Source organism: Pseudorca crassidens, chromosome 4 (assembly GCF_039906515.1).
Source record: "Pseudorca crassidens isolate mPseCra1 chromosome 4, mPseCra1.hap1, whole genome shotgun sequence".
In the NCBI taxonomy this organism is placed as follows: domain Eukaryota; kingdom Metazoa; phylum Chordata; class Mammalia; order Artiodactyla; family Delphinidae; genus Pseudorca; species Pseudorca crassidens.
In genome coordinates, this window is record NC_090299.1 from 33,916,672 (window position 1) to 34,060,850 (window position 144,179).

Here is a 144,179-nt window from a genome sequence, read left to right on the forward strand (position 1 = left end):
CCAGATATATAGCCAGGAATGGAATTTCTAGATAATATGGTAGTTTTAGTTTTTTGAGGAATCTCCATACTGTTTTCCATAGTGGCTGCACCAGTTTACATTCCCACCAACTATATACAAGGGTTCCTTTTTTCTATATCCTCGTCAACATTTGTTATTTGTAGACTTTTATGATGGCCATTCTGACTCGTGGGAGGTGATATCTCATTGTGGTTTTGATTTGCATTTCTCTAATAATTAGTGATGTTGAGCATCCTTTCATGAGCCTGCACTTCAATTAATTTTTAACTTTTGAATATCTATTCAGTTTATCTATTATAAATTGAAGGCTCTTGAGTAACTCAATCTCTTCAGTTAAAAATAATACTACAATGCATAGAACAACCCCTTTGTAAACACAAAGAATTAAATTCCAGGAAGTTCTGGGTTATCCTACTGATGGGCTGACTAAGCTTCAGTAACACTGGAGAAAGTCCTCAGAAAGAAAAGCCAAGAGACCAGAATCCTGAGATAGAAAGCTGTTAGTTTATAGGAAAAGCGTCCCATATAGCTTGTTAGCCCAATGGTTCTGTCTCAATAGCTTCCTCTAAAGTCGAACTTCCATGCAGCTTGGGACTGTGTCTTCTTCTTGTCTGGATTTCAGCAGATCTAAGCACAGTGCTTTACACACTGTAGTGCCCAGTACTTTTTACTGAATGAAATTGCAAAACTTTATAATGCATAGTAAAGCATCATTTTACAAGAAAACAAATTTTAAATGAATTGCGTAATCAAATTTTCCCTTTTGGTAATTTAGATCATGAAAATTAATATTTTCAGTCAGTCATCCATATAACATTTACTGGGCACTTCCTATAGGGCAACAGATATTTGTCCATTATGACAGAAGTTGCCTTAAAGTATCTATTCTCCCCTTCTTTTTGGCAATAGAACCCTGTAATTTTTGCTTGCACCTTGTTATTTAGCTAAAAGACTGTATTTCAGTCTCCTTTGCATCTAGGTATGTTAATTTGACTTAGTTCTGGCCTATAAAATCTCAGCAGAGATTCTGTGGAAATTCTAGGAAGTCTCCTTAAAAGAGAGAGCATGTACCATTCTTCCTTTTATTCCCCAGTCTTCTTCCTGTCTTTGATGCAGAAGCTCTCCTAGCAATTTTAGGCCATTAAGACAAGGGTCATATCCTGAGGATGGTAGAGTCATGCACAGGAAAGAGCCTAATGACCGCAGAGAATCACTAAACGATTAGTGTGAATTGCCTGACTCTAGACTGCATTTACTGAAGAAAGTAAAATTCACTTTTGATTAAGCCATTGTTATTTGAGTTTTTCTATTATATGCATATGAATCAAATTGCAGCCAATTCAATTTGAAAAAAATATTTGAATATTCTACCTTTGCTGATCTTTTATGAGACTGTATTAATCTGATTTTTCACTGTGATAGTACTGTATAACAGATAGCCCTCAATATCTCAGTGACTTAAAACAACAAAGACTTTTCTTGCTTATGAGTTGGCATGTGGGCTGCTATTCATCTGATCTTGGACATGATGATGTTTGGCTGGGCTTGCCTGGACTCTAGACTCCAGCTGTGCTCCACATGCTGTCATCATCTGGGTCCAGTGGCTGCCCATTTCTAATGATGCAATGGCAGAAGTGCAAGAGGATAAACCAAATCAGGCAAACACATTTAAAGTTTAAGCTAATATTTTATTGGCAAGTCACATAGCCAAGCTCAACGTCAATGTGATGGAAGAATATACTTCCACCTACTCTACTGAGAGGAATTACAATGACACCTGGTCATGTTGTGTGGATGAATAACTTTTCAACAGGAAGAGAGTAAAGAATCTGTTATGGAGAACTTGGAAAAGTTATAGAGATCTTAGAAAGGTTACTTTGACCTCTCTGTGTCTCAGTTTTTTCATTTGTGAAACAAAGTGTCAGGTTAGATGACCTATACCGTTTAGTTTTAAAGGTTTGTGGCCATAATTCTAGATCATCTTGTTTTCTTCTTGGTTCTTGGGAGACAGAGATATACCAAAGCATAATACTAAAGAAGACTTTTTATTTAAGTATAGATTAGGGTTATTGAACTTTAATATAAATGAAGGAACATAAAGCAGATATCAGCAGGTATATCAGGGATTTTTCTCCGTGAAATATTTCATTCTCTTCATCTCATCCTACCCTTAAAATAATAAAGGGCAGGGCTTCCCTGGTGGCGCAGTGGTTGAGAATACACCTGCCTATGCAGGGGATGAGGGTTCGTGCCCCGGTCTGGGAAGATCCCACATGCCGTGGAGCGACTGGGCCCGTGAGCCATGGCCGCTGAGCCTGCGCGTCCAGAGCCTGTGCTCCGCAACAGGAGAGGCCACAACAGTGAGAGGCCCGCATACCACAAAAATAATAATAATAATAAAGGGCACAGTCCATATAAATGTTCAGATTCAGATGGTAAAGTTTTGTTATCAGAAGGTCATTAACATCACGTATCTTGATGACCATATCTGGCTTGAGGGTATGGATATGCTGAGAATCTTCTAAATTGGGACCAGGAGTGGAAGTCCATAGGGAGGAGGAATCATAACCTTTCTATGTTTTCTTTTTTGCTCACTGCCCAATACAGAAGACTCTTCTCCTTTTTGAAATGACTGTTTAAAGAGTACTTAGTTCAGTTAAATCGTAACAATAAGCTGGAAAGAATTGATGACATCTGAGCACAAATTAGCCCCCAAGTCATTCCCCAATGATTATGAATATTTTTTCTAATATTTAATATTCTACTTTAACAGAAATTCTTAATGCAAAGACCACAGACACTTAGGTCAGTGAACAACCTAAAGTTTTAAGCAAATTTATATATATTGTGCACTTGGTGGGGGAAAGGGTCTATAGCTTTCATCAGATTCTGAAATGGGTCTGCGACTCAAAAAGGACTGACCCCCATTGACACTAAAACAAGCCATAGACACCCCTGATTTCTCTCCTTTGGGCTTCTTTCTGGCATTAAGAATCATATATGGTCTTAAAATATTAAATTCATTCATCGCTAAAGTTTTGTTGAGTCTGCTATGTGTCAGACTGTTTGAAGCACCAAGAATCTGGTGCCTAAATGTCTCCTCTGGGGATAGCAAGCCTTACAGCAAAGCGGCTGGTTTCAGTAACATGGGGAGATGCTGAAAGTTGCATGTCAAGTTTTTGATCTCCCATCAACAGAAAGGAGAAAATAGCATTATAAATGTGCAAAAAGTTGAGAGACTCCTGCAGGGAAACACAAGACAAGGTTTTATGGAACATTGTTTGAAAAAATCAGTCTCTCAACAGTATTAATCACTTGTGAACTATGGCTACTTACTCAGTCCTAAGTAGTCAGAATGAAGAGATCTGATTTTTATAAATATTGGTGGCTCCCCCTCCCTGCCTCTAGAAGTCTCCTGATTAGCAGAAATCAATGAGGGAGATAACATTCCTGGCTTTCAGACTTCAAAATCAAAGCAGAGCTGTTGGAAGGCACCGACCAGTTCATATTTGTGGAACTACATTTGATACAGACGTAATTCTATCCCTACCTCTCTCCACCTCCCTCATCTTCTACCCCCTTCTACAAAATAAGTCCACATCCCCACAAGCAGAGTTGCAGAGACTGGGGACAAATAATTTCCTTTATCCTTGGTCAGTAGGCTCCTCAGACAGGCTTAGGGCTCTGGAAAGAGAATATAAACATTTATTTTCTTCCCACAGACATTCCTGGCTGAGAAACAAAAATCGAAAGATTGCTCAGATCTCTGAGGAGAAAAATGCATATCTATTAGTTTTGTTTTGGGTGATAATTGGTGTCTTGGTGCTTTTGGGCTGCTGTAGCAAAATACCACAGACTGGGTGGCTTACAAACAACAGATATTTATCTCTCACAGTTCTGGAGGCTGGAAGTCCAAGATCAAGGCGCAGCAGGGTTGGGTTCTGGTGACAGCCCTCTTCCTGGTTCATAGCCAGTGCCTTCTCACTGTGTCCTCACATGGTGGGAGGGGATAGGGAGCTCTCTGGAGTCTTTTTTTATTAGGGCATTAATCCCATTCATGAGGGCTCCACACGCATGACCTAATCACCTCCCAAAGCCCCCACTTCCTAATATCATCACATCAGGCATTAGGATTTCAACATATGAATTTAGGGGAGACACAAAAATTCAGATCACAGTGAACAAAAACTTTTGGAAGAGTGCACATCATCTTGAGAACTCTTCCAAGAAATTAAAGTCCCTAAACAATGAAGTGGTGAAAGGGCTGAAATGAAGAATGACTTCAACATTATTAAGGAGAAAACCTCAGAAGGCAAATCATTCTCCTCGTCTGAAACAAGTTGCTGATTATAGACAGAGGACCTTAGGATTCATGTTAGATTAGACAGTGCAGGTGGTCAGATATGTGAGTGCAGTCCCTGACTTCACTAAGGCTAATAGGTGTGACAGGGGAAAACATGTGGGGTTCTGAACACTCTGAACCTTGACACTGCTTGTTTGACTCAATGACAGCCACTTGCTTTCTAGGAAGTCAGGACTCGATTGCAAGTGACAGAAATGTAACTAAAGCTAAAGTAATAAAGAGGATGTGTTGGCAGGGTACTGATGAAGCTCCCAAAGCCAATATAAGATGAACAACCACCTCTTGGAAAGTCGAGGATTAGAGGAGCTCTAGGAATTTCAATAACTGGAACAAAGGGCTCCATCTGTGCCTCTCGCTGTTTCTGCTGCTCATGTTTGCGGACATGTTTCTTCATGTTGTGGAGTGGTGGGGTATGACCCTGGACTCGCATATTTATTACTTAGTGCTCCAGTTTTTTTTTGTTTGTTTTTTGTTTTTGCGGTACGCGGGCCTCTCACTGTTGTAGCCTCTCCCGTTGCAGAGCACAGGCTCCGGACGCGCAGGCTCAGCGGCCATGGCTCACGGGCCCAGCCGCTCCGCGGCACGTGGAATCTTCCCGGACCGGGGCACGAACCCATGTCCCCTGCATCGGCAGGCGGACTCCCAACCAGTGCGCCACCAGGGAAGCCCACTGCTCCAGTTTTAACAATGTCAGGGAAGGACTCTGACTGGCCTGCTTGAGTCATGAGCCCATGTTTGGCTTCTTGTAACCCTGGAGACAAGATCACATAACTTGCATTGGACCATATGCTAGAGTGAGAGGGGGGACAGAAGAATCAGTCCCCCAGAGAAAAGGAGCATCAGACACTGACGACTGGGAAGATCATTGTGAACCAGATAATCACCCCAATTAGTGTCTACTCCATCTATTTCCTGAAGATCCTCTATAAGTTTCTCTGACTGGAAGAAACTTACCGTTCCATGCTGACGTAATTCTAATAGGAAGGAAGGGCAGAAAAATCTTTCAAGGTTCTAAATGAACAGCTGAAGATATAATCCCTACAAAACCTGAGTTTCAGACTATCCCCAAATTGGCTCTCAGAGAAAAGTCCTATCCAACTCATAGTGAAAGGAGAAGGGCAGAAAAGTTGGGTCCTGGGTCACCAAAGTTCTGAATATTACATTATCTTCTCTTCACCCACCTCTTGGAGAGAAGTAGCCAAGGTGACCAAGATTTCCTCAGGGGAAGGTGATATTTAAAAACTGCTTGTTATTTATAACATCTGTTTTTCTAAGAGTGGATAGGAGTGAAGTCTGATAATTTGAGGACCTTTTGTTTACTTGCTACTGTTTGGAGTATAGAAGTTTATCACTTGGGAATTTTCCCCACAATTTTTTAAGTTGGAAAAAGGGCAAGTTTCTTTCTTTAATTTTTTTCTGAGTATGTTATGTAGAAAGATACATCTTCTAGTATATGTTTTATTGCAATATGTATAATTTACCTTCTAAGTCATGTGTACAGAGAGCTTAGTGTGATTTATTTAAGTAGAATAGACACAAGACACTATTTGCTAATTTCATTTGTTTCTGTGATAAAAGGTACATCAGGTCTGTATTAGTCAGGGTTCTCCAGAGAAACAGAACCAATAGGATACAGATATATATATATATATATATATATATTTTTTTATGAGGGACTGGCTCATATGATTATGGAGGCTAAGAGGTCTCGCAATCTGCCATCTGCAAGCTGGTGGTGTGGTTCCAGTCTCAACCCAAAGACCTGAGAATTCTGATGCTGATGGCTTAAGCCCCAGTCAGAATCGGAAGGCCCATCCAAAGGCAGGAGAAGACAAAGTTCCAGCTCAAACAGAGAAAGCGTATTCGCCCTTCCTCTGCCTTTTTGTTCTATTCAGGTCTTCAGCAGATTTGTTGATGCCCACCTGCACTGGTGAGACCATCCTCTTTACCCAGTCTACTGATTCAAATGTTAATCTCTTCCCAAAGTGACTTCGCAGACACATGGAGAAATAATGTTTTACCAGCTATCTGGTCATCCCTTAGCCCTAGTCAAGTTGATACATAAAAGTTACTAACACAAGGCCTGTAAAGGGAATTTTAGCCAACGGTGCCTCAGAAAAAAAGAAAAATCCCAAGGTTTCACTGACTTGTTCAAACCATACACTATCATGAAAGGTCTATTAATGTGCTACATAACACTTGAGTGGAAGGTGAATACCAGTAGAAACTAATATTAGGCTGCTTTGCAATCATGGGTTATAAATTAGGCATATGGATATTAGACAATGTACTCAGTGATGATTATTGACAATGTTGAATCATTCAAAAGATGCTAATATATGTTCTGCTTTTACCATAAACTAGCCACTGTGCCAAATGATTTGCATGTAAAGTAGCCATCGAAGGAATTCTTTTACCACTACTCTCACCTTTTCTGGGTCTAGTGCCTCTTTCTAATGGAATCTACTTTTCTCTTGTACATACTGCCATGTAGTATGTACAAGAGCTGCCGTCTTACAGACCATGACCCTTGGCCACAGTTGGTTCGTTCAAGGTAAGTCACCTGACTCAAGAACATCCAATAAGAGTCCATCACTGAGAATTCTGAATTTAGGAGCAGAGAGAATATGGCAGTGGGGAGTACAAAATCTCAAACTCAGGAGCAATTAGCAGCCATGGTTCTGTTTTCCAGAGAAGCTGGTAAGGAAGAAGAAAACTGATATGTCAAGAAAAATGGGCGGAAAATTTGGGTAAAGAGCAAGAGTCCTCAACTTATTCAAAGACATGAGCTTCAATTGTTTTCAAGGACCAGCTGTGACCTTGTGGCTCAGTTGTTCAATATTTCCTTCTACTATATGAGATATCTTGTCAACTAATTTCCATTTTTGCTTAGATTAGTTTGAGTTGTAGTCCTGTTACTTGTAACAAAAGCATGGAACTAACACTGTGGATTATCTCATTTAATTCTCTCCATAATCCTATGTGGTAGGTCCTATTATTCCCTTTTTATAGATGAGGAAACTGAGTTTAGAGAGGTTTAAATCTTGCCCAGGTTAAGCAGCTTGTGAACAGCATAGACAGGAGTCACACCCCAGGTAACTCCAGACACACTTTCTAAAACACAGGATTAGTGAATTATGGCTGTAAGATAGGAAGGCTGATTTTTCAAAAAAAAATTAGACCTTATACATAATAGTACATATTTTTCTTTTTTGCTTATCTTGAGAGGATATATATTTTCCAAAAAAAGGTTGGTGTATCAATTAACCACTCCTGCAAAACAAATCACCCCAAAACTCTATGGTTTAAAACAACAATAATCAATTTTCCACGCTTCTGCTGGTAGGCAGATATACTCTGTCTGGAGAACCACAAAAACATGTGAGAGAAGGCATGGATACAGGGAGGGATAAAGAATTTGGAGCAGTTCATGCAATCTACCATGCAGACATTTATCACAACTGTTTTGGATTTTCCAAATGATAGTGTTCTGGTTAATTATTACTCTGGATTAGGAACTGAGAAAAGGTTTCTCATGCAGTTGCAGTCAGATGATGGCTAGGGTTGGAACAGAGGGAGTGTTGAAGCCGATGGTGGCTGGCTGGGTAGCTTGCTCTCATGGCCTGACCATGTAGTCTTACTATAAGACTTAGTTTGAGTTCCTTACTGCATGGTGGCCTCAGAGCACATGGACTGCTTACTTTAAAAGCAAGACTTTAAGAGCAGATATTCTAGCTCATAGCCTTGGAAGGCAATGTAACTTTACTTCTGCCACTGTATTCTATTAGCTACAAGTGCATCACAGCTGGTCTGGATTCAAAGGAAGGATAATTCTCTATTTCAACTTCACTTCTTGACCGGGCAGTAGCAAGCTTCTAGAGCATGTGAGGTAACAGATATTGTTGGTGGTTTTTATATTTTGGAATATATCATCTACCACAGGCGTTATGATATAGCAGAAAATTGGACTTGTGCTGTAGTTCTGGTTTGGCACTTATTAGCCATGTAACTTTAGACATATACTCTGATCTTCCAGTGTTGGCCAATAGTAAACATCACATAATATTTATCAAATGAACGAATGAATGACTTCTTCAGCATTCAGTTTCTTCCCCTATTTGGGATTAATAATACCTAAAGAAAGTCATAAAGAATAAATGAGAAGAGAGACTTGAAGATGTTTTGAAAATTTGAAAGGACAACTGTCTATGGGTATTCTTGTCTTTTTTCTTCAGTGCCTATGACATTCTCTTTGGAATATTCTCAATAATGACAAATTTTTGTCCTCTGAATAATTTGGCTTTTGAAAAGAATCATTTGAAGCAGGGAAAGGACTTATGATTTCCCTGAGTAATAGCATTTTGGGGTCTAAAATGAGATACCATCATGGTATGATAAGACTGATATTTTCAAAGTAGCTGGTAACCTGGTCTGAATGACTTTTCTAAGAAAAGATTACTGTAAGTGTTTTAAGCAAAGGCAGGGGACTTGAAATAACCATATGATGGCTGCAAATAAGGGAAAATGTTCATTTGAATGTTTGTTTAAAAATAGGATTAGGGCTTCCCTGGTGGAGCAGTGGTTGAGAGTCCGCCTGCCGATGCAGGGCACATGGGTTCGTGCCCCGGTCTGGGAAAATCCCACATGCCGCAGAGCGGCTGGGCCCGTGAGCCATGGCCGCTGAGCCTGCGCGTCCGGAGCCTGTGCTCCACAACGGGAGAGGCCACAACAGTGAGAGGCCCACGTACCACAAATAATAATAATAATAATAAAATAATAATAATTTAAAAAAATAAAAATAGGATTAAAAGTTTATCATCATCACTCTTGTCCAGTGTCTGAGGAAAGACTCAAGCTTCCTTTCTAAGATGGGGAAATTTGAATTTTACTGATGATCAGTTTAAAAAAAAAAGCCAATAGGAATTAAGTGAAATAATTGTATTTGCAGGTAAGGACCAGCTGTAGATTTCCAAAAGTTACATAAAAAGCACCTTAGTTCAGTCACCTCTATATTCATCTTCTTAAGGTTAAATTACCTTGCTATTCTTACTTATATGTGTTTTTTTCTTTTTGTAATCTTGGTGATAATGAATGGGAAGTTATTTTTAAGTATTACTTCTGAAGGTTTTTTTTTTTTTTACTTATAAAAAGCAAATTTTTTCTCAGTCACTAAAGCAAAAATAATAAGAAGGAAAATTATTTCAGCAAATAGGGCTAATCAGTTACCAGCAGTTTTTTTCTTAAAGACATATGGTAGTAGTTGGCTTTCTCTAGGGAAACCTTATTTATCCATGGTTAAAGTGGATAGCACTGTGCCATTAAAGTCAGCCAAGAAAAGTCTGAGCAGACTACTTAGGTAATTTTGATATTACTTTCACTTAGAGTAAAGTTTAAAAAAAATGTTCTAAGAGAGAGAAAAGAAAAAGATTTTAAAATAAAATTATATATAATAAATATTATTCTATATGTTATATATATTTTATAATAGTATAGATATATTTTATAAGCATACATAATAAAATTAGGTGAAAGCTTTTAAAAGTATATATACTAGGATCACGCACTGGATTAACAGTCTAGCTGATTGCGTACGGTCCTAAAAAGATCACCAAAGAACATTGCATGCTCATTTATTCTCAAACCTGAAAGGTAGTGAACAGCTATCAGAGATTTTTTGGTGGCTTATAGTCTTCCTGACTTTATGGGAAAGACCTCCACTTAAGTTCAGTTACCCACTCCCCTTTGCCCTCTTTCAGATGAGGCCAAACTCAGTCCTAAACAGTTCAGACAGCCCACAGGCCATTTTTGACTGAGCCACTGGCTGGTCCAGAAGACAAGGAGGATATTTTTGACATTACCCTGAAAGAAAGTTATAAGCCCTGATTAGTCTTATTTGAGAAGGGCTGGGGAGCACAGGACCCACGAATGGCTCTGATAAATGATGCTGGTTTCCATAGCATGAATAGGATGTATAAGTGCTGCTGCCTTGTTCCAGGTCCTTAGAGAGTACAGATGCTAAACTCAAGTAGATCTCTCCTTGAGGGGCTTCTAATGTGAAACACAGATGGGGCTGCAGAGAATAATTTATTCCACAAAATTTATAACTCTGATTGTCTTTTAATTTAATGAAGTCATTCTTCTTTGTGTTAGAGGTATTAGTATTTATCTTGTTTGCAATGGAAAAGTCCCTTATCTTAAAGAATACAATATTGTCTCTATGAGAAGAAAATTTTTTGAAGTAGCTTAGAAGGCAAGTCAAGAAAGATACAATAAACTAGCTTCAGAAGTATCTTCCTCAACCACAAAGTCTGTTCAAATGTGCTGCATCACACCAAGCACCACTGAGCAGATGTTACACAACTTTGATATTTTGTAACAAAAGAGATACTTTTTCAATAACAGGAAAATAACTGAAACCTGCTTAAACATAGCAGCAGATATTGGTTTTCCTAATTAAAAGTTAAAGAGATATAACATTTAGTTTTTTTAAAAAGTACACAATCATTTTAATTTTTTATTAATTGGTGCTCAAAGATATAGATCACTACTGTTTTATGGCCTCCAAATTATAGCCCCACTCATTTTCCTAACTTTTTTTCCCATGTTACATTTTGCCTCATTCTTCCTCAGCTGCACAGTTCTTAGTTCCTTTCTTCCCCTCCATGTCCAGTCATCTTTGTCCTTCTTTCTCTCAGACTCTCCTGTCTTTCTGTGTGCTGGATTTGTTCTTTCTCCTCCACTCTGGAAATCTTTTCCTATTTCAGCTTCTCTACCTTTCCTAGAGGAAAGGACCACAGGAGAGCCTTGTGTTTTCCACCATTTTTGCTGCCATTCCCACTGTTCCCATTGTTTCTTGCTTGGATTCTTCCATTGGGCTCCTAATCAGACCCCTAGATGCTATACTTGCACCCCTCTAGTTGATTGGCCACACTCCAACCAAGGTGATAGCTATAAAACAAATTGAATCACGGCATCCCCTGCTTAAAACACCTCATTGGGTTCCCACTGTATTTAAGATAAATTCCAAAATCTTTAAAATGACCCATAAGGCTCTTCATGATCTGTTTACTACTCTCCTCTGTTACCCACTGTGATCCATCCAGTGTGGGCTGCTTTTTGTCCTATCTTCCACCCTTGCTTTCTTTCTGCCTAATTTTTTTTTTTTGGAAGGGGAGGGAGTCAGAGTGATGGTTATTCTTAATGTCTTAGGCTTATTAAAAAAAAAGAGAGAGAGAAAGAGAGAGATACTGTCCACATAGGGGTTGGATGAAGCTCTGAAAATTGTTAGCTATTGGAGGGCTCAGAAAACGCTTACTATAGTGGGAGGCATTACTTTTGCTGCAAGATCATCTAAAGCCTTTTAAAAATACTAAAATAATACATGCTATTGTAACAAAAACGACTACTGCTACTCAGAAATAAGCTTCAGAGATGTCTTTCCAGATCTTTCTCTGCATTTATTAACGTATACATAAACACAGGTAAGTTATTTCTTGGACAAACAAACAAAATTATAACTTCTCACCCCAAAATAGCTGAACCTCAGGATAGAAGGCTAGAAATTGAGATATATTTATGATGAACCCCTATAAAATTTTCTGCTTGCTTTTCCTGTGGACTGTAGAGACAGTTAAATGAATCAGTCCAGTTAACAGTTTAATTTTCCTCTTCCCCCTGCCCCAACCTAGTGTGGAAATTCACCTTGGTTACTGCAAACTCTGATACACTATCTAACAGGGATGCTCCTTCACTGAGGAAGGTGTATCACGTTGAGAGGGACCATGTTCAGGAATCCCGGGGTAAGCAGCAGTGTAACTAACCACACCTTCATCTACTATGGGTATTATCATCATTAAACTCTTGACAATGCAATGCACAACCAAACAAAAAGGCTTCTCATTCTAGTTTGCATTTTCCTTGTTGCTAACAATGGCTGAGCATGTTTTTATACATTTGTTAACTTGTGATTTTTCTGTGAATTGCCTACTTTTGTCTTCTACTCTATTGGTTATTGGGTTGTCTTTTATTGATTTGTAAAAGCTTGTTATAACATTGAATATTGTGATGGATGTGGAGATGTCCGCCCCCACCCCAGACCCCCCCTTCAAGGAGGGGTTTGTTGCCTCAGCTGCAGAAAGTACTATTGGCAGAGAGCCTTCAGCTGTCATGTCCTTCAGGGATGGCGTCAGCTGCAAAGCCATCTAGCTCAAAGTCACACTCTCACCATAGTAGCTTACACCCAAAGACTGACGTGATGGACGGAAGGTTATAAAGGTCCAGCCATTCTGGCCCACTAGGAGACAATCCTGACAGGCCAGTTTACATCTAGATCTCCCTGTGTGGTCAACCAGAGCTGTTTGGGTTTGTGTTGCAACTGGACTTTTCCCTTGGCCCAATCCTGAATCCTTCCCCTGCCTTCACAGGGATTGATCTTAAGGGCACTTCCTAATAAATACTATGTCTCAGGTTCTACTTCCTGGAGAATCTATCCTGCCAAAAATATATATTTCATATATTGTGGCAAATGTTTTCTCAGAAAATGTTTTTCAGACAAATGTTGCCTCAGGACCTTTGCACATTCTCTTCCCTACGTCACTTTACCCTTGGCTCTCTCCTACTTACCCTTTAGGTACCAACTAAAATGTCACATCCTTACCAAGTCCTTCCCTGATCTTCAACCTAAATCAAGTCTCCCTATTATTTTCTGTCATAGCTTCCTATATTTTCCTTCATAGCACTTATCTCAGCTTTTAATCCTATTAATAGGCTTATGTGATTATTTGTTTATGCCCTAATTCTTCACCAGACTCTAAACATCATAAGGGCAATGATTTTCCTAGTTTTTCCATTCTTCATCCAGTTACTATCATAGTTCTTGACACATGGTACATCTTTAGTAAATATTAGTTAATGAATGAAGGAGGGAGAGAAAGGACGAGTTCTCTTTCTAAAAACATTATTTTCAAACAAGGAAAAATCCACAGCTACTGAGTTTCTAATACAAGAATCATCAACTGAAATCATGAAACTATTCTGCATTCTTTTATTAGGCCATGAATTCTTTTGCGGTGTGAGCATGAGGTTTGATGTAAATTAATCCTGTCCCTATTTTCTTGCAATAGGTAACTTTAAATTTATTTCAAGGAATTGCCTTTGGAACCCAGGGTTCTTTTGAATCCAATCGGAAAACCGTTATTCCATATAATTAGAATAGCATAAAAGAGGAAAAACATAAAGAAGTTCTATGGTTAAGCCATTTAAAAACAAAATTAATTCCCACTGCTCAAGGCCTAAAGGGAAAATCTAGAAAGAGGACAGAGAAAATGGGTTGTCTCATTAGATTTTGTTCAGGACCTATTATTACTAATTTAGTAGCTCACCCTTGAATTGCATTAGAGTATTACTATGATTACTAGATTTATAATATTACAAGGGATTTATAATGTGTCGTTTGGAACTGAAATTTCTCATGATTATTTTAGCCTAGAAGCAGTAATAATACTTAATCAAGCAAAACTTTCTATTTCTTCATGCCATTTAGCAATGTGTAGTTAAATCACATGTGATTCTTGTATGATGGATAAATTTTATTACATCCAATTTAGTAAATAGCCAGAAAGACTGAAAGTTTAATACAGATGTATTCTGCACATCACTGGGACTTGGTTAAAAACAACTTGATTGTCTTCTACTCTATTTTTAAGAGGTGTATGGGCCTCAGGACATGGACTTATTTTCACATATATATGATCATTCAGAAAAGAATTTCTACATGTTAACAACAGCAACTTTTTTTTTTCAGACAAAGGGGAATAAAACTAATTTCTCATCTTTCAACCAATTATGTCTCTACTTGCTGGGTGAGTCTGCTTCTTGGGCCATTTGTTTCATCAAAACTTGGATCAATATCTTTTGTAAAATAGGAAAGAAAAACGTTAAAAAAAAATGAGGACAGACAGATGTCTCATCTGCTCTTCAGTCATGACAGTTTTAAAGAGGAATCCAATATAACAACATACTTTTTTTTCTTTGTCCTCTATTCTTCTATCCAGCTCTTCTTAACCACTTCTACCAAATTACTCCTAAGGCAAAGGGGAGAGAATATATGCCCCTTCCCTTTACTAGATGTTTACCGCCAGCAATTCTGAGGTAGAATTTAGGGGGTCAGTGAACTTGGATTTTTAAAAAAAGATTATGTCTCTATTTTCACTTACTTTAATTAAAATTTAGCATTTATGAATGTAGGCAACAAACCCTATAATAGTGTTAGTATTATATATGATTTTTGCTTCCAATAGAAATGGTATATAATTGTTATATTATTTTTCGGATATCGCAGGTGTCTCTAAATATCATTTATATCTGTCACTACTTCAAAATTAGGGTAGTTATTAGATCTATTTCACTTAATGCTTCTGTGAAGAAGCATGTATCTTATTAGATACGATGTTTTTTCTAAAATATTTTTGTAAATACATTTCAGTGTAATTGGTTTTCTTTGTAGCTATGTATTTTATTTTATGCGTTTACAAACATAATTTTGAGAAGAGTTTCATAGGCCTCATAGGTGGCTCGTGGGGTCCATTGAACAAAAATGGTCAGGCACCTCTAAAGCAATTATTTTCAAACCTATTAGACCTAACTTTTCCCTTTTTTAAAAATTGAGGTAAAATTGACACAATATACATTTAACCATTTTAAAGTGTACAGTTCAGTGGCATCTCATGCAGACAAAGTATTGTGCAACCATCACCTCTTTCGTTTCGAAATATTTTCATCACTACAGAAGAACACCACTTACCCTTTGAGTAATCACTCCCCATTCCTCCCTCCCCCAATCTCCTGACAACCACTAATCTTTTTTCTATCTCTAAGGATTTGCCTACTCTGGATATATCATATAAAAGGAATCATACAACACAAGACCTTTTGTGTCTGATGTCTTTCACTTAGCATCGATGCTTTTGATGTCCAACTCGTAGAATATTTCAGAACTTCATTCCTTTTTATGGCTGAATAATATCCATTTGTATGTATATACCACAACTTGTTTATCCAACTCAACAACAAAAAGACAAATAACTTATTCAAACGATGGGTAATGGATTTGAATAGACATTTTTCCAGAGATCTACAAATGGCCAAAAAAAAAAAAAAAAAAAACCACAACCCACAGGAAAAGATGTTCAACTTCATGGTCATTAAAGAAATACAAATAAAACCCACAATGAGATACCCCTACACACCCACTAGGATGGCTCTAATAATTTTTTTAAAAAACAGGAAATAATTATGACAAGGATGTAGAAAAATAGGAATCCCTGTACATTGCCGGTGGGAATGTAAAACGGTGCAATTGTTATGGAAAACAGCTTGGTGATTCCTCAAAAAGTTAAATATGGAATGGCCATATGACCCAGGAGAAATGAAAACATGCCTACACAGAAACTTACATAGGAATGTTTGCAGCAGTGTTATCTGTAATAGCCAAGAGATGGAAATAATCTAAATGTCTATCAATGGGTGAATGGATAAACTTAACTTCCCTTTTAATAAGAAATCTTTTGTAACAGCATCTTTACTTTCTTGAAATGAAATTGATAGATAATAAAACTTATTACACTGATAATTTTCAAAAAATCAATGTAATGCCTATCATATAAAAGACATAAAAGAAAAGTAGTTTGTAATAAAATTATGCATATTTCAATATGCAAATACTCAGGTACCAGTACTTGAGACTTACTAAGTAGTCCTATGTTTGCATCCACATATAGACTCACTGTGAATTAGGAGTTATAAGTGCAGACTGATACAGTATTAGAGATTTGAATATCACAAACATATTAAAACAATGCAAAAAGCACTTTGTGTTATATACAAAATGACCTTAGTTTTTAGGCGGAGATAATTTTGGATAAAAAAAACAGATTTGCAGATTTTGCACCTACTTGAATGTCTGATGGGAGATTTGAGAGCAATGAAGGACATAAGACAATACTTTCTTGGGTAGGCCTATCTAAGTGTTGTAGGATGGTCAGCACCCCTGGGCCCTATACACTAAATGGCAGTAATGCTCCTCAATCTTTGTGACATCAGAAAACACCCTGACAATTTCAAAAATGCCTCCTTGGGGGCAGTACTACCCCTTTGAGAACATGTGACCCAAAGTTTACTCCTTGAATCTTGAAGTTTCTCTGAAGATTCATGTTTTATCCTTAAAATTGAATGCATATCTGCATTCTATGATACAGTATAAGTGTGCCTGTTTAAATATATACGTAACTCTCATGTATCTGAACTGCATGGAAGCCAGTCTCAGTATATTTCATCTTCCTTAAAACACTAACTTAACTCTGAAAGTGTTAATGAGTAGTATAGACGTCCCTGTATCCTTCAAAGGACGTCTCAGGAAAGAGGTACACTTCACCACATATGGCAAAACTTCTTTAAAATCCGTTTTAAGACTCTCTCCTCTTTTCACAAAGTCCCTCTGTCTCCCCAGATGTCTGTCCTTCAGCTTTTCCAGCCAGGCTGGCTTCAGATCTTTTCACAATTCTCTCTAAATGTTTCACCTTAACATGCTCCACCAAACAGAACAAATATTAGACAATAAAAGCCAGTGACCAAGTTTCCTGGTCCCTCCCTCCAAATGGACACAGACTCTGCAAGGAAGTTATGATCATATTTGTCTTTTTGTCTCTTTACAGTAGAACAAGGAGTTCTGGCATTTGAGTTTTTGTTTTAAAGGCTTCTGGGCTTTAGGAAGGGACCTACGGGAACACATGGGCCCTCGGATCTGCTCTCTGCAGCCCTGGCCCCGGCTTCCTCCTAAAGTGGCCCTGATTCTGATTGTGCAAACCGTTGTGGTGTTGACAGCCCCAGTGCCTTCCTCCAAGTAGCTGCTTAACAATTGCTTTACAACAAATTGATTTGTTCTCAGGGACTCTTCTGAGAGTGTAGAGTTAGGAAAAGAACTGTGAAACAGTGTCACTTTAGAAAATAAAACTTACTATTTGTGTTTAGGCATCCTGAGGTCTAAACCACCAAAACTGAGGTTCAGAGACCCACACTTTGCTCTTGGTCAGGTGGTTAGATGTGTCACACAAGATGGAAATCTCTTTTTCACTTCAACCAAATATATAGGATACTTTCTTTATTCAAGATACCCAGAGCTATGTCCTAATATTTAGATGTCTACAGGTACTATCTCCACTTTTTCATATTCTTCCCTCATCTCAGTCCAAATGGCTTCCTCCACCTTCACAGGGTCATCAATGACCTCCTTGTCAAATATGAAGGTCAATTCTCATAACAAATCAGAATGAGAGAATCCAGAAGAGAGCATTAAATAAGACACTTTTTAATTAGAAATTAAAACTTTTAAAGAAAATCAAATATTTCAGTTGTTTCATCTGTAAAAGTTCAAGCAAGAAGAGTAATAATTTTATGTTGTACACCTGAAACAATACCTCAATACATTTTTAAATTAAAAATAGATTGAAAAATAAAAAGAGAAGAGTAGCAATTTTACAAGAAGTGGCAAAAAAGTTCACTTATGATCTTTGCAAAAACTAAGTGAAAGAGTTTTAATTAAAAGAGAAGCCATTTCTAAAATAATAAATTACGGTAATAAAAATTAACTAATAAATGAAATGTTAATAAGCACAATGAATACACAAATTCATGAAAAATATAATTCTAACTTAAAATTCTGGCCCTTGCAAGAGAAGACAAACATCTTTATGTAAATTATGTCAATTAATTTATAGTAATTAAGTCACAGTTACAAGATCTGATCCAGTTCAAACTAGTTAACCTCTCCCTGTTCCATGGCTACAAACAACATCCTCTGGTTATTAATGTTAACAAGATAGACAAGATTTTTAACAATTGGTGGAAACAAGCTTTTACTCACAAAAATCTGAAAGCAGAAATCTTACCAAGATGACTCTATAGTCATCATGTAACTTTATTTAGAGAGGATAGTACTTACACCTACCTAGGCAGTGGTCAGGATTTTGATCAACACCAATGTCTGGAGGTAAGTGATACAGGGCTTTCCTGTATGAGGGAGCCACCTTATTTCTATCCTGTTGCTCTGATGTATTCGATCTCCATTGCTGAGGTAACCTTCACAGTTCAAAGTGACTGCTACAGCTCCAAGCATGGCATCTTCAATCTACCTAGCAAGAAAGAAGAAATAAAAGAAGGATGTATCCTTCTCTTAACAACACATCCCAGAAATTGCATACACCACATATACTTGCGTCCCATTGAGCAGCACTTAGTTGACTGTCCAGAACTAACTATAAACTAGCAGTCTTTTTTCAGGGTGGTCATAAGCCCAGATGAAAATTAGGAACCATACTACTACAGAAAAAATGGAAACTGAATATTGGAGAATAACCAGCAGTCTGCCATAAATGTCATTTTCTTTTCCTATATCCAACTTCCCTGGAAATGTCAGTGAAAGGTTTACATATTTCTACTCCAGTTGTGAACAAGGTTCACATTGTGGGGCACCTGAGTTCTTTCAGCATCTCCAATTATTTCATGACAGTTAAAATTAGGAGACTGGTCTACCCAAGTTCCCAAAAAGATCTCTAAGACATATCATCACTAGTTAGTTAGACTCCCTCCTTAGATCGTAGATCCTAAGATGTTTTTGTCAACAGTAGTGGCTTTGTAATGTGTCAACCTGATTAGGCTACAAACTATAAGGCAGACGCTCCCATAAAAAAGAGGGAAATTTCTTTTGTGCATATACCATGATGGTTGTATCATTTTATTGTTTCCTGACGTAGAAAAAAAGCTTAATTGTTCTTTTAACCTTTGAAATTCAGATGTTTCAACAAGACAAAATCTTATTAAGATAAAGTTGTGGGCTAATTTCTAATGATCTATATATTCTTAGAATGAGACCAAACATTCCAGGTGTCTGATTCTTAGACATATTATTGCTCCATAGCATTAAACACAATGACTTTCTTCTTTAAAAAAAAAAAAAATTGAGGTATAGTTGATGTACAATATTATATAATTTTCAGTTGTACAACATAGTGATTCACAATCTTTAAAGGATATAGTCCATTTGTAGTTATTATGAACTATTGGCTATAGTCCCTGTGTTGTACAATACATCCTTGTAGCTTATTTATTTTATACATAGTAGTTTGCATCGCCTAATCCCCTACCCCTATCATGCCCTTCCCGCCTTCCCCCTTCCCGCTGGTAACGACAAATTTGTTTTCTAGATCTGTGAGTTTCTTTTTTGCTATATTCACTAGTTTGTTGTATATTTTAGACTCCACGTATAAGTGATATCATACAGTATTTGTCTTTCTCTGTCTGACTTATTTCACTTAGCGTAATGCCCTCCAAGTCCATCCATGTTGTTGCAAATGGCAAAATGTCATTCTTTTTTATGGCTGAGTAGTGTTAAACGATGGCTTTCTTTAGTAAATGATGAAGAGAAGAATTTTCCCCAGAGAATTCTTCCTCAAATTAACACCATAAAGTTTCCTAATACTTGTAGTTACCCATTGGGAGAATCCAGCATATAGTTCTAAGGGCCCTCTTGCCAATGGCTTTCCTTAACTCTGGCAACAGATTTATTCATAACTGCCAACAAGTTATGTGCATCCTGATTTGAGTAAACCGGCAAACGTATTAAGCCTTTTTAGAATACGAAATGTTTACTCAAAATGAAATATTGACACTCGTTATTTTGTAAATTACATTTTAGAGTGTTACCTAGTTTATCTTGCATTCAGAAAAGTAAGTAAGGCATTTTATTAAATAAGTTTTCACTTATTGTTAATCATTTAAATCCTCATCTTTCATTCCCTACAATTTACTGAAGTATTAAAGAATCAGAATTAAGAGTGTGTTATAGCAATAAGAAGAAATAATAGGTAAACCAGGTTAAAGTTCTTTAAAGATTTTCAATATGCATTTCTGAAGGTAATATTTATTACATAATATTTAATTATTTCTAATTTAGCCCAACGATGGGCTTGCATCATTGACATCCCCTGCTATTGTCAGGCAGCAAGTCTCAATTCTAGGAGTTTACAAGTTGGAGAGTAAAGACAAATACACACGAAACCATTAAATAACATTGCCAGAGTTTATATTGATAAAACACGCCAGAGGTTCTTGAATAGAGGATTGATTCTATAAACTGATGGTTTAGGAAAACGTTTAGAATAGCACGCAGGAGGAACCAGAATAGGAAGGAAAAGACAAGGGGTGTCTAGATATTGACAATGACGCAAATATCAGGTGATAAGGACCCAGACGTTCCTCCTGGCAGTGGATATAGAAAGGAATGTTGGATTCGAAAAAATGTACAAAATTTGATGCCTGATTGGAAGTAATGGAATAATGAGAGAAGAGTCAAAAAAAATCACTCAATTTTCTCTACAGAAGAACAACAACAGCAACAAAAGAAAACAACATGTGATGTTATTCTCAGATAAAAGGAAAGAAAAGTGGGAGATTAACTTGGAGATAAAATGATAAATTTGCCTTGGGACATGTTGAGTTTGAAACAGTGCAGACAGCTCTTATTGAAGATGGAATGCTTTTCACTGGTTGGATTCTCTGAAGAGCAGACTTTGAGATCAAGTGTGGTATGTACAGTGTTTACTAGGTTGCACCCTTGGGACTGGTACGTGGAAGTGAAGGCAAGAAAGTGATACTGGGTAGAGGGAGAAGTTGAGCTGTGATGCAGGCCCAGCAACAAGTTCAGCTGACCCTGCAGGACACCCTAGAGCATAAAAGGCCAGTTAGATTCGCCCAGTGTAGGGTCAAAATCATCGAGCTTTATAACCCCAATGATTGGATGGGCTTCCCTGGAGAGGGGCATGACTTGGACAAAGCAGCTAAGGCTGTTCCTGGAGAGGCTGACAGCCAAAGCAAATAGCCCTTCATTAAAGGGGGCACATCCCAGTAACTCCCACAATTACAAAACTGTGGTGGAGATGAGAGTTGGAGCTAAAGCAAAGTTAGTTAATTAGTGAATCCAGTTCTGTTTCTGCTTCTAACGTTGGTAAACGTAACACAAAATCTACCATGGTTGTAGTTGTCATTTTCTGAAATGCTGGATTATCCTAGCAGGAAATAAAAGAATTTTAGAATTGTGGAGTAGTCATTCATGCGTTGACTTTTATAAAAGCACATATGTCTCTAAAATGAATGATTATCCTTACCTACAACATAATAAATAAGCAAATTTAAAAACTGCTAATTACCGTTGCTCATGCTTGCTAGCCAATAGCTAGCTTCGGGGGCTGGGCCATGAAATACAGCAGTAGTCAATAAAAGGAATGAGAATTTTAAAACAATTCTGAACATTTCCTAACTTATCTGTTTAGGGACACATAGACTGTGATATTTCACTGGTTTTTGAATACTTTATCTAAAGGGGTAACTTTAAAAATATTTTTATGTTACCAAATGTTTAAATTTTTATCATATTAATGACAAATAAATGTTCACAAATATTTCTAGATATTATCTAGAGTTCATGTTCATCCACTATTTGTCAGCCACACTTTTTCCTTCTAAATACATGTCAAAGTTCTGTATCATTTCTCACTTAAATACTATTATTCTATTTAGGAATCTTAAGTAGACTGGTAGAAAATCTTTGCAAAACACACATCTAATAAAGAACTGGTATCCTATTCAACCCTCCCCCATCCCCAAACCAAGGCAACCACTCATCTTTTTACTCTCTCCACAGTTTTATCTTTTCCTGAATTCATATAGTTGGAATATACAGTATGTAGCCTTTCAGATTGACTTCTTTCACTTAGTAATATGCAATTAAGGTTCCTCCATGTCTTTTCATGCCTTGATGGCTCTTTTCCATTTGAGCACTGAGTAATAGTCCATTTATTTGTTCATTCACCTGCTAAAGGACATCTTGGTTGCTTCTCAGTTTTGGAAATTTTGAATAAAGTTGTTATAAACATCCATGTGCAGGTTTTTGTGTGGACATGTTTTTCATTCATTTGGTAAGTACCAAGAAGCATGATTGCTGAATCATATGGTAATAGTAGTTTAGTCTTATAAGAAACCACCAAACTGTCTTCCAAAGTGGCTTTAGCATTTTCCACTCCCATCAGCAATTCATGAGAGTTCCTGTTGCTTTCCATTCTTGAAGAATTTGTTGCTGTCCGTGCTTTGAAGTTTAGCCATTCTAATAGGTGTGCAGTGGTATCTCATTGTTGTTTTAATTTGCAATACCCTAATGACATATGAACTTTGAACATCTTTTCATATGCTTATTTGCCATCTGTATATCTTTGGTCAGGCATCTGTTCAGATCTTTTCCACATTTTTTAATGGGGTTGCTTATTTTCTTATTGTTGAGGTTTTAGAGTTCTTTGCATATTTTAGATACCAGTCATATATTAGATGTGTGTTTTGCAAAGATTTTCTGCCGGTCTGCTTAAGATTTCAACTTAACTTCCCTTTTAGTATTATCTTAGTCGGTTTTTAGAGTTGAACATATTACATTTTTTTTCTTTCAAGTACAAATAACTTCTTACTTTAAATACATCATAATGATAGGTCATGTAACATTTTTACAGCATTTTTGAATAAAATTGTATAGGTAGTAAAGAGGGGGCCTTAAGTTAGTCAAAACTTACCCTAAAATATTTTCTTATGCAAGAAGAAAAAAATTAAGATTAGAATAAGTTCAGCTGGGAGAACCAGAAAACAAAAACCGAAACAAGAATATTAGTGGCTTAAATAAAATAGATGCTTATTTCTCTCTCATGTAAAGATCCAAAGGTATGTATACTAGATAAGTATGGCAGCTCTGCTCCACAAAGTTTCTGTGTTGTCATGGTGATAACCTTGTCTCTCCATAGAATAATAGTATTTAAGTGAGAAATGATACAGAACTTTGACATGTATTTAGAAGGAAAAAGTGTGGCTGACAAATAGTGGATGAACATGTACTCTAGATAATATTTAGAAATATATGTGAACATTTATTTGTCATTAATATGACAAAAATTTAAACATTTGGTAACATAAAAATATTTTTAAAGTTACCCCTTTAGATAAAGTATTCAAAAACCAGTGAAATATCACAGTCTATGTGTCCCTAAACAGATAAGTTAGGAAATGTTCAGAATTGTTTTAAAATTCTCATTCCTTTTATTGACTACTGCTGTATTTCATGGCCCAGCCCCCGAAGCTAGCTATTGGCTAGCAAGCATGAGCAACGGTAATTAGCAGTTTTTAAATTTGCTTATTTATTATGTTGTAGGTAAGGATAATCATTCATTTTAGAGACATATGTGCTTTTATAAAAGTCAACGCATGAATGACTACTCCACAATTCTAAAATTCTTTTATTTCCTGCTAGGATAATCCAGCATTTCAGAAAATGACAACTACAACCATGGTAGATTTTGTGTTACGTTTACCAACGTTAGAAGCAGAAACAGAACTGGATTCACTAATTAACTAACTTTGCTTTAGCTCCAACTCTCATCTCCACCACAGTTTTGTAATTGTGGGAGTTACTGGGATGTGCCCCCTTTAATGAAGGGCTATTTGCTTTGGCTGTCAGCCTCTCCAGGAACAGCCTTAGCTGCTTTGTCCAAGTCATGCCCCTCTCCAGGGAAGCCCATCCAATCATTGGGGTTATAAAGCTCGATGATTTTGACCCTACACTGGGCGAATCTAACTGGCCTTTTATGCTCTAGGGTGTCCTGCAGGGTCAGCTGAACTTGTTGCTGGGCCTGCATCACAGCTCAACTTCTCCCTCTACCCAGTATCACTTTCTTGCCTTCACTTCCACGTACCAGTCCCAAGGGTGCAACCTAGTAAACACTGTACATACCACACTTGATCTCAAAGTCTGCTCTTCAGAGAATCCAACCAGTGAAAAGCATTCCATCTTCAATAAGAGCTGTCTGCACTGTTTCAAACTCAACATGTCCCAAGGCAAATTTATCATTTTATCTCCAAGTTAATCTCCCACTTTTCTTTCCTTTTATCTGAGAATAACATCACATGTTGTTTTCTTTTGTTGCTGTTGTTGTTCTTCTGTAGAGAAAATTGAGTGATTTTTTTTGACTCTTCTCTCATTATTCCATTACTTCCAATCAGGCATCAAATTTTGTACATTTTTTCGAATCCAACATTCCTTTCTATATCCACTGCCAGGAGGAACGTCTGGGTCCTTATCACCTGATATTTGCGTCATTGTCAATATCTAGACACCCCTTGTCTTTTCCTTCCTATTCTGGTTCCTCCTGCGTGCTATTCTAAACGTTTTCCTAAACCATCAGTTTATAGAATCAATCCTCTATTCAAGAACCTCTGGCGTGTTTTATCAATATAAACTCTGGCAATGTTATTTAATGGTTTCGTGTGTATTTGTCTTTACTCTCCAACTTGTAAACTCCTAGAATTGAGACTTGCTGCCTGACAATAGCAGGGGATGTCAATGATGCAAGCCCATCGTTGGGCTAAATTAGAAATAATTAAATATTATGTAATAAATATTACCTTCAGAAATGCATATTGAAAATCTTTAAAGAACTTTAACCTGGTTTACCTATTATTTCTTCTTATTGCTATAACACACTCTTAATTCTGATTCTTTAATACTTCAGTAAATTGTAGGGAATGAAAGATGAGGATTTAAATGATTAACAATAAGTGAAAACTTATTTAATAAAATGCCTTACTTACTTTTCTGAATGCAAGATAAACTAGGTAACACTCTAAAATGTAATTTACAAAATAACGAGTGTCAATATTTCATTTTGAGTAAACATTTCGTATTCTAAAAAGGCTTAATACGTTTGCCGGTTTTCTCAAATCAGGATGCACATAACTTGTTGGCAGTTATGAATAAATCTGTTGCCAGAGTTAAGGAAAGCCATTGGCAAGAGGGCCCTTAGAACTATATGCTGGATTCTCCCAATGGGTAACTACAAGTATTAGGAAACTTTATGGTGTTAATTTGAGGAAGAATTCTCTGGGGAAAATTCTTCTCTTCATCATTTACTAAAGAAAGCCATCGTTTAACACTACTCAGCCATAAAAAAGAATGACATTTTGCCATTTGCAACAACATGGATGGACTTGGAGGGCATTACGCTAAGTGAAATAAGTCAGACAGAGAAAGACAAATACTGTATGATATCACTTATACGTGGAGTCTAAAATATACAACAAACTAGTGAATATAGCAAAAAAGAAACTCACAGATCTAGAAAACAAATTTGTCGTTACCAGCGGGAAGGGGGAAGGCGGGAAGGGCATGATAGGGGTAGGGGATTAGGCGATGCAAACTACTATGTATAAAATAAATAAGCTACAAGGATGTATTGTACAACACAGGGACTATAGCCAATAGTTCATAATAACTACAAATGGACTATATCCTTTAAAGATTGTGAATCACTATGTTGTACAACTGAAAATTATATAATATTGTACATCAACTATACCTCAATTTTTTTTTTTTAAAGAAGAAAGTCATTGTGTTTAATGCTATGGAGCAATAATATGTCTAAGAATCAGACACCTGGAATGTTTGGTCTCATTCTAAGAATATATAGATCATTAGAAATTAGCCCACAACTTTATCTTAATAGGATTTTGTCTTGTTGAAACATCTGAATTTCAAAGGTTAAAAGAACAATTAAGCTTTTTTTCTACGTCAGGAAACAATAAAATGATACAACCATCATGGTATATGCACAAAAGAAATTTCCCTCTTTTTTATGGGAGAGTCTGCCTTATAGTTTGTAGCCTAATCAGGTTGACACATTACAAAGCCACTACTGTTGACAAAAACATCTTAGGATCTACGATCTAAGGAGGGAGTCTAACTAACTAGTGATGATATCTCCTAGAGATCTTTTTGGGAACTTGGGTAGACCAGTCTCCTAATTTTAACTGTCATGAAATAATTGGAGATGCTGAAAGAACTCAGGTGCCCCACAATGTGAACCTTGTTCACAACTGGAGTAGAAATATGTAAACCTTTCACTGACATTTCCAGGGAAGTTGGATATAGGAAAAGAAAATGACATTTATGGCAGACTGCTGGTTATTCTCCAATATTCAGTTTCCATTTTTTCTGTAGTAGTATGGTTCCTAATTTTCATCTGGGCTTATGACCACCCTGAAAAAAGACTGCTAGTTTATAGTTAGTTCTGGACAGTCAACTAAGTGCTGCTCAATGGGACGCAAGTATATGTGGTGTATGCAATTTCTGGGATGTGTTGTTAAGAGAAGGATACATCCTTCTTTTATTTCTTCTTTCTTGCTAGGTAGATTGAAGATGCCATGCTTGGAGCTGTAGCAGTCACTTTGAACTGTGAAGGTTACCTCAGCAATGGAGATCGAATACATCAGAGCAACAGGATAGAAATAAGGTGGCTCCCTCATACAGGAAAGCCCTGTATCACTTACCTCCAGACATTGGTGTTGATCAAAATCCTGACCACTGCCTAGGTAGGTGTAAGTACTATCCTCTCTAAATAAAGTTACATGATGACTATAGAGTCATCTTGGTAAGATTTCTGCTTTCAGATTTTTGTGAGTAAAAGCTTGTTTCCACCAATTGTTAAAAATCTTGTCTATCTTGTTAACATTAATAACCAGAGGATGTTGTTTGTAGCCATGGAACAGAGAGAGGTTAACTAGTTTGAACTGGATCAGATCTTGTAACTGTGACTTAATTACTATAAATTAATTGACATAATTTACATAAAGATGTTTGTCTTCTCTTGCAAGGGCCAGAATTTTAAGTTAGAATTATATTTTTCATGAATTTGTGTATTCATTGTGCTTTTAACATTTCATTTATTAGTTACTTTTTATTACCGTAGTTTATTATTTTAAAAATGGCTTCTCTTTTAATTAAAACTCTTTCACTTAGTTTTTGCAAAGATCATAAGTGAACTTTTTTGCCACTTCTTGTAAAATTGCTACTCTTCTCTTTTTATTTTTCAATCTATTTTTAATTAAAACATGTATTGAGGTATTGTTTCAGGTGTACAACATAAAATTACTACTCTTCTTGCTTGCACTTTTACAGATGAAACAACTGAAATATTTGATTTTCTTTAAAAGTTTTAATTTCTAATTAAAAAGTGTCTTATTTAATGCTCTCTTCTGGATTCTCTCATTCTGATTTGTTATGAGAATTGACCTTCATATTTGACAAGGAGGTCATCGACAACCCTGTGAAGGTGGAGGAAGCCGTTTGGAGTGAGATGAGGGAAGAATATGAAAAAGTGGAGATAGTGCCTGTAGAAGATGTTTTCATAAGTGTTTCGGAAAAGCCGATAAGTAGAATTTCATAGGCTCATGAGAAAGATCTGGTAGAGAAGGAGTTCCAGGAACAATTTAACTCAACACAAAGGAGCCATTATCTATGCAAGACATGATGGATGTTCCATTCTTCAAAAATCTCAAGTGCTTGGCACGTAGACAATCCAGTGGGCCGGTCAGGGTGAAATGGGGAATAAGATAAGCTCACAAACATATAGGCACAGTACCCAGTGCCATTGTAGGAATGAAAATGTAAGAAAAAGGAAGGATAAATCACCTCTACTTGGGTTAAACAGAAAAAGGCTTCATGGAGGAGAAGGCATTTGAGGAAGTTACCGTTTTTTGGCTCTATAAGTCACGTCAAGGTCAATTCCTCACAAGGAGGCCTGATCATTATGTCTCAAAGTGATGTTTTCACGTGCGTGCATGCTTTTCTCCTACATTGGACAGGATCTAGAGCAGTGCTTGGCACAGAGTAACCATTCAATATTAAATCACTATAATAAAAACAATATTATGATAGTAAATACTGTCTGGATGAGTAAAGGAGTGAATGCATGTATGCATTAATAAGTGGCAGTGAGCTCCTCAGGGGCGGTGGACCTTGTTTTGATTATCTCTGAACCCCGATCTCGCTGCGTGTACCCTGTGTATTACTGGCAGTTCACCGGGCGCTCTAATTTCAAAGAGCAGTCTCCAGGGCCAGCCTGGCTGGGGCGGGTTCCAAGCCCCGGGCCGGGAGCGACGACTCCGGGCGGTAGGGGGCGCCGGCGTGCGGCTGGGCCGGTCCCCCGGCACCACCCGCGCGAAACCGGACCCGGGTCTACGCCATGCGCGTGCGGCTACCACTGCTGCGCACCAGCTGGGCCTGGCGCTTGGGCGCCCCGGCTGCCGCTGCCGCCGCCCGCCTGCCGCGGGGAGCGAGCGCAGGGCCCGGGCCGCGCCGCGCCATGGCTTTTTACCGCACAGAGGAGCGCGGCCAGCCCCACTCTCCCGGTTACCGCCTCTTTTTCAGTAAGTAGCTCGAGGGGGTCCCACCGCGCGCCGCGCCGGAGGCTCGGGATGGGAGCGCGGCCTCCATCCCTCCCTCTTTCGGGCCCGCCGCGATCGCCGCGCGGTTCTGGTCACTTTCCCGCACGCGGGGGCCAGCGCCGAGCCATGGGAGCTGCCAGAGATGGGGGCGGCGGACTAAGTCCCCAAACGCGGAGCGCGAGACGCAGGGCGGCCGGCTGGGCCGCGCCCGGGTCACCCTGGGCGCGGCCAACCGCCCTCCCCGAGCCGCGGGCGGAGCGCGCGTGGGAGTGCGCCCGGTCACCTGGCCGGGTCGGCAGCCGTTAGCCCAGCCCGCGTCACTGTTCTGGGTTCGCGATAGCTCCCAACGCGAGGAGCAGAGTCCAGTGGTTAGCCGACCTCCCTTACCCTCCCCCCCTTACCCTCCCCCCTCCCCTCCCCTCCCCTCCCCTCCCCTCCTTTCCCCTCCCCTCCCCTCCTTTCCCCTCCCCTCCCCTCCCCTCCTTTCCCCTCCCCTCCCCTCCTTTCCCCTCCCCTCCCCTCCTTTCCCCTCCCCTCCCCTCCTTTCCCCTCCCCTCCCCTCCTTTCCCCTCCCCTCCCCTCCCCGTCCCCTCCTTTCCCCCTCCCCTCCCCTCCCCCTCCCAGTGGATGTAACAAAACTCCTGCTGAGGGCCGCCCATGAGGCGGGACTTCGGAGATGACAGGTCCAGTGGTTCTTTTTCAGGGCAGGGACTCTGATGAAGGGCCTCCCAGCAGCGTGAATTTATACTCACGAGTTTGCACCTTGAATGCGATCCACGATCAAGAGCCTCGCTGGTTGCAAAGTAGCTCATTGAACTCCGCAAATTGAGCAAACCCAGAGGGCGAAGCGACTTGGGGCACTGACCTGGCCGACTAAGATGGGAAAACACCCAGGTCTCCATTATTCTCATTTTTCTTTGCATCCCGATATTTCACTGTGTAGGTTAGCTATGATGTGAAATAGCCAGGTTGGTTGAGTTGCTTTCATGCCTCACTGATTTCAGAGCCCCGAGGGGAGTAGTACCTTTTTTTCTGTAAAGTCGACCTTGCCTTATCGCCCACCTGTTAGGAACACCAGCTCTAGAGAATTTCAGATCTCAGCTCGAATCCTGGATTCTTTAGCTCTTAGCTCTGGGACCCTGGACGAGTTTCCTAACTTGCTGAGCCTTAGTTCTTCTCATCTGTAAAATAGGGCTGTAAGACTTACATGGCATAGTGTATGCAAATGATTAGTCACCAAGTCTAGAATATAAATTCTATTGTTAATAATACTTGTGATCATTATTGATACCTGTAATTTATAAAATGTTTATATGTATGCTATCTGAGCTTAGGGTCGAGGAGTATTTTATGGAAGAGAAAGCTGAATTTGAATAGTTTTGTGGTTATAATGCAGTTGATACTAAAATTCCCATTTTCTTCAGAATTGACTCCATATTCTTTTCCATCCTAATTTGGTCAAGACTGATCAGGTAGAAGGGGACCATTAACAAGAAGACCCAAATTTCTGAATGGATTGTTCCAAAAGGTTACAAAGCAATGGTTTGAGGAACAACTTTCCATAGAAACAGTGTTACAAAATGGCAGTTAGGTTTTTAAGTAGATAAAAGCTGTCTAACTCATAAAATGGTGAAAGTAATACAGTAATAAATGATTGACCAAAAAGTCAATAAATATTTATAAAATGTGCTGGACACTGTTAGATGTGGCACTGAGGAAATTTTAGTTATGGGCCCTGACCTCAAGAGATTGGTGATATCAATATAATTAATTAAGGAAAGTATAAAAACACTAAAAAATTCAAATAAAATTATTTGAATGTTGGCTGAGAAAAAATAGTCTTGAGGCTCCTAGAGCATATGGTGTAACCCACTGAGCACTGACTTTGGCATGGGGAGTCCTAGGCCTTGGTTCTCACTCTGCTGTAACTCACTGTGTGCTGATTGGCCAGGTGATGGCTTCATTTCTTACATGTTCAGTTTCTTTAGCTGTAAAATGAAGCAGTTGACCTACCAGTGATCTTAAAGGTCCTTCTTAGTGATGATAGTCCTTGGAGACATTGGATGAATAATAGATACTCTTAACATTATGTATTGGGGCCGGGCCTCTGTTAGGTATTTTTGAGGCTATATTGGCCTCTCGCTGTGGTTTGTTTCTTTAGCTGCAAGTGTATTTCAGACTCACGATTTTCTTTAACTGGAATGCCACAAATAAAATACATATATATTTTTTTCACTCAGTTGGAACAAATGACAGAAAAGAAGAAAAAAGGTTTTACTGAGGTAAATGGGCAAAAATTGGAAGAAAGGAGAATGTGGTTTGGGGGAGGGGCCAGGTGGTGAGATAGTCATTGGAAGGTATTGTTGGGTTGAACAATTCCTGAACTAAACGCCAGATGGCATCCTTGCCCCAAGACTGTTTACTGCCTGCTGGAAGGGGTAGGACAAAGTGAAAGGAAGCCCCTTTAGGATTAAGGGGTAAGGGGTAACAATGAACAATTTGCTCTTTATAAAGGTGGTCACAAATTGTATATTTTATACTCTGGCAGTATCTATGTGCAGTAGTATGGTGCAGTTCGCTCCCTTCAAAGAAGAACATGAATATAGCACTACTTGGCTGAAAAGTATTATTTAGCGTTATTACAGTGGAATCATTTCCCACATTTCCAAATATATCCCAAGCCTCTGAAATATGAGTGCAGTTGGGAGGTAGACTTTTTGGCATTTCATTTCTGTAAATGGTTCTCTTTACCATCATTCAGAAGAATTAGAATAAATGATAGATGCAGTACTTTTCTTTTCCTTTTAATTGGTGTTGAACTTTGTGGGAACAGTATTGAAGTGAGACAGGGTGACAGAGGAGAAAAAACATCTTGGTGGGAATCATGAGGCGTCCTGGCCCTGTAATGAACTTTTTGTGTGGCGTTGCATGAGTAATTGAACCTCTCTGTACCTCATTTTATTAAACCACGGAAAGAGGAGATTGGACTTGATCATTTCCAAACTGCTTAGTTGAGCACAAACATCCCATGGTATGTTACTAGGCTTTCTTTAAAGGAAGAGCTTCATGGTTTAATAAATTAGCAAAACACTTCTCATTTTATCACCTTGGGGAGTCACAATGTGCATATTAAAGTTGTTGGAAATTCTTATGTAAAGTAACTTGTCCCAACTTTTGAATCCAAGAGCCCCTGTTTCTCAGAACATTTGTTGACATCTAAGTTAACTCTAGAGTTTGATGGAATTCTATTTGAGAAGCATTGGGTTCTACACTAATAGTCAAAACAGTTAGGTTGTAGCCCTGGCTTGAGTATTTTAGGCATCGCTTGACATCCCCTAGCTCTGTTTCTCCATCTGTAAAACGGGGATAGCACTGATGATTTTATAGAATTGCTGTGGCAGTTAAATGAGACCATGTTTGTAAAGACTATCACTGTCTCACACATGGCACATGGTTAATGTTTAATATGAATTATTTCTTTTTCCCTTTTGACTTTAAGACCAAAATTCTTGTTACGTTTTGTGAAGGATGAGAACAATGGGATATGGATAGAATTGCATACTTTGAGTAAGTCCTGATTTATTAATTCCAAGTCTTACAGTTTTCATGGGTACCAACTTGCAGTCTTTTGAATTAGTTGTGAAATCATAACGAAGTAAGACTTGTTCATATGGGACCAAAGACATAGCACTGCATGCCAATATTCTTTGGTAGTCTACATGTTTTTGTTTTGTTAATAACTTGAAAATTCATTATTTTAGATTTTTTAACTTTTCCTAAAGGATGAGGAGAAGCTACACTTTTCATAGTTTGGATTTTTTTTTTTTACTATGGGATAGGTGACTGGTTCACTTAGAGAAATAGTGCTGTAGATAATTCAGATTGCTTTTATTTAGTGTGAGAACGAATCATGCAGTTCTTTAACAATGAATTTATCATTTTAGTAAGACTATGCTTATGTTGAAATTACTATATGTTTTGTTTTTTAAGTATGTCATTTGAATAGAAGGAGGAATCTGCCATTGAATGTACCACACATTTGGACTTAATAAAATTTACTGAATTACATGAAACGTGTGTTTGAGTCTTAAATATGAGTTCCTGTAACTTTTTTTTTTTTTTGGCCCATATCATAAAACTTGACACAGTAGATGATAATGGTTATTGTGTGGATATAGAAATGTTAGTTATATTTACTTGGTTTTTGTCATTGCTACAGCTTCCAATAAGAATCTCTATAAATGCTTTTAGTAATGATACGTAATAGTATGTTGGTACTTAGCATACATGTAACTATTTGATGTGTGTAACATATATAATCAGGTATAAGTTTTGCAGTCCACTCAGTTTCCTCACTTGCTAATACAAGTAATAAACTTTCATCCTGATACAACTTGCTGTTATAAGAGAAAAACACATAGATTACTTACAAAATGATAGAATAAAATCTCATTTCGGTCCAGTCGAAGGGAAAGTTTTGACTCTGTTTGGCAATGTCTAATGTATATTGATGGGCCTGATAGAATTCATTAGCTTATGCCCAGTAGGTGTATAGTCTGATTTTCGACAAAGTGAAATACCAAAACAGGATGGTAGGGTGACTACAGTTGTTTGTCTTATCTCCCTCCTCATAAATATCCTATTAAAGTGATAGTAGGTGGATAAAAAAGGATAACCCTGAAACAACAAATAAGAAGGAGCCATCAGAGCTGGTGATTTCAAGATATTTATAAAGGAAGAAAAGCAGATGGAGATGTGGTTATTGATGAAGCAGCACGGAGGCAGTCCCAGCTGAAGTCTGTGTGCTGAGGGGGCTGTAGTTTCGGAAGAAGCTGAACTGCTTTGCAGAACCTTAGAGAGTTTGTGGACATGTTGATGTCAGACTGGAGAGAGAGTAAGAGACATGTGGAGCCTGACACAAGGGGGAGCAGTTTAAGTTTTATCATGGAATAGCACACAGATGTTTACCATGCAGGCCTGGGGCTTAGGCGATGTGCTGGTTCCTTCTGCAGAAATTGAAGAAGGTGTTTGGAGGTCAGTAGCCCAACCTGATGGTGTCGCTGCTCAGCGGAGCTCTGGGCTCTGTGACATTTAGGGAACGCCCCAGTGTCACAGCCAGCTTCTTACCCACACATCTCCGAGGGAAGCTGGCCGTTCAACAAGCCTCGCTGCATGCACATCAGTCTTTTCTAGCCTCTTATTAAATATAAGCCAAATTGTCAGGGATCACTTTCAGCCAGGGTTTCATCCTCTGTCTGCCAAACTGCTTTGCCAAAAGGTGTCCTCGGCCTGGTGCCATGGCGGCTCTGATGCCTGCGGTCTCTGCGGAAGAGGGAAGATGGCGCTTGATGGACCAGAACAGATGGAGCTGGAAGAGAGGAAGGCAGGCAGTGGACTCCGCCAATATTATCTGTCCAAGATTGAAGAACTCCAGCTGATGGTGAATGATAAGAGCCAAAATCTCTGGAGGCTGCAGGCACAGAGGAATGAGATTAATGCAAAAGTTCGCCTGTTGCAGGAAGAGCTACAGCTGCTGCAGGAAAAGGGCTCCTATGTGGGGGAGGTAGTCGGGACCATGGATAAGAAGAAAGTGTTGGTTAAGGTACATCCTGAGGGCAAGTTTGTCGTCGACGTGGACAAGAACATCAACATCAGTGATGTGACACCCAGTTGCTGGGTGGCTCTCAGAAATGACAGCTACACTCTGCACAAGATCCTACCCAACAAGGTAGACCCACTGGTGTCACTGATGATGGTGGAAAAGGTGCCAGATTCAACTTAAGAGATGATTGGTGGACAAGCAGATCAAGGAGATCAAAGAAGTGATCGAGCTGCCCGTTAAGCATCCTGAACTCTTTGAAATGCCGGGCATCGCGTAGCCCAAGGGAGTGCTGCCGTAGGGACCCGCAGGCACTGGGAAGACACTGTTGGCCCGGGCTGTGACTCATCATACAGACTATACCTTCATTCTTGTCTCTGGCTGTGAATTGGTATGGAAATTCCTTGCGGAAGGAGCAAGAATGGTGAGGGAGCTGTTTGTTATGGCCCGAGAACACGCTCCATCTTTCACCTTCATGGATGAAATTGACTCCATCGGCTCCTCACGGCTGGAGGGAGGCTCCAGAGAGGACAGTGAAGTCCAGCGCACGAAGCTGGAGCTGCTCAACCAGCTGGATGGCTTCGAGGCCACCAAGAATATCAAGGTCATCATGGCAACTAATAGGATTGATATCCTGGGCTCGGCACTGCAACGCCCAGGGTGCATCTACAGAAAAATTGAATTCCCACCCCCAACGAGGAGGCCCGGCTGGATATTTTGAAGATCCATTCTTGGAAAATGAACCTGACCTGGGGGATCAACCTGAGAAAAATTGCTGAGCTCATGCCAGGAGCATCAGGGGCTGAAGTGAAGGGTGTGTGCACTGAAGCCAGCTTGTACTCACTACGGGAGTGGTGAGTCCATGTCACCCAGGAGGACTTTGAGATGGCAGTAGCCAAGGTCATGCAGAAGGAGAGTGAGCAAAGCATGCCCATCAAGAAGCTATGGAAGTGAGGCAGATACCCTTTGTGTGGATCCCTCAAAGCTCTGTAGGACAGGAAAAGAAAAAAAAAGGTGACCTCCATGTGGCAAATTTAATGATCAATTTAAAATTCTCATCTCATGTGAATTCTCAACAGTATTTTCACAATAAAGCCCTCTTTCTTCCTTGAAATGTTTTCTTTTTCCTTCTGGGACAGTGCTTTTATCTTCTTTTGATGGCTTCTCCTTCAGCAGTCTCCCTTGCTGGATCCTCTGATCTGAACTCTAACCTTTGAAACGGCTCAGGACTCAGTTCTTAGCCCACTTATCTATCTGTTCTCTCTCTAGAGCAGGGGTTGGCAAGCCCTTTCTGAAAAGGGCCAGATAGTAAATAGTTTAGGCTTTGCAAAACCTGTGGTTTCTTACAACTACTTATCTCTGCGTTGCAGGGCAAAAGCAACCAGAGAGTAAAAGTATGGGTATGGCTTTTGTTCCAACAAAAGGTTATTTATAAAAATAACAACAGGCCATGTGCTGGCTTTGGCCCATGGTCTGGAGTTTCTGTTATTGCTTTTGCTGTAGATGATCCCATCCAGTCCTGTAGCTTGAGATAGCATCTATGCCTCCCAGATGTGTAACATTAGCCCTAGTCTCTTCTTGAGCTCAAGATTTACAGATGCAGTAAATGTACTCTGTATTTCCACTGAAACGTCTAAGAAGCATCTAAAGGTTAACGTATACAAAACAGAGCTCCTGGTCCCCTACCCCCACCCAACTATTTCTTTCTGTCTTCTCACCTATAAGCAGTAACTTAGGAATCACTGTTGTGGCCACCACTGCTCTTAGCCCATATCTAGTTCATTAGTTTCTCTTCAGTCCAGCTTTTTTTTTTTTTTTTTTTTTGCGATATGCGGGCCTCTCACTGTCGTGGCCTCTCCCGTTGCGGAGCACAGGCTCCGGACGTGCAGGCCCAGTGGCCATGGCTCACGGGCCCAGCCGCTCTGCAGCACGTGGGATCTTCCCAGACCGGGGCACGAACCCATGTCCCCTGCATCGGCAGGTGGACTCTCAACCACTGCGCCACCAGGGAAGCCCCAGTCCAGCTTTTGAAATGTATGCAGAAGACAATTCTCTCCACTCCCACCCTTGCCACTATATCCATGTCACCATTGTCTTTCACTTGACCAATTGCAGTAGCCTCCTGATTCTTCACCTTGCCTCCACCATTGTCCCCTGAAGTCTGCTTTCCACCAGAAGTCATCTTGATTCTTTAAGATGTCCGTCTGATCATGCCAGGTTCTGCTCCTCGTATACAAGTTCCTGTGTGGCCTGGTACTGGGCTTCCCCTCTGAATTCATTGCTTACCACTCTTCCTTTTGATCACTGTACTCCAGCCATCCTGGCCTCCTGACTGTTTCTCAGACACGCCGTGCATATTCTTGCCTCTGAGCTTGCTCTGCATGCAGTGTTCCTGTCTAGATGTCTGCTTGACTCACGTCCTCACTTCATTCAGCTCTGTGCTGAAGTGTTACCTATCAGAGAGATCTTCCCTGGCATTTCCATATTTCTCTTTTTCCCTCCTTTCTTGCCCTGTACCTGCTAGAGTTAAAAACATCTTCATTGCTCCTATGCATCGCCTCCCCCACCGGAGTATAAGTTCCGTAAAAGCAAGGAATTTGTATACCTAGTACCTAAAACAGTGCTTGGGATACCGTATGTGTTCAGTAAATATTTACTGAATGAATGATTTTAAGAAAACCTCATAAGCTAAATGGGAAAAAAAGAAAGTAGAAAGAGAACTTGAATTTTTCAAAGTCGCATGGGTGTCCTCTGAGATTTCAGAAGCGATGGCGTCCATTAAGAAGGAAGAGGAGGCTGTGAAGAAAAGGCAATCAAAGAACAAGAACTCTTGGAAATTAAAACTGTGATTGTTAAGACAAAGAAGTCAGTGGACGGTGTAGTGGGTTGAATGGTGTTCTGTTGTTTTAAGCCACCAGGTGTGTGCTAATTTGGTATAGCAGTCCTAGAAGGCCGATACAGAGAAGTTAGAACATAAGGTACATAAATCTACCAGAAAGTAAACAAAATGTCTGAGACAGCAAAAAAATGAGGAAGAAAGAAGAGACATAGAGATTTAATCTAGGAAGCCTAACATTTGGCTAATATGAGTTCCAGAAAAAAAAGAACAGACAAAACGAAGAAGAATTTTCTAAGGAATAGTGGAAGAGATCTAAGAATTTAAGTACCCAAGTGTTCTGAGTCCCAGACACTTTCTTGTGAAATCTCTGAAAACTGACGCTTTTATAAAGAAGACGCTAAAAGTCCCTGGGGTTGGTGTCGGGGGTGGGGAGGGAGAACAGGTCACCTGCAGAGGACTGAGAATCAAACTGGTATCTGACTGACCCAGCAGTGCTGAAAACTCAGCAACTGGAGTAATGCCTTTGAAGTTCTGAGAAAATGATTTTCCTCCTAGAATTTACCCAGGCAACCATTAATCTAGGGTAAAGACTGAATCCAGACGTTTCAGACGTTTAAGGACTTGGGAAATTTACCTCCCATGCATCCTTTCTTACACAACACAAGTTAGGGATATGCTTCTGCAAAACATGTAAGTAAACCAAAAAAGGTGAATGCATGGGATCCAGAAAATAGATCTAAGCTGGAAACCAACAAAGCAGAGTCTAAGGGTGCCAAGAAAGCTTCCAATCCAGATTGCAACAGGAAGAATGAGATTTCCAAAGGGAGCCGCTTGGATAGAGAGAGAATTCCATAGTTTTTATGGAAGCTGTGAGACATTTGAATAATTGATAGATATGATTATGACTGACAATGGAAGGAAGAAAATTAGAAGCACAAGTCATAGAAGCTGAACAAGAAAGGAAATTTATTTATGACATTCTACCTGGCCAAAAAGTCAACACACAGACAGTGTTTCTTAAACTTGCCTGACTATATGAATTATTTGGGGGTGCTTGCTAATAATACAGATATCCAGATTTCTCTCCTTAAGATTTTGATTAGATATGGGGGTCCAGCGATCTGTTTAACAAGTAATTCAGATTTTTCTTAATCTTAGGAAATATACTAACAGGAAAAGCATAGAAAACTCAGTGTGATTATAGAACATTTCATGAGCCTTGAAAAAATAAAAGTGCAGAAGATAAAATTAGAAAAGAGAAGGATGAAGAAAGAGAGGTTAAAAAGCCAGTTAGCTGAGTCAAGAAATACTGTATATGTTTGGTGGAGCAAGGAGTAAAGCTGTGAAGTATTAAGATTGGCCAATAGAGAACTTAAAGGGAAAGGTTGGGGTCAAATAAACTAAACTTACCTCTCAGAGCTGAAATCAGTAGACAATATTCTAAAATTGTAAATTAAAAACTAACCATATAAATATATTATTTAGGGAGATGAAGATAACATCTAGATCTAAAGTAAGTTAAGGAGGCCTACGTGGGTTGCTCTAGAGTGGAGCTGGATTGGAGAGAGGTGGGGACTTTTTTTAACCATGCACACGCATTGCTTTGTTTAAACAACAACAAAATAGATATTTATAAAAGTAAGTTGGCAACGACTTGGTTTCAGTTGTAAAGAAGCAACCAGTCTGAGCTATAGATAATGAAGTTCAAACTTAAGATTTATTGCTAGTTTTCTCTGAGGCTCTAAGAAAGGGCTATTTCTAATCTGTGCTTCAGTTGTATCTTTACAGGGTGATTACCACAGTGCTTGCTGCATGTACCGTGTCTCTCTGTCTGTGCCTCATAGGTATAATATGGATTACCCTGTTCATTTTATAGTTGATCAGCATAGGTAGTACAGGTTTCTCCACTATCCAGAAAGGGAGCAGTCCTGTGAAACCATTCGTAAGCCGAAATGGCATAAAGCAAAGAAGCAATACCTTAGGATACATCTTGCTAATGAATGCACAAAATAAATGGAGAGAAAGCACAGGTGCTCACAGACACAGTTCAAAGCTATGGCAGCTTGCTGCTGAGATGATGAGTGTATAGTTCCCAGGGAAGGAGCTTGGCTGGCCACTCTCACTGTTCAGGGGTGCTCGCTGCCTCTATAAGAGCTGCTGAAAAACACACCGAATGCTGTTTTCGATTTTTGCCTTTTTTTGTAAAAGTGAAAATCCTCTTAGGATTTCTTTCTGTTAGCAAAAACAGGTACTAATGTAGGTCTTTTGTAAAAGTGAAGTGGCATAGAGCAAACTTTTCAAAAAGCAGGGGATACCTGTACCTATCTTTAAATCCACCTTTAGAGAATCTTAATACCCTTTAAGTGGAGCCTGATAGCATCCTTATATCACTGACTCTAGAAAACTTTGAATGGGTTCTCAGCCTTCCTTTGTGTGTTAGGTCAATGGTTAGCTCTCTAATTGTGCCAAGAGGACTCCTTTATTTTTTAAATTTACAGGATGATGCTGATCCTGATAACATGTAGTACTCGCCCTGTCTTATCTGTGGGCATTGCTCACATTTTAGCACTTTTGTATCCTGGCATCTAGTATGTTGCCTTTTACATAGTACTAAATTGTATCTTGCTTAATTGAAGAAAATTGAGAAAATTAAGTTTCAGAGAAATCGAGTGACTTAATCAAGCTCAGCAAATAACGTGGCAGATTCTTGGCCTCTGTGTTCGTTGCTCCTGTGCCGATTTATTGGCATGTTGCTCATCAAAGCAGTATGATTATCAGATATCTAAGGCCCTATTTTATTTTCCCAGAAATTATTCTTTTTTTCTTTATTATTATGTTTTTATTTAAACTATTTCATGATCCAAATGGCTTCTAGTAGGTTTGGTTATCTGAGTCAGACCATTCACTTACATTTATATATTTTTTACCTTCCAAAATGGCAGTTAGAAAACAATTTTAACGTATATATTGGCATTACCTTAGTGTTTGAATATATTTAGATCCCAATTTAAAGAAAGAGATATCTAAGCATGCTTCTCCCAGATCTTTAGATTTTAGTGATCACAGCCTAGTCTAGTCCTGTTTTTCCTCATACTTGAGTAACATGTGCTCCTCTTAACATCTTAATAAGTTTGTTGGGGCTTGTCCCCAGTTAACGAGAGCTTTAGGGAAACTTAACACAAAATCAGTGTGCCAAAGGTATCATTTACCCTTAATTACAAAGGCAGCCTAGCTATTCTGTCAAGTTTCCTGTACTTCATTAATTTTAATAACAAACTTTCCTGGTTTGTACAACTTCCTGAATTCTTAGAGCTGAGATTATTGTTAATTTCCGTCACAATGATAGGTTCCAAATGTAACAACTGAAGTAATATGCTAAAGATTACATCTTTCTTCTCTTCAAAATTCTACCTTATCTTTGTGACTTAAAGTGGAGAAAAGGATCACAGATGGTTGATTGTTATTTGGAATAAGTGTTTCTATTTATATGTTAATATACTATATTTTTCTTAATTGCCATCTTTTTTTTATTTGCTCCATATATACTTATTTTAAAAATTACATAGGATAAAATTCACTCTTCTTTTTGGTGAACAGTTCTGAGTTTTAGTAGAAATATAGATTCATTTAAATATCATCACAATCATGATACAGAACAGTCTATCACTCCCCAAAATTTCCTGTGGCCCCTCTTTCAAGTCAACTCCACCCTCTACCCTCATCCTCTGGCAACCACTGGTCTGGTCTTTATCCCTATAGTTTTGCCTTTTCCAGATGTCATCTAAATGGAATTGTTTGAGTCTAGCTTCTTTCACTTAGCACGTTACATTTTAGATTTTTTCATTTTCTTGTGTGTATCAATAGTTCACTCCTTTTTATTATGGACTAATATACTATTCTGTAAAGTGCCATTGTGTGGGTGTAACAGTTTGTTTATCCATTTACCAGTTGGACATTGGGGTTACTTCCAGTTTTTGTGGTTATTGAGTAAAGCCACTATAAACATACACTTAGAAGATTTTGTGCAAACATAAGTTTTCATTTTTTCCTGGTTAAGTACTTAATAGTAGGATTTCTGAGTCATATGTTTAACTTTATAAGAAACTGCCAAACTCTTTTCCAAAGTTGCTGTACCATTTTCATTTCCTGCCACTACATTTTATTTTAATAAAAAATATGTAAATGTGACCCACTTAAGTACCATTGTTATTTATAGAAAAGTAAATAATCAAGCAACAAACTGATAATTTTGTTCTTTCTGTTCTTGTGTTGCTCATAGAAGACTTTAAAATCAGGCACAGAATTTGAAATTTGATGTGGTATGCAAAAGAGAAGATTTTTTTTTTTCGAGATGCATCCTTTTTAACTGATGGAAAAGAGCTTTACAGATCATAGTGAGTTTTATACCCTTTGCCACTTGTGTGCTTTTTCTCATCTTTATCCTGCTTTGTGCACCGGGGTCCTTCATGAGTTAGCTTGTTGCTAGGGTGGGAAGAGAAAAATTACATTAACAGCTTGTACAGAAAAATGAAATAGTAATAGAGGTATTTGCTCAGCAAATATTTACTGAATGCCTACTAAGTGCTGGAAACTTTTCTGGATGCTGGGGATCTAGTAGAGAGCATAACAGAGCAAACAGCAACAAACAACAAAAACAAAAATCTTCAAGAACTTTAGTCTATTGATAAGTGCTAAGGAAAACTCACACAGCATGAGAAGAGGAAATAAAATTTTGGTGGAGTGGAGGCCATTATTAAGTTATATGCTTCTGATTTTATTGGACTGAAGCCATGGCTTGTTTTCCGTTTGTTTATTTAAATAAACTTTATTTTGGAATAGTTTTAGATCTGGCAAGGTTGCAACAGTAGTACAGAATTCCAGTATATCTCTTACCACGTTTTCCCTAACGTTAACATCTTTCATTACCACTGTACATTTGTCAAAGCTAAGAAACCAACGTTGGTACATACTATTAACTCAACTCCACGTTTTATTTGGGTGTCACTGGTTTTTCCACTAATGTCACTTTTCTGTCCCATGATCCAATTCAGGGTACCACATTGCATTTAGTCATTATATTTCCTTAGTCTCCTCTAATTTGACAACTTCTCAGTCGTTCCTTGTTTTTTGTTTTCTAATGACCTTGAAACTTATGAACAGTATTGGTTAGGTATTTTGTAGAATGTCCCTCAGTTTGGGTGTGTCTGATGTCTTTCTCACGATGAGACTGGAGTTCTGGGTTTGGGGGAAGTGTGCGACAGAAGTGAAGTACCCTTCTCATCGTGGCATATCAGGAGGTACATGCTATGAACATGACTGGTGATATTAACCTTGATCACTTGGTTAAGGGTACTGCTTGTCAAGCGTTCTGCACTGAAATGTTTTCCCCTTCCATACTCTATTCTTTGGAAGTGAGCCACTAAGTCCAGTCCACAATTGGGGGGGCAGGGTAAGCTTTACTTCTTGGAGGGGAGGACGTCTACATATATTGTTTAGAATTTTTCTGAAAGTAAGACTTGTCTCTTACCCCTCATTTATTTATTTATACAATCATTTGTATTACTGTGGACTCACGTATATTTATTGTATACTTTGGGTTATGATTCAATACAGGCATACCTTATTTTATTGCACTTTGTTGTACTTCGAAGATATTGTGTTATTTACAAATAGTTTTGTGGCAACACTGTGTTGTACAAGTCTGTTGGTGCCAATTCCCAGTGGCATTTGCTCATTCGGTGTCTCTGTGTCACATTTTCATAGTTCTTGCAGTATTTGTTATGGTGATATGTGATCAATGATCTTTGGTTTTACCAGTACGACTCACTGAAGGCTCAGATGATGGTTGGTGTTTTTTTAGCAATAAAGTATTTTTTAATTAAGATATATATATATTGTTTTTTAAGATATAATATTGTGGCACACTTAGAAGACTACAGTGTAATGTAAACATAACTTTTATATGCACTGTGAAACCAAAAATTTGTGTGACTTGCCTCATTGTGATATTCACTTTATTACAGTGGTCTGAAACCAAGCCCACAGTATCTCCAAGGTTTGCCCATACCCATTATTTATTTTGTCACTCAACTTGTTCCAGCTTTGGCCTTTGGGAACTCTTTCAGGTTGGCTCCATTTCCCTTTGACATACCTCCAGCCTTTTGTTTTGAGCACTTGGTTGGTTTCTGGTAGTACAGGATATTCCAGGCTCATCTTGTATATCCTTTGCCCCAGCTTTAGAATCAGCCCATTTTTCAAGTAGCCCTAGTTCTTTTCATTGGAGAATGGTATTTAGAAGCCAAGATTTGGGTGCTAGGTATACTCATTGCTACTGGAGTGTCAGCCAGTCCTCATTTTATTTATTAAGATATTTTTAAAGTCTGAATTTGAAAATTATACCAAAGAAGTAGCAGGCCAGAGGTAAAACATACCCTGACTTAAGAAATTGCAAAGTGAAGATTTTCTATGGCTGTATTAAGCCCAGCTTTTAGAAACATTCATTCCAGCAAAAGTATGCATTGGGTTATTGTATTTTGTTTAAATAATATATACTTTTAAAGGTATTTTATATATACATTTCAGTATGCAATGAGGATAAAATAGTTTCTGTTATTGAAATTTTTGTTTTAAGCTTACCTTAATATTAGCATCCTTATCACTTTGAGTGGAACAAATGATTCGTTTCTTTTAATTTGGTAGGACCTTTAATCCTTTGTTCATGTAAATTGTAGGTGGAAATTAGGAATTCTATTGCTAAGTTTCTCTTGGGAAAATTGACATCAGTTTTAGTCCATTTCACTTATTAATCAGTCTCTTTTCGGAAGTAAGATTTTTCATATTTGGGGTTTTTGTCTAATTTAGACATATTTTGCTTTGGATGTTTAAGCCACAGGAATAAGTAAATGGTTTCAGCAACTCAAATATGGTTGATTTGGTGTGTACAGCAGTCCCACTTGTCTGTGGTTTTGCTTTTCACAGTTTCAATTACCCTTGGTCATATGTGGTCTGAATATATTAAATGGAAAATTCCAGAAGTAAATATTTCATAAGTTTTAAATTGTGTGCCACACTGTTCTGAGTAGTGGAAATCTGGTGCTGTTCTGTTTTGTCCTGCCTTGTCCCTGTCCTGGGCATGAGTCATACCTTTGTCCAGCCTTAGTAGATATCTCGGTTGTCAGACCCACTGCCCAGGTACCACAGAGCTTGTGTTCAGGTAACCCTTATTTTCCTTAATAATGGCCCCAAAGCGCAAGAGTAGTGATGCTGGCAATTCGGATATTCTCTTACTGTGCCTAATTTATAAATTAAACTTTATCATAGGTATGTGTGTATAGGAAAAAAAAAAAAAAACATGTAGGGTTACTATCCACAGCTTCAGGCATCCATTGGGGTCTTGGAATGTATCCCCCGAAGATAAGGGGGGACTGCTGTTTTTCTCTTTCGTCATCAGATTGGAGCAAGTTTTAAAAGTTGAATTAAACTTTAAATTGGGAGTTAAGGTTAATTTTGAAAAAAAACATTAAAAACGTGTTTAAAATTTAAAAGTGGGTAAGAGTATAATTGCTCTAAAGAACAAGATAGTCCATTGCTTTAATTCTGTGTTTTTGTTTATTTTCCTTTGCAGAGAATGTAGCTGGTCACTACATTTCCCCCTTTCATGATATTCCTCTGAAGGCGGACTCTGAAGAGGTATTGTTTTAACTTGTTTGGGGCATGAAAATATGTACTTCTCGTATCACCATAAAATGCTTTTTGGAAGCATCTTGAAAGGAAAGAATGTGGTCGGAAGCTGAGAAGGGCAACAGAGTTATCATAACAGGATTATAAGCCTCCTTCGTGAATTCGAATTTGGATAAGAATAGGATTCTTCCAGGAGGACTTGAGGAGAAAGAGATGTTAGTAGTCGATAAAGCTTAGAATTTGGTCAGAAATAAAGATTTAAGGTATAGAATTTTAGAGGTTAACAAGAGGCTTATTTTAAGTAGTAGTAACAGTAGTAGTAGAAGTAATAACATTTGTGAATTATTTTGTTTGCTAGCCACCATGTGAACATATGACATTTTATTTAATCCTTATGAGTTGCTATTATCATCTCTAAGGACACCGGAGCCGAAGGCATGTAATTGACTTGTCTAAGGTCATGCAGCTGGTAAGTGCCAGAACCAGGTTTTGAACTAGCATTTCTGACCACAGAGTTCATGCTCTTTAACTACTCTACGAGACAGATGCTAGAAAGATAAAGTTGGGAAGATTGTAGTCTTTGAATAGTTATTCTTTTAGAACCTAAAATTACTTGACAGGTGTGAGGGTGGAAGGGATGTAAGTCAGGTCAGAGGGAGATCTGCTGCTGAAGGTGGAACTAAGAGGGGCTCGGAATATTGGAGCCTTCCGAGGACTCTCCTGACTAGCTGGCGAGATGGCATAATTGGCAGTGGATGTTAGTAGTCACCATGACGTTGGAAGTTCTTTTCTTGAAATCTGAGTAGTTACAACAATTGGCTGACTTCATCTGTTAAGTAAGTTAACCAGGACTATGTTCCTGGTTGAGATTATATGGGGCTAGTTAGTGGGGTGGGGTTTTCTAGAACTGTGGGGAGATGAGTGTGAGGGCAGAGGCCAGTGAAGAAGTGGGAAGCTGCTTCAGATGCAAGGCTGGTTTGACCTTTTTGGTGTTACCTCAGGGGCTGAATTTCAGGCATCATCCAAAGGTTCTGGAACTCTGGAGTAGGACTTATGCTGTCTTGCAGCCCTTCACAGGGCTGGACTGTCCATAACAGTGGCAGCGGGGAGAATAATAGCAAAGATTTATTGAGTGTTTGTAGTGCTTAGGCAAGCACTGTGCCCAGAGCTTGACTTGCATTATTTCAAAATGTGCCGGGCTACTATTATCATCCTTATTTTGTTAATGAGGTTAAGTACCTTGCGCATGGTCACAAATCTAGTTTGCTGTGGAGGTGAGATTTGAACTTAGGTGCTCTAACTCCACAGACTGTATCTTTTTTTTTTTTTTTTTAAACATTTCTTCAGGCTTTATTTTAAATGATAGCAGGTTTGAGGTCAAGAAGACAATAGGTGATGGTGACTTGATATAGTAAAAAAAAAAAAAAAAAAGCAAAAGGAAAGGTATTTTATTCTAAACTATTATTTACAAACACATTTAAAACTATAGTCATTTCCTATAATGTCTATAGAATTTTCTATAAATAATTTTCCCAGAAAGAGCGAGGAAAAAAATGCTCGGCAACAGGGGTACCCTTTTCTACAAAGCCTGTATCTTAACTGCTCTTGTGTAATTCTTCTAGCTCATTACTTCCGAGGAGAATTCAGCTACAGGACAAGGAGTCATGTAATCTGGAGAGAGAAAGAAACCAATGAGAGGGCAGAAAGAACTCCACAGTACTGTGTGTGTGTGTGAATGTGTGTATGTGTATGTGTGTGTGTCCATGTGTTTTGTTTTGTTGTGGCCAGTGAGCTGTCCAACCTAGATATCTCACGTCTCCCAAAAATTCTCTTTGATTTTGGCCAAAAGTGCGTGCATTCATCTATTTATTTATTCATAGACTTATTCATTCAGTAAACAGTTATTGCATGCTTATTAGGAGCCTGACAGTATTCCAAGCACTAGAGTTGCAGTGGTAAATAAGGTGAATATAGTTCCCACTCAGCCGGAGGAGACTAACAACCTGAAAATAAACAAGTCAATCCGATAATGTTATGTGCTCGAAAACTAGAATAGGGTAAGGAGGGTAGGAGTGACTGGTGGGTGCTGCTTCAGGTGTACTGTGACAAAATCTTTATACCTGATCACAGTAACAATGACAATAATAATATTTGGAGGAATCATGTAGTAGGTAGGGGTGGAGGTGGAACAAAGAGTGGGCTTTAAACATCCCAGTGGGCATAATATTCTGCCTAAGGAGGATGGGTTTTGGGGAACATGAGATTTGGGGTTATGAAAAATTGAGGATAGGGCAGGACAAAGTATAACAGGCTATACTGGTGAATTCTGGGCCTTTTGGAGACTGGTACACACAGTGGTTATGTAAATAGGTTTCCCTGGTTCCCAGTCCTAGTGGGTAGAATGGTTGCACCTTATACTTTGGGTGGTGGTATTTTAGGAACAGGAATAATGTTTCCGGGCCGGCTTGGAATAATTGTTTTTCTGTTAGTTTTTGTTTCCTCCACTAGTTGTTTTGGTGTGTAAAAGTTACATATAATGTGTGAGCATTTGTGACTGGCATAATTTTTCTTCTCAACCCACCATACACTCTTAATTTAAAAGTGCTTGATGGAGGCATAGTAATCACACCTTGGTGGAAATCACAGGCAGGAGGTGCAGCCGGGTACTTTCATGGCTTGTTAGTCGTACTCCCTGAAGTTTCATTTCAATAATGAAATGACTGTTTTAAGCATAGTCACTGGAAACTGCCAGTCTTTCCTTAAAGACTGAACAGAGCCTTTGCTTGTTTTATAAAAACTAGGAAAGTATACTTGAAAGAGATGTAGCTTTTCTGATAATTTGTTTTGTGAAACACTTTGATGCTCATGCACTGGGGATGCAAATGCTGAGAGAAAAATGAAGTGGGCATTTGGTGGATTCTCTGTTGAATCAGGTTCCTGGAAGCCTCTGTAGTGGAGTGTTTATTCAATAGGCATATTTTCATTGCTCTGCAGTCAATGCAGCTGTATTCTTTCGTGAAATATCACAATCATAAATACTTTCTTTTTTAAATTGAAGTATAGTTAATTTACAGTGATTCAGGTGTACAGCAAAGTGATTCAGTTTTATATGTATACACACACACAAACACACAATATATATATATTCTTTTTCAGATTCTGTTCCATTATAGGTTATTACAAGATATTGAATATAGTTCCCTGTGCTATAGAGTAGGTCCTTGTTGTTTATCTATTTTATGTATAGTAGTGTGTATCTGTTAATCCCAAATTCCCAATTTATCCCTCCTCCTCTTTCCCTTGTGGTAGCCATAAGTTTTGTTTTCTATCACTGTGAGTCTACTTCTGTTTTGTAAATAAGTTCTTTTGTATCATTTTTTTAGATGCCACATGTAAGTGATACCATATGGTATTTGTCTCTCTCTGTCTGTCTGTCTTCACTTAGTATCATGATCTCTAGTTCCATCCATGTTGCTGCAAATGGTATTATTTCACTTTTTTATGGCTGAGTAACATTCCATTATATGTATATACCACATCTTCTTTATCCATTCATCTGTTGATGAACATTTAGGTTGCTTCCATGTCTTGGCTATTGTAAATAGTGCCGCTATGAACATTGGGGTGCATGTATCTTTTCGAATTAGAGTTTTTGTCTTTTCTGTATATATGCCCAGGAATAGGATTGCTGGATCATATGGCAGCTCTATTTTTAGTTTTTTAAGGCACCTCCATACTGTCCTCCATATTGGCTGCATCAATTTACATTCCCACCAACAGTGTAGGAGGGTTCCCATTTTTCCACACTCTCTCTAGCATTTATTATTTGTAGGCTTTATGATGATGGCCATTCTGACCAGTGTGAGGTGGTACCTCATTGTATTTTTGAATTGAATTTCTCTGATAACCATCTTTTCTTTTATAGGAAAATGGCATTCCTACAAAGAGAGCACGAAATGATGAATATGAGGTATATCTAAAGGTTTTTATTTGTGTGTCTCACATTGTCTTTTAAAGACCTTGATGATAGTTTGCATTTGTAAAATGATTCTGAATTATTCTCCCTTGCAAAACTTTTGTGTGCCTTCTGATGTTTTTCTGCTTCTAGTAACTCTTTAAGGCAGCTAGGGACAATATTACCATTTTACTTTTTTTCCCTTGTGGTAAAATATACATAACATAACACTTAGCATTTTATTTATTGTACACTTTTTAAGTATACTTTAAGTGACATTACACTTAGCATTTTATTTATTGTACACTTTTTAAGTATACTTTAAGTGACATTAAGTACTTTAGCATGTTGTGCAACCATCACCACCATCCATCTCCAGAACTTTTTCATCCTCCCAGACTGAAACTCTGTACCCATTACGCAAAAGCTCTCCATTCCCGCTTCCATGCAGCCCCTAACCACTATTCTACTTTATGTTTATGAATCTGACTATTCTAGGATCCAGGAACAACTCTTTTGGGGGTAGAGAAGAAAAAAAAAAAGTTATACCAACTATATGCTAAAATAAATACATTCTAAATCAATCTTTCAAGTATGTGACTGTCAAGCTTTTAATATTTCTGGGCTTAGGATCAGCACATTTGACATATTTCTTGACTTGCGATCATCCCATTTCTTGCTGTTGATACCTTTATATCTTGCTGTTTCCAGGCAGCTTTTCCTGCCACTTCCTTAGCCTTCTTTTCCCTTTCCAACCTTACTGCTATCTAGTCTCTCATCTGGCTGAAACTTATGACCCCAGCCTTTGAATCCACTTCCAAACATAGCTGTGGGGCTGTTGAATTCCTGTCACCTTTGCCTGCCCTCCATCTTGTATTTTCCTAAACTGGCGTTTGTCAAAATGGTCCTAAGCCATCTGCATTGGAACTGCTTAGGGCCCTTGTTAAAATTTCTGATTCCTGGTGCATTCCATATCTACTAAATGAGAATCTCTGCTTGCTGGGGACTGGCTAGTCTACATGTTTAACAAGTGTTCCAGGGCATCCTATGCACCTGAAGTTTGAGAACCATTGCTCTAGATGTTGGGTGAATAGACATTCAGGGGCTCAAGTCTTTATAGATTCCTAGAGACTTCAAATGTTAAACTGGAAACAGTTGTTTCAGTGGGAGAAATGTATTCTGAGTACACACAGCCAACTTAACATTTAATTCTTAGTTACATAGTTTGTGTGTCAGAGACTACCTGATTTGAGGGGTTTTTTGTATTTTGTTTTTTTAAATTCTCTCGTATTTCCCCCACCCCCTAGGCCCTGGCAACCACTTTTCTACTCTCTTTATATGAATTCGGCTTTAAAAAATTTTTAAGATCCCACATATAAGTGATGCCATGCAGTATTTGTCTTTCTCCTTCTGGCTTATTTCAGTGAGCATAATACCTTCCAGGTTCATCCCTCCTGTCACAAAGGGCAAGATTTCCTTCTCATGGTTGAATAATATTCCCTTGTATGTATACAACATCTTTATTCATTCATTCGTTGACAGGCATTTAGGTTGTTTCCGTGTCTTGACTATTGTGAATAATGCTGTAATGGGCACAGGAGTGTAAATAGCTGCTCAGTATCCTGTTTTCATTTTTTTTTTTGGATATATATCCCAAAGTGGGATTTCTGGGTTATATGGTAGTTCTATTTTCAATTTTTTGAGGAACCTCCATACTGTTTTCCATTGAGGCTGCACCAATTTACATTCCCACCAACAGTGCACAAGGGTTCCCTTTTCTCCACATCCTTGCCAGTACTTGTTATTTCTTGTCTTTTTGATGATAGTCATTCTAACAGGCAATGAGCATCTATCTCATAGTGGTTTTGATTTGCATTTCCCTGATGGTTAGTGATGCTGGCCATCTGTATGTCTTCTTTGGAAAAGTGTCTATTCAAGACCTGTGCCCATTTTTTAATCGGATTGGTTTTTTGCTGTTGAGTTACATGATTTCTTTATGTATTTTGTATATTAACCCCTTAACAGATTTACGACTTATTTTCTTCCATTCCATTGGTTGTCTTTTCATTTTGTTGATGGTTTTCTTTGCTGTGCAGGATTTTTAGTTTAATGTATTCCCATTTATTTATTTTTGCTTTTGTTGCCTTTGCTTTTAGTGTCAAATCCAAAGTTTATTTGATATTTTAAGAGAAAGAGGATAGAAGGGTGATTTCCTCTCATTTTTGTCCCCAAGTATATAAAATCTACTGACTGCTTTTTCACCTTTTTTTTCCCCCCTGCAATAAAAATAGAAGGGAATAATAGAAAGAAAAGAACTGAAGGAGGAAGTAAATGCCCCTGACCCATACTCAACTTTCTGAATTTGAAATGTGTCCCCTTGTATCTTTGTGATTTTCTAATAAATTGCAGCAGGCCATTTTTGGTTTGTAATTAACACTAATCCTAGGATAACCAGACTAACATTGGCTTTAAAAAATTACAGGTCGTATGCATTTTAGCCAGAGAGAAGAAAAACAGGCTGGAAATACACTCCTAGTGATCAGAAACAAATGATGAGGGAGAGTGTAGTTTGTAGGCGTAAAATTCAAACCTGATCCATTGTTCTTCTGGTGTAATTCAAGTCTCCGTGAGTGCTTTTGGTAGGTGTCCTTGTGTAAAAGGATTGTCACTAGCTTTGTCTTCTCTGTCACCTCTGAGTATTCATCTGCATGCATTTGTTCTCTTATAGCCAGACTTTCAGGGATGAATAAATTATGTGAACATCTGTCATTTCCTTAGGTTTTTCTTTTTAACAGCTACTTCAGACATATTTAAACAGGTGCTGGGGTACCTCATGAAAGAGCATAGAAAATGAAACATAACAGCAGGCCTGTGTATAAGGTTGCTAAGATAGGTATGAGACATACTTCTAAGGAGCAATTGTTGAGAATTCATTCTCAGCTTTGTTCCTTATCTCGTTATGAGTATGCAGTTTTGTCACTGGTAAACTTTAGTCTTATCTAGAAGAACTTAAAAACCATCATTATTTTTGTGGCTTGATTTATATTTAATTGTATAAATGGCATTCTTTGAATTAATAGCATTCATGTTTCACTAAGGAAGCTCCAGATATTGTTTACCAGTGCTTTAAACCAGAGGTTCTCAACTCTGGCTGCATATGAAAATTGCTTGGAATGCTTTTAAAAATAAGCAGTGCCCTGGCTCCACCTGCGAACCATTGAATTCAAATATGTAGGAGATGGGGCTCTAAAAATCTTTTTCTTTTTTTTTTACTCGGTTACAGCTCTCCAGGTGATTTTGCTGTGTGACACAGTTGAGAATAAGTATATTTAATCACTGCTTCTCAAATGATCTGTGGTGAAGGACAGTTTTTTTGTTTACTTCTAATCTGTTGTGAACTGATACTTTAAAAAAATACAATCAAAATGAATTATTAGAAAAGTGTAATTCAAGTGCCAAATTTTTATTATTAGGTTCAACAGTCATAAAAAGTACTCTGTCAGATTGTTATAAATGTTTCTAAATGAACCAGTAACAGTCAGATTACAGATTAGCCCTGGTCCATGACCACACTTGGAGTAGGACTGTTTTAAACCATTGCTTTGATAAGTTGTTGGTTACTGATATCAGAATGGCATACAAGTCAACTTTACCTGTAAGACTTTCTCTTTGTGAGGCCATTAACTGTAGGAAATTATTTTTACCCATCACTGATGTAGAGTCTCCTTTGTTTTAAGTACTCTGCAAAGTTCAGAAATGCTAAAAAGAAGCAGTGGTCCTTTTATAACTTTAGGGAACCAGAGATCACTAGATATGCAAGCTAAGCTTTAAAACTCTTAGTAAGCTTTACAACTACCTATACCAGTAGCCTTAATTTTATATTATATCATAATAACTTGGATTTAAATATTGTTTTATAATTTTAAAAATACTTCATAATTGTCTGTATTTTCATTTAAAATATGTAATTCATCTTCACAACAACCTTGTGTGGGGTGAGGAAGGAGATTATCACACTTACTTTGTAGACTGGAAAAGTGACACATTCAGCTCTCACTCCTATTTTAGCTGGAAAATAAAAGTTTCCTGGCTCCATTCTGGTTCTTTCACTACCCTGCAAAAGTATTTCCAGAAATGTAGCAACTCTTAACACTGTACAGTAGTGGGCAAGTGACACGATCAGGTTTAAATTCTGTTGTGTTTTAAACAACTTCTATAATTTTTTAGAAGGAATTTAAGGCATAGGCAGACATATGATGCAGACGCTTGACATTTTTTGTGGGAAAAAGACTAAAGCATTCTCATGCAGGAGATAAGTGAAAAGATAAAGGAAGGCAAAATTTTAAATGTTTTTTCTTTGTTGTTTTTTTAAATTGCAGAATTTGTTTAACATGGTTGTAGAAGTACCTCGGTGGACAAATGCTAAAATGGAGGTATGGATATATCCTATTAATATCAAATGGAAATGATAATAATGATATAAAAACTTGGTTTCAAGTTGTTTGCCATAATATTTTGAAATTGGGATGGTTGACAAACTTCTTTATAATTAAAGCAATGGAAAACATTCTTGTGAACTTATTTTGAATCTAATTTCAAAAAGGAAAATATTATTCAAAGCTGAATTTATACTTTAAAGAAAATGTTTTCCATTTTTGCCTCCCTAGTTTGTTATACACGTATTTATTTAATTTTCCTTGACTCCTCTGTCTTTGAAAATGACAAATATTTTCAAGATTTTCTTAAATAGATTCTGAGATGTATTTTGTTCATAGACACAACTGAAACATATTATCTGGGGCTGATGATAATTTTGGTTTCTAAGGACTTAATTTTCCTTTAGATTTTATTTTAGTCTACTAGGAATGAAAGCATTTTGCTGGCCAACTTGGTTTCTGAGCACTTTCTAAGAGCATCTGCTGTTCCCCTGGTTAGCTTTTTTTTTTTTTTTTTTTAAGTTTTTCCATGAGACATGAACCTATCAAGAACTTCCCTTTTGCTTTTCAGAATTTTATGATTTCATCTTCAGTTAGGTAAGATCCCTTATAGTTCCGAATGAAATTTGATTTATGGTACTTAGTTTGTTTAGTTATTTAAGCCTTCTCCTACAACTTTGGATGTGATGGCAAGTATTATTTCAAGTGTTTAAGGATTGTTACGTCAGTATATATTTCTGAGATTTTATATTTGGAGGATTGTCAGTAACTTCACCAAGTCCTGGTAGTATTTTGTTGTTGTTGTTAATATTTTAATAGGAAAAAGTAAAGATATTAGATTCTTCTTTTGTTCTTGCTTTAAATACAGTGTTTTATCATTCTGGCTACTCTCTACCTCACTTGGGTATAGGATCAAGATTCTGTGAGATTCTGCCTAATTTAAGCAGTGTTTATTCATTCAAACATGGCTTCAGTTATTTTTTATTTACTTTATAGAATAGTTTTTTTTTTTCTTTTTGCATGGCAATTTGGATATGTTTGATTGAAAGGTAACTTTGAAATGAAATCACTTGGTGAAAATCTTTAGGTTAACTTTATTATAAGATTGATGGTAGAAAGTCCGAGATTAGTAACAAAGAGGAAGTTGATTAATCCTTATCCTCTTGCCGTTTCAATAAGCTTTCTTATTTGTGTTAGAAATAATGAGTTCATAAGTAATAGAGTGCCTAAAAATATAGTCTGATGTTTCTTTTCCAGACAGTTTTTTTTAATACAGAACAGTAAATTAGAAACAAGAACTGGCTTAATTTATTTTAAAGTGTCTTTGATCAGTAAGTTGGATTATGAATACTTAGTCTGATAATGGCAGATTTAAAAAATACTATTTGAATATAGGATTAATCGTTTCTTATTCCCCACCCCTCTTTTTTCCATGACCTGCTTAGATTGCCACGGAGGAGCCATTGAATCCCATTAAGCAAGATGTAAAGGATGGCAAGCTTCGCTACGTGGCAAATATCTTTCCTCACAAGGGTTATATATGGAATTACGGTGCCCTCCCTCAGGTAACATTTTTGTTATAATGGTAAAACTTCTCTGTCTTCTGAAAAAATTGCCTTGTAAATCCTGTGAACTACTAGAATTTAAATTGGTTCTGAGGACATGTCAGTGTGAGAGATTTGTGAATATAAATTTTTTTAATGTGGAGTTTTGTTGTATCAGTAAATTTTTTTTTCAAAGTATATATATGTCTGTACTCAAGTTCTTAGAGTTAGGTATATAGAACAATCACATTTGGCATTTTGAATGTTATTTCTTTTTCTGGGCTTGGCTATTAAGAGTCGTGAAAAATGTTTTATCTCCTTTATCTGCAGTCATTTCTTTGGATATGACAAGTTATGCTTTTATATGCATTCATATATGACAGCATGAATTTTGTTTTTTAAATTTTAACAGATGAACCTTTTAAATTGTTACCTCTTTCAGAACTCATTGTGAATTGAGTAAAGCAACTTAATTATATACTATTATGAATTTATAATTTTTAAGTGGGAAGCAATGGAAACAATGACTAAGTAATGGTAAAGCAGCATTCCTATTAGAGAGTAACACTATTTGCTTTTCTTCCTTTCTTCTCCCTTTTTGTTTTCTTCTCATGTTTCCTCACTCCTGGGAAGTGGTAACTCCTTCCAGATAATTTAGTGAGTAAAACTCAGAATATGCAGATTCAGAAGTCTAGGTTTGGGGACACAGAGAAGCATCTGCCTTTATGTTTATAAAAGCCATTAGAGCATCTGTCTATCTGAATATTTAATTTTGATTATTTAAATTTTATTTATTAATTTTAATATTTTGCATGAAATTCCAAGATGCTTTTTGGAAATTATCTGAGAAAAGGAGGTCTTGCTTTATCCAACTCAGAAAAACAGCTGCCCATGTAGAATAAACATTCACAGGAAAAGAAAAAAGAAAAATGTTTTCTAAAGAGTCAGGCTGTCTTTGATGCAGTTAGACCACCCAAGTAGATACATTCTTGGTTAAAACAGGCATTTCTAACATGGTGTGCTAAGAATGAGGATGTCTGTTGAAACCAAGAAGGCAGGTTTTCTGACTCCCCAGGTGCCTAAGTAGAGACCCTGTTTGACCTAGCAGTGAAAGAGCAAGAATATTTTTGTTAAGCTTGGGGGATAGGTCTGTACGAGAAGACATAGATGAGGGGAAGGCCAAAGAAGCCGTTGAATTAGAGAAAGACAAAAACAGAGCCATAAAAAGTATGTATTTGTTTATTTCATTAAACATTTATTAAGGATTTATGTGCTATGCTGTGTATTAGGTGTTGGGAAAACAAAGAAAAATGAGAGATACGTATAAGGTCAAGGCAGCATAATCGGTGACTAAGAATGTTGATTTTGGAGCCAGCTTGCCACTTCCTAGTAATGTGACCTTGGGCAAGTTCCTTTGTCTTTCGGTACCTCACCCTCTTTATATGTAAAATAGAGATGATAAAATACCTACTGCACATGGTCCTGTTGAGGGTAAATGAGTTATTGCACGTTTATGTTAGAATAGCGCCTAATAGATAGTGATCCCATTATTATCACTGTTGGTACTTTTATTATTATATCGTCTTTATATAGACTCTTGGGGGTGGGGTGATCATCAACCAACTAGTGGTTACAGTGGAGCATAATAGATGCTACTAACTCATCTTTTGTAGTTTATCTATTTAAAGTCCTGACAAATTTTTGTGCTCCTCTGCATGTGTTTGAATGTGCAAGATGCTCTTGCTGCTATTATATTGGTCTGTTAGGTGCAGTGGTTCTTATATTAGAGCAGAGTTCGACTGCCGCTGGCTCTTTGCCCCCTGCCTTCACCACTGCCTACCAAGATTTCATACTCCACCTAGTATCCAAAATACCATTTTGCCCATAAGAGAACCTTTTAATGGTCTCTTGTTGCTAAAAGGATAAAATAAAAAGTTCCTAATATGGCTCCCCAACCCTTCATGATGTGGCCCTGCTTCTCCAGCCTCGTTTTGCAGCCTTCGTCTTTCCTCACTTCCATCCCACCACAGCAGCTTCTTCAGTGTTTCGAGTGTCCCTTGGCGTTTCCACACCAGCCCTTCCTTCACAGAGCTGTTTATTCATTCTGTACACATTTTTTGAGTATCTAACGTTTGCCAGGCCATGTTCTAAGTACTGGAGGTAAAGCAGTGATAAAAGGGACAAAAATTCTTCTGGGACTTGTATTCTGGGCAGAGAGACAGACAAAAAAAAAAGTAAAAATGTACAGTACATCAGATAGTGGTAAGCGTGTTAGAGAAAAATAAATCAGGGAATGGGGCTGGGGTGTGTTGGGATTGTTGCGGCTTACACGGGGAGAAGGCCTCAGTGAGGTGGTATTACCTGGGGGGAGACCTGAAGAAAATGGGAAGGTGTTTATCTTAGTAAAGACCTGAGGAAGTGAGGGCCATCTAGGGGAATTCATCAAGAAACAAGCATAAAGGTCCCGAGGTAGAAGGAGGCTTCTAGTGCCTGAGTAACAGAAAGGAGGCCAGTGTGGCTAGAATGGAAGTGAGGAAGAGGAAATCGACCTGTATTCTCTCTGCTGTTTTCAACCAGAGATCTTTAGTATCTTTTTATACCCAAACTGACGTTGTAGTGTGTGTGTGTATGTGTGTGAGAGTCTTCAGCAGAAGAATGTACTATAGACTGCGTAGAGGTGAAACACCAAACAAAAATAGCTACATAGATTCATGTTTATAAAAAGTTGAAATTAGGCCAGTTGATGGGCAAGGTACCGTACCCAGTATCTCTTTGCTTCAGGTTGATGTTAAGACAGAGTGAGCCTGTTAAAATGCAAGCCAGCCCCCGGTTCCATTTATGTTTTTGGTCTCGTGTCTAGCTTCTCTTCCTGCTCTCTCACCTCCACACTGGCCTTCTCACGACTGCTCTATGCTCCAGGCACACTCCTGCCTCAGGCCATCACACTTACTGTGTCCTCCAGCCCGGGACACTCTCTCCCAGTGGTCACATGTCCTGCCTTCTTAAATGTTTGCTGGTCGGTTACCTCCTTCACGGTGTCTGCCCAGAACATCCTTTACAGCTTTAACCCATGTACTCCCATTCCTCCTTCCATACTTGTTTTTTTTTTCCCTTTTCCATTACACCTACCAACTTCTGACATGCTACATAATTTAGTTATTTAGTATGTTTATTTTTAATATCTTTTAGCTAGAATGCAGTCTCCATAAGGGCAGGGATTCTGTCTGTTTTGTTCACTGATGTCTTCCAACTGCCCAGCTTAGTGTCTGGCACCAAGTAGGTGATCAGTAAATATTTGGGGATGAATGAATCCATGAATGCACGGTGTATGTTGCATTTGCTTCGTAGGCATGTGTGGGTAATTGGATTTTGCTGTTCTCTTACGATTTGTCTTGTAACAGCCGGAAGTTTGTCCAGAGCGGTTACCAAGCCAACCACGCTTGGAAGAACATTTAAGCAGCAGAATACTGTTGAAGTAGCAGCCTCTCCATTTAGCTTGTAATCCGTCTGTGTGCCCTCATTTCAGACCTTCATCTGCCTAGACTGTTTAACCTTAATAACTTCCCTTGCAACAGCAATAATGCCTTCCTCAGAGTTTGAGTTTGGACTGGGCAAGAATCATCTTTGTCTTCCCCCTTATTGTGCATATTTCCCACATATTATTCAAGTGTAATAACTTTCTGTGTAAATATTTAGAGGACCTGTCTGAATAATGTTAAAGGACTAGAATCACTAACTTCAAGATTTCTTCAGTCTTAATGTAATATCATCGTATTTATTACTTTGAACTTCATTATAAATTTGGTTCAGTGACCCCAAGTTTCATTTAGTACCGCTTCTTAGCTTTATAACGTGGGACCAGTGACTAAATGTCTCTAGGCCTATTTGTTCATCTGTATCATCCTGCCACCTACCCCACAAGGTTATTGTGGATATTGAATGAGATGATCAAAGCAAGTTTAGCCCCGTAGTGAGTGTTCAATAGTATTATCTCGATGATGACACTGTTGCCACTGATTGATATTAGCGGCTAATAGTAAATAGCTTTTGCTCCAGATTGAAGCTGGTGAACTTCAGGTAGTGGTTGAGTAGATCTTACTTCCTTTGACTTGATTATAGGAATTCTGATTGATCAGGAAGTAGTTCTCAAGAAGCATCTGTATACCCAGCTCTGTACCATTCAGTGATTTTTTTGAAGAGACTGAAGTACAAGATCATGGTGATTACAGATGTATTGGTTAATATTTATAAGATTGTAAGGTAATGATCTCAAAACCTTCATGAGGGTGAGTAAGGTTTGTTTTAGGCTAGATCAATAATCTATGTATTCTGATTTTTTTTCATAGCTTTATAGCCATCCTTTATATGAGTTTAGCATTATTTGTATTCTTCTTGATAGGTTTTTAAACTCTTTCTAAAGCTTTTCGTGGGTCCCTGCTAAAATTTTTCTATATACTTAACATATATACGTATATACTACTAAGTATATGCCTATGAGTCAGATTGCTAAGTTCTGAGTTACACACCTATTTACTTTACTAGGTATTCACAAGTTGTTTACAAAAGAAGTTGTGATAATATATACTCCTACCAGTAGTAGTAGGGTTCCAGGTTTCTTACATCATTACCAGTATTTAGCATTATCAGATTTTTAAGTTTTTGAAATAGCATCTCATTTTGGTTTTAATTTGTATTTCTCTGATCAGACTGGGTATCTTTTCATATATTTGTAAGTCATTCACGTTTCCTCTTTGAATTACCTGTTCCTGTCTTTGACCCATTTTGTATTGCATTGCTCTTTTTCTTATTTAACTGTAGAAGTTATTTCTAAATTCTGGATCTAATCTTTTGTCACTTTTGTGAAACAATTATTAAGATTTGGAATTTCCTTTTCTGGATATTTCTTTTCTAGCCTGACTGTGCTTTTCTAGTTGTTTCTCTGCCTAGTTAGATACTTAAAGCTACACTCGAGGGCATAAAGTTTTAAATTTGTCAAGATTTCCTCTCCTAGTGATTGTTTGAAATTATACTGTATTTTCAAGTTAAGTTAGAAGTCATTTAGTATGACTCTCTTTTTGTAGTAAAAAACTGAGCCCTGAAGGTATAGAGTGTTAAAGGCAGGACTAGAGATAGAAAGAACTCGTATGGTCTTTTTTTCTGGTGAGGGAAATCATGAACCACTCACTCGCCCTAAAATTGACAGCATTGTTATAGCTTAAGAATTTTGCCTGTATGTACTTATTTTCTCAAGAGAAGGAACTAAATTGATAGGTAATGTTGAAAGTGGAGTTTCTGAAGGGAATGTAGACCAATGAACCAATCAACAAACAGAAACACTCACAAAAACCAAATGGAATACCACTTATATGAAGACAGTTTTTGTGTCAGTACCAGAAAGGACTTTTGTAAATATTAAATCCGACCAAAATGGGCTAAGTTATCTCATGAATTTGTGAGCTTCCTGTTCACTGGTAGTATTTATGTAGATTATGAATGACCACTAACAACCATAGAATTCGGGGCTGGGATGTATCTAGCAATTGTCTTATTTAAGCCATTCTTTTTGTAGGTGAGGAAACTGAGGTCTGGATGTTTTGGCCAAGGTAGTTTGTGGCTAAAGTAGGACTAGAATCTAGGTATCTTCCTTCAGGCCGGAGTGACTTCTAGCTTATCACGTTTATTCCCTTCTGAGAGTGGGAGTGAGGTTAAGGAAGGTTCAAGAAAGGATTCCTGCATTAGGAAGGAAGAACCTCTCAGATATTTTCTGATTCTGCCTCTGGGTTTTCTAATTCCACTTATACTTCACTTCCATCTTGGCTTCTCCAGCACATTAAGATTAATTTTGTAGCATTTGTGACAAATGCTACACCATTTATCAGCATGGTGTTCTTCAGGGTGTTGACTGTGTCCTGTTGGTTTCTGTTCCTAACTCCTGGTCAAGAGTAGGTAATCAATAAATATTAACTCAATGAATGGATGCCTGGTAATAGAAAACAAGAAGCAGTAAGGTCAACCGTAGGAAAATATACTTAGGAGATTCTGAGAGTAAGAGAACTTAAAAGAAGAGAGTCATGAATAAGGTTATATCTGAAAGTAATTGCCATTCAATTACCAAATATTTGTTATCAAAATCTGGGCATCATAACATAATTTTTAATAGCATGTGTTCTAATCTCATTGCCACCATTTAGAATCTGAGCTTGGCAAGTTTAAACTCTGTGCTGCAGTTTACTTATCTGTACAATGGGGTTAATAGTGGTACATTCTTCATGGGATACATGTATGTATATGTGTGTGTATATCACTGGGAAGGTATCTCTCACCTATAACCAATATGTAAGGTTAACAGTTATTTTTATTATCCTTATATTTTATTAGTAATGCTAGTATTGGGGGTAGTGAAATGTTAGTCGTGGTTTACTGATTTTGCTTTCTGGTAAGGGTGGGTCAGTTTATTCCTGAATATGCTATAATTATGATCAGAAGGGAAATACTAGAGTTTATCTAGGGTTTAGCTGTAAATAGGGTTCATTTTAAATTATCTACATAAAATTAGAGGAGCCAGTCTTGGATAATCTGAAGTTCTAGGTAACATTCTTGAGATGACACAGTCTCTGCACATCTTATAAATCTGAGAGAAATAATTTCAGGGAACTTCTACAGTTCCGCTTAGAATCAGCTGATTATGGAGCTTTTGGGGAAGGATGGTGCCTAAGGGATATTGAAGCTTGATAACAAATTTCCGTTATGCTGTTCATTTATAAAAATACTCAGTGTGTATAGTTTATAGCCGACGGGGTATAATCTTTTCAGTAAACTGAAGAGTTGACACCTTTTCCTGGTTTTGTCAAATTTTCGAGATTTGATGACAAATGTAGAGGATTTTTAAAATGGAATGAAATGGGACAAAAATGGGTTTTTCTTTCGTAGATACTTGCTCTTTGGTTTATGAAGGGAAAACTGGGTTTGTTCTAGTAGAAGTTACTTAGAGTATAGGAAGTTTATTTTCAAACCTGGAAAGCCAGACCCAATGCTGTTCCATGTCAAAGGAAGCAGTGAGTAGTGGAAGCAGCAGTCCAGACAGTTAGTGGAAACAAGGGCACAGACAACGGGAACACCTGAACTGAAGCTCTAAATAAAAGTGAGCGTGATTTTAGACACTGACTAAACTTGGAAGAAGAGTGTATTTGTAAATACCACCCACTTTCAGATGTGATTATACAGACAAATGAAAGACAGAAGGGAGGAAATAGTATGAATCTGTTTTAATTATTATGATGCTTAGGGATGTACTGGCATGTTGGCATTGAGCCTACTTAATTTCTGAGAATTTTCCCCTCGGATTATGGCTATCTGTAAAACTTCATGGACATGTGGAAAGATTAAGATACATTATAGAGAGTATTAACCCATATTCCACCCCCGCCCTTCTGTTTTTTAGACTTGGGAAGATCCCCATCGAAAAGATAAGAGCACAGACTGCTGTGGAGATAATGATCCTATTGATGTTTGTGAAATAGGCTCAAAGGTTTGTTGCATAGACTGTTATTCTAACATATGTTCAACTTTATTCATGCCATAAAATTTCAGTTCTCTTTGGAAGGCACCGATTCTTCAACTCTTCAAAGTTCTAGCCTATTCATCCCTCTGATATCAGTGTTTTTTTGTATCTTTACTTCCTTCTCTTAAACTAGGGGTTGGTAAACTACAGCTGGTGGCCGGTCAGATCCAGCTCGCCACCTGTTTTTATAAATGACACAGCTCCAGCCGTTCATTTACATATGGTCTACGGCTGCTTTTGCACCACAGCAGCAGTTGAGGAGTGTAGCAGAGACCGTACAGTCTGCGATGTCTAAATATTTGCTATCTGACCTTTTACAGAATAAGTTTGCTGAGTCCTGTCTTCATCGTCCTTGCCCATTATCCAGACAGGAAGTTCAACACTGATGAAAGCCAGCTGGTACTCTTTTTTTTTGTGCCTGTTTCCAGGGTGCAGGGTCCCACTGGGGACAAACAAAACCTGAGCTTTCATAGGTTACTGCTACCCATAGAATACTGTGTGTCTTTGTGCACATTCTTCCTTTCTCCTATTTTCTACTGCATTTATTGCCAATATTTATTGTTCTCTGCAGACATTAAACTCCTTGTACTTTGTTCTCACTCCCAGCAGAACATGTTGTCTTTAATTTTGTAGAGCTCGTAGAAACCAGCATGTAGGAACCCCCTAACTTTCCCCGTTAGAGCACCAGACACCTGTGCCTGCAGACACTCCTTCTTCCCTTCCTTCTGTTACTCTGAGACCAGGGCTTCCCCCTGTGCTCTAGATCATGTCCCTTCTTGCCTCTTGAGTGACACTATTTTCTTAGCTCTTCTCTGTCCTGTATTTACAACTTCTCTTTCTTTATTGGCTTCCTCCCATATGCCTCCTGTCTTTTTCCTTTTCATAGGAAGACTTGTAAAAAGAGTCAACACTGACCTCTATCTCCTCCTTCCCGCTTAATCTTCAACCTATTTCAAAATTGTTTCCGTCCCCCCATTATTTCAGTGAAACTGCTCTTACTAAGGTTACTGGTAACTTTCTTTTAGCCAAATCCAACTGGCCTGTTTCACAGGTTTTGTCTAACTTGAATTTACCTTAGTATTTTATACCTTTAACCTCATCTTCCTTCTTCAAACAGTCTCTTTGCTTGGCTTTGATTATATCATAGTATCTTGGATAGCCTCTAGTTCTCATTCCTCCTGGGTTTCTTTTGCAAGCTCCTTTCTGCTACCTGCTCCTTAAGCATTGCTTCGCTTGAGGGTTGTGCCCTGGTTCACCACTTCTTCACTTGGTGTCGCGACTCCCTTGGTGATCCAGTCCCAAGCATTCATGGTTTTGCTCTCAAATTAATGTCCAGCTCAGACCTACATTCTCAACTACTACACCTACACTTGAGTGTCTCCCAGGCGCCTCAAACTCATTGTGTCCGAAACTGAACTCATTGTTTCCTCCTGTCCACATGAAGGACGTCTCTCCTCCTTCCCTCCTCACCTCCAGGTTCTTGAGCCAGAAACTGACGGGACATCCTTGATCGTCCTTTGCTTCTCTTTATCCTATTAGTCATGAAATACTGATTCTATTCTTCTAAATGGCCTTTAAATCTCTTTCTTTCCATTATCACTGCAGCCAGCTTTGTCTAGTCCTCAATTATATTGCACTTGAATTATTCCTACTACTGACCAGTTTCCTTGCCGAGTCTTATTTTCCCTCCCGATTCCAGATTCTTTTCCGGCTCTACTCTTTTTGAGTCCCTGTCCCCTCCTTTTCTGACTTCCTCTCCGGCCACTGTTCGTCTGCAGCTGTACCGAACTTCCAATTCCTATAATGTATCTGCCGTCACTCGTGTACAGGCCTTCACACAAACTGTTCCCTTTATGTAGAATGGAATATTCTCTTCCTTCACTTTATTTGACTTTCCCCTTCTTTTCACTTTACCTCCCCCTGCTCATCCTTCGGATCTCAGCTGTAATATCACTTCCTCTCAGAAGTCTCCCTTTGCCCTCTGTACACTAACATACTTGCTCTCTGGTCTGTGCTTCCTCAGTACCAATAGTGCTGTGTTTTTGGTCTAATTGTCTCCTCCGAGATGGCAGTGAGCTCTGTGAGGGTGGGACTCACCGTTACAGCGTGTAACTCAGTGCCTGGCACAGGGCATATGCTTAATGTAAGATGTTCCAAATGCAATAATTACTTGAGTCATATTCTTCTAGCTGAGGTTAAATCGGTTTTCTTTGGAAACTCATATTAGCACTTTTAGGCTTCCAGAATGTTATTCAGTGAATAGTGTCCTCTGATTCTTTGTCACTTTGTTTATTTACTGTATTCTTCTGTTACTCTTCTTTTTTCTTTCTCGTCTTCTTCCTCATTCTCCTTTCTTATTCCTCCTCCTTTCCTCCTCTTCTTCATCCTCTTCTTTGACTTTCTATTCCTTCTCTTTTTGCTTTTTCTCCTTCTATTCTTCTACTTCCTTCTTTTTTTCTTCCTTGTACTTTTATTCTCTTCCACCACCCCGCCCTTCCCCCACCCCTCCCCCAGCTTCTTTTCCTTCCCTCTGTCTCTTACTCCTTTCCTGCAGGGGAGATTCCCATCCAACTTAGATTTCTAGTTTACACTAGAGTTCATGCTTATGTTACTCTATAATTCCTTTATCTCTCCAGCAGAAATATGGCCAAATTGTTTGTTTTATTTCAAATTTAAGCTATAGTTTACAAATTTATTTTTTGGCCTTTTTTCTCCAGAGGGGGTAGTGAAGTGTGTATAAAATGAATAGATTAGAAGGAAGAATATAAATATTTCAATGAGTACCTCCTTTGTTCCAGATGCTATGCTATATACATTGGGTCAGTTTCCTGTGTCTTATTTTATGATAAGAAGAGTCACTAAATTAAATAACATTACATCGATGGAAAGGTTATATAGTAGAAAACCCTAATTCTTTTTATTTTATTGAAGTATAGTTGATTTACAATATTTTGTGTTAATTTCTGCTGTACAGCAAAGTGATTCAGCTATACATATATATACATTCTTTTTCATATTCTTTTCCATTATGGTTTATCACGTATATTGAATATAGTTCCCAATGCTATGCAGTAGGACCTTGTTGTTTATCCATTCTATATATAATAGCTTACATCTGCTAATCCCCAAATCCCTATCCATCCCTCCCTACCACCCCTACCCCTTGGCAACCACAAGTATGTTCTCTGTGTCTGTGAGTCTGTTTCTGTTTCGTAGGTAAGTTCATTTGTGTCATATTTTAGATCCCACATATAATAGATCATATGGTATTTGTCTTTCTCTTTCTGACTTACTTCATTTAGTATGATAATCTCTGAGTCCATCCATGTTGTTGCAAATGACATTATTTTGTTCTTTTTTATGGCTGAGTAATATTCCATTGTATATATGTGCCACATCTTCTTTATCCATTCATCTGTCAGTAGACATTTTGGTTGCTTCCATGTCTTGGCTATTGTAAATAGTGCTGCCATGAACATAAGGGTGCATGTATCTTTTGGAAATTACAGTTTCGTCTGGGTATATGCCCAGGAGTGGGATTGCTGGATCATGTGGCAACTCTATTTTTAGCTTTTTGAGGAACCTGTGTACTGTTTTCCATAGTAGCTGCATCAACGAACATTCCCACCAACAATGTAGGAAGGTTCCTTAGAAAACTCTTACTCTGAAGGTGTAATCCTTGGGGCCACTCAGTTTATATTAAGTGCAGATTATTAAGTTAATTTAAATCCTTGTGCCAGATATTAAGTGTAAGCAAAAAGATTAAATGAAAGTATCTTATTTTCACTGATGTAAAAATTTGTCAGTGAGCACGTAATTAATGAGATTGGTAACTGGAAATCATGAAAATCTCCGTACCTGATAAACTGATTTGACTTAGTAACACTAAGTCATTATTGACAAAACAAGGAAATCTAAGAAAACTTGATATACAGGCTTTTAAATAAACGTATCAAAGTCACTAAATATGTGGAATAAAATTAAAGGTTTTAAATGTAAGTGATTTGTAACAAGGTATACATCATTAATCTTGAAAGCATACTTTTGTATGCAGAGAGCAGTCCCTGGTTGACAGCCAGCAAATTTAGGGGGACCTCAGTCCTACAATTGCAAAGAATTGCATTTAAATGGGTTCTTTCTTAGAACCTTCAGATCAGAGCCTAGCCTGGCCAACACCTTGATTTTGGCCTTGTCAGGCCATGAGCAGAGAATCTAGCTGTGTTGTGCCTAAACTCCTGACCCATGGAAACTGTGAGATAATGTACACTATTTTATGCCTTTTGATTTATAATAACTTGTTACACTACAGTAAAAACCTAATACACAGGATAACAGGCTTTAAGCAGTTTTACTTTCCATAGTTTTTTATATTGATTGGGTCCAGTTGAAGTTTCACCCCTCATTCTTCAAATTCTAAATCAGCACAGAAGTTTTGTTGTAGACCACTATTACATTTTGCCCATTCCAGGTTCCCAGGAGTTAGCAGTTGACAAGTGTGAGCAGATAAGTACAGGTAGAGCCCAGAGAGAAAAAATATTAATATCTGTGGAAGACCTCTTGTGTTCTAGTTCATGCATCTGTTGTTTCCTTTGCTCTTTATCTTTACATCAAGGAGTAAGTCATGTGATCTCCATTTTACTGTGGCGAAACCAAGTCCTAAAATATTGTGTGAAGTAGTTGGCCTCAGTCACCTCTAGGAATGGTGGAGGAAGAATTTGACCCCATATATTTGTGACTTAAAAATCCTGTCTTTTGAAGTATTTTTATAATAGCTAGAAAAGTCTGTAATAACCCTAGTCTGATTCTGCCTGAAATCTTTGAGGCATACCTACATTCTTGTTTCGTAGTGTCGACTCATTTTTGAAACATGGTCAACTGTATGATTCCTAAGGAATTAGTAACAGAATCTTCTGTGTACATTAATTTCCTCGCAGGGTAGACTGAGAGTTTTATAATGGAACTGAGGCAATAGGATTTATCTTATATCCAAAGCAATTTATTCTTTTAGTTAATGAGGCCCGAAAAAATATTTAGTAAACATGAAGTAAGTACTTAATTGCCATCTAAACAATAGGCCTTTGTTGGGACTACAGCTCCTTTATCTTGCTTCGGGCTATGCCTGGCTAGTCCTTAAATCATCTATAAGGAACATCATAGAAGAAGGCCTCTTTTAACACCACATATGTAAATGGGCAAAGGAAAAGGAGCAGAGTCCTGGAAGTTGTTAATAGACTTAGAATCACAGATACAGAAATTTTTAAGTTAAGTTCTTTGAGAAGTGTTATTCATTTGGTATCTAACATTATGTGTTCTGCAAAATTTGTTGAATTGCTTTAGACTGAATTGAATTGTGGGGTATTCAGAAGAATTTTACCATCTGTTTTTAAGCATCTTATCCTGAGTTTTTGGTTTGATTGAGAGAATTTCCTCTCCAGTTTTTAAAGTGTTATTGCAAGGCAGTGGTTTGTCTAATCCCTTTCTGTTGCTTATGAGATCAGAGGGCATTTATCATTCTGATGAAACTCGGTAATTCCCAGACATGCTTCCTGCTTGCCCTTGTAACCATAGAAGTCTCAAATCTGCTCTTACGTTGTATGAAATTTCAAAGTAAATTAATTCTTGTGAATAAAAATAAAACAATTTAGAAGGTGCCTTTAAAAACTATATATGATTCCCAGTAATTCTGATAGACACCCCTGTCACCAAAGTCTGCTGCAGGCTCCTCAGCTTTGGCACTATTGACATTTTGGGTGGATGATACTGTAATAGGAGACTGTCCTGTGCAGCATCCCTGGCCTCTTCCCCGCTAATGTGCTAATAATACCCCCCCCCCCCAGTTGTGACAACCCCAAATGTCCCCAGCATTGCCACATGTCCTCTAGAGGGCAAAATTGCCTCTGGCTGAGAAGCAGGGATGCAGTTCATCACTGAGTTAACCAATGGAGCCACCTTTCATTGATGATTATGTGATAACTTTGAACATTTTTGTTTTATAAAGGACCTCCTGGCATGAGGTGTGTAAGTCTCCCCAACAAGATTGTAAACCTTTAAGAAAGGGGATGCTTTCTTTTTGTATACATAGTGTCTAATGTAGTGCTGGGCACTAAATAGAGCCCAAACATGTGAGAGTCTGGCTAATATAATTGTGCATATTCTCCTAAAAGTGGTATTTCAGTTTAGTTTATACAGTCACATTAATCTGTTGGATAAACTAATTTCACTTTCATGCAGATTTATATTAAGATTTCAGATTCATTTCGCAAATGTTCTGAAAGGATTTATTTGACTTTTTGGTTTAAGATCTGTTTTTTTCTCTCAAATAATTTCAAGATACAACAGTGACTTTCCTTTGCATACCTTGATTTCCAGATGTAAAGCTGAATTTTGAAACATGAAGGAATTATTCTGAAGCATGTGTTCAGATTTCAGCTTACAGTGAAATTCTATAGCCGACTAAACCTTTAAAAATAAAAGGCTATAGAAAGAATGCATGCATATAAACTTGGCATTGGCAACTTGAGGGAACCACTGAAATAACTTTCTTTAGTACAAGGAACATCTGCTTCAACATCATGCTGTTTCTTGGTTTCACTTAAAATCTTTTTAAAGCATTTTATGAAACCTGCTTTGTCTCTGTCTTTAACATTTTAATAATTCTTTCATTGTCATTCATTATCTTAAGGCTGTATTCAGATATGATAAAAATTTACTTTTCACTAGTAACTGATAAATACAGTTTTCAAAAAAGGTACTATAAAGCAGTTTCAAAGGATTCTCATGTCTTTTTACCCCCAAGTTTCAAAGGATTCTCATGTCTTTTTACCCCCAAGCAGCAGAAGCCAGATTTATATTATAACATGATATACATGACTTTATTTTCTGCTTATTAGTATGAGTTTCTAGGCCTAGTACATTAAATTTTAAGATCTATAAATAATTTCAGTTTCCAGAAAGGGATCAAGACATCTATTCTAAGAAGGATATCATAAAAGGCTTTAGGACTGTGTTTACAATAATTTTAATTATTAAGTTTCAGTCTATAGTGCTTTTAATCTTTCATATAGATTTTTATGATATATGAGTAAATTTCTCCAAAGCCTGGTCAATGCTGAATTTCTTTTCTCTTTAAAGGTTCTTTCTCGTGGAGATGTTGTTCATGTGAAGATCCTTGGAATTTTGGCTCTTATTGATCAGGGTGAAACAGATTGGAAATTAATTGCTATCAATGTGAATGATCCTGAAGCCTCGAAGTTTCATGGTAAGTCTGTAACTTTCCAGAAACAGAAGTAAATCAGTGTGTCCTTGGAATTCTTAGAATTTAAAAGAGGCTCATGTAGAACACAGTGTATATTTTGGGAGTTAAACTCATACGTTTTGTTTTCTAATTCTCTCTCCATGGACTATAAAGGGCAATTCAATGTGATTGTGTCTGAGTTATGTCGTACTGCTGGGAGGAGCAAGAGAACGAAAAGGAGTGCAGACAGACAGACGATACTTCAGATTAAGAAAGTACAATCTATGGGTTCCCTTCCCCCTCACCTCCGTCCCTCCCGCCCTTCATTCTTTTCTTTCTTAAGTCTCTCTTTTATTCATTTGAGTAACAGGAAAAATAAAAAAACAAAAAGGGGAGTGTTCATCAAAGACATAAGCTGTCTTTGTGGTACCCGGGCCTCTCACTGTTGTGGCCTCTCCCCTTGCAGAGCACAGGCTCCGGACGTGCAGGTTCAGCGGCCATGGCTCACGGGCCCAGCCACTCCGTGGCATGTGGGATCTTCCCGGACCGGGGCACGAACCCACGTCCCCTGCATCGGCAGGCGGACTCTCAACCACTGCACCACCAGGGAAGCCCCATAAGCTGGTTTTATACCTAGTTTTTTTTCTGTCTTGTACAGGTGAAGGGAAAGATAACGGCCCTCTAACAAAATTTTGATGTCCCAGAAATTTAAGTTCCAGAAGTTTGGTATGATAAAGAGTTAACTTTCTTTGGTGTCGGACGGACTTCAGTTTGCGTTCTGGCTGTGCTACTTTCTACTTGAGTGACTTTGGATAGATCATTTAACCTTTCTGAATTTCAGTTTGCTCATCTAATAATGTAGGTAATTATACCTACTTGTGAGCTTGTTGGCAGTATAAGAGATGATTTACTTAAGCATCTGGCTGTCATATGAAGTGTTGGGTATATGGCCACTATTATTATTCTCTGACCAATTTTTTCCCCTAGTTTTCTAACCTTTTTCCTTTCAGTTTCATCCTTATTTGGGATCCTGGTCTTTTCTAGACCTCAATTCTTATCTCAATTTGAAAATATACCATTTCTGAATTGACTGAAACTCGTTAACACTTACATTTTAAACTGTCTTAATTTATGTGCATTTAAAACCTTTTCTTCACCATGGAGCAGGAAGAAGTACAGAGAGGGAAACTCCTGATGCAGAAAACATACTTTGCAGACTTTCTAGTTTTTACACAGAGCTGCACTAGCGAGAGGGATGTGTAAAAGCTGTTCTTAGGGATTTTTTTCCATTATAATTGTGCATGCTCAATTTAACATAAGCATTACCACTGATCAACATTGCTTTTTGAAATGCACCAAAATGTAAACATAGCTGCATTTAATAAAGGAAGTGTTTTCTTAAAAAAAACAAAAAAACAAAAAACTTTTCTTGCACATGGAACAACAAGAGAGATTTATGCCATTCTTGCTTGTAATTGAGAAAGGGAGGGGTCTGATCGGGTGAAGTACATATAACCTCAAGGTCAAAACTAAAACATGAAAACTACAATTAAAATATGAGACTCAAGCCCATAAACCATATATTTTTCTTATCTATTTCATTATTTTGCACTGGATTTCTTTATTATTGTATTTCTCACATATATATGTATGCGTGTATATATGTATACATATGTAACAAGAGTAAATCAATACCCAGTTTAAAAGTTTTTTAATACATAAGCTGCTCCTCAGATGAGAACTGATAATATAATGATACAACAGCCAGCAAAAGCAAACTGTTCAACTAATTCATTTGTGATGTGGCACACTAAAGTCACGAAACTCCACTGAGGGATGTCCCTTTAAACTGGAGAGGCTGAGAGTCTAAGGAAACTAGTCTTTAGCTCAGTACTGTTGGAGATGTGATTTAACACCTCAGATTCCCTAACATATGTCAAACACTGGTTGCTTGTCCTAGTACATATTATTATTCTTAATTTAGAAGAATCTCAAAGGATTTAAATAAATTGCCTAGGGACTTCCCTGGTGTCACAGTGGTTAAGAATCCACCTGCCAGTGCAGGGGACATGGGTTCGATCCCTGGTCCGGGAAGATCCCATGTGCCGCGGAGCAGCTAAGCCCGTGCACCACAACTAACTGAGCCTGCGCTCTAGAGCCCGTGAGCCACGACTACTGAAGCCCGCGCGCCCAGAGCCTGTGCTCCGCAAGAAGAGAAGCCACCACCATGAGAAGCCCGCGTACCGCGAAGAAGAGTAGCCCCTGCTCGCCGCAACCAGAGAAAGCCTGTGCAGCAACGAAGACCCAACGCAGCCAAAAATAAATAAATTTTAAAATAAATAAATAAATAACTTGTCTAAGTTTGCACATTTAGTAAATAGTGGAACCATGATTTGAACTCATTTCAGTCTGATGAGAAAGTCCATTGTCCCATCTACCATGCTGTACTGCACAATTCATATTTGTGTAATTTACAGTATTTGTAACTAGCAGTATTGAAACCAGATTACACAGTATAAAATACCTTACTCCTACAGTTTCCTAAGGGTTAGAATGAAAAAATATAACTGTATTTTCACTTTTTTTCTGTTTATACCCCAAATGGAGACGGCTTGCACTTTGGGCATCCTCTTCTAAATTCTTGTTGTGTATGCTTATACAGAGAGACATGCAGAAATACTGAAACCATGACATGCAGAAATATTGAAGCTTATTTTGGTTGAGATGAAATTATCAGACTAGAATAATTAAAATTATTGTTTTGAAAGGCAAAAAGTACTTTTTTTTCATTACACTAAAAGGGAACACATACATTATCTTCATCTTAAGAAATACAGCAGTGCTTCTTTATAATAACTTTTTTAAATCTTAAACGACTAGATGAGTAATTATTGACATATTTTGCTCTGAAATGGTAGCTGACATTGTGCTTTGTGTTTATTTCCAGAATGAATAAGGTATACAGGGGAAAATGGATTATTTAAGGATATTTGCATATTATTTACACTGAGTAGTTCCAATACTTAAGTACTCTTATATATCTAGATTTTGTAAGATAAGTTCTGTAGTTTTAAGAGTTATAAGTGTTTTCTTTTGTGACTTCTCATTTCTTTTACCTCCACGTTACTGTACATACTCCACATATTCCACGTTTCTTCTCTCCTCTTTTATTCGATAGAGACCCAAGAAAAAGAATAGATGTAGGTGCAAATTGAAAGGCTGAAGAGTCTGCAGTATAAATTTTTTTTTTTAATCCTAAATCATGGAATACTAGGTAACCCTATGTAGCAGCTTTTATTTTTCATTGAAACTGAAGTTTGGTTTATATTTATCATATCTAACATCATCCAGCTCTCCTCTGAAACGATTTCAGACAAAAGACAGAGTTTCTGTTGTCCTGCTGCTCAAGCAAATATTAATGGACAGAAATCATTCCTAACCTTACTTTTTTTCTTCACTACTTAGCCTGGTGTGTTGTTTGTGTTTTCATTAGCACCTGTAAAGGGGGGAATTGGAGGGGATGAGAACTGAAAGATGCTCACTAATCACAGGGGTTGAAAGCTTCCTAAATGTGTGAAGGAAATTTTACAAAATTAGTTTCTATGAAAAGTTTGGTGCTATTCTCTATCTACTATAAATCTTTAAAAATTAATCAACAGTATTTAATCTGAAACCAAGCAACTTTTAAACGTTTTATTGTGTCCCTCCCACGTGTACCTTCTGAAATCACAAACAGAAGACTTTGGATGGCATTTCTTTAATGATAAAAAATAGTCATATATTTGGAAATAAAAACTCAGAAGTATAAAAAGCGTATATAAAATGAAAAGTAATGTTCTCCTTCCTACTTTTTCATCCCCAGCCCCCTAGTCTTACTTCTCATATCTTCTTCCCCATATGTTTTTAGTTCTCAAGTGGTTGCTTCTGTTCTGTAATCAGTGTGCTCACACCTCTGTTTCTTTTCCCTGTTAACTAAAGTTGCTGCTTTCAAAGATTAGGAATTTAACATCTTATACATCTCTCAATTTTGTTACCATATTTCTTCTTCTGTTATCTTAATAACTCTAGGTATTACACTTTGAGCTGTATTTATTGCTTCATTAATTTTGAACGGTAACTCGTGGCTGCCCAGTGTAAAACCAGGGCATTCAGGTTTCTGTACTTCTTTCCTTCTCTGCCCCTTACAACCCAGCTTCCCTCAGCTACACTATGAGTTCTACAGTGTAAACATTTGTATTGCATAGGTTCTGTTCTTTAACCATAACTGTTTTTCATGTTTTGTCTCTTGAATCTGAAAGTTGAAAACTAATAAATAACATTTACAGTATTTATGTAACTATCATTCACTTCATTTATCATACTGTTTATCGAATGACTGGTTTTAGACAGGCTGTACCCTTGAGCCTGCTGCATAGCTATTATCATGGGGTTTCTTTTCATTGCCTTTCTGGGTTATTAGTTCATTGCCTTTCTGGGTTATTAGTTCTATTCTTTCTTAGATTCTTTGATGCCCTCTACTTTACTTTCCTTTTTCATTGTTGGCTGGTGTACATTTTCCAAAAATTTTTACAGAAAATGCATGGGAGATTGATTTCATACGTGTCAGAGTCCATACATGTCAGAAATGGTTTGTTTTGGTGGTCAACTTCTCCTTAAATAACTTTAAAATATCGAATGCAGTAACTTTAAATATAAATTACTGTATATCAGTTGAAATTTCTATCACAACGGAGTGATTTTTTTAACAGTTTAAACATTTGTCATCTATACTTGACATTTTTATTCAATGGGAAGAAGAATTAACATGTAGGGAAGGGTAACTATCTGGACATTCTTTAAAATTCTGTAGTTTTCTGAGGATGTGTGTAATACAGAAATTTATAGAGAAATTTTTTTATTATTTCCTATATATAATTGTTATTTAGACATTTAAAAACTAAGTCCCTTCTATTAATTTCTACTACCTTAAGAAAAAGAAGCTGTTTTTGACATGGTCAGTACCTGTTTCTTCTTTTCTGAAAACAAAAAATGTGTTTTAATTTATAGACAGTATGTTTTATCTATCTATCTATTTTTTGGTGTATTCAGACACATTTGTATTTCTGTAAGGAAGTTCTGGGGTTGTGGGGTTTTTTTAAGCAATTTTTATTACTCTTTAATTTTTATACATGTAGTTCTAGATGTATCATGCTTGAAGCATGATACCAATATTTTAAAATTTATTTATTTATTTTTGGTTGTGTTGGGTCCTTGTTGCTGTGTGCAGGCTTTCTCTAGTTGCGTGAGCGGGGGCTACTCTTCCTTGCTGTGAGCGAGCTTCTCATTGAGGTGGCTTCTCTTGTTGCAGAGCACAGGCTCTAGGCACGCGGGCTCAGCGGTTGTGGCACGTGGGCTCAGTAGTTGTGGTGCGCGGGCTGTAGGGTACACGGACTCAGTAGTTGTGGCTCGCGGGCTCTAGAGTACAGGCTCACTCGTTGTGGTGCATGGGCTTAGTTGCTCCGCGGCATGTGGGATCTTCCTGCACCAGGGCTCGAACCCGTGTCCCCTGCATTGGCGGTTGGATTCTTAACCACTGCGCCACCAGGGAAGCCCTGTGGTTGTTTTATTTGTTAGGAAATAACTTCTTTGATCCTAATGAACATGTACAGACTTTGGTAGACTGTAATATCCTGTTTTAATGTTTATAGTTTTTTAAACTTTGACTTGACTGAACTCAAACTAGCCATTGCATCAGAGAATACATTTCAGTTGGAAGGAAACTGTGGTTGCTGGCTATATTTCTGTAATTTTAACATTATTATTTAAATATTCAAGTTTTGCCTTCTGAAAGTTGAGTAGCAACTTTGAAAATCTAAAAAATGTCTAAACAGCATTTGAAAACAAATTCCTCATACGCCCTGATAGAAAATTGGTCACTTTGGCTGGCTCATTAACACTTGGTGAGCACTAAGACCATTTAATGCACTGTAATTAGGTTCCAGCCCCTAATGCTCTTAATGGTACCTTAATGACCTGAAAGAGTTAATAAGACTCCCAGGGCACCTAAATTGTTACTAGAGAATGCCTTGGCTGTTAGGGATAATAGCGCTTGGTTCTGAAATAACGAAGTTCAGAGCTTTTTAAGAAGATGGAAATGCTAGGGCATATGTAATTTCTCTCTTGGTTAAACTAACCACCTTCTATAATATCGAGCTTCAGATATTCACCAAACAGATGTTTGAGCCTCTTCAGGACCACCAACGATGCCTAAGGCCCTTATGTCAGGAGAAGTAATGTCATGAGGTAATTGAAGCCTAGAAGCTATGTCAACTTGCAGAGCAATAAAGATTTCTTTTGATTGGTATTAAATAAATGAAAACTCTTGTCTGATGTTCTGTAATAAATAATGCCTGTGCAGTGATGTTAAAGTTTTCAAAAATTGAAAATCAGAACAATTATATTGATGTAGATACATTCTGGGATGAATAAATTACATGAGTAATAAGGGAATTATTTTAAATGAGGCAGTTGGGACTTTTTCAAAGGCCAGCATTGCACTTGTCCTGAAACTATCAGAATTTATATGTATTTCATATTTGTAGAATTTCAACTTACATTTAAAGAAATTTGAAAGTCAAATAAAACTATGTAGTTTCTTTTATTTTCTTTCAAGGCAGGAACAAACACATGGAAACCAAATCTATTTGACTTAAATTTTCATGTGCTAAATAAACAATTCTAGTGCCCCTGCAATTATTATTTTAAAAATAAGCCAAATTAATAAGGTATTTAATTTCCTTACTTCCTAAAACACAAGTTAACCTTATCATTTAGGGAAAAAATAGGGCACAGCATATTAATCTTAAGGGAAAATATTCACATTAACCTTTGTAACCGGAAAGAATGGTGTTCTCTTTGCTTTCCTTTGCGTGTATTCTTTGGCACAGAAAGGGGCCGGCATGTCACCATTGTCGTACTAAAAGCTGTAACATTTCTGGAACAATTACTGTATGTCGAGGAACTATGCTGAGTGCTTGTTTTGGAATATCTGTTGAATGTTTACCTAAGTTCAAGCAAGATGTGCTAGTGTTCCCTTTTTTGTTTCAGATTGGGAACCTGAGGCACTGGTGGTTGGGGGTGGGCATTGGTCAGTGACTTCCCTAAAGGCTGTGGGAGCCACTGCATCGCATTGATGCTCGGAAAAGTATTTGTGGCCTTGGACTATCTTGCTTTCTGAGAGCGCTGACCACTTGCTCTTCAATAGTTGAGGCATCAATGGGATAATTAAGATTAGAAGTCCCAGTAAAAGATGGCTCTTTTGATCTTCATTCCTTTGATTTCATTAATAAGTATGGCTTAATAGGCGTGGGTGGGTAGGGATGGGATGTGGGAGGAGGCAGTTGAGGGACGGGGACAAATCAAGTAAAATGTACTATAATTAAGAACAGAATTAAATTACTGGGAATCATTTGCCTCTTTTTTTAACAAAATTTATTTATTTATTTATGGCTGTGTTGGGTCTTCGTTTCTGTGCGTGGGCTTTCTCTAGTTGTGGCAAGCGGGGGCCACTCTTCATCACAGTGCGTGGGCCTCTCACTATCACGGCCTCTGTTGTTGCGGAGCACAGGCTCCAGATGCGCAGGCTCAGTAATTGTGGCTCACGGGCCCAGTTGCTCTGCATCATGTGGGATCCTCCCGGACCAGGGCTCGAACCCGTGTCCCCTGCATTGGCAGGCAAGCTTTCAATCACCGCGCCACCAGGGAAGGCCCATTTGCCTCTTTTTTGAACCTTGACCTCTTCCAGTGTTTTTTCAGGCTTCAGTCATATTCCTACGATGTGAAGAGTAGGGGAGGCCTAAATTCTAAAATCCTCTCTTGTATGTATTAGTTATCTGACCTTGGGAAAGTCACGTAACCTCCTTTTTTTTTTTTTTAATTTCCTTTTTCCCTCCAGCACATGTTCCCAATACATGAATAAGCTTTTTCTTTTTTTTTTACAAACGTATTTTTAATTTTTTTATTATTTATTTATTTATTTTCAGCTGAGTTGGGTCTTTGTTACTGCACGCGGGCTGTCTCTAGTTGCTGCGCACGGGCTTCTCATTGTGGTGGCTTCTCTTGTTGCAGAGCACAGGCTCTAGGGCGTGCGGGCTTCAGTAGTTGTGGCTCGCGGGCTCAGTAGTTGTGGTTCGCAGGCTCTAGAGTGCAGGCTTAGTAGTTGTGGCTCACGGGCTTAATTGCTCCGTGGCATGTGGGATCTTCCCGGACCAGGGATTGAACCTGTGTCCCCTGCATTGGCAGGCGGATTCTTAACCACTGCGCCACCAGGGAAGTCCCTCACATAACCTCTTGAAGCTTTCTTCATTTCTAAAGTTGTGGGATTGATCTTCTAATCAGTAAATGACCCCTAGAGCTTTTCTTCTCTAACTTTTGGTTGTTTTAGGAATATTTCAATCCATTATTTAGACAGGCTAAAGCCTGTCTTCTTCTAAAATAGAAAGACCTAAATTATCTTCAGAGTTAGTGCTGAATGAAACACAGTTTAAGTTAAAGATCATGAGATAGATTTCTTGGGGACATTGGCACATTTTTAGGTACTTTAGGGAAGCTGTTCAGTGGTGGAGCTGAAACTTCAGTGAAAGTCTGGCTGATCCAAAGCCTTAGCTTTTAGCTACTTGGTTACATGGTTCTAGTTAAAATTAGATTAGAAAACCATTTGGATTTCTGTGTTACAAGGCACCTGGATGGTTTTCATTTTACTGGTCATGTAAAATTTCTTGTGAAATGGTAAAAAATATTTATATTTTGGGAAAGAAATCTACCAAGTCTTTTCCAAGAAGTTTTTCTGATACAATACAAATAGGCTTCTATCTTTGTTTGGTTTTAACTTATTTTGAAGTATATTTCCATTTTTCATGATGTTAACATATATTTTTAGTATAGATGTTGATAAGAGTAGAATTTGTGGAAAAGGAGAATAGAGAAAGAAAAGACAACTAAAATGAAGGATACTATTCATTAGTCTGTGTGCTATTAAGCATAGATATGCAGAACAGCGTGGAAAACATGAGAACCTTTTAGGGATCCCACGTAAGTGTAGCTATTAAAGCATTTCTCTGAGCTGGAACCTCTATTTGTGATGATACAGTAAATATTATGGAACAGAACTGTTACTTCTTGTGAATGTTTATAAAATGTCATTAAAAACGTATGTTCTCACTTCCCACAGACTTTGTTTGGAGGCTGGTCTTGCACACATTTAGCTCTGTGAGAGCAGCATCTACAGCATTGGAACGAGAGCTTTGTGCATTTATGTCACTTCCTTTGGTGGCATCCCTTAGAATTGGAAACTCCTTTTTTACTTTTTTTTTACTCTCTTTGGACAGAATTTCAAACATGAGCACATTTTCTAGTATCTTTTTTTTTCTTTTAAATAATATGGGCAAGGAGATATGGCACTACATTTGTGTTACTGCTTTTTATCTAAAAATAAAAACAAAAATCCTCAGCTGATTATATGCTTTCCTTACTTCCTGTTGTGGTCTGGTGGAGATAATGCCAGTGAAAACAGCATTTTCATTTTTTTTTTTTCCCCTCTGGATCATTTTCATGGAAGTACAGGTGGTTCTCTATATGGGGATGTGGATGGGAAGTTAATGATGTGACTGTATATATAGTTTGATAAATATCCCTGGGTGACCCTGATGGGTTCCTCCAAGTTGAGAACCATTCTGTTAATCTATTCTTCTTTGCTGGTTGGATAATCCAGTCTTGGAACTAGAATAATTGATAACAATTTTGATATATGTTCAGTTAGGAGATGTAATCACCTAATCAAATTTGATGATGTTCTTCTCCCCACACATACCCCTGCCACCCCATATTTAAAGGTAGCACAGGTGACCCTTGAACAACGTGGTGGTTAGGGGCGCCAACCTGGCACAGTCAGAAATCCACATGTAACTTTACAGTTGGCCCTCCATATCTGCAGTGCAGGCATCCTCAGATTCAGCCATCCATGGATCACTAGTACTGCAGTACACACATTGGAACGAATCCATGTATAAGTGGACCTGCACAGTTCAAACCCATGTTGTTCAAGGGTCAACTCTACATTGAGGTTACTCTATTCCCTTTAAGATCTTGAGCCAATTACTTAACCTCATGGAGTCCCAGTTTCCTAATTTACATAAAGGAAATAAATAATGCCTAATTTACAGGTTTTGAAGCTTCAATGACATACTATTACTGAGCCTTTAAAAGGTTTTTTTTTGCCAATCTAATAGATGAAAATGGTATTTTGTTTTAATTTTACATTTTTCTGCTTAATGCTTGGATGGAGCATCTTTTTCATATATTTATTGGCTAGTTGTATCTTCCCTTCTGTGAATTGCCTATGCATGGTGCCCTCCATTCTTCTATTGAGTTGCCATATTCTTTTGATGTTTGGGAGTTGCTTAGATATTCTTTATTATTTAGGTTGCAAATATTTTCTCCCTATCTTCAGAGAAGCTGTGTTGCCTTTTGTCTTACAGGCATTTTAAATTCTGACGTATTGCATTTTGTCAATCATTTTTATATGTGACTTTAGCATTTTGATTCTTATGTAAGGATTTCTTACCCCATAGTCACAAAGTTGTTTTTCCTTATTTTTTTTTATTCTTTTATGTTTTAATTTTTTTACACTTGGATCTTTAATCCATGTGGAATTTATTTTTTCCATATAAATAATTTTTTCATCACCTCTTAACAGAAAAATCTTTTCTCTTCCCCCTTTTTTGAAATGTCTCCTTTATCGTATATTGCATTCTTATTTATACAGATAGTCTGCTTCTGGATTCTCTTTGGTGTCAGTGATCTATTTCTGTGCTAGTGCCACATTATTTTAATTACAACAGCCTCATAATAAAACATATAGAAGGCAAATCCTCCTTTTGTTCTACATTTTCCAAGTTGTTTGGTTTTTTTCTAATGCATATATTCTTCTGGGCAAATTTTTGGAATTAATTGTCAGGGATTTCTGCTCTCTTTAAAATATTAAATTTTGCAATAATGAGCATGATATGTTTATATATTTCTCCAATTATTCAGGTTTTCTTGTTTATCTTTTAGAAAATTGATGTAGATTTACTAATGAAGGTTTTACATTTTATGTTTGGTTTGTTTCTAGGTATTTAATTTTTCCACTACAAAAGCTTTGTTCAGTGTCTGGCATGTTATAGGTGCTTGGTAATTTTTTTTAAATTGATGAATAAATGAATGTATGCATATATATATTGATAAAAACTGAATGTTTTGAGCAAAGTTTGAAAATACCTTCAAAATAGTGCATTTTCACTTATTTTAAAGTGAGAAAACATTTGTACTTAAATTTTTGGCATTTTTAACAATTGTAGTTATGTTTCTTTGGAGTTACCTGTACATTGCTAAGGACAGGTATTTTTTGGTATTTGCAGTGCTGTAGGGATTCATGCATATTGTGTGTGATCAGTGTAGTTTGTTCTATTTTGTCGCTGAATAGTTTCCATTGTGTAGATACACTGCAGTTTATCCATCCACCTGTTGACAGAAATTTGGGTTTTGAGTTTGGGGCTAATACAAATAAAGCTGCTATGAACATTCAAATATATAGGTCTTTGTGTGAACCTATGTTTTCATTTCTCTTGAGGAAATACCTGAGAATAGGGTTATAGGTCAGTGGGTAATTATATGCTTAACATTGTAAGAAACTGTCAAACTTTACTAAAGTGACTTTATATACCATTTTGCATTTCCACCAGCAAGTTGTATGAGAGATCCAGTTGGTCCCAGAACCTCCATCCATTGTGCTTTGGTTTCATATTGTCTTAAACAATAAAATGCCTTTTAAAAAAATTAAGAGGAAAAACACACACACACATGTATTCTATTATATTTACCCATGTTTTGCCATTTTTTTACCCATATATTTTATTACCTCCTGAAGATCTGTAGTTTCCATCTGGTGTTATTTCCCTTCAACTTTAGCATTTTTTGTAGTGCAGTTCTTTTGGTGATGAATTCTCTCCATTTTCATTGATCTGTCTTTTCTTGTCTTTTCTTGCCTTTGTTTTGGAAGTATACTTTCACTGGATATAGAATTTTGAGTTACAGGGGTTTTTTGTAAAGATTTTCCATTTTCTTTTGGCCTGCATTGTTTTTGATAAGTCAACAGTGTGTTGTTAAGTTAGTGTATAATATATTGTTTTTATTAGACTGTTTTAAAGGTTTTCTCCTCATTTTTGGATTTCAGCAATTTTTCTGTGATATGCTAAGGTGGTCTTTCCTTTATATTTATTTGTCCTCCTTAGGATATCCTGAACTTTGCAGATCTGTAAGTTCATGTTTTTGCCACATTTGGGAAATTATTTACCGTTATATTTTCACATTGTTTTCAGGCCATATTTTCTACCTTCATTCTGAGACTTATAACATATTTTAGACCACTTTAAAAATTATTATTATATAAATTTCAGGTGTACATCATTATAATTTGACATCTGTATTCACTACAAAGTGATCACCATGACAAGTCCAGTTGCCATCCACCACCAAACCATTGACCCCCTTCACCCACTTCAGTCACCCCTCAACCCCTTCCCCTCTGGTAACCGTTAACCTAATCTCTGTATCTATGAGTTTGTTTTTGTTTTATTTGTTTTGTTTTGTTTTGTTTAGATTCCACATGTCAGTGAAATTATACAGTATTTGTCTTTCTCCCTCTGACTTATTTACTTAGCATAATACCTTTGAGGTCCATCCATGTTGTTGCAAATGGCAGGATTTCATTCATTTTTATTTACAAGTAGTATTGTGTTTATGTTTATATATGACATCTTCTTTATCCATTCATCTGTTGATGGACACTTGAGTTGTTTCCATATCTTGGCTATTGTAAATAATGCTGCAGTGAACGTAGGGGTGTATATGTCTCTTCAAATTAGTGTTTTCATATTTTTGGGGTAAATACCCATAAGTGGATTAGCTAGATCATATGGCTTTTCTATTCTTAATTTTTTCAGAAATCTCCATACTGTTTTCCATAGTGCCTACACCAAATTACAGTCCTACCAACAGTGCACAAGGGCTCCCTTTTCTCTACATTCTCTCCAACATTTGTTATTTCTTGTCTTTTTGAGAATAGCCATTCTAACAGGTGTGAGGTGATATCTCATTGTGGCTTTGATTTGCATTTCCCTGATAATTAGTGATGTTGAACATGTTTTCATGTGCCTGTTGACCATCTGTATGTCTTCTTTGGGAAAATGTCTATTCAGATCCTCTGTCCAGTTTTGAATTGGGTTTGTTGTTGTTGTTGTTGAGTTTTATGAGTTATTGATATATTTTGGATATTAGCCCATTATCAGATATATGACTAGCAAATATCTTCTCCCATTCTTTAGGTTGCCTTTTCATTTTGATGATGGTTTCCTTTGCTGCACAAAAAAGCTTTTTAGTTTGATGTAGTCCCATTTATTTATTTTTGCTTTTGTTTCCCTTGCCTTTGGAGTTAAATCCACAAAAACATCATTAAGGCTGATGTCAGTGAGGTTACAGCCTATGTTTTCCTCTAGGAAGTTTAAGATTTCAGATGTTATATTCAAGTATTTAATCCATTTCGAGTTAATTTTTGTGTATGCTGTATTTAGACCACTCTGAATTGTCTCACAGGTCACTGAAACTCTCATGTCTTTTCAGTCTTTCTTCCTTACTGTTCTTTAGACTCCATGATTTCTATTGATCTGACTTCTACTTACCTGATTTCTGCCATATCCAAGTTCTGCTATTAAATTCATGATTTTTCATTTCAGATACTCCCTCATTTGTTTTTTTTTTGTTGTTGTTTTTGATAGTTTCATAGTTTTTATTCCTCAACTGAGATTTCCACATGTTCATGCATTGTGACCATATTTTCCTGAACGTCCTTGAACATATTCATAATAACTACTTTAAAATCCTTGTTTGTAGGGGTCCTCTCAGGATTGATTTCTTTTGATTTTCTTTTGTACCAAGAAGTTATTTATTAATAAGTAAGAGTGCGTTTTTCCTTTATTGTTTGTTTTTAATATCCAATATTTAATTATATCAAAAGTTGGGGGGCCTTGGCATGGTTCTTTCTGGGTAGGCAAGAGAGTAATTTAAAATATTTAATATTAATTAATTAGAATATTAATATATATTATTAATATATAATATAATAATATCAATAAATATCTTAAAGGTATTTATTATAGAATGTGTTAAGATTTTCTCATGATTAAAATTTCTTATTTTTTTTTGTTTTTGGTAAATAATTACTTTTAAAGTTCATTGTGTCTTTGATAAGTCTCCAGAGTAAAAATATGTCATAGGTTAGATTTGTCTCTCTCTCTCTCTCTCTTTCTCTCTCATATTGTTCATGGGCTGTATGTATAAAATGAGCCTTATCAACTGAATTTTTTACCTCATTTACATCATTACTGTTTGCTTATTTGGCAAAAATAGAGTATTAAAGTGTGTTTAAGTCTGAAATCTGGGTAAAATGGAAGTATTGACAAATACCTGTGATTAGAAGCTACTCCTGGCATAAGAGAATGTATTTTTTTATAATAAATATTAGAAAGAAAGTCAATTATCAAACCTTTTTTTTTTCTTAATAGATTACAGTTTGTGATATTCAGTTACGTTTTAGAAACAAGTGAATTGGTTTATACTGAAAAGAAACTTGATTACATGTTGAAAGGTATACAGTATCTCTAAAGAAAGAAAAAGATAAGTCATAAAGATTGCTTTTAAAAAGTGAAAAGTGTTATGATCCTCTCACATCTACAGAGATAAAGTGGTAGGTTTTGACTAAGATATTTTAGCTTAATTTCTCTGCTTTTATAAATTTCTAAATCAAAATTAGTTAAGACAAACTAAATTAAAATGGAGAGCTCTGGATTTTGAAAAGCCAAATTGAACTTTAAATTTTGTTATATTGCATCATTATTTTCTGTTTTGCTTTTTACCTAGCATTTAATAAAGAAATTTACAAAATTTCCAGTGGTTTTATATAGAACTATGGTTATTTATAAATCATGTATTTTTAGTTTTAATATAAAAATTCCCTTAAGGATACTGTATATAATCTTTGTTAATTAAACTTTCAAATTTGGAAGCAGCTCTTTTATAAAGTAAATCATGGCTGTACACTATTTGTCAGAAGTTATGACACCTTTTATGAAACTAAAAAAATAGGGTAATATAAGGTGACTGCATTTAGTTGTATTATAATTTAAACTGCTACTTAATGTTACAGACTAGTCCTTTTTAGCTCTTTGATACTTTAAATTTTACGTAAGTCTGATCTTTACTGGGTTTTGTTGTTTTTAATTTTTTCTTTAACTGGTAATTCGTCTCAGTTCTGCTTTCTAATAATATCCAAAACTGACCATTTGTCACCACGTCCATACAACTACAATAATCAAAGCCCTCATCACATTTCGCCTCATATTGGATTTCCTGCTTCCACTTCTTCCTCTCCACGGTCTTTTCCCTACACGGCAGCTAGAATTCTTCATGCAACACATACTCTGCCCAGAATCCTGTAGTGGCTTCTCATCGCAAAGCCAAGTCCCTAGTCTGGCCCTTAGACTCCTATGTGACTGCTTCTATAATCTCATCTCCTAATACTCTTACTTCATCCTGCTCTAAACGCAGGGTTTTCTTGTCTTCCTCAAACGTTTGATGCACACTCGTACCTCAGAGTATTGATTGACACAGTCTTCCTCCCAGAACTCCTCTTCTGCCTATGTGAATGAGCTGCTCCCACACTTCATCTAAGAATTTACTAAAATACTTTTTGTCAGAGGCTGTCCCTGATCTCTCATATCTAAAATCCTCTTCCCCACCTCATTTGCAGATCAATCGACATGTTTAATTGTAAATTTTTACATCTTTATCTCATCTTTAACTGACCCAGGCCTACTTTGACAGCAGATTTTTTTTTTTTTTTTTTTTTTGCGGTACGCGGGCCTCTCACTGTTGTGGCCTCTCCCGTTGCGGAGCACAGGCTCCAGACGCGCAGCCTCAGTGGCCATGGCTCACGGGCCCAGCCGCTCCGTGGCATGTGGGATCTTCCCTGACTGGGGCACAAACCCGTGTCCCCTGCATCGGCAGGAGGACTCTTAACCACTGCGCAACCAGGGAAGCCCCGACAGCAGATATTTTTAGCAGTCTCTTTTATTGAATTCTTTTAAAAACATTCAAGTTACTTTCATAGAAACAAAATCTCATTTTTTTGTACTGATAAAGTCACTGCCTTATATAATTTTTATTAAATCTCATAATTATAACAACAGATGCAGTTGGCATGAATGTTTTGGGAATAAACATACCTGCTTGCTAAGGCTAAAACTTAACTGGTGGGAGCCAAGTGTGGGCTTCATTCTAGAGCTGTCTATAAGACTTCAGCAGACAGACCACTGTGGACATCAGGCAGAATATTTACAGAAGTGGAGAGTGTTTGTTAATCGTCTGGCTAATTGATCAAGTAGATCTCGATTAAGAGAGTTTAATTGTAGTTAAAAACTGAAACTGAAATAAGCTTAGCTTGATTATATAAAAGAGCTCTTCTAGATTATTCTGACTTTTATTGTTGGATTAGTTCATCTTGAAAATAAATTGTATAATTATCTCTAGTAGAAACTTTCGTATAAAATTAATTCCAAGAGTGGAAATAAATGACTACTAGAGAATCGCTGCTTTCCTTAAAATAACATATATTATAAAAAATATATCTAATGAAAAAATTCTGGAGTTAGGTAATAATGATGGTTGTGCAACATTGTGGAGGTACTTAATGCCCTTGAATCAAACACTTAAAAATGGTAAATTTTATGTTATGTATATTTTCCCGCAATAAAACCAAAATAAAAATACATCTATACATAAAAACTAATATAAATAAACCTGTGGCAAATTATTAATGTGCAATATAGAAGAAAAGTCAGAATTCATGGAATTAGAGGACTTGTATTTATATAATACTAGTTCTACCATGAATGAGTTGGCAACATTTTGACAAATCTTTTACATTTTCTTTTTTTAAAAATTAATTAATTAATTTTTGGCTGCATTGGGTCTTCGTTGCTGCACATGGGCTTTCTCAAGTTGCGGCGAGCAGGGACTACTCTTCGTTGTGGTGTGCGGGCTTCTCATTGCAGTGGCTTCTCTTGTTGCGAAGCATGAGCTCTAGGTGCGCGGGCTTCAATTGTGGCACGCAGGCTCAGTAGTTGTGGCTCACAGGCTCTAGAGCGCAGGTCAGTAGTTGTGACTCACCGGCTTAGTTGCTCCGTGGCTTGTGGGATCTTCCTGGACCAGGGCTTGAACCCATGTCACCTGCATCGGCAGGTGGATTCTTAACCACTGCATCACCAGGGAAGTCCCTTTTACCTTTCCTTAGCTGTAGTTTTCTTAAGTTTAATGTGAATTTACTTACTCCTCACAACTCTCAGGAGTTTTATGAGGAAGAAATGAGGTTATTTATATAAAAATCTTTTATGAACTGTGTAAGTCAGTTTATAGACTTCAGGTGGAATTTTTCATATTTTTGGTAATTCATTGAACTGACTGTTGGTATTGCATATAAGGTTTTGGCTTGAGGCATTTGCTACTGAGGTTTTAAAAATATTTAAATTGCGTATTTAAAATGTTTTTTTTTTTGTGAAAATGCAGCTGTTTATTCCCCAGGGTTTAATTAATTGAGAATGGAAAAGTTTAGCTTATATTTGTAGAGTTACACTTCTTATTGGCATTGTTAAATGTTCAGGTTTTTTATTATTGATGTCTTTTCTTAACAGGTTCCCTTCATAACTTCTGAAGGGAAAACCTTGCCAGCTGAGGTAGATACTGGATAACTTAGTTTTTCCTTTCTTATTTGAAATCAGTGTGTTAAAAAGCAATTATCAAAAAAAAAAAAAGGTTTATGCAGTGGAACAGGAAATGGTAGACTGGGCAAATATAATGATGTCATAAATCAGATTTAAGTAATAGAAAATTATTTATTTTGGACATTGATTAAAGTGCATTTCTGGTTGCTCACCTTCAGTGGACTAAGAGATATTTTTTTCCTCTGAGTAAGAAAACAGTGAATTGGATGAACTCAGTTAATTTCAGAGATTTATTTTTGTAAAAATGAGATAAGATGTCAGAAGATGGTCAATAGAAAGCTCACTTTAGAAGGAAGCTCTTTTTATAAGGTAAAGAGGAAAAATAATCAGAATTTAATTAGCTGAAATCTTTATTGAATGTTCCACTTGGGGCGTAACAAAGAACTCTGTACTGAGGATACAGTGTATAATATTAAAAAGATGTGATCTTAATCTTTAGAATTCACTGTTTTAAACATCTTCCATCACTTACTTAACCTGTGTTCAGTTTCAAGTGATTCTTTTTTCTTAGTTAGTTGTAACATTTCTGCAGTTTGCTCCAGAAATACTTTAGATAGATGTGTGGCCCATTGACATATTTTAAAATTTTAGATTTGCGTGCCTTTAGGCCGCATACTCAGTCTTTTATTTGCCATAGTCTCTGCCATTTCTATGGTCTCTGCCTTACCACACTTATTTCACTTATGTGAAACACCTGGCCTTTGGAGACATCTGTCACTCTTGCTAAACCTTTACCTAACAGGCACAAGGCAAGGATAAAAAGGAAAAGGATAATTCCTGTCTGTTCAACCCATGCCTGCAAAGTTCTTACCTTTTCCTGTCATGCCTAGTGAGTGGGGATTCCCACAAGGCTTGCATGAGCATGTCTGAAACCAAGTGATCTTTAAATTATCCCTATGCTTGGTGTCATCTCCTGGTTTTAGTTATAGCTTTCTAATGCTCCAAGTGGTGCTAAGTCTGTTTGTCATTTGCCGTAATATACTGTGAATAAAGGACTATGCTAAATTTCCCTTAAGCCACAGTCTAGTGGAGAGTAAAGACTTCTAGTTTTATCTAGTTATTTCTCATACTTTTTGAAATGATATTTTTGGAAATGATACATTCGTTGGGGACCTCTTTGGGGGGAGGGGCCTATTACTAATACAGTAGTATTTCCAATTATATTTAAATGAATGTCTTCAAAATGTAATGGTTAAGGTGTTTACGTGGTAATAGAACTTAAAAGTAAATCCTATAAATCATTACTAATTTGAAATGAAAAACTCTGAACCATCCAGTTAACACTGTTTAAAATTGCCCTGACCACATTCTCTGTCTTCCTTACTCTGATTTATTTTTCTTCATCAGACTTCTCACCGCTTAAATTGTGTATTTGTGTCTTTGTTTGTTGTCTGTCTCTTCCTACTATGTAAGCATGTGAGCAGGGACTTGTTTCTGATTCCTGTTCTATTTCACTGCTTACAACAGTGTCGGATACATAATGAGAAACTTACTAAATATTTGGTCTAGGAGTGCATGAAACCCTTCTCATCCACCTGTAGTATGTTCTCTTCTGGGTGCTGCCCTCTCCATTCTACTGTCAGCATCCTTTGGCTTAGTACATATAAAACACGGATCCTGATGCTGTAACTCTCCCTACTCGAAGCCCCCCATTGTCCTCAGAATGACATCAGTCCTTAAGTATATCTCACTTAATCTTCTCACTTCAATACAATTTGTTGTCTATCTGCCTGTTGTTTTGTATGTTTGTTTTTTTGATTAAACCTTTGAGCTCCTTGAGGAAAAGAACTTTGTTGTCTTCATCGACTCATCCCCTACTCCTTACATGGTATCTGAAGGTGCTCAAGAAATGTTTGTAGAATGAAGGAGTAACATTTTACATGGGGAAGAAAAGGCAAGTCCGGAGGTGATACGATACATGCTGATGAGTATGCAGCTAGTGAGCAGCAGGGTTGGACTGACTCCCTCACGCCAGTGCTCTGCCACTAATAGGAGTAGATTTTGATTTTTAACAAAAAGTATTTTTGTTTCTTCACTTACAGATATTGAAGATGTTAAGAAGTACAAACCTGGTTACTTAGAAGCTACGCTTAATTGGTTTAGATTTTATAAGATACCAGAGGGAAAACCAGAAAACCAGTTTGCTTTTAATGGAGAATTCAAGAACAAGGTGAAGTTCATAATCTTTATTTTAAAATGTGCCTGTGATACCTGTACAATATTTCTTTCACTTTGGGGGATTTCATATGTGAACATTTGTATATAGTATGATAACAAAAGTGTTTTTTACTGACTTTCATATTTAAGGACATTATTTTATCATTTTTATTTTTAAAAAAGTTTTAGGAGATCTCTCTAAGTAAATCAGTAAGGCTGATAAATACCTATATGCATCTGTTTATCTGTCAGTAAATCCTTCGTCTCAGAAAATGAAGGATTTCCATGATCAGTCTAAGTCTGCAAATTGTATATGAAGAAAAGCCTTCCATTTACTTACTCCAGAGAAGGGAAAGTTACTTACCATTAATGCAGATCCAAAGGGGCTTCCCTCCTAAGTGTTCATCCTACCATGGCTGAATTAAGCTGCTTAACAATTAAGACAGCACTTGAATTCTCTTACTGTCAGAGGATTTTTCTATTAGAAAACCACAAAGTTACCAGAAAGTGGCTCTAATATGACACATATGGAGGAAATAGACCAAAGAGTTAAAGTCAAAAACGTGGACTATGTCTTTTAAACTTACTGCCACTATATAAACTTCACATTATAAACCAACCTTTAAGTGGTACTAATAAATAAAGTATGTTTTGCAGGTAAAGTAAGCCATGGTCGTGAAAACTTTAAAATTATAATAAGTATTTTGTTATACAAGAGTTTATTGCTGAACCCAGTATTTTTTAAAGGTACATTAAAAGAACACTTAAGATCTTGAGGGCTTTGTCTAGGATTTTTAAATATAAAACTATTATTTTAGACTGTAATCTCTCACAAGGAAAATTAGGAACATTTGGGGGGAAAAATATAAAGAATTTTCTGCTTTGGAAAAATAAAGCAAGTTTTCCTTAGATGGTATTACTAGATCTATATCTATTGTTGATTTTGCATTTTTAGACGCTATATGAATTCATACTAAGAAAAAAAATTAGAAGATGTTGAGGTTTACTACCTTCAGACAGTGGATAATCTAAAACGACTATGCAGTTGGACTACTTACGCCTTTGATGAGGTGAAATTAATAGGTATATGCTTATTTACAAGCAAGATACTGATAGTAGGCTAACCGCTTTACATTCAACATCTTATTTATTCTTTCAACAACTCTATGATTTAAATCAGGGGTTGGCAAACTTTTTTGTGTAAAGGACCAGAAAGTAAATATTACAGACTTTGTAGGCCATATGGTCTCTGTCACAACTACTCAACTCTTACATTGTAGCACTAACGCAGTCAGAGGCCATGCACAGATGAATGGGCATGACTGTGCTCAGTAAAAACTTTATTTACAAAAACACATGGTGAGCTGGATTTGGCCCACAGGCCCAAGTTTGCCAACCCTTGATTTAGATGATCTTCATTACATTTCATATTATAGATGAAGAAATTAATACAATGAGATGAAGTAATCTGCATAAAGTCACACAGCTGGTAAATAAGGATGTGAGAATTTATACTCAGGTTTGCCTGACTACAGAGCTCATGTTCTTCATAATTAACTGTCATACTATGACTAGTTCCATGTTAGTATAATGATGTGATTTCTGTGTCTGTTTTTGGTTTTTAACTAGGCTTTTGCTCTTGAAGTTATTAAATCTACTCATGAATGTTGGAAAGCATTGCTTATGGAGAAGTGTGCTGGAGGGGCTATAAATTGGTAAGGACTTGTCTTTTCTATGTAGAGTTATTTTATTTTATTACTAACTGGTACTAAAGAGCCATATGATACTGCTCAGATCTGATTTTTTTTTTAAGAGAATTGAAATGTTTTTTCATTTAAAAAATGTTTACAGAGCACCTATTTGGAAGACATTACCAAGTACTGGGCACTATGAAATTAGGAATTGACATGACCCCTTTTCCCAAGGAATTTATAATTTAGTGCGGTATACTGTCAAGTAAAGAGGCATTTCATTATAATGCACTGTGAATATATGCAAAGGTGGATTTTCAGCGACTTTTCAACATGCAGACATATGATTAATTTATGTAATAAGTACCACATCATTTCTTGGTAAGAACCTTTAAAAGCCTTCTTATCCAACATGATCTGGGTCACCAGCTAATTGTTTAAGGGGAATCAAACAATAGTAATATATAACTCAAGCGTTTTAATTTTTACTTTAAAACATTTAAATGTACATTCATTTATCAATCTGTGGATATAGGGCTAAGACATTTTCTGTATAGATTACATATAGATTATATATAGCCTAACAATATATAACAGAAAGTAAAGATCAAATCCTGTAATCTTTAAACTCCTTACACTTAAAAACCCTTATAAATTTTTAGGGTTCTTTTTTTCTAACCTTTTACAGTTGTCTTACCACACCTAATTTGATACCAAGTTTTTATAGTGATTCACCTTTATGGAGGCTTTTTAGAGCCTCGATAGTGTGTACAGCCTCAGTGGTTTTAGAGCCTACTTGGTGTTCATAGAAACAGTTCTCTTTCCATACTCCCTTCATTGATGGGCATAATTACAGCTTTAATTATGAAATTGTAATACCAAAGACCACTGACATAAAAAAAGTTTGGAAACAAAAACAACTGACTCTTGGTAAGCCTAACTAGGAAGCAAAAGTACACAGTCTTTCTGGAGAGCAGAGTCCTACCCATCTTCATTGTCCTCTTTGAATCAGGAGAAAGTGGGAAGCCATTTACTCTTCAGCAAATACTGATTGAGGGTCTACTGCCAAGTACTGTGCTGATGGGACGGTTGCTGCCGTGAATACAATAAATAGAGTCCCTGTCCTTCTGGGGCATAAAGTCTGGGCATCAAGAGAGACATTAAAGAAATCATTAGAATAAAGTAATATGGAGTAAAGAATTAGGCAGTCTCAAGGAATATTTTATCCAGGTCATCAGAGGCTCATCTTGGAAATGCTTGGGCATTATAGCTTCCGATTCTGTTTCTCCTGAGTCTAGAGTAACACTGTGGACTCCATCTTCTCCTCCCATTTTTCTTACCTCTTATGTATTGATAGAATACTCTGTTTTTTCAGCATAGTCTTAAAATTTAGGTAATTGTTTCTAACATAAATAGTACAACTTACTAACAAGAAAACTGGGTGTAATGAAATGTCATCTAGCCCTCACTATCCTAGTAACTAATAGACTGAATTCTTCTTTATGGTCAGATATTCTAAGTCAGATATTAATGTGGTGTGCTCCTCTAAAAAGAGGGGCCTCTGATTGTCCAAAGAGGTATTTGCTTGCTGTTTGCTTTCCTCTCCTTCCTAATGGTACTTTCAGAAAAGCTTTTGCCGTCTTTAACGGGACTTGTATGGTTCCCAGGTTTCCTGAGCTGCACAGCTAGAGAGCATCTCTGGTTAGATTTTCTATAGCTTGATAGCATTCCTTCTATGTTGATTCTAATTATCTTTACTGTGAAGGTAGCTTTATTTCTATGCTCTGTGGAGTCATTTTGCTGTAGCCTCCTAGGTAATGATAAGGATTACATTAGCAATAAGAATTGACATTTATTGAACTCTAGTAGTTTTCAGGTTCTAAGAGTTTTATATGTATTATCTAATTAATATTCACCAGAACCCTATAAGATGTGTATCATTACTATATCCATTTTACATATGAGGAAATTGAGGCCACGTAGAGATTGTGACCTATCAAAGGTCTCACTGTGTGATGGATTTAAGCCAGACTTCAAACCTACTCTCTCAACAGCTTGACTCTTCCTCTGTGTTTTCAAAGAATACAACAAAATTAATTTTTTTAGCTTGAAAATTTTTAGGATATAAGTTTCTGGTTATGAATTTTACACATCTAGATAATTTCAAGTCAAAATATTCCAAATTTTAACTCATTTTTGTCCGTATTTTCTTTATTTTTTGTCACTACTTGATTTATAAAATATATTTATATTAATAAAATTTTTCTTTCCTTTGTCTTTACCTAATGAATTGCTTCTCTCTCTCAGTTCCTTACAGTGTACTCTGTTATTGATTACCAAACCATCCCCCCTTCCTTTTTAACCTGTTCTCCCCACGCAAATCAGTTTAGGTCTGACCTGAAGACATTATCACAGCAGTTCTCTCAAACAACGTATAGTACAGCACAATTACCCAGGGAAACCATTAGAAAATTCAAATGTGTTGTCCTTTTCTTTAAACCTGGCGAATTAGGATCTCTGAGGAGTAGGGTCTAAGCATCTGTATGTTTTAAAAGCTCCCTGGCTTCTGATGAGCTTCTCTGCTTAGAACCATTAAATCCAAACTTCTCTTAGAAGAACAAACAGGGCCTTCCAGGATTTGACACTTGCTACCCGTCCAGCCTCATTTTCCGTCACTTCTTGCCTCTTTTTTCATGTTCCAACAACTTAGAACCACTTGTCAGTCCTCACAAACACCATGTTCTTATTGACCTCTGGGCCATACTCATTTTGTTTTCCTTTGCCATGATTTTCTTCTCACTTCTTGAAATGGATGACTTACTTATCTTTTAGGACTTGGTTTTGACTTTGCTTTCTCTAGGAAACTTTCCCTCATCCTAGCCTTGTGCTTGCTAAGGTGCCATTACACTCTATTCCTTGCCCCCCTGTGTAGTCCTATCACTGCATTTATTAATTAACTGCTTGTTTTATGAGTTTGTCTTCTCCTCTAGAGTATAAGTTCCTCAAAAGTAGATGAATAGGGCTTCCCTGGTGGTGCAGTGGTTGAGAGTCCGCCTGCCGATGCAGGGGACACGGGTTCGTGCCCCGGTCCGGGAAGATCCCGTGAGCCATGGCCGCTGAGCCTGCGCGTCCGGAGCCTGTGCTCGCAACGGGAGAGGCCACAACAGTCAGAGGCCAGTGTACCGCAAAAAAAAAAAAAAAAAGTAAATGAATAAAGATGTTGTGTTCATCTTTATATTCCTTATCCCTGACATGTAGTAGTCACTCAATAAATACTTGTTGGAGTAATTGCTAAATAATATTTTCAAGCCAACAAATAGATGTTTCTTTTTAAATAAATTTATTTATTTATTTATTTATTTTTTGACTGCCTTGGGTCTTTGTTGCCGCGCGCGGGCTTTCTCTAGTTGTGACGAGTGGGGGCTACTCTTTGTTGCAGTGTGCGGGCTTCTCATTACAGTGGCTTCTCTTGTTGCGGAGCACGGGCTCTAGGCGCATGGGTTTCAGTAGTTGTGGCACACGGGCTCGGTAGTTGTGGTGCACAGGCTTAGTTGCTCCGCGGTACGTGGAATCTTCCTGGACCAGGGCTCGAACCCATGTCCCCTTCATTGGCAGGCGGATTCTTAACTCCTACTGTGCCACCTGGCAAGTCCCTAGATGTTGTTTTTTAAATCCAGTAGTGACTCTACTGTTTCCAGGAACCCTGCATTTATTAAATTATTTAATTGATGATCCTCTTTATCACAATAAGTTTTGTCATTGTTATTTTTATTCCTTTTCCCCGCTGCTTAATGTTTACTCTGGAAGCTACGTATTTTTTTTAGCAGGGATAATTTTGTTATTTCTGTTTTTACCAAAAACAACTTTAAATTCCTTGTAGGAGAAATACAACTTCAACTCCTCTTCAACTCCTCTCACCCTTTCTTCATCATGGTTTATTTCAAATATATATATATTTTTCCATATATATATTCTTCCAAACTGTTTATGTCTTGAAGTTGTTTCCTTTACCTTTCTAGAGGAAGGTGTATCTGATCCATATATGGATAGCTCCAGTTCTTTTAGCTTTGTATAGATTTACTTCAAAGTCAGTTTTCTTTGACAAACTCTGGAGGTTATGGACCCAAATCATCATTCTTACCTCTTTAAATTTTCTCTCTCCTTTTCTCTTGAGTACTTTGCTTTAGAATGAAAAGCCTTGAGCAATCTGAATCCTGAGCACTGTCTTTGAGGATTCTCATGAGTGTGGGCCTTTGTCTGATTTGAAATTGTCTTGAAGAAAATAATCTTCTCTTTACTAAAATTTCATATTGCTGGCCCTGTAACTTTCATCTTTTAGGTATATGTTTATTATTTGCAGGTAATTTTCTATTTCTGTTTCTTTTTTTTGTGTGTGTGGTATGCGAGCCTCTCACTGTTGTGGCCTCTCCCGTTGTGGAGCACAGGCTCCGGACGCGCAGGCTCAGCGGCCATGGCTCATGGGCCCAGCCGCTCCGCGGCATGTGGGATCTTCCCGGACCGGGGCACGAACCCGTGTCCCCTGCATTGGCAGGCGGACTCTCAGCCACTGTGCCACCAGGGAAGCCCCTGTTTCTTTTTATTTAATCACTTATTTTGCTCTTTATATAGCTATTAATATATCTGTATTATTTGTAAATGAAATTTGGTTTGTTGTGCATAGAAATTTTGGTATTGTTGATCTTTTGTTCTAATGTCGTATCTGCTTATTTTGATCATCAAGATTGTGTGTAGGGTACACGATGTTTATAAATTTAGAACAAAATATTTAATATCTTATTATAAAAAGGAAAGCAGCACATTCTTCCCAGTCAGTATTTTTAATCTCATTTATAGTAGGCACCATCATCTTTAAGTGGTTATACTGCTTCTCCTTTTGTATGCTATAGTCATAGTTTGAAAGCTAGAAAGAACCCTAAATATTACAATGTTCATGGGGGCTCCATGGTTCAACATTGTATCCCCAGCATCTAGAAATGTCCCTAACACATGGCATAAGAATAATTTTTTTGAATCAATAAATAATATGAGTCAGTGTTAACTATTTTTGTATAAGGGACAATTCAGATAAAATTAAAATGTTTCTTGATAACATGCCTTTTATTACACCTTCAAACATTCAAAGTAAAAATCACTTCCTTAAATCCTGAGGAAAGTATATTGCAACCCAGATTGCATTCTTTAATAACTAAAAGAATATTAGTGAGGAGGATGGCACTGTTTGTAGAAATAAAATGCTATAAAAAAGGGGGGGGCTACTGGAGAAATAGTAATAAGGGGTTTTGTAATCTCTCCTTTTTTATATTTTATATATCATTCAAGAATCTCCTAAGTCCATTTGTATATACCTTTCATTTAATTCTTGAAACAGCCATACTAATAATTTGTCCAAGGTGAAAAATGGTAGAGCTTGTTGGCTTCCTAGATTCTAGCTGGTTACTTGTCAAGATATTTTATTGGGGATATTTTAAAAGTTACTCAGTTTTTTTAAATTCACAGAATATTTTAAAAGTTATTAGTTTTTGAAATTTACAGTGCTGGCTTTAATATTTTCTTTCTTTTCTAATATTTCTGCTGATGGTTTTGCTTTGTTGTGGAAATAGAGGATTACTTTAGAGATAGTTTATTAGATTTAACAGGTAAAAATAGAGAACACCCCCTTAAATCTAAATTTCAGATTTTAATGTAAATGTCTCGTGGCACGTACTTATACTAAAAAAAATAGTTTGCTTGGGACATACTTATACTAAAAAATAATTTGCTGTTTATCTGAAGTTCAAATTTAACTGGGTGTTCTATGTTTTATCTGACAACCCTATTTACAGGACTCCCTGTTCTCTCATCACCATTTTCCTAGAATTCCCAAGGAATGTTTCACTTTGGTGTAGTTTTAATGTTAAAAACATTGTGTGTAGCAGGGGCCCCCAACCCCCAGGCCACGGACCAGTACCTGTCCGTGGCCAGTTAGGAACTGGGCCGCACAGCAGGAGGTGAGCGGTGGGCGAGTGAGCGAAGCTTCATCTGTATTTACAGCCACTCCCCATCGCTCGCATTACTGTCTGAGCTCCGCCTCCTGTCAGCATTATGGTGAGTTGTATAATTATTTCATTATATATTACAAAGTAATAATAATAGAAATAAAGTGCACAATAAATGTAATGTGCTTGAATCATCCCCAAACCATCCACCCCCACCCCCCATCTCCAGTCCATGGAAAGATTGTCTTCCACAAAACTGGTCCCTGGTGCCAAACAAGGTTGGGGACCGCTGGTGTATAGCATATTTAGTATTATACACCATGTTTTCTTCAGAAGAGTAGCACTTAAGACTTTTCAGTATCTGTTTTTTTGCCTTGTTCCTTTTAAATTTAGTTTTGACTTTCTTTAGAGAAACATCTAACTTATAAAGCCTTACCTTTTTCAGTTTTTAGCTTACTTAAACGTGGAGTATGAAGAAGAGAGTATAACATAGTTTAGTCTTAAAGATGATAATGCCACCTTTCATCAAACATCATCACTTATGCCAAGAATGAAAACAAATTCCACATTTTGAGTCTGGATAGAGAGCAAAATGACCACTTTCATAATGCTATGTACCCAGTGTCTGATTACGGGCAGATGTAGCTGAAAAGATAAATAAATAACTACAGATCTTTTTATCATATATATCCCAGCATATTTCACAAAGCCATTGCCAAAATAAATTTGATAATGTACATCCCTTAGAACCACTTGGAGAGCACACATGCGTGTGTGTGGGTGTGTGTGTGCATGTGTGTGTTTCATCTGTTAATTATCTCCTTTAGAGATCTGCTAATCAATTATTTCTTCAATTCTGAAAAATTAATTTGGCTTTAATGCCCTTCTCTACTACCTTTTTCTATATCCATTTTAATCTGATTTCTTTGATGAAATTTTTAAAAATAAGACTTAATACATTTGGGGGGAATGATGCATTTGCTTTCATCTAGGAGGTGAGAAATACGTGGTGGGCAGCATGTTTGCGGAGATAGCATGCTAGTCCCCACTGTGTGGGAAGACTTTGGACTTTATAGAGCCTTTACTGGGCATGGGAGGAGCTGCTGTCTATGCCTTGCTAAACTTCCTTACTTGTACCAAAACTGAGCTTTCATGTTGCTGTGGTTTCCTCTCACCACTGTTAGCTTAGTGTTCCATACCTGTCTGAGAAAGAGATTCTACAGCATCTTTCAGCAGCCAATTACAGTGTTTATCACCTCACTTGGAGGAAAATTCTTCCTCGTGGTCGTTGTTCTATGGGTCAAATTTGTTTTTTCTTTTCTTCAGTAAAGGTGAAGAGTAGTGGAATAGCCTTTTATGTACCAGGAGATTATTTAAATTTGTATACTATCATTTGATTTTTTTTTTTTTAATTCTGGAGGGTGCAATGCTATGGAGCACTTTATATTTATAACTTTGCCTGAAAGAATGTACAAGACCCCAGTTGTCCTAATTTATGTTCATCCAGGTCCTTTTTCAGGGTATCTTAATCACATTTCTGCCGTGCTCTAGCATTCTGCATTAGAAGGTCTCTTGTCTCCTTTTGAGTGAGTGAGTGAGAGAGAGAGAGTGTGTGTGTATGTGTTATTATCCACTGAGATCCAAAGACTCAGCAACTGTTGGCTGGGATCATACACTCAAATGTAAAGCATTTGAGAGCTGGTTTTCTTTTTGGTAATTGCTCCTTTTTTATCCTGTTTAATAATAATATTCTCTTTTCCTTTCCAGCACAAATGTGCAGGTATGTGATAGCCCTTTCCATTGCTCTCAAGAGGAAGCAAGATCATTAGTTGAATCGGTAAGGAACAAATGTCCAAGGCATCCTTTATTCTTATAAATGTCATGGGGAAGTCTAGCAGAAATTCTGAAAAATCTAGCAGTGAAATGTATCAAGACTTTTGGGGAGCATAAAGTTTAAAAACAACATTAAAATTATTTTTTCATGCAGGGAATTTAGATTAAAAACCTTAAAACCTTTTAGTTGTATTTCTGTTTTCTAAAGTACATTAACCACTTAACTTGATTTCATATGATACTATTTTCCACCAGTTTATTGTTGTGTGAATGCATTTGCCCTCCTCTGTACTGACCTGTTCCTATGAGTTATACACAATCCAGTGTCTAAATTGTGACTGGCTGCTGGCACAGGTGCATTTTGGCTCAAAAAAAATGAAATAAATACATCTCTTTTCCTTTTTTTTTTTTTTTCCATTTAGTTTGGTTACCTCACAAGCTTTCCTTCTCTTAACTAAGAAGATACCCTCAGATTTTTACGTGTCTTAGTGATAATACTGCCTGGAGGCAACTGAATTTATTAGCAAAGTAATGCTTGATTTGGAAACCACTAAATAAGGAAATTCACATTCAGATAATCAAGTAATGCTGCTGTGTAAAGTGTGTTCAGGAGTGATCTTAGGCTAGAAATCCCATTTATAAATTGAGGGGTTTGGTTTTTTTTTCCTCTTAATTATCGGATAGAAACTAGTGAATTTAGATCTTAAGGAACAACAAAAATGTTTGCTCACAATGGCTGCTTTGAATTTTTTTCCATTAATCAGTTATTTAATTATTGCCTGCTGCGTGTGGTTAGAATCTAGGTGCTGGGGATGCAGTATTAAAAGACACAAAAACCTCTTTCCTCGTATAGCTAACATTCTAGTTGGGGTGATGGATAATAAATACACAAGTGAAATATATAGTGTTTGTGAATGCGATAAATGCTATGACGAAAAATGAATGAGGGAAGAGGGGATAAAGTGCCAGGAGTGGGATGGGAGTTGTGGTGATTGAAAAGTAGTAGGGAACAGCCCCACTGAGGGGAGAACGGACCTGAGTCAAGATTTGTAGAAGGTAAGGGACTGAGCCAAGTGACTTGTAAAGGAAGAGAATTCCATGCTGCAGCCCAAAGGCCATGAGGCAAGTGGGTACCTGACATGTTCAAGAAATAACCGAGGAGCCACGGTGGCTGGTGGAGTAGAAAGAGTCTAAGGGAGAAAGGAGGAGATGAGATCAGAAATGCATGGATCTGGGGGTGAAAATGGAGGCAAATTATTATGAAAGACACTGTAAAATACCCTTAGGGACTATTTTAAGAATTTCATTTCTTATTCTGAATAAGAAGGAACCATTGAGGGAGTGATATGATCTGACTTAGATTTTAACAAGATCATTCTGGCTGCGTTGGTGCGAACGGGCTAGGGAAGCAAGGGAAGATGCAGGGGAGCCATGACAGTAATGCAGGCTACAATATCGGTGTATTTTCTTCAAGTTTTCAGTTTTATATCTGTGTCATTACATTCTGAACTTAGTTCTCATCAATATTTATTATTAATTCTTTAAGAAAAAAATTAAGGAAAACAAATTAAAAACTTTATTCACGTAGTCTCCCACTAATCTCAGATTAAGACTATTTCATTCATTTTAGTTTGGGTTTTCTAAATGATGGATATAATAGATACTTGTCTTAAAATTAGCTGTAAGAATAAAGTTTCAATCTTACATCTTTTTTAAAAAGTTTTTTCCTAGCATATTAGTAGGAAAAGTCCTCTTGGAAAAAAATAATAATTGGAGAACATGGATATGATCTGGATAGTTTGATTTGGGAAACAAGATTAGAACTCAGAAACATTAACATCCAGCTTTAATTACATGGTTTGGTAGCTTTGTTGTGTTTCGTAATAATGAAGAAGGTGCTATACTGATTTTTCACTGAGGAAACTATGGTAGAAAATCAAAATGCAGAGAAAGCAGTCCCTCATCATCAGCTCTAGTGGAACTTACTGTATATGGGATTTCACCATTAAAAATTTGTAAATCAAAGAATTGCTCTATTAGCAGCCTCATTAGTGATTCAGAAGCTCAGATTAGGTAACAATTTCTCCTGAAAATTTTATCAACTTGTAATAATGAAATTCTTTGTAGTCAGAGCATTTTGACTTGGCATTTTATCTCTTCACAACCACATTGAGATGTTTGAATCAGCATTACTTAGGTATATATTCCCAGATCTCTCTATTTTGCTATATATTGAATGTTGCACTGACTTCAAAGTACTGTCAGCTTTCGTTTGTCCTTTGCTTGCTCAGAATAACTTAAGACATTAAAGTCATCTATCAAACTTGATCATATTCAGACCACATCAATCCTGGGCCTGTATGGAAACAAATTATAACCCCAAGGTTTATTAGTGGACTTAGAATAAGTGAACTCATTCTAACAAGTTAATCAACTTAGGTAATATTATCTTAAGACAGATGTGTAGATGTTAAATGAATCTGGGGACTTCCCTGGTGGTTCAGTGGTTAAGACTTTGCCTTCCAGTGCAATGGGTGTGGGTTCGATCCCTGATCGGGGAGCTAAGATCCCACATGCCTTGTGGCCAAAAAACCCAAAAAAGTAAATAAAACAGAAGCAATATTGTATCAAATTCAATAAAGACTTTAAAAATGGTCCACATCAAAAAAATCTTTAAAAAATAAAAAAAAAATAGATAAATAAATGAGTCCGAAGTTATGCTTAAAACAGGGCCAGATAGTAATACAGGTTTTCACTTTCTAGATGTGTATTCACAGAATATTCAGAATGATCGTTAATTAGGTGAGATTTTAGGATCAAGTAATTGGTTTTGGTGAACATATACTTTTAAAGTATACAAAGAAAAGAAATGGACTAAATTCTTGAGGGATAAGGAGAACTGTTGCAGGAAGCATATACTGGTGAACATATATTGATCAAAATACAATTAAGTGTAGTAGCATTGAGACCTCCCCCCAAAATCATTAAGTGGTCACCCAACAATATGTACAGATCAATTAAATTAGGAAAAATAGTGTCACCATAACCAAGAAAAAATAAAAGCCAACACCCTGATGACTATTATTTGGATGCATTTTAGAAACAAAAGAGAAAATATCTACAGAAGTAATTTATCAGACGTAGGTTAGAGATCTTCAGAAGGATAGCTGATCTGAGGAGGATAAGGAGAACTGAAATGGTCAGAAAGGTTACTGGATTTTGTTTATAAATACAGATGTTTGAATTATATACAACCATGAAAGGCATGGCTGTGTCAAAAACAAGGTTTGCTACTTAGATCTGAACACACTAGGGATCCACAGAGGCAGTTGGTTACTCTGGGCTACAGTGTGTGGCCACCAGCAACAGGAGTAACTCTCAGTGGCAGTTCAACCACAGGACCACCCAATTACATTTTTTTGGGTAGTGTGTCTTTTTTATAGCCAAAAAGGTAGGACTCTTTCCCAGTTTTTGAAGACTGTATGACCAGAAGTTGGAGCTTTATTTCAGGGAACAAGGTTCAGAGCCTTTATAGGGAACAAGGAATGTATGTTTGTGTATGTGTGTGCACACATGAGTGTGCGTGTGTGCACACACATGTAGTTTTCCTTTCAGATCTAATATCAGTTGATATTTAATGACAATTGATTCTGGGATTTAAGATGCTAGTTTTAGGATCCTTTACTGTATATAAAGTGTTATTTGTAAAATACATTGAGAAGATGGGAGCAAAATTTACAAGCTTTGTCAATATATATAATTAGAGAATACATTGTTTTTTCTAGTACATGTGGACACTTCCAAAAATTGAGTATATGTTAGGCCACAAAGAGTTGGAAAACAAATACCAAAGAGTTGAGGTAATGCAGACCACTTTCTTTGTCAACAGTGTAACAAAGTTGCTAATCAGCTATAAAAATATTAAAAGAAAAACCCCAAATCTGTGTTGTTTGGAAACTAAAAATACATCTCAAGTCATGCCTCAAAAAAATGAATTATGAAAAATTATAAAATATTTAAAATTGAGTGACAACTAAATCACTCTATGTCAAAACTTGCATGATGCAGCAAAAATAATTTTTGAGAGAAATTAACTGTACAGCAGAAATGAAGAAAGAAAATTGAGATGCTGAACATTCAACTCAACAAGCACTCTGTTTTTTTCTATCTTTTTACATTATAAGAGAGAAAATTATAAAGAGTAGAGCAAATATTTAATGAAATGGAAAACAAGGAGATAATTAAAAGGATCAATTAAAATAAAAGCTGGGTTTTCTTCTTTTAAGGCTAATAATATAGACAAACTTATTACAGGAAAGAGTGAAATAGAGAAGCCATAAATAAAAATATCAAAAATTAAAATTAAGACATTATTACAGACACAGGAGATATATAAGTAATCAGAAAGGAATACTCGGGACTTCCCTGGTAGTCCAGTGGTTAAGACTCCATGCTTCCACTACAGGGGGGACAGGGGGCATGGGTTCGATCCCTTTTCAGGAACTAAGATCCCACGTGCCACGCAGTGTGGCCAAAAAAAAAAAAAAGAAAGGAACATTCTAAATTGCTTTTGGCAATACCTTTCTAAACATAGATGAATTGACAATTTTTTAAAAATATAAATTACAATGTCGAATCAAGAATAAACAGAAAACCCAAATAGACTTATCAGCAGTTTAAAGGAATACTTAATTATGAAAATGACAATTTCTCCCATATTAATTAATGAAGTCAATCTATTTTTAATCAGAATTTCAATAGGGTTTTCACTGAACTTGGTAAGATAATCCTAAAATGTATATGGAATATTAAAGGGCCAGGAATAACCTAGAAAAGACTGACAAATTTAAAGGTTTTTTTTCAAGCTGTAAACAATTAAAGATACCACAAAATAAGTCAAAAGGTAAGCCATTGATTGGGAGAAGGTACTTGCATATAAGTGACAAAAGGATTAACAATTTATTCAAATCAACAAGAAAAAAATAACCAGTAGGAAAATAAATGGGCAAAAGTATGAATGGGCAACTCACAAGAGAGAATATTTAAATTGCCAGTAAATATGTGAAAATCTGCTGTATTTCCCCAGTGATCAATGAAATCAAATTAAGACATAGTACAATTTCATAGTTATCAGATAGGCAAACGTTTACAAGTGTTTTTAAGCAAGTGGAGAAGGGAGACCACTCGTACTTGTTGATATGCTTTACAGGAGTATAAATTAGTACAGCTACCTTGAAGAGCAATTACGTGATTTCTAGTATAGTTGAAGATGCTTATAACCCACTACTCTGAAGTTACCTTTCTAGATGTACATTCTACAGAGACACTAATACATACGTTTTTATGATCAGACATGGGAAAGTTGGAAACTGGACAAATGTCTGTCAATAGAAAACTGGGTAAATAAACTGTAGTATATTTGTACAGTGGAATACGATACCACAGGTAAAATATGTGAATTAGAACTACATGACTCTACATGGATAAAACCTGAAAGTGCAGTATTGGGTGAAAAAAGCATTTGCAGCAGGATATAGTATGCATCATTGAAGTAAATTTTAAAACACCCAAAGCAGCACCATATATTTTTAATGAATACAAACAGATACGTTGCTCACATTTTAGAAACATAAATAAGAACAATAAACACCAGTTTCAGCGTAGTGGTTAGGAGAAGTTACTTCTGAGAGGGAATAAAAATAAATAAGATCTTTATTTTTGATGAGTTGGGAGAAAAAGAGACTTCACTTGTAACTTTTCTGAAATAACAATGTTAACTCTAAAAAAATCTAGAGAGTAGATATTTGTTATAATGGTCTCTTCATTTTCTGTGTGTTTGAAGTATTGATATTTCATAATTAAGAGAATTTGTATGCCCAGAAAAACAACACAGAAAATTAATGAAACCAAAAATTGACTCTTTGAGACCAGCAAAACTGATAAACCCTTTAGCCAGAATGTTCAGGAAAGAGAAGAGAGAAGACAAATCTTTAATGTCAGGAATGAGACAAGTGGCATCACTACTGTTTTAGGAGCTATTAGGAGAACAATAGAGAAATATTGTGAAAAAACTCTATACCAGTTAATTTCACAAGTTGGATGAAATGGGCAGATTCCTTGAAATACGTAAACTACCAAAACTCACTGAAGAAGAAATAGGCATAAACAACTTAAATTTGCACTTAAAAACCTTTCTGTAAATACAACTCTACAACTCTAGACCTCGGATCCCACTGCTTTTATTAAGCATTGTACTGAAGCTTCTAGCCATGCAGGAAGGCATTAAAAGGAAGGAATAGGCATCCAGGTTATAAAGGAAGATGGCATGAATGTCTATATTAAATATTCCATAAAATCTAAAGATACTAGAATAAGTGATTTTAGCAAGGTTGCAAGATATAAGCTCAATATACAATTAGCAATTGTATTTTTATAAGGAACAAAAATTAGTGAAAAATAAATACATTATTTATAATTGCTTCAAAAATATGAAACACTTAGGAATAAATCTGGAAAAAAAATGTGAAGAACCTGTACCCTGAAAACTGTAAAACATTGCCCATAGATATCAGAGAAATAAATAAATGGGAAGATGTATCATGTTCGTGGGTTGGAAGACTCAATATTGTTATGATGTCAATTCTCAAATTGATCTATAGATCAATTAGAATACCAACTTTGTTCTTTACAGACGTTTTATACAGCTACAGTAATCAAAATAGTATAGTAATGGTATAAAACTAGAGAAAGATCAGTTAAAACAAATCCAGAAATAGACCTACATATATGTGGACAACTGATTTTCAAAGTAATAAGTTTTCAACAAATAGCGCCTGAACAGTTGGTTATTCCGTACGGGGGCAGTTAATATCAGTACATACTGTGGCCACCTCTTTCATCCCTAAACTTTACCAGCAATCTCATAAACGCATGTTGGCGTTTACATAACCAAGCGAAGGACTTTAGGTGAATCCATCATCAAAAGTGTCTGATGTGAGTCTGAGGCATTGTTATAGCTTAAAAGCAATAGCACTTAAAAAAATTCACACCAAAGCCATATTAACATTTTTTTAGAGGCCCACAACAAAGATAATCAATAAAGCAGCTAGTTTAGAAGTGCACACTTTGGGGTTCTGTGCTCTAATGGGAAACTACCAACTAATGAATATTTTTAAATAGTTTCAAATATGAAAAGTAATGACCAGAAGAAGAATGTTACAGCTCATTATAGTTGTTGGATAGGACTTTTAACAGCATGCTTCTCAGATCGTTTCCTTTGGGCATGTACTTCATCTCTGCTTAAAGCTATTGATGACATCAAGAATAGTTTCCTTGCACATCTCAGAACAAGATGACAATCCTTGGCTTCTGGTTTTTTAAATCAAGCCAACTCAAAACTAAGTTCTGAAATCACTCTGTCTGGGATGCCGTCTTATTACCAGGGTTGCTTGGACCTCTTGGACTGCCTAGGCAAGAGACCCTTCCCTCTGTGGGCACTCACTTTACATCTCCATCAAAGAGGACTGTGTTTCCCCTTAGAGTGGAACCTTTCTGTGGATGTGATTTTTCTAATGAGGTCATGCTACAATATTTATGCCATACAGATTTGTTTTATTTGTGACTCTGAAAATGAACATCTTTGTGGCAGTTTACTATTAAAAAATTTAAATAATGTATTTTCTTGGTAAATCAGGATCTGATTCTAGTATATCTCCCTCTTCCTTTCCCTTTCTTTCCTCTTAAAAGCTTCACTGCATTACCACTCAAAGATGAACAAAGGAGATGAAAGTAAAATAATTTTTTTCAGCTACTAGCCAATTGTATACATTCTTGAAAGGAAGAGGAAGTAGATTAAACTAACATAAACCTAAAATACTCTTACAGGGACTTCCCTGGTGGTCCAGTGGTTAAGACTTCACACTCCCAGAGCAGGGGGCTGGCGTTCAACCCCTGGTCGGGGAACTAGATCCCGCGTGCCGCAACGAAGACCCGGTGCAGCCAAATAAATAAACAAAAAAATGTTAAAAACAAAAACAAAAACAAAAAAAACCCTTACATTTTGTTTATGGATAACTAAGAATTGGTCACGTTTTGTTGATTTATAAAGCAGAAATCAGAAAAGAAATGTGAAAATAAAATGAATATAGATGAGGGAGATTAAGAGGTACAAACTTCGTTACAAAATAGATGAATCATGGGGATGAAGTGTACAGCAAGAGGAATATAGTCAATAATACTGTAAAATCTTTGTATGGTGACAGATAGTAACTAGATTAATCATGGTGATTATTTTGTAACGCATAGAAATGCCGAATCACTATATTGTGCACCAGGAACTAACCTAGTGTGGTAGGTCATTTATACTGCAACAAACAAACACACTCAGAAAAAGAGATCAGATTTGCTGTTACCAGAGCGGTGGGTGGGGGGAGGAAGAATTGAATGAAGGCAGTCAAAAGGTGCACACTCCCAGTCATAAGATAAGTAACTACTAGAGATACACGGTAGAGTAGGATAAATAGCATTCATGCCACTGTATGTTACATGTGAGAGTTGTTAAGAGAGTAAAGCCTGAGTGCTCATCACAAGGAAAAATGTGTTTTCTGTTTCTTTAATTTTGTGTCTATATGAGACGATGGCTGTTCACTAAACATATTGAGGTCATCATTTCATGATGTAAGTTAAATTATTATGCTGTACACCCTAAACTTATACAGTGCTGTATGTCAATTATATCTCAGTAAAACTGGAAGAAGAAGAAAAATGAATATAGAGTAACTGCCTTATGAACCATGGAAACATAATGTAGGGAGAGAATACCCAAGGTAATTTAATTCAACTAAAACCCTACTGCACCTGAATGAAAAATCAGGAACTTTTTTCTCTTTAATTTTGAATCCTTATAATAAAGTAAAAGAACATCAATCTTCATATCACATAGTAAAGCAAGCTTTTATGTTGGTTGAGTGTGTCATGTTTGTTAATTAATTTGAACACATGTAACCTGCAGGTGAAAATGCTTATAGGGACCTGGTGGGGTTATCTGAAGGAGTACAAAACAGTTGTTTAATAGTTCATATTCATTTAAAATACAGTTTCTACATGAGTAGGGACAGAAAAGAGTAAGCCTTCTTTGGTTGATAAAAGAGGAATACTTTGGTAATAAGAACACTAAATTTGTTTGAAAGAAATTAAAGATATGAATATTCATGAGAAGTATTTTTGGAGTGGGAGAGGAAAGGAGATAGCATTTTTAGAATGAGAGTATAAAGTAATACAATTTCCTGGAGAATTTATCTTAGATGAGTAGAGGGTGCCCACATTCATCCCCTACTGAGAAATTAGGAGAAGTAAGTAACTGAAAATCCTTCTGTTTCTTACAAGGAAAATGTAATGATGGTGACTTCTGAGAGTGAGGGTTGGGATTGGGTCACTTTAAAATGCTGCTCTGTGCATTTCTTTGTTCTTCCATTTTCTGTAAGCAAGTGTAATGTTTAAGAATCGGGAGGTCATTGACAGTAGGTGAAGAGTTAAATAGCTGATGTGTATCATGAACCCATTGTTGTTTTCAAATTTAAATGTTGGTCTCTTTTGACATATGTTAATATGGAAAAGTGTAAAAAACAAAAAAAAAACTTCCAGACTTTCATAGTTATTTTATCTCTGTTAGATTTACCTGTGATGTTTGTTTTCTTTTATATGAGGCTTTGTACAGTCTGAATATATTCTACCAACCAAGAAATAGATTTTAGGAATAAAGAAATAAAGCATTCTGGGAATTATTTTTAAAATAAAATGTAATGATAAATGTTTTAGCTAGAGTAGTTTGTCCATTTCTTTTCTGTAATGCTTTTTAGGTTAATGAGAAGCTGCTCGATTATTCTATTTCATATATCACACATTTTCTTCTCTTGAAATGTTTGACAGCTCCAGCAAGAAGCAGCTGCTAATTTTAAGCAGGAAACCTAAACAGCTACCTTTCCAACAAACTCTGTAATAGGCGTCCTGCACAATTTAAAGAGCATAAGAATTTCAAAGAATAAGCAAGTTATTCTGTTTCATAGTCTATATAGAAAAACAGAGGCATTAAATCCCAAAGGCCTAATCTCAGTTTTTATGTTGTAGTGTTACTTTCACACCCAGAATGATTTAAGTTCTGCCATCCTCAAAACCAACCATGGTTAAGCATTTTCTCTGTGCTAGGAAGCTGAATAGAATTTTCTTTCGGTTTTTTTTTTTTTTTTTGAAAGTACTTGGAAAAATCTCAAGGATGTTTTACATAAAATTTGTACAGAGGTCTTCTTTATTTACATTGTTATATCATCATTTTGTATGATAGAAAATAAAACAAAGCATATTTGATTAACCTTTTTCTTAAAGAGTAGAAGGAAAACTAACTTTAACCCATTTATGATTCAGGGGAATGTATTAGCCAGTGTTTTTTTCAGAGAAACAATCAATAAGAGATACATATGAAGAAATTGTTAAGGCTTAGTGATTCCAAAATCTGCAGAAGGGGATGGCCGGCTGGAGACCCAGGAAAGCCAGGGATTCAGATGAAGTCCAAAGGCGGTCTGCTGGAGAATTCCCTCATGCTTGGGGAGGCTGGTCTTTTTGCTCTGTTCAGGCCTTCAGCTGATTGAATGGGGCCCACTCACATTATGGAGGGCAGTCTACTTTACCCAGAGTTCATCAGTTTAAAAGTTAATCTCAGCCAAAACCAACCTCCAAGTTGGCACATTAACTATCATAGAGAATCTTTTAATATTGCTGACATTTATATTTTCCTGCTGAGTTGTTCTTCAGGACTGTCCTTAGACCTAAGGAGGGCCCTGCTTTGGGTCCTTCCTTTTAGAGGGTCCTGCTTTGGCCCTCATCCAATCACGTCCCTCCTCACAGGGCAAGACCGAGGGACCAAAGTTGTGCGTTCACCAGGAGCCCAAGCCCCCATTCTAGACCACCTTTTAGTTACTCAAGTCCCTGGAATTCCTTACCCAGATAGCTGCAAGCCTGTTTCCAGGGTCTACGTGGGCATCTCCCCCCAAGTGTACGTTCGTGACTGTGTGGACTCCGCTCACCATTACTTCTACAGCGGCCTGTGGGTGGCTGTTAGGAGGCAGGGGATACCTAGATGTGTGAGCTACCCTTGTGCACGTGAGGCCCTCAACACAGAATGGAGCCTGGGGTAGCAGAAGCGGGGTGGCATGAAGGCCATGTGCCTCTTTTCCGTACTTTGCCATGTTCAGGCAGTCTCTAAGGTGTCCAGAATGCTAAACGAGAGCTTCCAAGCCAGTGCAAAGGTATATTTATCAAGATAGTAGGATGCAACAGTTTTTATAGTCACTTTGTTAGCTTGATTTATAACCTTTAAATACTCAGGTGTATGATATATGGGTCTCCATTTGTACATTTGCCCCAGACCTCAAATATCAGAGGCAGATCTTTCCCACTAAGGCTGAGCAAATTCAGAGAATTAGAAGTTGATTATTAAATTTGAAATCTGAAAAGTGTGTTATAAAATCAGGGTGGTGGTTATACCTCAGGGAGAAGAGGTTATGATTGGGGAAGTGCCTGGCATGTTCCATTTCTCGACTTGGGTGTTGGTTACATAGATGCTTATTCTGGTTATCTTGGGCTTTGTGCATTCTCTGTGGAGAATGGATCTCTCTTTAAATTTCTTTTTAAACCTTTAAAAATGTATTGTTCTTAATTAGGAAGAAATCTTATATCTCAGAAAAACTTTTCAATCTTGTCTACCACAGGTTATGTCTGTTCTAGGAATCTTGGCCCAGTCATCAAAATAGAAAAATTAATTTAAACACTTTAGAAGACAGCTAAATACATTATATAATGTCTCTCTGTGTGTTGTACCTACGTCCATGTGTGTGCATGTATCTATGAATATGTGTTTTGGATTTTTGTTCTCAAGGTCTCAGCCAAAGAAGAAACTGAAAGAAAACCCCTCTCCTCTCTTCACATTCTCAGTAGTTCCCATGGGTTAATGACAGAAAATTTTTTCAAGAATGTTTTTTTTTCTTATTTGACTCTTAAGTCTGTGGTTTGTTTATCTGAAAGAACAGGCAATAACAATAAAAGGCAAAGAGGAGTATTCCCTTTGTTCTATAATTTCATGTTAAAAGAAAACCATTCTGGATATAGTTTCCACATCTAAACGTTCATTATAACAGAGACTCTATTCTTATCTTTCAGCTGTCATTTTCACTGAATAAAGGAAGTAATGAAGAAGGTATGGTATATGCTGGTTCTTGAGGAGCTAGATATGTAAATGTATTCATTTACAGTAGTGGAGACCCCAAAAAATACAATAGATTAATTTAAAAATTATATAAACTAAGTAAAGTACTTTTTTAGTCATTATAATTTTCAGATGAAATCAATTATTTCCTAATTTCAGAAAATAAGGAACATGTTTATTACTTTTAGGCTAGAAAGTAGTTTGATTGTGCAGTGACGGTTGGTGAAGTACTGAGGTTCCAGCTAGTCCTGATAAATTTTAAGCCTCCAAATGTCTGCATTTAGGAGACTTTATTTATTATCTATCATCATTTTAATGAACCACTCATTTTAACTAAAGATCTTAAAATCAAAATTTATAGTAGGATTAAAAATAGCATTTTTTTAAATTACCATTATTTGAAGCTGTTTTGAGAAACAAGTAAAAATGTTCTGTAGTAAAAATTTCAAAATACAAGCATGTGCGTGTATCATTTGCCTTTTAAAATATTGCAAGGCTTTTTTGCCTTTTTGTTTTAATATGAAACTTTAGAAGAATATTCAACTTGCAAGTTTGGAGGAAAAATGAGAACTATTTACTATGAATCGAGTTGTAAGATGTTTAGAAAGGAGCAAATGTATAGACATGATTTTGTGGGAAAGCAAACGATATTCCTTATATGGGAAACTAACAGATTGTTTCTTTGCAATACTATCCCATTTGGGGTATTTGACAGACAGTCAGATTTTACAGTACAGGGTTTTCCTAGACCTTTCACGCCGTAGCTAGGACACTAGCTTCAGTACTATTCGATAAAGACTAAAGTGACCCAGTAAGATGTAGGAAATAAGGTGGGAAGGCTCTAGAATATAAGACCTTAGCCAAATGAGAGAACTTAGGCTGAGGGTTTAAAGGTGAGTGGCTTTAAATATAGAAATGTGTCATACTGAGTTCTGATTGTTTTTATCTGCCTAAATCTTTCCGAAAGGTCTAAATTAAATTTGTCTTATCCTCCTTTCCTCCCCCACCTCCCTCTCCACCCCTTCCCTAACACCCTGCTTCCCCCATTTTTAAACACAGATCAAGTATGGCACTTCCTTGGCAAGTGATGAGAACATTTGAAGTTCTGCCATCAGGATTCCAGTCTCTAAAAACTCCAAGACTCCATCTCCCCCAAGTGCTAGAAACAAGCAGATCTATGAGAATTTGCTAACTTCCTTTTGAAACTTCTTTTTTTTTTTTTTCAAACTTTTTGAGATATGCAAAGTGTAAATAAACATTGAAATTTTTGAATTAGTCTCCTTTGGATATTTATTGATGTGGAAAGATGTTGTTGAATTTCATAGCAAAAATTTAGAAGCATTGAGTTTCACCAGTTGCAATTTGCATGCCTGAAGGAACCCAATGATTTTATTAACTTTTTTTTTTTTTTTTTTGCGGTACGCGGGCCTCTCACTGTTGTGGCCTCTCCTGTTGCGGAGCACAGGCTCCGGACGCACAGGCTCAGCGGCCATGGCTCACGGGCCCAGCCGCTCCGCGGCATGTGGGATCTTCCCGGACCGGGTCACGAACCCGCGTCCCCTGCATCAGCAGGCGGACTCTCAACCACTGCGCCACCAGGGAAGCCCTATTAACTTTTATTTCTGTGAGTTAATATAAAAATGATAAATTTAGTAAGTTAATAAGATTTTTATAGATATTATTGCTCTCATTTTCGTACCATATTATGTTTTTTGCGTCCATTGCTGGTGGAGACTTCATTTAGGCAACCTTTGTCCTCTTAATAGTCCTGTGTAAGTGTGTTTACATTTATTCAGGCTCTTTCCTACCATTTATTTTGTACGTCCTAAACTCCATTTGATTCTCATCAGGTCCTCTTAGTTTTACTTCTCATCTCTATGGTGATCACTCCCAAGTCTACATAAGAAGCCCAGGTCTCTCTCCTGGGGTCTGTCTAGCGGACATCTCTTTAAATGCCTTGAATCCGTCTTGTCCAGAACTGAACTCATCATCTTCCCTTTTTCTTGAACAGCGGAATTAACATTCTCCTAGTTCCCCTGTCAGACCCTTGAAGCCATATTGAATCTCCCTTCTCCTCTCTTTACTCATGAAGGTCATCTAAATGTTTCTTTGCCCCCTCCATTCCTTTGCACCCTTACTATGCAGGTTTTCCCCCTTATTTCTCCCAGACTCTTGTAACAGCCTCCTAGCTCTTCTCCATGCCTCCAGATCCCTCCCTCTGCCTCATTCCCATTGCTCCAGCCCAATTTCATGCCCTCTTGCCTCCTAACCAAGTTGATATCCTACCTCTGGCTTTCCTTCCTGCACATCATCTTCCACATTTCCAAATAGTTATGTTCCTAAAGCATGGATAGTGCCGTGTTAGATTTTTCTCAAAATGCCTTCAATGGCTTTTCATATTCTTGAGAACAGAAATCAGGAATGCCGTCTTTCAGCCATATCATGTTACCCCTTCTCCAAGCACATCTTGTGTTTTTCACGTTCCTAGTACTGTGCTTCTGTGGCCAGTTCTGTTCATATATTTTTTCTCCCCTTTTCTTTCTATTATCATAATGAACACATTGCATTTACATAATATGTTTTGTGGTTTACAAAGCACTGCTATAATAGCATTTCTTGAGCGTCTATTGCATGTTGCGCAGTGTTTTAGACGTCGTGCATGCATATACCCTATAAGGTGGAAATTGCCCACTTCACGTTGAGGCTTTGAGAAGTTTAATAACTTGCCAGAGGTCACAGAGATAGTAAGTTTCAGAGCCAGAATTAGGACTCATGACTACATGGCTCTAAATGCTATGGTTTTTTCACCCTGCTATGCATGCTGCTTCCCTCCTCCAGCCACCTTGTGATGTGGGCAAAGCTCAGAGCATGCCTATTTTACAGACGAGGAAACAGGCACAGAGTTTGTCATTAGCCCAAGTGAAATAGTAATGTTCACTTGAGATGTCTTTGGGAATGTGTGAACCTCTTTGAGGGACATCAAAGAATGTAAGGAGAGAATCTATTTTTAATTTTATATATTGATAGCTTAAGCTGTGAAAACAATAAAACTTATAGCAAGATATGAAATAGAGAACAACTATTATTTCAATTCCGTTGGCCCTTGAACAACGTGGGTTTGAACTGTGTGGGTCCATTTATATGCAGGCTTTTGTCAATGATAAATACTGCAGCACTGCACGATCTGCTCTGCTACTTGGTTTAATGCATGGATGCGAACCACAGGTACGGAGGAACCGCATATACAGAGGACGAACTGTAAGTCATACACAAATTTTCGACTTTGAGGAGGGTCTGCACTAAACAATAAGCAAATTATCAAAGGATGGCTTAACGGTTTATGGCATGTGGCATATTAATCTCCTGTGAGTTGGAGAAGAAGCCATGTCTGGTGGGCCTCGTGTGGGGTAACTCACACCTCGTAGATGGCTCCCCTCCTCCTAGCAGTCAGTGATACTTAGATGCTACCTAGTTAGTGAGCCTTGCTCACTACGGTACAGTTAGTCACAGTTGTCTTCATAGTATATGATTTTACATAGTTATAATCTTAAATACATCATTTTGAATTTTAACTCATAAGCATCTTTCTACATTGCTACGTAGTCATCAGTATTATTATGGTGACAATTATATTTCAGGGCTTCCCTGGTGGCTCAGTGGTTGAGAGTCCGCCTGCCGATGCAGGGGACACAGGTTCGTTCCCCGGTCCGGGAAGATCCCACATGCCACGGAGCGGCTGGGCCCGTGAGCCATGGCCGCTGAGCCTGTGCGTCCGGAGCCTGTGCTCCGCAACGGGAGAGGCCACAGCAGTGAGAGGCCCGCGTATCGCAAAACAAAAACAAAAACAATTGTATTTCAGCATCTATTTCATAATTGTTTCAGAATGTCTTCCAGACTAGCTAATCTGATCTTTGCTAGCTCATTCCCATGGAACAATTAACTGGAACACATACTTACAAAGGAAAAATCCTGCGAAAGAATAAAAATGAATCTTTGTTAAAAATCGCCTAAAACAAATTAGGAAACCAAAAGTGATCCATGGATGGGATTTTAGGTAACACCCACAGCTAGGTCCCATGGATATGAAAAATCAAAGGGGTAGACTGTCCAAGATTTATTTTTTCTCAAATGTCCTGTCTGAAATTTTTCTGAGCTTTTCTATATTTTTCACATACAGACCAAATCATTTCTTACATGATACATTTAGTATCACTCCGTTGTTCTGCAGAAGAAACACACTGAATTTCATAAAATGCAGTTCTCCATCAAGGACTACGTGCATTTTTAGCAGTTTGTGTACTCACTGATAGCAACATTTGATGATTTATTCCCAGGAGGGGGTTCACTGCCTTGTCATGACTAAAGATGTTTCTTGTGACCGCTGCTTAATCTTTATTACTTACTGCTTGATTATACAGTGGATCACGTCTTTAAGTTCTGGGTCAGGTATGTTCTTTTCATCCTTCTTTCTATATTCTGTCCAAGGTGATATCAGTGTTTGCCGGTGGGGTCTATGAAACACCTGCTCCAGAATCACTTAGAATGCTTCTTAACATACAGATTTCTGGCTTTCCCTAAAATCTACTAACTCAGAATTTCCGGGCTTGGGGCCATAAACTTGTTTTCCTCCCACCCCCATAAAGTTTTAAAACCATTGGTTTAGATAGTTGAGGGGTAGATCCTATTGAGAATTTCTTCATGTTAATATTCTGTTTGCGGTTATCTTCCCCCTTAAAAGAGAAGAAAGAAAACCAGATGTCTGCCTTTGTAGTGGACTTGTATATAATATTATCACTACTTCCTGTTAGAAAAAAAATGAAAGGCAATAAAAGTTATATGAAGTTTAGTGTTAAATATTAAAACTGTTCTTCTGCATTTCAAATCAGAGAAAAATGTACACCTGATGAGAATCACTTGTGATTTCTAAGTTATCAAACGTACTAGGTAAAGTGAGCCCATAATAATTGGTCACCCCCGCAGACCCACCCCTGGCTTCTGTCTTCCTAAGGCACCTTGAGAGAGAAGTGGCTGCTTCTCACGCGACAGCCTCGAGGTGTCGAAACAATGAAGAGATGGCTCTACTCCGACGGGGTGGGGAAGACAGCAGTGAAAGCAGAAGATGGAAGAGCTCTGAGGAACGTGTGAGCCCTTGTCACGCACAGGCCAGGATCTCTGTGGCTGACCTGACCTTTACCCTACTTAGATCACCTGTTGGGAACAAACTCCACTTCACAGATCATTCCCCACCTAAAAAGGAGCCAGGAACCCAGTGCAGCCAGGACAGAGGCATAAGCTCTTCTTTCCTTCAGTCAAAAAATATTCATTGAGCTCTCTTATGTCAGGCCAAACAATGCAGCTGTCAGTCCTTTCCTGAAGACCAGGACTCTCAAGGTATCCTGGTACCCCAAGAGGGAAGCTGCCGGTGCTTCATCTTCTCTGTTCAGATTCCCCAATGCAGAAAGGGGTCTTTCCCCTTTTTAAAGTACCTGGTTGCAAAGGGTTGAATCACGCAGAAAGATTAAGAGGTTTGACTACATCAGTCTAGAATGCATTCCATTACCATGATTTTAATCAGCCAACCCTCTGTTTTTAGACATGCTTCCTCCTTTTTGCTATTTTAAACTTCATTCATTCAACAGTTATTTACTGACTGCCTGTGTGTAAGTGCCAGGTACTAGTCCAAGTTTTTAGGATACATCAGTGCAAAACTGACAAAAATCCCTGCCCTTGTGGACCTCGTATTTTGTGTGGGGAAGACAGATCATAGACATTGTAAGTAATTTCTATAGTACGTAGGAGAGAGAGCAGGGAAAGGGGAAATCAGCAATCCCGCTTTTATTCAGGGGTAGGAACGTGAATTGGAGTTTTAAACTGCGTAGGTCAAGACAGGCCTCTTGGGAAGATGACAGCTGGGCAAAAGGTTGAGAGAAGCAGAGTGGGACCTCGTGGGTCTCTGGGGGAAGAGAACTGAGGCAAAGGAAATACTCAGAACAAAGGCCCTAAGGTAGGAGTATGACCAGTTTGGAGGAACAGCAAGGAGCCTGTGTGGCTGGAGGGGAAAGAGCGAAAGAAGCGTGACAGAGATGAGGTCCCAGAGGCAGAAGGGAGGGCATAGGTGGCCTTGTCAGCCAACCTAAGGCTTGGCCTTATACCTTGGTCAAGTGAGGGTATAAGGGAGGGTGCTGAGCAGAGGGCTGCGGTGATGAAAATAGATTGTGCTGGGGCTGAGTGTGCGGGGGGGACAGTGTAGGGCAAGGATGGAAACAGGAGGATTCCTTATGAGGTTTCCACAGTCATCAGATAAACTGTCAGAGTTTTTCCTTCTTTGAGATCATTTTCTCAGTACAAATTCCGTAAGAGGGCATCACAGAATAAGAACAATTTATGGCCAAATAAATTCCAATTATATTGCCACCCGTAATATGTGAGACTTAGTTTCTTCTTTCCTATCCTTCCTAGGATAGGATATTTTGTTGTTATTACTATAATAGTTAATTATGTATATACATAACAGTTAATTGTATTATTAACTGTTTCCCTACATTTTTACTAGTTATAGTATCTTTTATGAATGTTCTCTTTATTTTCTTTGCCTCTTTATCTACTGGATCTTGATGTTTTTATCAATTTATATAATATCCTTACTTTCAGATGCAAAATTTGGATCCTGGAGGCTGGATCCAAGTTTCAAGAGATTAGCCCACATTCAAAACTCGAAACCTGGGCCCTAAAAATATTCACGCAGAGCTAACCAGGGATGCATGGGGTAGTTCTACTAATTTTCCTGGTTTGAGGCAGGACTAGCTATAGGACTATCCTTGTTATGCTCCCTTATTCCTGCTTCCTGTTCTCTGTTAAAAGTAGAAAATGAAAGATACATTTTTTAAAGTTAACACCTTAAATGAAAAATGGATAAAATAGTACAACCAGTACAGTTTTAAAAGAAATCATGGAAGAATGCCAAACAATGAGTTTATCCAATTAAAGCGGCTAAAACTGGATGGTAGATGTGCGTCTGTGGTCCTTGACTAGGAGGATTTAGCAGTTGGCAAGATCAGGGATTACCATCCTAAAGCAAGGGTTCTCACCATCCGGGGAGTAGAACATGAACACTAGGATTCAGGCCAGAAGAGCACTGCTATGCACAGGTGGACAAAAACAGCTCAGCCCCCAGTGAAATCTGCAAGTAGACTTTGCTGTTCTTTCCTGCCTAAACAAACAGCAAGGCAGGCAGAGCCCCGTGCTCGGGGCCCTCCTTGTGCCGGAGGTGCCTGCAGGCTTGCAGTGAGTGATGCAGGCAGGTGTGGAGCAGAACTCGGGCTGTCGGCTCCAAGACTGATGCCCTTTCCACTGTATCTCATTGCTTCTTGCACTCTTTCTTATCCTCCAAGTTCAGCTCAAATGCTGCCTAGTCTGTGAAACCTTTCCCACTCTTCACGTTGAAATCAATCATTTTCTCCTCGGGGAGAGGGTATAGCACTATTGATTTATTCCTCCATTACAGAATTTCGGTCACTACAGCTGATATTAGAATTGTTCATATTGCCTCTACTACTGGATTATAAACTCACTGAGAGCGGAGACTGTGTCATGACAATTTTAGCATTATTGTTTTACACATTAACAATTCATGTTGGTTGTATTAAATTGATACTACATCCTGTGAGGAAGAAGATATTCTTTGTATTTTACTTATTACATTAACTGAAGTTTAGAGGTTCCTGGAAATCACAGGACTTCTGCATCTGAAGACAGTGTCCTATCACTGCATGGGAAGCATTTTGAGGGTATCTTTGCTCTATTCCAAAGCCATGTAAGATCTTTGAAATATAAGAATCTATTCCTTTTAGGGATATCCAAAAGAGGAGTTTTAACATATCTAGCCTACATACCAGTGCTTTTAATTTAACTTACTTTATTTTTAATGTGTATGGACCTGATCACTGTACTCAGAAAACTCCTCATAAATCTTAAGGAATAAAATTAAGCATTAAATATCTTCTTTTCTTTCTTTTTTTTTTGCAAGCTGTGTAATTCTTGCTTCTTAAAATTCTACTCATCGTTGATATTTTTCTTGAAAACCCTTCTATTTTACTGGGTTGTTTTTTGTTTGCTGTGGAGCCCTCAAATGAATCTAGTGAACATCTCTCTAGTGTAAAAAAACGAAACAAAACAACAAAAAACTGATACTTCACTTGTTATGAATTCCATATACTTTTTAATGCAGCCTAGAATAGTTTGTGCTTTCCAAAGAAATGATTAGTGTTACCCATTTTTATGTTCCCAAGTGAATCTAAAGGATATCCAGGAGGTAAGATTCTCTGGGAAGGATATTATCTATTATTTGTATTTAAGGCATCTTGAGAGTTCTTACATGAGATTCCTCTGATGTCCCAGGGGAAAAAAGTTCAACTTATATAAAAAACAATACCTTAATTGTGAAAATACTAAGGCTGATCATCACATGTTTACTGCTGCTCTTTTATGGAGTACGAGGCAAAAATAAACGTGGAATAGTTCAAAATAAAAATAGACTCAGTGCTCAAAGGCCAAAATTCTTGTCCCACAGTGGCTTCTTCATGGGTTTTTGGTTTAATTATTGATAATAACTTCCATGTTTGAAACTTGATCTTCTGAACTTGAAAGTAGACGTAACCTATTTTGGTTTTCAGATTAGGAACACCACAAGAAGCACCAGGATAGAAAACCTGAATAATCTCAAGAGTGGTAGAACAAATAAGATTAATAAGCAGTGAGAAAGGAGAAAAATGTAATCCATGTTGATCTAATATAAATAGTTCAGTTGATAAACTCATTGAAAAAAAAAAAAAACCTAAAACTCCACTTACTCTAAAATACTGTATTTCAGGGAATATTTTCTCACAGAAAAGTTAGCTTTTCCTACTCTTCCCACAATATCAAATGTCACTCCTCTGATTTCTCCTTTTATTTCATTTTTAAGAACAATTTGAAGATTTTAGAAGTTCTTGGTAGGCTTTCAAACTATAATTTGATTTTTACCAGTATCCACCCCAGCCTCGATCCTTCTGCCCCTCAAAAGTCCTATAAATATAATTTACAGTAGTAGTCATATTATCTGTAGAATATACCTAACCACTTACAAATAGATTTTCTGTAATCCAGAAATCAACCAAAAGCACAATAGGTATAGACTGTAGGTTGCTTTTCTGAATCTCAAGGGGGATTTAGAATATAGAACGTTTTGAACTGGAAAGAACCTTGCATGTAAGTTGAGGCAAGGAGGGCCCAGAGAGGTTAATTGCTAAAGCCACGCAGCTACTGAGTAAGGGAGACTGACCTGAAACTAGATCTTCTGAATCCAAACTTGTTGTTTTGTTTTTGCTTTTGTTTTTTGTCATGCTTTCCTGTGTACTTTGTGGTCTTTAGAGTAGAAAGGTAATTTTTGCCCCTTTTCTGTGGTATGCAATGGAAAATAATTGTGTGACTGTGGAAATGAAGATACTGTCAACTGAAAAAAAACAAAAAGCTCAATGTGAGAGTTGTGAGTTAAGTTTTGTCTGGAGCAAAATGAGGACTATAGCCCAAGAGACAGCATTTCAGATGGCTCTGGGAAATTGCTCCAAAGAGGCAGGGGGGAAGGTCAGCATTATCTATGATTTTAGTGAAGGGGAGGGTACGTGCAGTCAAGCACACATGTTGGCAGAGCCTTGCTGCTAGCCGCGAGGAGCAGATGTCACCGTTAATGATTTTGCTGCTTTTCTAGATACGAGGAGATGCAAGAACTGGGCTCATAAAATCTTCTCCTGAAACTACCTAACTCTCTGAAGACCTGTTCTGCCAGTTCTTCCCAGAGCACAGAAGGCCTCATTCCTGATCTCCACCCTGAACTCCTCTCAGGGGGTGTTGAAGGTCAGTGGCTGCAGCAGCTCATGATTTGATCCTTGTAGAGGTAGATGGCAGGTGCCAATTTGTAGTTGGCAATATGCATCATTGTGCAATTCTTTGGTGTAAATTTTTCCCCAACTATTAGCTCTTTAAAGTGTTTATGGTTATAATACAAAACAGTATTCTTTATATGGAGATTTCCTTTTTGTAATAGAACTTCTTGGCAGGCTCTCCATCCACAATTTGATATTTACCACTGCCCAACCTGGTAATATTTCTTGTAAGTATAACTATGAATTAAAGATCAAATGCAAGTCCTAGAATACAGTGTATGGCTTAACATTTTACTTGTGATTGACTTACAACAACTTTTTTGGGCAAAATTGTGTTTAACTTTTGTGTGTGGGTCTGACAATATACTTTTTGCTCATCTTTGGCGTGTTTCAATGCTGCGGCTCTCAGCATCCCATGCTGGGAACAGGAAGGAGATGAATGCAAATCTGTGGCTGTCTTCCCCTTAATGCTTATGTTAGACAATGAAAATGTGGATCAATCTTAAGTTTTTCATGACTTGTTAGTATGTTGAGCAAGTGGGAAGAATACAAACCAGCTATGCTATTAAAAATACTGTCTTTGTATTTGCTAGCATCTGTTTGGGTGGATGTTTTCGCCGTGGTGGAAAACAAAAAGTGCAACAAATTAGGTTTGCCACTCCTTAGTGCTTTTTTCCAATGTGCACTGAATGAAAGATTTAAAACAGAGACAGAATTCCAGAGAAAACAGGTGGTGTGAGAGCTGGACTTGATGTTGGCCAAATCCTCTGTGGCAGGGATTCACCCTCTCTAAGCAACCGTCCATCCCATGAAAGCTTTTTGCAATTGATTACAAGGAACATATTATGTGAGGAGTGTTGAGAGTTGGCCTCTGGGTTGGACACTTGGGAGGACTGTGACAAAGGATTATGTGCTGATACCTACGTGTACATGAAAAATTATCCATTTTATAATGTAATTTCAAGTTAGATTAGTACTTATTTCTTGGGAAAAGGAGGTACTGTTTATACTCAGATGGCATTTGGCTTTCTACCTTCTTTTCTCCCCTTGGAGGGACGATCTAACTGGCAAACATGATTATACTTGACTGTGTGTGTGCATCCATGAGTAGGGTTTAGGCAGTGCCTCTTGGAGAAAAAAGGGAGAAAAAATGAGTCTTTGTTTGTGGTCTTCACAAGCGGAAATTTGGCAATTGCTTTACATAGGACATAAATCTTTGATGATAGGATCAGTGTAAAAATTCTGTTCCCAAGAAAATAGTTCACAAAAACAATTATCTTGGCTTCCCTGGTGGCGCAGTGGTTGAGAGTCCGCCTGCCGATGCAGGGGACACGGGTTCGTGCCCCGGTCCGGGAAGATCCCACATAACGCGGAGTGGCTGGGCCCGTGAGCCATGGCCGCTGAGCCTGTGCGTCCGGAGCCTGTGCTCCGTAACGGGAGAGGCCACAACAGTGAGAGGCCCACGTACCACAAAAAAACAAGCAAACAAAAAAAAAATCTTCCTGTAATTTGTGAAAATAGGAGTAAAACAACTTCACGTACAAAGAAATAAGGTTATCATCAGGTGATGGGTGCCCCTGTGGCTTTGTACTGTCACAGAGAATATGGTCAGTTTCTTGCTGGCTATTGGCATGGGGCCTCTCCAACATGGCAGCCTGCTTCATCAAAGTGCCCAAGCCAAGAAGGAAATAGAGTCTCCCAGCAAGATGGCAGTCACAATATTCCATGAGCTAATCATGGGAGTGACATTGCATCATCATGCTGTATTCTGTTGGTTAGAAATAAGTCACCAGGTTTAGCCTACACGTGAGGGAAGGGACTAAACATAAGAGTGGATACCAGGAGGCAAGGATTATTAGGTACCATTTTAAAGTCTGCCTACCATAAGTAGTGGAAATTCAACATTGGACAATAGAAGGTTGTGTGTGAAGGGAGATCAATATTGCCTGTTCCAAGGGAAATGGACTTGCACAAGATTTGTGAGGTTTACCTGAGTCACATTTCCAGAAAAGTGGTGTTCTAGAAAATTGAGGCACAGTATGGGGAAAACTTTCCCCTAGAAATAGTAACAGAAGTCTTAAGGTGAGGGACATCCAGTCAAGGAGAAGGTGACATCCATAGCTTAGGCCAACAATCAGTAGTTAGTTATGTCCATCAGAAGCATTTTATGCTTTGGAATTTTTGTAGGTGTCTAGTGAGTCATGAAAAACACAGAAGATACAAAGGAATGCATGATTTAAAGGGAAAATAAAACAAGCTAATACACTTAACTGCTAAAAAACAAAACAAACTGAACAACTACAGAGATTTTAAAATACAACTGTCAAGGAACGTAACCCTGGAAGCGCTGATAGTGTGGGTTTCTCACACGTGACTCCAGATTCCCAGGGGAGTTTCAGAACCCTGGGCAGCTGAAGGGGAAGGGAAGTGCGAGGGCTGTTCGTGTGGATGCACAAAGTGACTGGAGAGGAATTTGCAGGATATGAGGTATCAGGGATATTAAGTAACAAACATGTTTCAGAAGCAATCAGATAGTATGGCCTGGTTGTTAAAAGCTCTGAAATCAAACAGAAACTTGCTTCCTAGGGCCATTACTTGGTTCGCTGTGTGATCTTGGGCAAGTTACTTAAGTTTTTTGAGCCTCTGTCTCCTTTTTCTATGAAATGGTTTTATCAATAGCATCTACCTCATGGGTTTGAGAATTAAATGCAATAATGTAGATGCCATTTAGTGGCACACAGTAAATGCCCACTAAATATTAACTATTACTATTATATAAATTGGTGACTGCACACAGAAGAGAAAGAGTTGAGAAAGGATGATACAAGGTTTCGGCTAAGGATGCTGAAAGAATGCTGGTACCATGCACTCACCCAGAGTAAAGGTTGAGGTGAGGGTGTCATATCATTTGGGTGGGGTATGATGAGTTTGGGGCTTGTTAAATTTGAGGTGGCAGCATGTGACGATATTGAGCAAATCTTTATGTGCTCAGGTAAGAGGTTAAGTCTGGAGGTGACGATTAGAGCTAACATGTTCTTACGACCACTTAGTCATAGTCGATCAACCCTAGGTGAGCACTTGACCCTTTCCCTTGACTGGACCCACAGTCAAAATTGATTTATTCAAGACCCAAGCCTAAGCTGAGCCAATCAAGATCCTTTCTTAGAGATTTGGGACGGAGACCGAGACATTACAGCTCAGTCTTCCTGGTCTCTGCAATGAAAGAGATGTAAATTCAGTCTGCACAAAGGAAAATGAGATAGAAAAAGAAAACAAAATAGGCAAAAGAAACAAAAAAGCCACATGTTTTGAGTCCCTAATACCAGGTGTTCCTGAGGCTCAGCTTCATTGTTGCCTGGGATCCTTAAATATATTTTACATTTTTATGCTAGTTCAAGTTAGGTTTCTAATATTTGCTACTCCCACCAATCCTAAGAAGCCACATGTAGGTGATAATTGCAGGTATTTATAGTGAATGAACTCCCTGAGGAAATGGGAAGAAACCATGAAGGGAACAGTAACGGTGCAGTGCAAGAAATGAGTGCAAAGCTAACCTGGTATTGTGGTAGCCACGGGAACCAGGGCAGGGATGGGGAGGGATAGATGGACAGCCTCATCAAAGGCTACAGAGTGGTCAAGGAGAATGAGATTGGAGGAGTGCTCACTGACCTTAGTTTTTAATTTTAAGTTTTTAATTAAAATTTAATTTTTTTGAGTTACCACTGGTAACTTTAAAGATGTCTACCATTCTCAACAGATTATCTATAATGAAATCTCTAAGTTCAAACCTTTTCGAAGCTCGGCAAATAATGTTTCCTCCTTTATAAATCTTCTTAGCACACATGTTGAGTATGTCCGTATTTAATTTAGAATTGTTGGGTAAATGGATTGACTGAATTAAATCTACGTTGGTTATGGTTCAAAATGATCTGATCTTTAATGGCAAGGTTACTGATTAGGGCTGAGTTACTTAGTCTTGAGCTTAGGAATCAGCTCAGAAACAGCTGACAGGGACATCACTGTGGCCACTATAAAAGGCAGGAGAAGAGGGGTATTTCAGCCTGCTTCAGGATGGAGAGCTTCACGGAAGGGAGCAGTTCCCAGGTGGAAGAAATTATGACCCAGAAGAGTGGAGCTGATCAGAGACAGGCTTCTCTGAGAATCAAGAAAGACTCAGCACAGGTGCATTGAGTACACTGGCGCTTTTGGCAACTGAGTAACCGAGGAGCAAATTTTCTACCTTTTTAAACACTGAGACTTGACCTAAAATAAGTGTGAATCCCCTTATAAACGTAAGGCCAAGGGATGATCAGCTTAAGCACATTGAGAAGCATAGGATACCTCTTTTTTTCCTCCGTTTGTTTTTCGTGCTATTATGTGGTTCTATGTCTGTGTGTTTGACAAGGAGGTTAACTGATTTGTTTTGAAAAGTGTGTGTGTGTGTGTGTGTGTGTGTGTGTGTGTGTGTGTGTGTGTTAGGATAATTAGTAGGGCTTTGCTTGCCCATATTTACATTTCTACAGGCCTAAATCACTGTGTTTTTTCCACTAGCCGAAAGAGGCACACAAGCCTTCTAGCAACACTGAGTGATGGTCTAGATGAGAAAAATTCAAGGATGTCCACTAATAGTTCCAGAGGTATCTCAGATCTCTCTGAGTCTTAGCTGTGGGCAGAAGGGAGAAAGCTCCATCTTAGATTTCTCTGTAACACATCTGGGACCTATCTGGACAGAAGACAGGGGCACACAACTTTAAGTGCGCATGGAAATTATGAGTTACCATTGGAACTGCATGTCTCCTACTGACCTGCATTGCCCTCGGGACAAAAGGCCTCATTGCCTTCATCCCCAGCTTCTTTATCTGTTGTTTTGGGACCCTAAATTAAGTATGAAGAAAACTCCCAAAATCCTTTGCCAAGGAAGTGATGGGTGCATATTTACCCCCTACCAGGCAAATGAAAAGCTGATAATATCCTGGAATCGGCTCTCCTGCTTTCAGTTGGGTTTTTGCTTGCATATGGTCAGTGCTTGTCAGCACTCATGTTAAGGGGGGTGACCCTGAGCTTGTCACCTAAAAGCTAAGTAGTTACCAGATTGAGAATTGTTTAAAGAAGTAACTGAAAAAACTAAAAGTTTTTACCATCTAACACAGGTGATGTGGCCTCTCAAATGATAGTTTTACAAATTAGCAGTACAGAAAAGTGCTTCCTGACAAGTTAGGTGAAGGGAAACTAAATACAAAGTAGCATCTGTTATGATTAAAACTAGGTAAAAAGTATCCATGTGTACAAACAGAACACATTTTTTGTACTTTTTTTTTTTTTTTACGTAGACAAACTGAGGAGGGTGATTTACTAGAGTGGTGGGCATCTGGATGATTTTTTAAAATTCTTGTTGACGTTATAATATTATGAGTGTAACAAATTTAAAGTAACCAAATTTGATGGATTTGTAGCAAGTGATGGTTTTCTGCTTGAACAACAATAAAAACGTCTTAACCTAAACCATGCACGTAATCACTGAATCAAAGAGTGGCAGAAATCCAGATTCTTGCGAGCCAAGCAGTTATATGGGGTGATAGAGTGGGGAGGCCTCTCATCCCAGGAAGGGAGCAGAGGGAGCTCAGAAAGGGTTATAGGATCCCTTAAGTGAGATTTCTTTCTCCATAAAGGAGGGCTAATAGCTAAACTCTGAAGCCGGGCTGTGCAGAAGTTACACAAGTAACTCTGGGTTCATGGCTAGTTAAGAAGAGAAAAAATACATGTCAATGTCTTCTGGGGAATAGTCCACGAAGCTAAACAATAAGGATGTCTAGTGGTGATAAATTGTGCATAGAAAATTGACCAGACCAGAAAACGAAACCTTTTCTTGAGAAGAGATGGGTCTAACTTACTGGAGATATATATGTTCTGCAAAAGCAATTAGAATTAGAGTGCTTGAGAGATGGCCAATTCAGCTAGAAAGCAGGAAGTTTCACTTCCCTTGACTTAATGAGGTAGATGAAAATATGGGCCCTCTATGCCTGTCCGTCTCCAATGAGCATTTGTTTTTGCATATTAAACTTTAAGAAGACACAGCAATAACTCCTGAAATCACAAAGATTCTAGCTTAGTAGATTCAGATTCAGATTCAGTCCACAATGTATGCTGAAATGGTTAGATCTAAATTAATCTAGTGGTGAAAAGCACAAACTTTGGAGTCACATGGACTTAGGCTTGAATTCCACTTTTTACTATCTGCATCATCATGGGCAACATCTTGCTTAAACTCTCTGAGTCTCAACAAAATGGGGATAAGAATACTCTCTTAGAGACCCCTGTGTTGCATGGAATGAAATCTACTCAAGGTAATTTAAGAAAGGAGAAATAATTGTAAGGATCCAGGCTGTCTCATGAACCAAAGACAGGACAGGAAGTATGGCGGACCTCATAAGCAAGTGAATCCAGGAACTGAAACATAGCCAGGCACCACGGGAGTTCTGAGTCAGTCAGTCTCTCTCAAGACCAAACAGTCTTCATCTGCATCATTCTTCATTCTCCCCAAAGACTTGCAAATGGATCCAGCATGGCCTCTCCATCAGACATTTGTCTGTTCCAATATTCAACAGAGACCAACCTCGTTTATCTATATCCAACTGCAAATTTCTAACAGTATGAATTAGATTGGCACAGTCTACCTACTGTCAGGTGTTGGGCTCTGGTCTAGTCCAGTGTGACCTAGTGGATCAGGATCTTGTCATATGAAAACCAACCCCTTCCTGAAATGTGATGATAAGTGTGTAGGAGTAAAGAGAAAATGATAGACATCTCTAGAAATGAAACTTGAGGATCAAATGAGATAATGTATGTGAAGGATATAGAACAGTGCCTGACAAGTAGCTCAATAAATGGAGTCTGTGAAATAAACACAGCTGATAGGCAAGGGCCGTAAAATCTCCTCCACTTAATCTTTGAAATCGTATTTTGCTGCACCTGTCATCAGAGAAGGAAGCTCACAGAATCATTAATTATGTGAGATCTATGAAAAGTTTCTTTCTGGACCAAAGTGGCCACTATGAGAAAGAGCTGCCCGAGCAGCTGGTGTTATTGTGATCAAGTTCTTCCAGCCTGGTGAATGTTCACATCCCACCGCCCATCTCTCTGGTCTCATTTGAGTTTCCCATATATGTTTACTATAAGTATATGGCTACTTAAAAGCTACCTGGCAGAATGACTAAATTATGTGGATACTTTCCTTGAGTTTATGTAAAAGACATGTAGCCACTGACTAAATTTTTTGTTAAATTGTTTTCTCCTCCCGCATTGATTCTGATGAAATTATAGCGCATCTGAGGCAAGACATTGGGCCCAAATGAAAGCTCCTTGCTTTAACACTGAAATGGTATTTACCTTTCACAAGCACCTCTTCTCTGACTCTGAGAAAAGTATCCCCCATGCAGAAACAAGCATTCAGTCTCCCAGATAGCCAAGCTCAGCTGAAACACAAGCTCCTACCTGAGATGTGCTATTTCATTCCTGCTTAAATCAGGTTGCCTCTTTTTAGAATTTAAATATCCCCTTCAGTTAAAGAAACATTATGAAGTGGGTATGAATGCACTTTTTCTTCTGCACCTGCAGCAGTTGTTTTGTCCAGAGGTGGTGCTATTTATAAAAGAAAAATTATCCCAATAAACTTGAGTTCTGTACTTGATATTGTATATAAGGGAACTTTTTGAAAAATTCAAAAACCCAAACACACTGAATAGTTTCTCTTTGAAATGATTTGAATTTATTATTGTACCAAATTAAAGCAATGCCTTTCCTTGCAGGTTTTAGAAACCAAAAAATATAATTAAATGAAGAAAAAAGTTAACTTCTCTCTGAAAGATATTTTAATGATTTCATACTCGTGGAAGACATTACTTAATACATTTCCTCCTTTTCTCACTAGCAGCTTTCATACTTTACCTTCCAGGGCTAAATTCTGCTTTAGTCTAAGGTCGGTATTTATTTCAGAAACAAGGGTACCAGTGCAGTTGTCAGGAAATGTCTCAAAGAAAACCATGATGCACAAGTTATGAGAAATGTACATCTTGCACATGTCAGTGAAGTGGCTGTGGCCACCTCTGGTTTTAGGCTGCAGAATCTCGGAGGGGGGAGAAGTCCAGTCTTCAACCTGGTTTAGGATCACATCAGGAACCTGTATTTGTCCTGCCTGGATCCAGTCTACTCTGGTGCAGACTTCCTAAAATTGCCCCAGATAGCCTTCATAAGATGAACTTAGAGGTCCCTCCACTGCTGAGGAGTAAAGATAATATGGTTTCATGGTGGATACATCACATCTCACTGACATGTTCAGGATTACACAAACATTGTGTAGGATATCAGAGGTCACCCTGGTTATTAAATGGATAGCATTGGATAGAGATAGAGTGAAGGTACCAGACCTTAATCCTGATGCTGGAGGACACTGCCCTGGGCCTTGCCTAAGTGGCCCACTACCTTATCAACTCACACTTTTATCCTGAGCCTGACTTGTGTATCCAGCTCCCTCTTAGACATCTCCAACTGGAAAAAGCACAAAGCCCAGCATGTCCAGAAATTGAACACATGGTTTTTTTCTTCCAAAACTATACATCTTCCATTGGTGAACAGGTTCCAGCCTCCATCCACTTGCCCAAGCTAGAAATCCAGGGGCTACTCTTTGAAATTCCTCTCCACTCACCTCCATAACTAGTTTCACTCAGTCATGTCAACTCTGCCTCCCAGTTAAGTCTTTGATTTTGTGGTTTGTACTACTCTTGGGTTCCTTTTAAAGTCCATCAATTACAGTATTTTCTTCTCTCAATTGAAGTGATGATTACTTTCCTAAAAGTGGGCCATTAAAAAAAATACAAATGAATTTTTTGTAAGAAAAACAACAGCATCAGAATTATATATTCAAGTCATTAAGATAGAATAGTTATGCTGGTGTAATATGAATAATAAAAACAATTTATAGAAAAATGAATATATAAAGTGTTTTTTCATGAAAAAGAACGTTAATGACAATGACCAAACAAAATTAACTGATTTAAGCTCAGTCCTCCTCAAAGGCTAATGTGCTTACAAATCACCTGGTGATCTTGTTAAAATGCAGATTCTGATTCAGTTGGTCTGGGGTAGGGCCTGAGATTCTGTGTCTTACAAGCTCCAAAATGATGCTGCTGCTGCTGTTCAGAAGCCCATGTTTTCAGTAGCAAGACCTTAGCTGTACCACTCTCAGTTATGTTCATTTGTATCTTAAGGAATTCTTGCCCCAAATCATCTCTGTCTTACTGAGGGCTGTTTCAAACTTGGCTTTTAAATATTAACAACATTGTTCTGATGCTTTTCCTCTGGTGAAGCAGCTCCTCAGAGAGATGACCCATTCACATTTTTTCATTGTATGTGATAACCTCTGTTTTTATACCAGGTGTAAAGGCTTCAATTTGCATGAATTCCAGTGACATTAAATGTCATTTGACAGACACATAAACTCTTAAAAGATTACAAAATAAGAAACAAGACCAGCATTAGATAAATACATGTGTTTATAGAACATGGACCTAAAAACACCTCAATAGCAACTGAGAAATCACTTCACATCATCCTTAGCCACTCTCAGCATGAGAACTTGTATTGCCAGCAAAAGTCTCCAAAAATGTTGTAGGGCAATATAAACCATGTTATCTTGAAAATAACACATGAGTATTTTGCCTAAAACAATTTTGAACTTTTTCATCACTTTATTCTGAAAATGTAAGGAGATATTTTAGGAGTTGCAAAATTTGATATTTTCTGGAGATAAAATTTTTATATTTTTTTACACAGATAAGATCATGCTATATATTCAATTCACTTTCTCCACTTAACAATGATCTTGGGCATCCTTATTTACTGGTACACTATATTATTTTTAACATACGCTTTTTGGTGCCGGTGTATCAAAACCCTTATTTTTGTTCATTTGCATGTATTCTGAAATTGAATTTAAAATCTGTCTGGCCTGAGGTAGAGGTTCATACCCATTAACTGAAAAAAATTAATTAGTTGCATGACTTTAGATTAAATTGTTTTTCTAAACACTTTCTGAATGCTTCCTCTGTCCCAGATACTGTACCAACTGCTTTACAAGCATTATTTCATTACACCCTGGGGCAAAATTTAATGGAAGGTGTTGTGAACCTAATACGTAGATGTGAGTCACTGCTCCTATCCCCAAACCTATTCTGCTTTCATCCTCAGCTTCGTGATTTCTTATTTGTCCTAGCAGATGCAGTAACAAAAACAAAACTTTATTTTTTATGAAATATGATTCTGTAAGAACTTTATACTTACTAGTTATTGCTAATGAGTAGATAGAGGTGAAGAAAAAGAGAAAATAGTCTAAGAAAATCATTTGGATAAAGAGTAGAATGTCATATTTGGCAGCGGTTCAGATAAACTAACTTTATCATTGTGAAAGGATTGCTATGGGCATTCCAGTTGGAGTGCAGAAACTGCTCAACTGGAAGGGAAAGATTCAATAAAAAATTAAAAGTCATTATGGTATTTAGACTGGCACAGGACAAGAATCTTGAAATGGAAATGGAAAGTTATTTGGGAGAAAGCCAGGCACTTCTGTAGACACCGCCATATTCATTCATTGGGAATTTGCAGGGACAATTTCTTTGTGAATGTCCAAGACCTGCTGTAGTGAATCTTTTGAATTGGCCTATTTCTCTCTGTCCCCTTGAGTGCTAACCTAGTTCAAAGCCTTTGTGATTCCTCATCTGGACTATTGCAGTAGACTCCGATTTGGTCTCACTGCCTCCAATCTTGCTGCTCACCCCTGCCCCAGCCCAACTAGTATTCCACACTGGCAACAGAATCACCTTTGTAAAATGCAGATCTGACTCTGTCATTCCTCTCCAAACCCTTCAGTGATCCTCCATCAAGTACAGGGTAAAGTCTCTGCAGCCCATTTGGTGTACAAGTTCCCCCCAGCCTGGCGTTTCTTTTCACTCCCTCTACTCTAGTCCTTGACTCTATGCTCCTGAAATACCATGCTACACTTAGGTCCCCAAATATATGTGGCTACTTCATCCTTTGTGGGCCATTGCCTACACCACCCTTTTCACCTGGAATCACTAGGCACCGTGGAAACAGTAAGCATCATGAGTACAGGGACCATCTGTCTTACTCTCAGAACCTGGCACAGACTTCCAATCTGTATGAAATAAATCCCCCTTTATTTCTTCTATCTCCTCTCTGTTACTACCACAGCTGGCACACGTCACAGGCAATGTGTCTTCCCCCACTAGGAGTGAAGGGGTTGAACCTTGTAACTGAAGACAGTTATTCATCTCTGTGGGATAACTATTCAGCACAGGGCCTAACAGGGCTCAGTAATTGTTTTTTTTATTATTATTCCGAATTATTTTTTTTATTCCGGATTGAGTCGGAGGTTTGTTACATATGAGGTTAACCTGGAGGAGATTTATCCTTAATTAGGATGAACAATTGAGGCAAAATCTCTTCTCAAGTTTTCCTGATCTCATCAAGTGGCTTCTCAGTGCTTTCTCATGTTCATGGATGATTTCTGACTTTAAGACATTTTAGTTTGCTTAACTGATGCTTTTTTAGTAATATTTAAGTCTTCTGGGTCTGCTTTCCTCATTGTCACCTACTTTGTGAGCCACTGGGGTAGGAAATACGTCTGAGTGACTTAATCTCACACACACACTGAAAACGCACCTTTTGAGTAATGGATTGAGGCGGGAGTCTCTATAAATGGAGCCTCTCGCTGGTTATTTCCACACAAATCCTGTAATGGTAATAAAGTGTATAGGAGGCAGGTGGGAAGCAAGACGCACCGGGAAGGGGCAAAGGAAGCGTGTGTCAGCTATTCCAATCCTCATCGTACTTTCTGTGTGGACAGCACATCACATTTGGCTGGGGCTGAAAAGCAAAATCCTATGTTTAATGAGCCAGTAAAATGCCTGGAGCACCAGTGGGCTTGGGGAGGCTTGACTTCTCACTAAGCTAAAAGCTGGTAATTGAGCCTGTGCGCCAGCTGAGACATGGAGGTTCCCGCTGAAAGAGCTGTGGCTTTCACAATTTTTTTCTTTCTCCCCTCTCACGTGCAGCCAGCTTCTGATGCGGAACCCAATTCTCCTGGGAGTCCTATCACGTAAATTATTTTGATTAACCCTTACTCTGAGAGTCTCAGTTTACTGACATGCCACATTAACGGCAATGCTCCTTTGTAAATGCCTGAGGGGGGAAGTGATAAACCAGGTCTAATGCCAGGGGATGAGGTTGAGCCTTCTTTGTTGTTTGTTTTGCTTTTTTTAAGCTTGAAATAGAATTGTAATGGTTTCTCCTTCACCAACACACAAGGAAGAGGAAAAGTGTAGCACCAAAGACCATTTTATATAATTTTAGGCTCATCTTCCCCCTTCAGGTGATAAGTTTAGCTGTGAGATTGCCTTAGTGGGGATATTTTTTAAAACACTGCTTGATCATGTCTTTAAACAATTTTCATCATACATCTGGACCCTCATTCCCATAGTTCTCGTTGTGTGCGTCCTGAATTAGAGTTGATTCTTCTGGGAGTTTTACAGGAATGCTTTCTTGAGCTTTTGAGGCTGGTGGTAGAGAGATGTTTTGGGCATTTAAGAAACTTAAAACCCAACAAAACAAACATGATTGTCTTAGTCCATTCAGACTGCTATGAACGTAGACCACGGGCTGGTGGCTTATAAACAACAGAAATTTATTTCTGAGTTCTGGAGTCTTGGGTAGTCAAAGATCAAGACGCCTGCAGATTCAGCAACTATTGAGAGCTTGATTCCTGGTTCATAGATGACTGTCTTCTTAATGTCCTCATATTAGGGGTCTCTTTTATCCCATTCATGAGGGCTCCACCCTCTTGACCTAATCACATCCCAAAGGCCCCACCTCCAAAACCCATCACATTAGACATTAGGGATTAATATATGAATTTGAGGGGACAAAAACCTCCAGTCTCTAGCAATCATGATAGATTAGTTCAACTAGTCACTAGCCATTATGAAAAGCTAGTTCAACTACATTTGTGGACATAGAAGGCTAGTAATGTGATGACTTTTGAGCTTGATCCAGAACCTGGATCCTATGTTGTGAGATATGATAAAAGAAATCAAATGGGTGTGGCAGGAGGTGGTGGTGGTGGGATGAGTTGGGAGATTGGGACTGACATGTATACACTAATATGTATAAAATAGATAACAGATAAGAACCTGCTGTATAAAAAAATGAAATAAAATTCAATAATATATATATAACCTGACATTATTCTACATTCAGTGAGATTCGTCTTTTGAAATATCCAATAATATAATGGCTTGACATAGGAAAGTGGATACTTAATGTAGTGTAAATGAATATAATTATAACTTAGTCAAACAGCCAATGAAATAACAACAACAAGAAGAAAGAAACAAGAAATCAGTTATATGACCAAAGTCTCCTGAGATTCTGGTAGAATTTTTTCAAGGTGTATAAAATGAAGTTCAAGGAAACATTTTATAATGAGTCATCTGTCAAGTTTAATATATAACTGTGATTGCACACCCCCAAATTTTACGGACAGTAGGCAAATTTAAGTGAAGATGGGCCATTACAACTTAGGCAAGTGTATTTTATTATAGGCTAGAGCAGCTATGTCAATCTTGTGCCATTTCATTTGCAAAGAGGTTTTATGCCACATTCTTCTTTCACTTAAAAACGTCTGTAGAGCATTTAATATAGTTATGTAAGATAAAAGGGTTTGTTTAGCATATTTTCATCAGGAAATAATTCCCCTCTGGCCTACATTTTTCAGACTATATGTACACACTATTGGAAAACGAACTTAAAAACTCATTTTCTAGAGCCAGCTTTTGTTTTCTCTTGCCCCTGGTACCCCATTTCTCCTGCATAAACTTCACTTGAGAGTTAGAATTGAGATTTCAGGAGAAGTTAGAAGAAATGAAAAAATTGCAGATCAAGGAGGCAAATAATGCTTACGAGATGAGTGGAGGCTGCAAAATTCTTGTCAGATCCTCCTAACTATCCAGAGTTAGAGGAGTTTCTAGGCTCCTGTATGGAGTTCCTCATGTGTTCTCAATTACACATTATCCTCTGTGATTAAGAACTTTTCCCCTTAAACTAGACTCTTTTTCAGGAAGATACATACAAAAAAACTCTTTTGTTTAGGGAGGCAAAAATTTCATTCATATCCATTAAAAATCAAATTGATACATATGTATAACTGAATCACTTTGCTGTACACCTAAAACAACATTGTAAATCAACTATACTTCAATTTAAAAATAAAAAATAAAAAGGGGTTAAAAAATAGTCTTATCATCATTGAATATAACTGGAATCAGTAATAGTTGATGTAATTAACATAATCATTTATTATAAAAAAATTTATTAAAGTAATTTCCTCCCAGAGATTCACTTTAAAACTGAGAACAGATTTCACTGGCTTAACTTTAAATTTTGAAATCAAAACATGTGCTTGCTTTATTTTTTTTCATAAATTAGAAAAAATCTTTATTGGAGTATAATTGCTTTACACTGTTGTGTTAGTTACTGCTGTATAACAAAGTGAATCAGCTATATGTATACATATATCCCCATATCCCCACCCTCTTGCATCTTCCTCCCATCCTCCCTATCTCACCCCTCCAGGTGGTCACAGGCAGCAAGCTGATCTCGCCATGTGATGCAGCTGCTTCCCACTAGCTATCTATTTTACATTGGTAGTGTATAAATGTTAATGCTTCTCTCTTACTTCATCCCAGCTTTCCCTTCCCCCTCCCCGTGTCCTCAAGTCCATTCTCTACGTCTGCATCTTTATTCCTGTCCTGGCCCTAGGTTCTTCAGAACCTTTTTTTTTTTTTTTTTTAGATTCCATATATATGTGTTAGCATACAGTATTTGTTTTTCTCTTTCTGACTTACTTCACTCTGTATGACAGACTCTAGGTCCACCCACCTCACTACAAATAACTCAATTTCATTTCTTTTTATGGCTGAGTAATATTCAATTGTATATATGTGCCACATCTTCTTTATCCATTCATCTGTCAATGGACACTTAGATTGCTTCCATGTCCTGGCTACTGTAAATAGTGTTGCAATGAACATTGTGGTACATGACTCTTTTTGAATTATGGTTTTTTCAGGGTATATGCCCAGTAGAGGGATTGCTGGGTCATATGGTAGTTCTATTTTTAGTTTTTTAAGGAAACTCCATACTGTTCTCCATAGTGGCTGTATCAATTTACATTCCCACCAACAGTACAAGAGGATTCCCTTTTCTCCACACCCACTCTAGCATTTACTGCTTGTAGATTTTTTGATGATGGCCATTCTGACTGGTGTGAGGTGATATGAAAGTAGAACACTCCCTAACACCATATACAAAAATAAGCTCAAAATGGATTAAAGGCCTAAATGTAAGGCCAGACACTATAAAACTCTTAGAGGAAAACATAGGCAGAAACACTCTATGACATAAATCACAGCAGGATCCTTTTTGACCCACCTCCTAGAGAAATGGAAATAAAAGCAAAAATAAACACATGGGACCTAATGAAACTTAAAAGCTTTTGCACAGCAAAGGAAACCATAAAAAAGATGAAAAGACAGCCCTCAGAATGGAAGAAAATATTTGCAAATGAAGCAACTGACAAAGGATTAATCTCCAAAATATACAAGCAGCTCACGCAGCTCAATATCAAGAAAACAACCCAATCCAAAAGTGGGCAGAAGACCTAAACAGACATTTCTCCAAAGAAAATATACAGATTGCCAACAAACACATGAAAGGATGCTCAACATCACTAATCATTAGAGAAATGCAAATGAAAACCATGTGCTTTAAACCTAACACTTGTCACACTTGTCACACTTGTCACAATTGTTCTCAAACGTAAGTGTGTATGAATCAGAATCAGCTGATGGGCTTGCTAAAACACAGATTGCTGGGCCCCATTCCGAGAGTTCCTGATTCAGCAAATCTGGGGTGAGGCCAGAGAATTTGAATTTCTAAAAGTTCCCAGGTATAATAGGCAGAATTCTAAAGCTGTCTCACCTGTAATCCCATGCCCTGGTTACTCAATCAAACACCAATCTAGAAACCCCTGTGAAGGGACTTTGCTGATGGAATTCAGGTTACTAATCAACTGATTATAAGATAGGAGATTATCCTGGAGTATGTGGGTGGGCCTAACGTAATCACATGAGCCCTTAAAATAGAAGGAGAGGTCAGATCAGAGAGAGTTGAAGCGTAAGAAACACTCACTCCACCCTTCCTAGCTTTGAAGACGGAGGAAGGAGGCTGCAAGTCAAGGTTGTGGTTGGCCTCTAGAAACTGAGAACAGCCCCAAACAGCTCAAGGAAACAGGGGCTTTGATCCTACAAGGAACTGAATTCTGACAGCAACCTGAATAAGCTTGAAAGCAGATTCATCCCCAGAGCTTCTAGAGAAAGCGCAGCCTTCATGACACCTTGATTTTTTTGCCTTGTGAGACTCTAAGCGGAGAACCACTTGAGCCACGCTGAGCCCAGACATCTGACCTACAAAAACTGTGAGATAATACATTTGTGTTATTTTAATTATTAAATTTGTGGTAACAAATTACAGTGGCAATAGAAAATTAATACACCTGGTAATACTGATGCTGCTGGTCCCAGGAACACAATTTGAGAATCACTGGTTCATCTTTTGTATTAACAATTTAGAGACTTCTGAAAAAGTTAAATCACTTTCCTTGTTTTCCTTATTTCAGAGAATAGGTACAAAGCGGAGGGCTGCTATTTTATTATTTAAACTGAAAATAACATTTTAAATGTTTAGGAGAGTGCTTAGCCTTTGCTGAGTGTTCAAAAAAGAGTAGCTATAATAATAACTTTTATTAGTGGGTAGCATTTATTAAAATGCTCTATGCCAGGCACTGTGCTAATTATTTACTACAAATTTACCGGATTTATCCTCATATTAACTCTGAAGCAGCATCATTGTTCTCATTTTATAGATGTGCAAACTGAGGCTAAGAGGAAACTTGCCCAGAATCAGGCAGTCAGAAAAACATGGGGGTGAGATGTGAACCCAGACGGTATGACTCTAGAACCTAAACTTTTAATTGCTATTGAGTTCTTATATGTTATTTCACATCGGCTTATGTCTTCATGTCTTGTTTGCCACTTGAACTAAGCATCCTTACATAGTTTTACAAAGCAATAAAACTTAAGCTATATGCTTTTGTCTTTATTAAACTTGGCTAACTAACATAATAAAGCATATCTATATCATTTATTCAGCCAGTATCTATTAAACACATATTATATACCAGGTACTGGGCTGGGCTTGAGTTTACAAATTTGTGAGTGGTTTCTACCCCTGTTGAACTTACAATATCAAAATCAGCAGTCATTAAAGTACTAAGAGAAACACTATAGCACAATTCTTAGTAAAATCAGAAATAATACAGTGATGCTATGATCAGTATTATTTGGCATGATTCATGTAGTGCTAGCAATGCAACTAACCTTGCCAGGTTGAGAAAATAAAAATATGGGCTATCCAGCTACTTGTGAATTTCAGAAAAACAAAAATGTTTTTTAGGATTGGTATGTCTTAAATATTGCATGGGAAATACTTAAAGAGTTATCTGTTATTTAAATGAACAAAAACTTTTTGATCTTTTATTTTATCTGGTTACCTTAAATACAGTTTTGGTGCCAGAACATCACAGACAAGACTGATGTCAAGGGGTTTACTGCCTATGTTTTCTTCTAGAAGTTTTATGGATTTAGGTCTTATGTTGAAGTTTTAACCCATTTTCAGTTGATTTTTGTGTATGGTGTAAGGTAGTAGTCCAGTTTCATTCTTTTGCCTGTGGCTGTCCAGTTTTCCCAACACCATATTTTGAAGAGACTAACATTTCCCCATTGTATATTCTGGACTCCTTTGTTGTAAATTTATTGACCATATATGTGTGAGTTCATTTCTGGGCTTTCTATTCTTTTCCATTGATCTATGTGTCTGTTTTTATGGCAATACCATACTGTTACGATTACTATAGTTTTGTAACATAGATAGATTGAAATCAGGAAGTCTAATGCCTTCAGCTTTATTCTTCTCTCTCAAGATTGCTTTGGCTATTTGTGTCTTCTGTGGTTTCATACAAATTTAAGGATTATTTATTCTATTCCTGTGAAAAATGCCATTGGAATTTTGATAGGGTTTGAGTGAATCTGTATATTGTTTTGAGTTGTATGGACATTTTAATATTCTTCCAGTCTATAAGCATGGAATATCTTTCCATTTATTTGTGTCTTCTTTAATTTCTTTCATTATGTCTTATAGTTTTGGTGTACAGGTCTATCATCTCCTATCTCCATGGTTAAATTTATTCCTAGGTATTTTATTATTTTTGATGCAATTGTAAATGGCAGTTTTTTTCCTTGATTTTGTTTTTGGTAATTTGTTATTGGTGTATAGAAATGCAACAGATTGTATATGTTGATTTTTGTATCCTGCAACTTTACTGAATTTGTATATTATTTCCAACAGTGTTTTGGTGGAGTCTTTAGGGTTTTCTATATATAATATCATGTTATGTGCAAATAATGACAGTTTAACTTCTCCTTTCCAATTTGGATGCCTTTTATCTATTTTTCTTGCCTAATTGCTCTGGCTTGAACTTCCAGTACTATGTTAAATAAAAGTGGCTAGTGGACATCCTTGTCTTATTCCTGATTTTAGAAGAAAAGCTTTCAGTTTTTCGCTGTTGAGTATGATGTTAGCTGTGGGTTTGTTGTGTGTTGTTTCATGTAGGGGATGAACTTTATTGTTCAACCTTGCACTAGCTCTTGGTTGTCTCTCAAATCTTTTGATTGTCGAAGTCTTCTTTGTTCTTCGTGGCTCCCAGTAGTTGAGGGTGTGCCAAGACCTGACAGTGTCCCAGATGAAGGAGCTCTGTCAGCATCTAGATGCAGGCTGATTGGAAGCTGGACCCTCAGGCCAGACTGAGGCCTGCTGATTGGAGGCCAGACCCTCAGCTTTTAGAGTACGCAAATATACCTCTTTCAGGTGTGACTGGGAGATGGGTGTTTCTGTCTGCTCCTTCTGCATTGAGCCCTGGGAGGGAGGCAGGGGGAGATAGCCAGTTAATAACTGTTGTTTTTGTTTGCTACTGTTGTGTTGAAACTGTGAAACCAAACCCCACTGGCAATCATCCAGGTGATCAGGAGTGCATCCCCTGGGTGGCAGCCATAAAAACCAGGTTGCCAGTCATGTGCACAAGCTCCTTTCCAGTAAAATGCTGGCAATCTTAAGTGAGGTAGTGGGAGAGCATGAATATGGTGCCTGCCAGCATTGGCAGTCTTTGGAGAGTATTACAGTCACCCCTAGATGTGTGTTAAATTAGAAGCCTGCCCCTAGGGGCTTCTAAAGCTTTTAAGATGAGCAAATAGGCCTGTGTCAGAGAATGACTTGGCCTATTTCATTCTGCTGCTTCTATGCTGGCCCTAGGGAGATAACTACAGTAGGTTCATGCAAGCATTTTAAGGTCCATTTTGCAGATAACTATAGCCTTGTGGACCTTGTGGACTCAGGCCCCATTGGCTTTCAAGGGTTGATGTTTTGGGACCCCATCTCTCAGGGTGAAGTCGGGTCACCAGATATGGGGTCCAAACCCTTCACTCCATGGGGAGAAGCTGGGATTTGTGAGTTCCCTCCTGGTTGTGTGTTGCCATGTTGGATGTGAGGTTTACAGATTGTGTCTTAGCCTCTCCTTCCTATTTTATATGGGTTTTTTCTTGTTCACCCAATGCGTAGGAGTCAGTTAGTTTCTGGATCTCTTTTGGAGGATTTTGTTCTGTGCATAGCCGTGGATTTGGTGTGTCATTGGAAGAGGTGAGTTCAGGGACCTCCTAAATCACCCTCTTGAACCAGAACCAATAATACCACTTAAATTAACACTCAACAATGAAAAGTAAAGAGCAAAGTTACCAAGAAGAGTATGGAATAATATGAAGGAAACTGTAAAATGTAAGGGGCATAAAAAATTCTTGAAAAAAATGTATAGTTATGTGTAATATGTTCAGATGTCATTTCTCCTTAAATAGTATATTTAATGCAATTGTAATTAAAATACTAGTGGCGTGAGGGGTGGGAAGTGAGATGGGGAACTTTGAGAAGTGAATCTAAGGTTTTCTTGACAGGTAAAAGTGTAACAATAGCTTAATTCTGCCTAAAGGGATTAAAAGTTATGAAGGTGTGGCCAAAAATTTTGGTGTAAGAGAGCTGGTTTAGTAAATAGTCTCTTAAATAGAATTAAGCTCAGGAATTGTTTGTGTAACTTCTCCTGAATAGGGATGTAAGTTCCAAGTATAAAAGGATTGTGGTATAGCATGGTGAAGCCCCAGCATGGACAGGAGACTGTCACTGGGCTATATGCCCCCTGCCACTGACATATTGGGGTGTGGGCAAAGGAAGCCACGTTAAGGTATGAAACATTTGCCTCAGCTTTGTACAGCTACCTCACTTTCACCAAACTGGGTAAATAAATCAAGAAGTGTGTGTGTATGTGTGTGTGTGTGTGTATCATGTACTCTTCCTGTTAACCTGTGGCCCACCTGACTTTCTACAAGGGTGCAAGTCAATATTCACTTATTTTGAAGAGGAGAAGGCATGACACCAAGACAAAAACCCATAAGCCAAAAGATTTTTAGATTTGACTTTACAAAAAATAAAACTTACACTTAGATGTTTATAAAAGAGTTTCTTTGAACCTAACAGACAAAATGCCAATATTCTTACAATGCCAAATAACTTTTCAATTTTATACAAATAACATGACACATATTAGAAACATAGGTATTTACAAAAAAGCAATAGAAATGGCCAATAAGCCTATAAAAATTACAAACAGTTTTTAAGATTCTATGTTTTAAAACCTATGAGCCTGATGTGGTTTGGGGTAGATAATTGGCAAGAGGTAATGAACATTATCATAAATTGTGGTGAAAATGTGTCAAGCGTTGGGAAGCATCTGAAATTTTACCCTATGGGCAAAACCAACAGGTTAGGCTGTCACAGTTCATGGATGCCTAGGTCAGAGACAAAAGACTATTACTCAAGCAATAACAATAGCTAGAATAGCAGCATCTTTTTTTGCCTCTCCTGTTGCGGAGCACAGGCTCCGGACGCGCAGGCTCAGCGGCCATGGCTCATAGGCCTAGCCACTCCGCGGCACGTGGGATCTTCCCGGTCCGGGGCACGAACCCGTGTCCCCTGCAACGGCATGTGGACTCTCAACCACTGCGCCACCAGGGAAGCCCCCAGAGATAATTTTTTAAATTTTTAGTTAGTATTTTGGGGTAGGTATAAAAGCAAATGCAGTCTCACTTATCAAGTTAAGGCAAGTTATTTTTTAGTCATTGTATAGAAGAGGCTTGTTTTCATGAGTTGTATCATTAGGAATTGTGCCTTATTCAAAGAAGTATTTCCATTATGATTGGTGTTGGCTTAATTTTGACACCCTGTCTTTTGTATTTCATTTTGATATATTAACCCCTTATAGTTCATCACATTTATTTTATAGCAGACCAGTGATGCATTTGTGGCCCATTATTGACAAGGAAACAAATGTGTAACCCAGATGTTATCTGGGGCTTCTATTTCCTAAAGGTCCAGGTGAATTTTGTTCAAACCCTCAATATCCTAGTTTTTCTGACTACTGAATTCTCCACAGAATTTCCGTGACTTGCCACATTTATCTTATAATGGTCATTCCTACACATCATCAATCCTAGCATATTCATACTGTTATAATCCAGCCTCAACGAGCCAGTTGAAGGCCTTTGCCATTTCATTTTATTTTCCATGAAAAAAATCCCATCAGTGATGATTTTGCAAGTTTAGTAACATGATTGAAGACTTGGGGTGTTGTAAGGAGAGATCAAATCACATCACACAGCCTTCAGCCAGTTTACTTGCCCCACTTGTCAGATCTTGCCACCTTCTAAATGTGTCCCTAATAAAACACCCTTCTCATGATTTGCAGACCCCTGGAAAGTATAATCTTGTCCTATTCGTTTGAATCCTTCTTTTACAGGGAACATTCTTTTCGGGTTTTTCTGCCTACCTCTGACACCTGGGAATTATGCAGAATAGACATTTTTCCATTCACTGTATTGATGACATGGAAATGTAATGTTACTGACGCTCATGCAACAAATCAGTGGCAGAGATGATACGCTCACTCAGCAAACAGGGGTTTATTAGATACCCTCCAAGTACCCAATACTGTGCTAAGTACTGAGGACACAGAGACATAGTAATTAGGTAAATGTTTTTAAAAGTCTTTTCCAATTGCAGAGACATGGATGGACCTAGAGACTGTCATACAGAGTGAAGTCAGAAAGAAAAACAAATATCGTTATTTTAATGCATATATGTGGAATTTAGAAAAATGGTACAGATGAACCAATTTGCAAAGCAGAAATAGAGACACAGACATAGAGAACAAACATATGGGGCTGGAGGTCGGATGGATTGGGAGATTGGGATTGACATATGTACACTACTATGTATGAAGTAGATGGCTGGTGAGGGCCTACTGTGTAGCACAGGAAAAAAAGAAGATATAATCTATTTGCAGGACATATATTAGGTTAACCTTAAAAGTGTATTTCAATATACATTAGGTGCAGACAAGTACTGTTTGATTCTACTTATACAAGGTACCTAGAATAGTCAAATTCATAGTGTCAGAAACTACATTGGTAGATGCCAGTGGCCA

The 144,179-nt window shown here is 37.6% G+C and overlaps 1 protein-coding gene and 1 pseudogene across 9 annotated transcripts; both read left to right on the plus strand.

Annotated features, from left to right (window-relative positions):
- Positions 1-28,527: 28,527 nt before the first annotated feature.
- Positions 28,528-112,706, plus strand: PPA2 (inorganic pyrophosphatase 2). Of its 9 annotated transcripts, none has more exons than XM_067735423.1 (13): positions 28,528-28,726; positions 44,807-44,871; positions 48,788-48,832; positions 53,197-53,250; positions 54,699-54,818; positions 62,239-62,325; positions 69,490-69,616; positions 89,544-89,671; positions 91,288-91,373; positions 97,401-97,454; positions 99,113-99,182; positions 111,389-111,425; positions 112,494-112,706. In XM_067735423.1, exons 1-13 carry the CDS (start codon positions 28,543-28,545, stop codon positions 112,520-112,522), a joined length of 1,086 nt encoding a protein of 361 aa, XP_067591524.1. In that variant the 5' UTR covers positions 28,528-28,542; the 3' UTR covers positions 112,523-112,706. The 9 variants fall into 9 exon arrangements, with proteins under 9 accessions (XP_067591524.1, XP_067591526.1, XP_067591527.1 ...); XM_067735431.1 differs by lacking the exon at positions 28,528-28,726 and adding an exon at positions 29,475-29,638; XM_067735433.1 differs by lacking the exon at positions 28,528-28,726 and adding an exon at positions 46,485-46,583 and having other exon boundaries at positions 44,810-44,871.
- Positions 34,073-35,382, plus strand: LOC137223525 (26S proteasome regulatory subunit 8 pseudogene; annotated as a pseudogene).
- Positions 112,707-144,179: the final 31,473 nt, after the last annotated feature.

Bases quoted from the DNA above. Each gene is read 5' to 3' on its own strand.
- PPA2 (XM_067735423.1), top strand. From the start codon at position 28,543: ATGCGCGTGCGGCTACCACTGCTGCGCACCAGCTGGGCCTGGCGCTTG. The intron at 69,617-89,543 runs GTAAGTCTGTAA...CTTCACTTACAG, and splicing joins TGAAGCCTCGAAGTTTCATG to ATATTGAAGATGTTAAGAAG. The intron at 91,374-97,400 runs GTAAGGACTTGT...CTGTATTTACAG, and splicing joins GCTGGAGGGGCTATAAATTG to CCACTCCCCATCGCTCGCAT.